The sequence below is a fragment of the Carettochelys insculpta genome, chromosome 6, assembly GCF_033958435.1.
Source record: "Carettochelys insculpta isolate YL-2023 chromosome 6, ASM3395843v1, whole genome shotgun sequence".
NCBI classification, from domain to species: domain Eukaryota; kingdom Metazoa; phylum Chordata; order Testudines; family Carettochelyidae; genus Carettochelys; species Carettochelys insculpta.
The window spans coordinates 72,021,772-72,146,171 of NC_134142.1; the positions used below are offsets into that span (position 1 = coordinate 72,021,772).

General features: G+C 47.8%; 4 protein-coding genes across 10 annotated transcripts; 2 read left to right on the forward strand and 2 right to left on the reverse strand.

Annotated features, from left to right (window-relative positions):
* Positions 1–324: 324 nt before the first annotated feature.
* On the forward strand, positions 325–10,401 carry RAPSN (receptor associated protein of the synapse). Of its 2 annotated transcripts, none has more exons than XM_074997255.1 (8): positions 325–855; positions 3,502–3,840; positions 5,235–5,393; positions 5,767–5,865; positions 5,958–6,029; positions 7,611–7,664; positions 9,115–9,314; positions 9,749–10,401. In XM_074997255.1, the coding sequence occupies exons 1-8, from the start codon at positions 640–642 to the stop codon at positions 9,819–9,821; spliced, it is 1,212 nt and encodes a 403-aa protein (XP_074853356.1). In that variant the 5' UTR covers positions 325–639; the 3' UTR covers positions 9,822–10,401. The 2 variants fall into 2 exon arrangements, with proteins under 2 accessions (XP_074853356.1, XP_074853355.1); XM_074997254.1 differs by having other exon boundaries at positions 5,958–6,080; positions 9,749–10,400.
* Positions 10,402–10,956: 555 nt separating this feature from the next.
* On the forward strand, positions 10,957–35,688 carry PSMC3 (proteasome 26S subunit, ATPase 3). Of its 3 annotated transcripts, none has more exons than XM_074997258.1 (13): positions 10,957–11,022; positions 11,216–11,296; positions 19,869–19,994; positions 21,606–21,710; positions 21,812–21,874; positions 22,471–22,608; positions 23,014–23,157; positions 24,382–24,530; positions 25,027–25,123; positions 25,592–25,737; positions 25,930–26,011; positions 26,169–26,307; positions 29,630–35,688. In XM_074997258.1, the coding sequence occupies exons 1-12, from the start codon at positions 10,996–10,998 to the stop codon at positions 26,277–26,279; spliced, it is 1,269 nt and encodes a 422-aa protein (XP_074853359.1). In that variant the 5' UTR covers positions 10,957–10,995; the 3' UTR covers positions 26,280–26,307; positions 29,630–35,688. The 3 variants fall into 3 exon arrangements, with proteins under 3 accessions (XP_074853359.1, XP_074853358.1, XP_074853360.1); XM_074997259.1 differs by lacking the exon at positions 29,630–35,688 and adding an exon at positions 16,164–16,320 and having other exon boundaries at positions 11,002–11,022; positions 26,169–26,411; XM_074997257.1 differs by lacking the exon at positions 29,630–35,688 and having other exon boundaries at positions 26,169–26,411.
* LOC142014554 (transmembrane protein 178B-like) lies at positions 26,228–43,700 on the reverse strand. Its single transcript, XM_074997260.1, has 4 exons — positions 43,307–43,700; positions 32,469–32,582; positions 29,693–29,830; positions 26,228–28,438 (listed from the first exon to the last, which is right to left on the reverse strand). Exons 1-4 carry the CDS (start codon positions 43,698–43,700, stop codon positions 28,194–28,196), a joined length of 891 nt encoding a protein of 296 aa, XP_074853361.1. The 3' UTR covers positions 26,228–28,193.
* Positions 43,701–57,643: 13,943 nt separating this feature from the next.
* SLC39A13 (solute carrier family 39 member 13) lies at positions 57,644–82,724 on the reverse strand. 4 transcript variants are annotated; one of them, XM_074997263.1, is made up of 12 exons: positions 82,603–82,664; positions 80,670–80,755; positions 79,740–79,867; positions 76,126–76,425; positions 75,154–75,267; positions 74,266–74,387; positions 72,718–72,870; positions 62,480–62,569; positions 62,037–62,087; positions 61,665–61,797; positions 61,460–61,559; positions 57,644–60,447 (listed from the first exon to the last, which is right to left on the reverse strand). In XM_074997263.1, the coding sequence occupies exons 4-12, from the start codon at positions 76,391–76,393 to the stop codon at positions 60,372–60,374; spliced, it is 1,107 nt and encodes a 368-aa protein (XP_074853364.1). In that variant the 5' UTR covers positions 76,394–76,425; positions 79,740–79,867; positions 80,670–80,755; positions 82,603–82,664; the 3' UTR covers positions 57,644–60,371. The 4 variants fall into 4 exon arrangements, with proteins under 4 accessions (XP_074853364.1, XP_074853363.1, XP_074853365.1 ...); XM_074997262.1 differs by lacking the exon at positions 82,603–82,664 and adding an exon at positions 80,856–81,845; XM_074997264.1 differs by lacking the exon at positions 80,670–80,755 and having other exon boundaries at positions 82,603–82,683.
* Positions 82,725–124,400: the final 41,676 nt, after the last annotated feature.

The following is a 124,400-nucleotide window of genomic DNA, read 5'->3' on the forward strand; positions in this document are numbered from 1 at the left end:
AGCCACACACTCCAAGATAGTGGGTACCAATAAGAAAAATGGGAGTATTAAATCTTCAAAGAAATGTCCCATGCCCAGTGATGGGAATAGGGAGAGAGATTACTGAGACATCCCCATCACTGCAGCTGATTGTCTTTCTGTGGGGTATTTATGTGTTGCTTGCTAGGGGTGGGGGGAGGAGATGGGAGCAGTTGGCTCACTGTGACCTTGGAGTTACTAAGACTGAGTAACATTCCTGTGAAGCCACGTGACCAGGATTGGCAGGCACAGCTGTAGCCAATGGGCAGGGGGAGCCCAGGAGTGGCCATTCCGATTGAATTTCACTCCAGCCACTAGCTTTTCTTTTTTTCTCCTTCTCTCTCCCTGTTGAATTTTCTTCTTTCCTTCCTCTTTGTTTGTGGTGTTGGACTGCAAAACGCTTGGGTGGCGCCTCAGTATGTGAGATGTTTGCCTAATGGATTTGCAATGCTGTCTTAAAGCCTTTACAGCCCCCTACCCGCCATCTCTTGCTGACATTCCTGCATTGTCTGAGGGTCTTACAGCCTCAGCCCTCTAGAATATGAAATCCACCTTCCGGCTTTAGGACATTTTCTGTGTTCTCTCTGACTCCTTGTTGCTGTTGTCACAAAAGGTTAGTATATGAGGCTTTTTGGTGCAAAGGAGATGGGTCAGGACCAGACGAAGCAACAGATAGAGAAAGGACTCCAGCTCTACCAGTCTAACCAAACAGAAAAGGCCCTGCAAGTCTGGATGAGGGTTTTGGAAAAGACTACGGATCCTGCTGGCAGGTTTCGGGTCTTGGGCTGCCTCATCACTGCTCACTCGGAGATGGGCAGATACAAGGATATGCTAAAGGTAAAGCAATCCCAGGTTGAATGCATGTCCGTGTGTATCACACACACAATAGGAAGCAGTTGAGTATTATACTGTAAAAACACAGTTTATAACTTGCTTGGTGCAAGGAGCATCCGATATTTGGTGTATACGGTGTTCTGGTTTGACCAGTTTAGACAGGTGGCCGTGCTGATTTACGGGTCTAATCCCAGGGGGCCTTACAGTCCTGGACCCAAAGCATTTAACGTCGGAGATTCTTTGTTATTTTTCACAAACAGCCTGCGGGGCTCTTTAAACACTTCTGAAGGCAAGGTCCCTGCCTAAAACTACACGTGTGGGGGCGGAAGCACCTTAAAGGGAATGATGTAGGACAAACAGTGATGTGTTCCAATGGGGTTAGTATCTAGCTAGCTCCACAATTTTTGATATTTTACTGGATTTTATTATAATTGTATGTATTGCAGCAGTTCTTGCAATATTTTCAGTGATGTTCAAACATCCAGGAAGCGTTGCTGTTGAAACACAAAATTCATACGATGAGCTTAGTCTAACACATACTTGATGTTTCTTTAGCTGTGGAATATGGGAGGTTGGGCTAAAGAGGGGAGGAATTAATAGGTTTTGGGAAGAGGTGTGTTTCAGGAGGGCTTTAGATGAGAAGCAGATGGAGACCTAGGAGACAAGATGAGGCAGGGGCTTCCCAATGCTGGTGGAAGCAGAGCGGGTGAGAAGAACCCAAAGAGGAAAACAGAAGAGTAGAGAGAGGCTTGACACTAAACTGTGTAGAGCCTTGAAGGTGATGACCAGGAGCTTGAAGCTGGTGTGGTGAGAGTAGAGAAGCCAGTTCAGGGCTTTGAAGAGGGGTAGGATGCATTTGGAACAGCAGAGTGTTTGAAAGGATGAGTCAAGGATCTGGGAGACCACACAGGAGCAAGTTCTAGTACTCAAGGTAAGAAACAATCTAGGCCTGAAAAGGGGCCGAGCTGTACTGGTTCCAGACACTGAGCTGGGATCAGAGGAGATTTTTGTCTACGTTGATGATTGTTTAAAAACTCTCACCATTCAAATGCTTTATATAGTGCCATTTAAACCAACTTGAGTGCCACTTCCAATCAGTGAAGTATTTGGTATGTGGAGTGTCCTATCCTATTAGTAAATACTAGAGAGAAGGGAGGAGGGTGAGAAGCTGTTGGTAGACATGAAGACTAAATATTGAGTCTGTTCTGGTCTGGATATGGTCTGAAGAAGTGGGTCTGTCCCACGAAAGCTCAACTAATAAACTATTTTGCTAGTCTTTAAAGTGCTACTTGACTGCTTTTTGTTATGAAGACTAGTGGGGTGCTTTGAGAACAGATGGGACTGGTAGCAGAAGCTGCAGGGTGATCAGGGAGGAGAAAGATGAGGGCAATAAGGCTCGTGTGAAGAAAATGTTTAGAGCTCTGCGGGAACCAATAAGACAGATGAAAGAAGACTTTAATAGCATCAAAACCACAGTAACCTGGAAAGAAAATAGAAAACAGTGTCATTGTAGGTAAGATTTCTCCAAGATCCTTGTAACACGCAGAAAAGAGAATGACTCCACTAAAGGAGAAGCTCTGATGCTATCCAAGGGAAAGAAGAAGTAAGGGGACTGTTACAAATATATGGGAGAATAAACAACAAGGTCTATGAATGAATGAGACAAGCCAGGAAATTAATAATAGTTTAAAAAGGGCTGTGATTCTTCACTTTTTGGGAAAAAGATGTTAAATGCACAAATGAAATCATGGGTTTGGACAATTAAGATGCAAGGAAGAGCTTGTAAATGTCAGATAAGTGAATACTGAACTGACGCAGGACAGTGGGTCCAGACAGCATATTTTCCAAGGAGTTAAAGGAATTAGCAAACAGCCAGAACACAGACAATTATTTTTTTAAGTGTGGTACCAATCTTCACAGATGGAAATAAAAGTGACCCTTGAGAATTATCTGGTAAATCTACCTTTAATCAGTAATAAAATAGTGAAACAAACAAACAGAGAGAAGATACTATGCAATTATAAATTCAGCCCCAATACTGCATTTTTGTTCATCACAAGAAACAGAAGAGAGTCTCTGCCCTAAATACTTTACAGTCTAAATAAAGAGACTAGGGTAACTGACCACATGCAATGAGCAAGTTGTTTATAAAGAGCAAACCTTGTCAGACAAATCAGAATATTTTTAGATAGCAGAGAGTAAATGGGTAAAAGAATCTTGACAGAAGCAATTTCTGTTGTTTAGCGGAGTATCTGCTATAGTCTTAAACCCTCAAAATGAATTCTATAAGGTGCTGTGGTATGTAGGGATAAGAAACTGAGTAGTGTAGGAAAAGCTGAGCTGTACAGTGCAGAAATGTCTTTTCCCTGTGGCTCCTTCCTTTCATAGCTGTTTGGGAGTTTTCTCCAATTTCTAGCCTAGGTCTCTTCTCTCTTCCAGAGATAGAGAATACAGAGGGAGGCTTCTCCAGTCTATCTATATGCTGTGTAACCCACTTAGGTATTTTATCAATCAATGCTGTCCTGTTGGACTCTCTTCTCCTGGCTACAGGCTATGTAGTTTCTCCTGCAAAGGGTACAATTCCCTTAGAAGCACAGGTTTTAGTCCTACCAAGAGACTCTCTATAAACACTCTCTTCTCTGCTGAAAGTTTGCAGTTGTGCAGATTGACACAGCTCGGGAGCTAGAGGACCCTGACTACCTTTTGGAGAGCTACCTGAACTTGGCTCGGAGCAACGAGAAACTCTGTGAATTCCAGAAGACCATCTCTTACTGTAAGACATGTTTGAACATGCAGGGCACCACTGTCAGCCTGCAACTGAATGGGCAGGTGAGCCTCAGTATGGGCAATGCCTTCCTGGGCCTCAGCGTCTTTCAGAAGGCATTAGAGTGTTTCGAGAAAGCCCTGCGCTATGCACACAACAATGATGACAAGATGTTGGAATGTCGCGTCTGCTGCAGCCTCGGGAATTTCTACACACAGATCAAGGTGCGGACACAGAGCTCAGCTGGTGACCCAGGGGAGGGGAAGTAGTAGTGAGAAAATTTCCCCCTCTCATGGACACACAAAAGGACCGGAGTGGGCAGGGATTCGCCTTGTCTCTTGGGTACAAGGAATAGTTCATGTAGTTTGAGTTGGGGGAGGGATGTTCTGGGAAGGTTTTATCTTTCTGCTCCTTGTGCCACTGATGACTATTCTTGAGGGTTAAGTCAAGATGATCAATAACAGGGCACTTACAAAACACTACAAAGACAGGAGGTGGATTCACTTTCTTTGGCATACAGCACACACCGTTCTAGAACCTGGACAGCCACAAAGATGTGGTCTAGGCATGGGACTCCAAGTCAACTCCTGGGTCTGGTTTCTGTATTTAGCTCTGCCACTGACTCACCATAGGACTTTAGCAAGCCTCCCAACTCTTCTGTGCCTAAATTCCCACGAAATAAGTACTGTGACTAAGGCCCAGCATTTGTTATAGCTATGAGTTGTATGACAAAAGAATTACTTGTGCTGTTCCATACAAAGTCAAGAGTGTTGGTGACCACTGATTTTTTTTTTTTTTATGAACTCATGATAGGAAAAAATAAAGCCAAAAATTGTGGCATCTCCCACTAGTCTTACAACAAAACCAGAAAAATAAAAACTCTCTCATATTTCTAAGGTAAAAATCGAGCAGGAAAAAAATTAAAAAAACTTCAATCTTCTTTATACATAACAAAGAATGAAAAATGTCAAAAGGGTAGTTTAAAAAAAGTATGGAGCTCTTTTACATAGATTTAGATGGTTAAATACGATATTAAATTATTTTATGGTTAAATAAAGGAGATTTATTTGACTTCTCAGGATTTCCAAGGATAAACAAAATTATTAAGCTATTGGAGGCCGTGATCTTCCCTTTTTAAAAAATAAAAGTGATGGAAAAAATTGGGAAGGCCCTGACTTCCCACCCCCCATATACTGCCATAACAACCAACCATACCCAAGAGAGATTCTGATCCACCTACTGGAGAATGTAAAGGTTAATTTTGGGAAAAACTCTTTGAAGAATGTAGAAGGCTGAGATGATGGAGGAGCAGATAAGGGTACAGGAAGCTCTAAACCAGGCTTTGACCGTAAGAAGGGTAAAACAGCTCTACAATGGAAGCAGAGTCCTCTCCTTATGGGTGTTGCACTGAGATGACCATGTGATCACCTCAGCATATAACTTAAGTTCTGGAGCCACCAGGGACATGTTCTGGGGAAAATATATTCTATTGGGTAGTAATTCTAGCTTCCCTAGCTGGATACACATGCTCATTTTTAAATGTTGGGAAGTTCTGTTACTGCAGGGGCAGTGTAACCTTCTAACTCATTTCTCTCCTGCGTGTCTCTGTGCCCTGCAGGACTATGAGAAAGCCCTTTTCTTCCCTTGTAAAGCAGCTGAACTGGTGAATGATTATGGAAAAGGCTGGAGTTTGAAGTACCGAGCAATGAGCCAGTACCACATGGCAGTGGCCTATCGGAAGCTGGGGCACCTGGCAGATGCTATGGACTGCTGTGAGGTACAAGGTGGAGGTAGAGCTACTGGGCCAAACATGGCAGAAGGATCCTAGGGTTGGAGAAAGGTCTGTGCAGGTCAGGATTAGGGCTACAGAGATATAGTAGCATACACCGTGTACACCTGATACTGCTTCTGCTTCCCATGCCTAGATAAAGCACCTCCATGGTTTCATTAGCCAAAGCTGTTCTCAAGGGCTGAGTTCAGGGATACCATCTGCTGTGAACATGTGTTGCACAAGTGTGGACAAGGTTTCTTCTCTAGCAATGTGTCATTTCTCTGAAGCTGGCCATTGAGGGCAGGCTGGGGCGTTGTGAGGGCTTCAGTCTCTGGGCCTGGGGAGGGTTCTTGTACTGACTAGAGGCGTTTTCTTTCAGGAGTCAATGAAGATTGCTCTGCAGCACGGGGACCGGCCACTGCAGGCACTATGCCTACTTTGCTTTGCTGATATCCACCGCAGCCGAATGGACGTACAGGTGGGAGCAAAGGGAAACAGAAGGGAGCAGTCAGGGATGGAAATGAAGCACCAAGACTGGGAACAGCTAAGCGTGTCTATTTCTTGCTGCAGACAGCCTTTCCTCGCTATGATTCCTCCATGAGCATCATGACAGAGATTGGAAATCGCCTGGGACAGATCCAGGTACTGCTGGGAGTGGCCAAGTGCTGGGTGATCCAGAAGGAGCTAGACAAGGTCAGTCACAGGCAATTCCTGAGGAAACCGGGCAAATAAAGCTGAGGCCCTCTCTGAGGTAGATGACCTCATTCTGAACTGTACACCTCTGTACAGTGCAGCAGAGTCCAATGCTCCTCTCTTCTGCATACGGGATCTTATTCTTTACTACTGACGTTTCTCTACATAATCCAACTTGAGAAGCTGGGAATCTGCCATAAATTGAATACATTCATTCACACTGGACCAGATCCATAGTCTACAAAGTTACATGACCAGATACATCGAACAAGAGATTACTGTGCATTGAAAGGAGTGGGAAGAGGGGTCACTTCCTGCTTCCCATCTTTTACTCGGAAGCAAATTTGATTGACTCTCTTTTAGCAGTATGACCCTCGTTATTAATGATCAGGCACATCCTGTGTTTTACAAACATGTGGCACAGACCTGAATAGAGGAGTTTAGAATCTAGGGTAGATAAAATATAGCATAAAGCAGAGAGCAATGGAACCAAAGAAGTGGGAATGAGCAGATAGATTACTTTGTACAAGACCGTGAGTTTACCTGTTTTCATTATGGCTGGGTCTACACAGAGCTCTGCTCAGCAGTGCTGCCAGCAGAGCTGTACAAAGTGAGCTTTTCGGGATTGCAGAAGGGGGCGCTGACACGGCAGAAGCTGTGTGGATGTGCCTCTGTCACCAGTCCCTTATGCATCAAATGTTTAGCCAGCAGAGGCACATCAACACGGTTTCTGCAGTATTGGCACCCACTTCTGCTGGCCCCAAACTCTCGCGTGGTTATGGTAATGAGCTTTGGGAGTATGCAGATAGGCAGCCATTTGCAATCCCAAGAAGCTCATTTTGCAGAGCTCTGCTGGCAGCACTGCTGAGCAGAGCTCTGTGTAGACCCAGCCTTTGTGTACATTCCCACCATTTTGCAGATCGTGTATTCGGGCACAGACAGATTGACGCAGGTGTGGGAAACCACGGCTTGTCCTGGCCTCCCCCGCAAACCTCCGGCAGAGCCTGTGAACTGGATCTGGACCATAGTTTGCCTGATCTGGCCTGCAAGGCTCGGGGCTCCAAACTCTCCACCCTGTTGTGGGCCAGATGTTATGGAGGGGAGCCTTGGGTTCTAGAACCAGACAAGCCATGGTCTGGATCCGGACTGCTGGCTGGGCGTTTCCCACACCTGTGTCAATCTGTCTGTGCCCAAATACACCATCTGCAAAATGGTGGTAATGGACACAAAGGCTGGGTCTACAAAGAGCTCTGCTCAGCACTTGGAGAGGGATGTCCCTGTTACATCCCTACGACCCTTCAGTAAGCAGGCAGTTCACTGAGCTTTGTGAGGGCATGCCATGTGAACATCCTACCACAGACTTTTCTTATCTCTACTTACGCGTAGGAATGGTTCATCCTAATGCCATTAGCTCCTTGTTCCTTGGCCTTTTAATTCCCAATGTGGTGCTCACATGCAGAGCTGGTGCTGAACTGTTGGCATGAGAACTGGTGATATGCTGACATTTGGTCTTTGCTCTCTCCCTTTCAGGCACTGGAAGGCATTGAGAAGGCTCAAGAACTAGCAGAGGGATTGGGGAACAAGGTAAGAGTCCATAGCTCCCCTCCAGCAGTGTCCAGAGTCTTCCAGTGTGTATTTGGATGTCCTGTCTTCCAGTGTCACACTGTTCCCTGTTATCTGTAAGCCCATGTTGTTTGGGCTGAGCATCTTGAGTGACAAGCGTGAATCATTTTTTATATGAGTCAGTGCAGAGAGCATTCTGTGTAGGTTGGGTGGATGATGGCAACTGAGACACCCCTAGGAAATTTAGTGGGGAGCCTCAGTATGTCAAACAAGTGGGAAAAAGAGGGAGTCAAATTACTGGACAGGTAAATAACACCAGTGAGAGGAAGTGGAGGACTAGAGGTCCCTTCCATGACAAATAACTACATGGCATTAATTTATGGGCCAACTAACCTCAAGAAGGCTTGGCTGGTAGTTGCTGAGCACAGCGCACACACTGCGTACCAGCTGGTAGCTTGAGGGTAAGTGAAGAAGTGACTTATGGGCCTACAGGTACCTAAGAAAACCAACTCTATGAAAAGATGCAGATTGGTTGAAGCGCTGCAACCCCGTAATCCCCTTTAGCAGCACTTTGGAACAAAAGGGTAAAAAAGATAGATGGGAGGGCCTCTAGATACTCAGAGGTAGGATGCTACCAAATTCACGGCCATGAAAATTGTGTCACGGACTGAAATCTGAGAGAACAACTGAAATCTGGTCTCCCGCCTTGTGTGCTTTTACACTTTACTATACAGATTGCACAGGGAGACCAGCGTTACTCAAATTGGGTTTCCTGATCCAAGAGGGAGGTACGTTCTTATTTTGGTGGGGATCATGGCATTGTCACTCTTACTTCTAAGTTGCCTTCAGAGCTGGGCAACTGAGAAAGCAGCAGATGACGAGAAGGCATCCAGCTCTGAAGACACTGCCCTGCCAGCAGCAATGCCAAAGTAAAGATGGCAATACCACACCATGCCATGCTTACATCTGTGCTGCTGCTTGCAGAGCTCAGTGGCAGGATATTGGCAGTTGCTGACAGGCTGCAGTTCTGCCTTCAGAGCTGGACTGTTCACTAGCAGCTGTGGCTCTCCAGTTCTGAAGGCAGTGTTGCCACTAACAGCAACACAGAAGGAAGGGTAGCAATACTGCAACGCCCTGTGCAATGACTTTGTGACCCTCACACAACTTCTTTTTGTGTCAGGTCAGGATCCTTACATTTACAACACTGTGAAATTTCAGATTTAAATGGTTAAAATCTTGAAATGTATAGTTAGTGTGTCTGTGAAATTGACCAAAATTGATTGTGAATTTGGTAGGGCTGTACTCATAGGATAAATCCTGACCACTGGGCAAGTTTGTATTTTCTGTGGTGGGGCTCACAAGTGTCCCAGATGGCTGGTGAAGATCTCTTTCATATAGTGCTCTCCACTTGCTATTGGTCTTCCTTAACCTTTGCTCCTTACTCTGTCATGCCTCTGCCCTCTATGCACAGCTTGCCCTGCTGAAGCTTCACTGCCTGTACGAAGGGATCTATCGCGCAAAGGGACAGCAACGGGAACTTCGTGACCATGTGGTGAAGTTCCATGAGTGTGTAGAGGAGATGGAGCTGTACTGCGGCATGTGTGGAGAGTCCATTGGGGAGAAGAATAACCAGCTCCAGGCACTGCCTTGCTCCCATTTCTTCCACTTAAAGTAATGAGCACAAGGGATAGGGTAGTGGTTAGGGAGGGATCTCAAAGGGGGAATAAGATAAGGCAGGAGTTCAGTGGGGATTTAAGGGTAATGATGGGGCTAAAGAAGCATTTGTGAAGGGACAAGAAGAACAGAAAAGCCCTATCAGTATCCAGGGTAGGACTGTCCCCTGAAGTCTGAATATGCCAAATCACTTAAATACAGAATGTATTTCTTTATAACGTCCTGTGGATCATACTAAATCACTGACTCCCTAGGACTTCTTGGGAATGGGGAGTGTTGGTATGAACCTATCTCTAAGGGATTTTGTGTAGCCAGGCTCTGAGCCATTTCCATCCCCAACCCTGGGCTAGGAGTCTGAGTCCGTGAATTAGAACCCTCTGGGCCACACTCAATAAGCATGCACTGTGAGAAATGACCACTTTCTATTGCAGATGCCTCCAGACCAATGGGACGCGTGGCTGCCCAAACTGCCGCCGTTCATCAGTGAAACCGGGATTCGTCTGACCTGCTGAATTAGTCCTTTTGAGAGAAATCATATTCTGTCTCACAGTAGAAGCCAGAAGACGCAATCTGGGAAGGCCAGTGAGCACTCAGCCTGGAAGGAGGACCCTACTTACAGGTGGACAGCTCTCCTGTCAGGATGCAAGAAGTGCACCTTGCTCTTACTCTAACTTGACATTTACACAGCCCCACGTTCTGATGTAGAGCACATCCTGGAGTTCCTTTGGAATCACTTCTCGAGAGCCACTTCCACACTCTTATCACCGTTTTAGGACTTGCGTGACACTTTCTCCAGTGCCAGCCCATACCCCAGTCAGTTTCCTGTCACTGTCTTTCCTTCCCTTTCTTTGTTGTTTGGTTGTCTTCCTCGGGAGAAGTGAAAGGCCCCGGGGGGCTGCAGCACAGCAAAGGTGTCAGTGTTGAAGCAGCATCCCCTTCTTGTGCAGCATGCAGTGCTGCAAGTGCAGCCAGCATTGCCAAAAGTTCCCATGTCTTCCTACGGCTCAGTTTCGGCAAATGGATTTAATTGAGAAATATGTATTAAAGAGAAGAAACCCCAGGCCCGACTCTGCTGTGTCCTGTGCTCCCCTTTGTGCCTTCCTGTTCCGGCAGCGGACCTCGGCGCCTTACTGTATGGCTGGTGACCACAGGTGTCTGCTGGGGCCCTGTGCTAGGGCGATGCCTTTCCGCTGCGTCTGGCAGGCTGTGCACACGAGGTACGCGGGGCAGGCGCCCTGTGTTCCCAGCCCACGCGCCGCCGGCTGCCAGCGGTTCGGCCCGCGCTGACCTTGCACCCACCTGTCAGTCAGCCGCGGCCGGCTGGCTCCGCTCGAGCTGGGGGGCGGGGCACACTCCGGTGACTCCCTCCGCCCTGGGGAAGAGAGGCAGGCCGTGGCAGCTGGCCCCGCCCCCAGCGTGCTCTAGGCCGTGGTCACGCCCCTGCCCCGCGCTAAGATGGTCGTGAGGACATCACTCAGCAGAATTTGTAGATCACGTGACTACTCGGAGGCTGCAAGTTTTTTTTCCTGCATGGCAGATTCGACCGAGCGCGCGCTGCGGGCGGGCACGGCGAGCGAAAGGGCTGAGTCTAGGGGTGGGACGGCGCTCGCGCCCGGAGAAGGGCGGAATCGGCTGTTTCCGACGGGTGCCACATTTACTTCCACTCATCCAGGACAAGATGGCGTCGGTCTGGGATGAAGCTGAGGTGAAGGCGGGCGGGTGCTGGGAGCGGGCGGCAGTCCGAGCTCTGGGGCACCAGCGCTGGAACCTGGGGGAGCTGTTGGAGGGAGGGAGCCGCCCTCGGCCAGGCGAGTGGGAGTAGCGCTGGTTCCCCCCGCGGGTTCGGCGGGCGGGACCCGGGCTGCTCGGCGGGCGATGACGGTGACTCTGTCCCCCAGGATGGCGTTGGTGAGGAGGTGCTGAAGATGTCCACAGAGGAGATCGTGCAACGAACCCGCCTGCTCGACAGCGAGATCAAGGTGAGGCGGTGGCGGGAGGTGGGGCTGTAGCCGTCGCACACGGTAGCGGCTTAGGGCTCTCCGCCCCCCAGCTCTGAATGGAAACAGAGGCGGAGTGAGGTGTTGGCCAGGCACAGTTGTAGCAGGAGCGGAGAACTCTGGCCAGGGACCCGAAAGCAGCCTCCGCCCGCTCGCCGGGGTGTGTTGTCCAGGACAGGCGGAAGAGCCCAGTCCCTTGTGATCGCTGATCCCCCAGGGCCCTGCTAGCCTGGAGCCAGGTCTTCTGCTCAGGTACTTCTAGGGGCTGTGAGCAGGGCCCTGTGCTACCCGGTTTTAGCTTTTGTCTTCTGGCCAGGGCGTGGAGTGCCTGAGCTTCATGGCACAGGGGAACTAGTCAGGCCTGCCAATGGGATGAGGGGAGAAACGAACGGGACAATTGCATTTTTACAGTAATAGGCTACCACCTGTGCAGTGTCCCGGAGCTCGGATGCACAAAGCAGCAGTCTCTGGTGTTTTAAGCTCTGCTCAAATCAGCAGAGCAGTGGTGGTAGCTGCATTGGAGATACACATATGTATCCAGTAAACCTTCAAGTTGTGCCTAACTTGCATTAATGCAACTTAAAATTTCCCTCCCCGAGCCCCACGTGGCCCTGGCTCAGTCTCCTCCCCCTCAGCCCCACTCACCACCTGTGCACAGCTCTGGCTCACCTCTTACTGGGGCAGAGGCCTCCTCCCGGCTGCACCAAGCCCTGGGGAAGTGGTGGCCCCGGGCGCTTCTGGCCCTGGTTCAAATACTCTGTGCACACCTTGGGTTCAGTTCCCTACCACCCGCACTCCTAACCCACCCTAGGTTTACCCCCTTGCCTCCCCTCCGATGGCCCCAACCCAGTGCCAGGCTTAATCCTCCCCAACTGCTTTTCCCAACCCCAGGACTTACCATTCAAAAAGGAGATCCAGGTGCTCCTGCTGCTTCCCCAGCTGCTGAATGTGCATTCCACTGGCAAAAAAAGCCACCCTGACTTAGGTGAAATTCAGGTTATATGAGAGGGCATGGCAATGTAACCCTTGTGTAAATCAAGGTTCTACTGTATATATCTCGTAGAGCTGGAAGAGACCTCAGGACGTCATCAAGTCCAGTCCCCTGCCCTCTCCACAGGATCAAGCACCTTCCCTGACTTTTTTTTTTTTTTTTTTAAATCTATTTACCCTAGACCTCTAAATGGTCTCTTCAAGGATTGAAATCACAACCCTGGGTAAACAAAACTAACGCTCAAACCACTTAGCTATCTCTCCCCTGACAGTACCATACAAGTACTGTATATGTTTGGAGGAGTGTGACAGACAGAATGTACATGTTAGTGTGTACATGCATATGTGTATGAAAGACATACACACGCATTGTCCTGTCTGTCTCACTCGCCTCCCAACACATATCTGTGTTGTTACCACTTGGTACTTCTTGCAAAGTGCGCACGCTCTCTGTAATTGTATTCTTGGAAAGCGTGCTCTTTTAATGATCTGAATGGTATGTGCATTTCATAGTTTTATTGCTTTTATGCTTATGGAATTTAATTTGAGTAGTGAGTTCTAAAATGCCCCTATTCCCCCAGAGAAGGCCATACAGCCTGCTCTTCTTACCCTCTGCACCACGTCCCATACCCTGCTGCCACCACCCTGTATTTTTGCCAGGTAAGTGCTGCTGATGTTCCGAGCCTCAGGCTGTACACAAGATTCAGAAGGAGTCTCTGCATTGTAAAATCAAGTCTAAAGAACAGTACAGTAAATTCCCAATTTAGGGAATAATGGACATCCTCCCATTGTTCCCCAAGTCTGCTGGGGTTCATAAAATCATCCCTACCACCAGGGGAAAAAAAAAGAGAGAGACACTTGCCGCTGCCTGGAGGAGCTGCCACCTCCTCTGCCAGAGCCACCCTGTGCTCCTCCCAGCAGGGGTGGGGCATGTACACAGGCAGACTGGCCCTCGCGTATGCGCCTCACCCCTGTTGGGAGGAGAGAGTGACTCCTCCAGGACACGTGGTGGCCTCTCCAGCCGCATGCATACAGCAGCTCTAGTGAGTGGCAGTGTTTTTTGTTTTCTTTGGGGTTCATTTGTTTTCTTTGGGCGGGGGGGACTGGGCAGGTGGGTGGGTGGGCAGTAAGCCCTCACATTTAGTGGACTTTTGGGAATAGTGGACGCTCCTCTTCTCCATTAGTCTGCTAAACTGAGGATTTACTGTATTGAGAAATATAGAGCCAGGGATGAATTTATGTTGTCTTATAATAAAACAGCATGGGGATTTTGTTTGTTATAAGTGAATTGTTGCTCTCTTCACTTACAAAGTCCCTGATAGTTAGCAAATGGAGAACTGTGGCAGGGGAATTAGCAGGTGGGTTACTAGTACCATTGAGTTTTATTTAATACTTTATAAAAATATTTCAGCTGTTTTGCTGATACTTGGGAGGAAGACACGTAGGCATGTAGACCTTTTGAAGAGACACATCTTCAAAAAGGATTTCGAGCACATTTTAGGTAGGGATGCCACAGACAGGGAGTTGCCCTAGCCTTGCAGGGCCACTGCAGGCAGGGGTGTGCCATCCATGCCAGAGTGGCCCGAGGTTGGTGATGGCTGGGGAGAATGCTCCAGCTGGCTACAGCCACCGCCCCCGCATTGCAGACAAGGTCAGCCCCAAAACCTGTTTATTCAGTTAACTGGTTAAACCCAGCGTTTACCGGGTTAACCAATTAAACAGGATTTTACATCCCTAATTCTAGGTACATAGATGAGTGTAACATACAGGATGTGCTTAGCTGAGAACAGCAAAATAAGGATTGAAGTTTTGAGTGCTTGAAGGAGATAAGAAATGGAGATTTTGCTTAGGAGTTGGTAGTAGTGGAAGGGGTTTGAAAAGGCTGTAGTTCTAGTTCAAAGGTCCCCAAAGTGTGCCCCCTTAGGAGAGCATGGAGGAACCCTTGGAGGGGCATGGCTGATGCCTGAGTCATCCCTCATAGGGGCTGGGAAGGGAGCACCACCCAGCTCTTGGTCACAATTGTTTGCCCCATCTTTGCTGACTTGGGGCCCCAGCCACTGGCCTTGGCTTCAATTCAGGCTTCAGCCCCCTTTGCATGTCTCCCTCATGGATTCATGGCCCTGCTCTGGGGAGCAAAGGGGGGAGACAAGGATGAAGGTGGGACAAGGTAAAAAGTTTGTGGACCGCTGGTCTAATTCAGTATTTCATCTGAACTAGCAGCTTGAATTAGAACATAAGAATGGCTATACAGGGTCAGTCCCATTGTCCACTTAGACCAGTATCTTATCTCTGGAAGTGAGTAGTACCAGAGACTACTAAGGAAGTGAACAGAACAGGGCAATTTCAAGTGGTCCAGCACTGAGGTTCAATCCCAGCTTCTGGCAGTGGGAGGTTTAGGGATGCACAGAGCATGGTGTTGCATCGGTTACCATTTTGGCTAATGGCCATTGTGAACTTACCTCATTCTTTTTTCACGGTATCCTGTGGCAGAGTTTCACAGGCTGACTGCATTTTGTAAAGAAATGCTTGTTTTTGTTTGTTTCAACCCTGCTATTTATTAATGTCATGGAATTATTGTTAGCTCTTGTGCCACATGAAGGTGTAAATAACATTTCCATATTCGCTGTCTCCGTAGCACTGATGAATTTATAAACCTTTTATTATATTATTCCTCTTCACTTGGTAGTATCTTTTCTAAGATGAACAATCCCAGTCATTTTAATGTTTCCTCATTTGGAAGCTGTCCATCCACCTATTCATTTTTTTTGTTGCCCTTCTCTGCACCTCTACCAATTATATAATTATTTTAAGGGATGACCATAGCTGCACTCCAGTATTCAAGGGGTGGAATTGTCATGGGTTTTTATAGTGGAATTATATAATATTTACAGTTTAATTATTTAGCCCTTTTCTAATGGTTCCTATCACTCTGTTAGATTTTTTTTGACTGTCCCTACAAATTACGTAGATGTTTTCATGAAACTATCCATGACTCCAATATCGCTTTCTTGGGTAGAAACAACTAATCTAGACGATTGTTTTGTATGTATAGTTGGGATAATTCTTTGAATTTTGTCACTCTGTCATTTGGTTTAATGAAATCCCTTTGTAACTGTTTGCAATTGGCTTTTGATATAACTATCCTAAGTAATTTTGTATCCCCCATCAGTTTTACCACCTATTCACACCCTTTTCTGACTTGTTTATGCATATGTTGAGCAGCACATTTCCCAATACGAATCCTGGGGGACCCCATTATTTACCTTTCTCCATAGTGAAAACTATTTATTCCCAAACTTCTGAATCACAGGAAACAAGGAAGTAATAAAAGCCTGCTTAGTGTTCCTAGATATGCCCTACTGTTCCGTAGGGAAGAGTGACACTTGTTCTTGACCCCGAGTGCTTGTCAAGTATGTGCTCTGAAACAGGTGGATGAAGAGCCCCTGTGCCTTTAATACAACTGTTGTGACTGTGCAGTACCAGGAACATTCAAGTACATGTGTGATCCTCTTTCAAAACAAATAAAACAAGTTGCCTCTATGATATCCTGGCACTTCTAGGTTTGCAGGTTAATTCTGATTTTGAATGCATTACCTCATGTGCATTTGAGCTTTGCCACTTTCAGTGTCACTTGTTGTTTTATTGTGGAACAGAGTAAAGAGGAGCCTAAACAGTCCTCTGAGGATTGCCACCAAAATTAAGGAACCTGTCCATCAAGCCCTTTCTTTCTCTTACATGAAATGCTCAGCATGTTATTTTCTGGGATAGATCGTTTTAAACCAAGGCAGTTTAAATCTTTGGTGGAAAGCCTCAACTGAAATAATCAATTTTAATAAACTTTTCCATTTGTACTTCATAGAATCATAGAATCCTAGGACTGGAAGAGACCTCAGGAGGTCATCGAGTCCAGCCCCCTGCCTAAAGCAGGATCAACCCTAACTAAATCATCCCAGCCAGGACTTTGTCAAGCCGGGACTTAAAAACCTCTAGGGATGGAGGTTCCACCACCTCTCTAGGTAATACATTTCAGAACTTTGCCACCCTCCTGGTGTAATAGTTTTTCCTCCTTATCCAACTTAGACCTCCCCCACTGTAACTTGAGACCATTGCTTCTTTTTCTGCCATCTATCACTGCTGAGAACAGTCTCTCTCCATTCTCTTTAGAACCCCACTTCAGGAAGTTGAAGGCTGCTATCAAATCACCCCTCTGTCTTCTGTTGTGCAAACTAAATAAGCCCAAATCCCTCAGGCCTCTCCTTGTAGGTTATGTGCTTCAGCCACCCACTCATTTCGGTTGCTCTTCCCTGGAACCTCCCCAGTGATCCACATTCTTTCTTTGCTTGTGGGCCCAGAACTGGACACAATACTCAAGATGTGGCCTCACCAGTGCCATGTAAAGGAAAATAATTTCTCTAGATTTTGCTTCCGAATCTGCTGTGAGCCTTCTTGACTACAAGGTCACACTGTTGACTCAAATCCAGCCTCTCATCCAGTGTAATGCCCAGGTCCTTTTCTGCTGCACTGCTATTTAGCCAAGGGGTCCCCAGCCAGTAACAAGGCTTGGGAATCTTCTGTCCCAAGTGCAGGACTCTGCACTTGTCCTTGTTGAACATCATCAGATTTCTTTTGGCCCAATCCTCCAATTTGTCTAGTTCAGTCTGGATTTTATCCCTACCTCCAGCGTATCTACCTCTCTCCCCAAGCTTAGTGTCATCTGCAGATTTGCTGAGTGCTATCCATCCCCTCATCCAGGTCATTAATAAAGATGTTGAACAATAATGATAATACTAATAACAGTGTCAGTTATTTTCTAGATGAAGTTGTATTCTCATTGGTTGGTATAACCATTAAAATGTTGATTTACAACTAAGCGGAACCTGTATGCTAGTTTTGGTATACCTCTTCACTAACTAGAAAGCTACACTGTACCTATATATGTTTGTTGCTTTCTGAGTGCTGACAATTATACACTCCTGGTATCTTAAATGATGAATTTATTGGATACTAACTTTTTACTCTTATTATATATCAAGCTGCCTTAGGATGGTAACTGGAATTTAACTGCGCATCCAAAACAGCATATATAGAAAGCAACCTTAAGAGAAGTCTGTGCATCCAAAACATTTATCAACAGGTGCTTAACATTTTCAAATATGCCTAAGAAAATGTGACTGGAGCGTAAGTTCCTACTAACTTGTGACTGTCTCATATTTTCAAGGTACTTAGCTGTCCTTTAGATTTTTAAAACTAGTTGAGCTCATCCCCTCCCTTCTTGTTTCTTTTTTTCCCCCCCTCAGAGACTGAAGGAGCAAGACAGGATTTTCTGCTTTTTCAATTCTGTCTCAATTTAAATGAATTAGTCCAAATGGAGAAAATATTCTTTGTGTGCCCTCAGTTGTTAAAAGCTGATTTAGTGCTTCAAAAACACTTGTTTTATGTACTTAGCTAGTGCTTAGTTCAGCGGTGTGGCCTTAAAATGTCAGCAACATGCACTGATTGAGTGGTTCACCTCCAGCCCTAAAATGCATTTTGGTTGCCCTGATTACTAGATGCATCTGTCATAGCACAGAGGGAAATAAACTCTGGGCGGTGGGCCACATCCAGCCTGCTGGACCCTTCTGTTCAGCTCCTGAGCTCCTGCCCAGGGAGACTAGCCCTGAGTCCCTTCTAGCCTCTCTTGCCAGCAGCCTTAGCTTGCCCTGCCACCAAGTCTCTATGCTCCAAGTGGCAGAGGTGCAATCGGGGTGGGAAGTGGGAGGGGGGATCAGATGGTGACAAGGGGTCCATGGCCACACTTGGCTGTTTGGGAGGGCACGGCCCCTCCCTACCTAGCCCTGCATACAATTGCAAAACCCCAGTGTGGCTCTCAGGCCAAAAAGTTTGCCCACCCTGTCATGGCAGCATCTTCAGCAGTTAGGCATCTACCCTAGTATTTTGGTTTGAGAATATCAGGGAGAAAGGCAGGTGGTGGAGTAAAGTGTTGCAGTGCGTTTCTGTCTTCAGTGTCCTGAAGTTTTTAGAGCAGTATCTTTCTGCAGTTTGTTTATGACCGTGGAAATAGGCTTAGTATGTTCAGGCTATTTTCTGCATTTCTCTTTAATATAATATTGACCATTTGGCTATGGTACTTCAGTCTCTCTCATGATTTTCTTTGCAAATTGTCATCAGAATAGCCCAGTTCTTAATAATAAGTTTGAAATGGCAATTACTGAATACCTTTGTTCGTCTTGGGAGAATTGGTTTGTATCCTCTGCTGTCTTGAATGATGCTGAAACAAAATACTGTTACAGAAGTATTTTGCAATTTCATCATTATTTTCCTTTACTCCTGGAGTTGTACTTAAGTCTTAAGTCTTTAGCTAAACATGAATCATTTGAGCACCTCACCTACATGTTATGTATGAGTTTGAGGTTCTTTGGATTTTCTTCTCATGTTTGGTAAATTTGCAGTATTGTGTGTGACAGAGCTATGCTAAGCTAAGCTGTTTTTGCTCAGTTTGTTGTAGCTTTTATTGCTATTATGTATTTTGGGTTAGAGGAGGAATGGTGATTTCATGATGTATCAGTTTCTTTAAGATAGTAAGTAAGCCCTATTTTCTTTTGTCACACAAGCATGTATTGCTGGATCATTGTGCACATTGTTCCACCCATCAGGACATCACATATTTTCCATTAATGTTTTTTTTACACTGTTCAATTACAATGTGTCCAGCAACCCTCTGGTACGGTGTTTCCGAAAGTGTGGTACGCGAAAGGATTTCCAGGGGTCCATGGCAGAAAATAAATTACTAAAAATCAGGAGATAAGCACTGGGAGAGGTTGTATGCCTGTAAGGTGCAAATCCTGAAAGGGGTACCAGAATGTTTTAAATTTGGGAAACACGGCTCCACCAGCATCTGCTCTTGCACAGTCGTAACTTGGTCATAATGATTTAACCACATCAGTGAAGTGTTTATTCTGAACAAGATGAAAAAGAACTTGTTTGTAACTAAACTGAGTAATCTTTTCTTCTGTGGAGTCCTTCTGGAATTTGCTGGTTCTGATTACAAACTTACCCATGCTATTACTGGATGATGGGTTTTTTTTTATATACTGGCAATTTATTATCTGACATATGATTAGCGTCACATGAAATTTGAGACTTTGGATGTCAGCATAGGTCCAAGCTGGCGCCTGAAACAAAATTGTGTGTGGTTGAAAACACACAAGTCAGTGTTGCTCATTAAATATTAGTCAGTGTACTGCTTTTAAAAGAAGACTGTAAATTATTCCTCCTGCTGCATCTGTTTAAACTGTTTTTTATTGTAGACTCTGTTTTATAGGGAAAATAATAAAGCACTAAGGTTTCACCTATTGAAATTCTTGTCTCCCAGCAACACACCAAACAGATTAGGGGAGAAACCCACAATTTTAAATGTTAAAATTCATAAATGCCTCATAAAACTTAACTTGAAATTATTTGTGTTTAAAAGTTATGATATTCTGTTACTGTGTTTCTGGGGTGATGCATTATGTGTTTGTTGCTTTGTTCGGGTGAGGTTATTCCTAATCTGTGCTGATTTCAGATAATGAAGAGTGAGGTGCTGAGAGTTACCCATGAGCTGCAGGCCATGAAAGATAAAATCAAGGAGAACAGTGAGAAGATCAAAGTGAACAAAACCCTTCCTTACCTCGTTTCCAATGTCATTGAGGTGAGTGTTGTACCGTTTTAGAGTAGTGTCAGGAGTAATACCCTCTTGTGTACACAGCTTTTAACTTTGAAAGGTGCCACTGGCAGGAAGTCACTGACTGTGAAATAAAGGATGGTGTGAAATCAATGTGATTTGGGACCCCTGGTTTTTACTCCCTTTATTTTCCAGTCTGACAAATGGGAACAGTTAGCACATGCGTAAGGCTTGGTCTATACACAATCTTTGTAACGGTTTTGATTATGGGAGTAATGTTTCTACTGATATAGTGGTCTCTAGTGGGTGTAGTTCCTTCAGTATAAAAGTGCTTTATACTGAGGGTTGGCAGGCATTAAAGTTAAATTAACTGAGCTACATTACTCAGGGGTCTGAAAAATGTACCTCCTGAGAGAGAGAGAGAGAAGCCAGTCTAAGCCTGGGTGAGTAGGGTTCTAAGTCATTAGGTCAACACTAGGTCTAAGTCCCCTAGGTCAACAGAAGATTTCTGTCAAACTACCCACCAGCTCTCACTGAAGTAGATTTACTACACCAAGAGAAGAACTTCTGTTGCTGCGGCAGTTGTCTACTGAAGCACAATAGTGGCACAGCTGTAGTTATGCTGCTGAGATCTCTCTAGTGTAGACATATCCTGATGTACCTTATTGCCCTTCTCTTATGGAAATAAGCTGTAGTTATCCTGGGAGATGTCTGTACTACTGCACAGTGCAGATTTTTGCAGAAACTTAGTTGTGTACAGAATGTCCTTTCCCCTGTAGAAATAGGCTGCACTGTGTTAGCTGCCACTAGGGGCTGCTGGACTCAGCAGAACCCAGTTTGCATATAGAAAATACTGCTGTGGGATGGAAGAGGGACCCAGAGAATTCCTGGCAAGTGCAGTTCCCAGTATGCCCTGAAGGATGGGGAGGGTGGCTTGCAGGAAATTCCATGCAATCCTGGGACCAAGCATCAGGCTGCTTGCTTATCCCTCTGGATCCCTGGGCTCTGGGGAAAGATGGAGACAGGTGTCAGGGTGGGAGTATTTTTAGGTGTCTAGGCAAGGAGGTGCAACTGGGCCTAGGCAAGGTGTCTTGCGGAGGGCCCTAGAACTGGCCTCTGGAGGAGAGGTGTCTGGGCTGGGGGATGATAACTTTCTTTTCCAGGACCTGTGCTTGGTTTTGTTTTCCTCAGTGTTTCATAATTCTTTTTTCAACCAATTTACATGAGACTGGCATTGGTTTGTTATGCTGGAATGGGCAGGGTGCCTAGCACAACTAGCTAAGGGAGCCAGGGAGCCTCCTGCCAGGAGCCACCAGGGCAGTGCAGCCCTGGCACCGCCATCACCAACCTTCCCCAGGATTTAGCAGTTGCCCCATTGCTACGACAGGGAGCTCAGCTACTCAAGAAGCTGTAAATTCTCCCAGGGGCTTTAGCTACCGGCAGAATCTTACCGTTGGTGGATGGTGGTAGATAGTCGATTGTTTGTTTCTGCCATGATTTGTGTGATTTTTATTTAAACTAGGAACCCAATATCTGAAGCCTTGAGATGTGATTCCAGGGTGGGATAGTTAGACTAGCCTGACTCTGCTTCTGATGATGTCTCTTTTTTTTCCCTTCCCTCCGCCCCCTGGTCTTCAGCTCCTGGACGTTGACCCCAATGACCAGGAAGAGGATGGGGCAAATATTGACTTGGATTCCCAGAGAAAGGGCAAATGTGCTGTTATAAAAACCTCAACACGCCAGGTGAGAACTGTGAACTTAGGTAGGTGTGGAGAGTGCAGGTAGGGGAAGGGGATCCACTACTGTCTGACTGCTGTGTTTACATTGATTCCTTTTCCCCACAGACATATTTCCTGCCTGTGATAGGGTTGGTTGATGCTGAGAAGCTGAAGCCTGGAGACCTAGTGGTGAGTGGTTGCAGTATAACTGGCATATATAGATCACATGGCGTTGGCCAGGAAATCTGATATTTGGCTGGCTTCTCATGAGGAAATGACCTGATCAGATTTTTTCTAAGGCTTTTCTTGGATAAGGATTTAATGGAGATATTAGCATGTTAACTGATGCATTTAGAAGTCTAGTGCAGACAAGGTACACTGGGCCAGATTTACAAAGGCATTTAAATCTCTAACTCCCATTTAAATCAATGGAGTTTAGGCATATAACATGCTTGCTTGTTTCTGTAAATCCCAGTAGGTGCTTATGTGCATGTTTAGGCATCTGAATAAATTAATAAAACTGCCCACCCTCATTTCTTTTCACATGTGCTAAGATGGGAAAGTTAAAGATTAGACTCCATATTAGTCTTTAATTCATCTAGACCTTAAGAAGCCATTGTATCACAAAATTGCATCATATTGTTTTTGTGGAATCCTGGTGCGCTAACGACTTACTCCCATAATATCCTGACCCAATAGTTCACCTACATACGACTCTTAGCTGTCACCTGAAAGGATCTTTATCAAGAAATTTGCAGTCTAAGAGATTGCCTTTGTGTTTGCAGGGTGTGAACAAAGACTCTTACTTGATCCTGGAGACTCTACCTACTGAATATGACTCAAGAGTGAAAGCTATGGAGGTGGACGAGAGGCCCACAGAACAATACAGTGACATTGGGGGACTCGATAAACAGATCCAAGAGGTGACAAGCAGAGGAAGGATGGTCCAGTTAGCTAATTCCAGTTTGTTTCCTGCTCCTCCAGAGACTTCCTGTGTGATCTTGAGCATGTCACAGGGATTGATGGCACAAAGAGAATACGTATAGTCAGAATAATAGTACTACTTTACATCATAGGAGTGTTGTGAGGATAAAGGCATAGAAGATTGTGAGGCAGTCGGATACTATGAGTAATAGGAACCACAGGAGTACATTAGAGTCCAGTCAGTGAGTCATATGACTACAGGTAGACTTTCCCCCTGCATTTGAGTTTGGAATTGATGCAGTCTGGCTCCATGGCATGGCAGGTTAGGGATTTTGTGTTGAGGGCTGAATTAGCGGCGGGGGAGTACGTGTGATGTAGAAGTTAATATTTTCCTGTCTTTGCAGCTGGTGGAGGCCATTGTCCTGCCAATGAATCATAAGGAGAAGTTTGAAAATCTGGGTATCCAGCCCCCCAAAGGTGTGCTCATGTACGGGCCACCTGGAACAGGGAAGACTCTCTTAGCTAGAGCATGTGCTGCCCAGACAAAGGTAAGTGGAATTGAATGCACAAACCTACCCACCTGGGTATTGTCTGAGTAAGAGAATCCTCCTACAACAGAGGTTCCCAAAATTTACTTGTTATGTATTCCCCTTCCACATTCACCTGTGTACCTTGAGACTTCTCATCACTGATACTTTGTGTGTGCTTCCTAACACTATCTGTGTCTAGCCATCAGTAAATACTTCATTGTTATATACAGACTAAAAGATATACACATTGTTGCTTGAGTCCTTCAGGGCTGTGGGCATGTGGGGGCACAGGAGTCAGGGCAGTATGTGGGAGGGTGCAGGAGTCAGAGCAAGGAGGGGCACAGGGTGGGGACCTGTGAGGTCATGGGAGGGGGCTTACAGAGGATGGTCATGGCAGCAAGGGTCGCACTCCTGGGCTTGTGGGGGAGCTAAGGTTGTGCTGCCTGGTGGCTTTTTGCAGGAGGCTCCCCCAACTGGAAGTTTCTGGGGAGGGCACTTACTTGGGCTGGTGGCCGGCAGTATGGAGAGGCCTGACCCCAGCTGGCCATGCTCTTCCTGGGGTGGCTGCCCTCCTGTGGTCCCTGTGTAGCACAGCTGTCCTCTGCGGTCATTGCAGACCCCTCCCTTTTCATATTATGGAAAGCAATCAAATTCCAGGGACATCCTGTTTTCCAGGCACAACCAAACCCTGACCTTTCTTTAAGTTAGGGTAAGCAGAAGCTGCCTACCAAATGTGTTGGTCTTTAGCTCTTATTGTTTAGGAGAAGTTCTTGAACAAAGGGACTCGCATACAAAAACTCTCTAAAATACAGATACAGTGCAACAAATACAAACATTAAAAAACCCAAAACACTGCTCACCTTTTTAGCTCAGTTAGGCTGGACAGTTGCTAGGCAACTGAACCCATGGTGTTTGGAGGTGAGGGCTCTGAATGTCAGCATCTCTGTGTATCTATGTTCTCACTGGTATATCTTGAAGTACATTAACTACTGTAATTTATGTAACCAATTCCTGCTGAGTTTTAAAGCTTTGTCTGAGTAGCCTATTAGGAAAATGCAATAAATAAAATAATCCACCATTATACAATTTCTCCCATGTACCCCCCAGAGATGCCTCATGTACTACAGTTTGGGCACCCTGCCTTAAGGCAAGGCATGATAGACTTCAACCCCTGTGTTGTGAAGGGAGTAAAGGGTTGTTGCACAGTGTCGTCATCTCACACTGTGCCTGACTTTTTCCCAGGCAACATTCCTGAAGCTGGCTGGCCCACAGTTGGTGCAGATGTTCATTGGAGACGGAGCCAAGCTGGTGCGAGATGCCTTTGCACTGGCCAAGGAGAAAGCTCCTTCTATCATCTTCATTGATGAGCTGGATGCTATTGGCACCAAGAGGTGAGAACTGCAGGCCCTGCTGTGAGAACCAGAGTGAATTTCCAGGATCATGGGGCTGGGGATGAGTTTTAGGGTGGGGCTCTACCTGGGTGCAGTTAGCACAGGTTAGTGGGTGGGATCATTTCAGACTTACTTGTTTCCTGTATCAGTAATATGGTCCCTCTTGCCAGCTCAGTTTGTTACCCAGCTATTGGGACTGGGTAGCAAGAGCCACCAGGGTAAGGATCCATTGTATTACCAGCCAGCAGTGGTTCTACCTCAGTGCAAATCTGGATTGCACGCATTGTTGGCAGGTACCTGCTATTGCAATTTACCTACTGCATTGGTGCAGACAATATTAAACCTTTCTGGCTTAAATGGTTTGGGCCTAGAGTATATCTGATACATCAGCTGTTTTCATGAAGATGGGTGATGCTGCTGTTGGGGTAATACAGGTGGAATGAGGAGTTACAGGCATGAGCAGAGTTGACTCCAGTTTCCCATATTCTTTCTCCAGATTTGACAGCGAGAAAGCTGGTGACCGGGAAGTGCAGAGGACCATGCTGGAACTTCTGAACCAGCTTGATGGATTCCAGCCCAACACACAGGTCAAGGTAACTTTCCCTGTCAGAGGCACTCCTGGTATTATCAAGCCCAAATGGACTCTACAGGAGCACACATTGGGGACTGAAAGCCCTTTGTGGGAAATGTGATTATGAGGGCACAAAAGAGCTGGTGGATCCTGTTAGGCAAGGGAGCCCAGAACCAGAGCTGACCGGCCCATAGGACAGTTTGGGGCAGCTGACCCACACTCTGCAGTGGCTGCTTCAACTGTCCTTAGGACAGGATAGAGCTCCCTACCTGGCCCCAGCCTGCTACCGTCCCTCAAGCCTTGCATCACTGAGGGGAGTGGGCTGGGCAGGGTGTTCTCATTCCTCCATGTTGTAGTGGGGCAGAGCAGTCTGCTGGGTTGCTTTGCTTCCCACAACTCCTGTTGCTGTTGGGTGGGACCTGCTGCTGCTTGGCCCAAAAGAGTGTCTGCTTTCCAGGAGCCTCAGGATGATGATCTTGCTCTTCTGTAGGTGATTGCTGCAACCAACCGCGTGGATATCTTGGACCCTGCTCTGCTCCGCTCTGGACGCCTAGACCGCAAGATTGAGTTCCCAATGCCCAATGAGGAGGCCCGAGCTAGGATTATGCAGATCCATTCACGCAAGATGAATGTCAGGTATGAAAGAGAAGCCCAGCCCCTTGCGGGAGGATGGGGCATTATGGAAAGAATCTCAAACTGTTTTCTCCTTAAGGTCTTCCTTCTGCCTCTGTCTCCCTGTAGAACTTGATGGTGGGTGTTCTATGAACACTCCACACCTTACTTTTCAATGGAATTGTGGGGTTTTATTTGGTTGGTTGTTTGTTTCAGCCCTGATGTGAATTATGAAGAGCTAGCTCGCTGCACAGATGACTTCAATGGAGCACAGTGCAAGGCTGTGTGTGTGGAAGCAGTGAGTATCAGTTAACGGCCTGTTTACTGCTCCCTCAGACTGCTACAGTAGATGCTGAGAAGGCAGAAAGAGGCAGGCTTGGGCTGGGATGAAATATGACAGGTGGATCTGGTTCCTGGCCAACACACTCTTAACTATTCTTTCTTATTTGGGGTAGGGGATGATCGCACTTCGACGTGGAGCCACGGAGCTCACCCATGAGGACTACATGGAAGGAATCCTGGAAGTTCAGGCCAAGAAAAAAGCCAATCTGCAATACTATGCCTAAATACTGTGGCCTTGGCAGAATTGGAAAGGTTAGAATTTAAGAGGACTGGACCAAACGGTCATATTGTGCGTGTGTTGGAAAAAAAAAATTAAAATTTTTGTCTCCCTTAAAAAAAACCCTTGCTTCAGTAATGCTCTACGGAAAATAATTCATTCCTCCCATGAATGTGAAGTGGTCTTGAAGTCTGTCTTGGGCTGGGACAGGCTTCAATCCTATGTTGAGAGTAACTGCTTTTATTTTAGAGCTACTCGCTGTGGAGTAGGAGTGACAGGCAATCATATTTTCTGGGAAATAAATGTACTTTAAATCAACCCTTGGGCTGAAGGTAAAAGGGAAGCGAGGTCCTCTCAGCACATCAACAGTTCTTTCACTTCGCAAGCAAACAGCTAAGAGGAGCCCATCTAGTAGTTCTGGTGACTTTAGTTAGGGGCATGTATGTGTTCCATACCTCTGCCTCTCCTTTGTAAATGTTTTTGCCTCCTTGCTCCCAATTCCACACAGAATTCTTCCCTGTTGTACCCCTCTCTCCACCTGTTAATGTAGGGCTGTGGTGTGCAGGTAGAGTTAGTAGTTACTCTGTGGAAAGAACTAGCCAATAAATTAAAGTTTTTCAGTACTTTAATGCCAGTTGAGAATCACAACCTGCATTTAAAAATGACACTTTATAAATACACTGACTTTAGCACTGTTTCTTGCATGCCATTCAGGTGTGTTAGAGAAACACTGTAAACATCCCTCTTAGTGCCTGTGCACTTTTTTGTGTGAGGGGTGGTGGATGGGGACAGGAGGTATGTATGAAAGGAAACTGTACCTGGCAGTAGCATAGCTCATGTTCCTGAGTTAGCCCTAGTGCAGATGTGGGTTACCAGGGGCTCATGAGCCATTCTTTCCCAAAAAAGGTTCTCTGCTGGTTACAACACATGGCCACTGAGACTGTGGTCTTGAGATTAAAGGTGCACAGGTGCTATAGCCCCCACTCCAGATGGGCAACTGGGGCCAAAGCTGGGCTATTACCCTTTGCAGGGACAGTGTAGGAAATGAGCATAAGCCAAGTTTCTGGGGAAAATTGTTATAAATCCTCTGGGCTTACAGCAACAAGCTGCTGTGATTGCTCCATCTTCATGGTGTTAACACATTTTCCTCAAACTCAACAGTAAAAGCTAACTCCTTTACATGGAGAGCTCTTTCCTTGCAAGGAGTCATCACATGTCTAAGATAGGCTGAGTCCTTGTGTTCGACTAGCAGCTGAAACTCTTTGTTCTATCACAGCACTAAACCTCTGTCCCCTTGCAGAACAGTTTCATAGTGAGTGAATGTTGCTTGTAACTGGGATCATGTGCATTAGCTTGTTGTTGCTGCCTCCTCAAAGTGATGGAATTGGGCTACATGAAGGGTCTGAGATGGTGCGCTCACTTTGGAGCAAGCCTCACTTTTTGAAGCAGAAAAGTCAATACTGAGGATGAACAAATTGCTCTTTGCCCTAACCCCTGTCTAGATCCCCACAGTATTTTTGAAATGGAGGGCTGAGCCAAAGTGTCAGCCAAACCATGTGGCTATATGTTTATAATGGACTAGAGTCCACCACTACTGGATCAGAACAAAGGAGTTGTAGTTAGTGTTTCAGATAATCCCTTGCATATAAAAGTTGAACTCCCTCTTAATGAGCAAAAGTCACTACACAGTCAAACCCTGGCTGCTTGTAGAGTCTACATCCACAACACATTGTGTGGCAGGAGACTCACAGGGTGGTACTTGCCACAGGACTAGGGCAAACACCTTCAGCAACCCTAGTTTGTTCCACAGGTATAGCACCACCCTCAGTGACTGGGCAGAAATGCCCTCCCACAATACTGTTAACCCACAGCTTTACCTAGGCTGTATTTGCTGGAGTCTCTTCTGCTGCACCCTTTGAAGTCACACAGCTCCATTTTCCTGTCTGGGTTTCTGTACAGCAGTACGAGAGGCATTGAGCGAAGGGGCCAGTGTGCAGAGGAATCCCGCCAGAAGAGTAAGTCCCAGGCCTCCCCAGGCACAGAACATGGACCAGCCATAGCCATGGCTGATATCTTCAGGGAGCCCGTAGACAGAGCGAGGATAGCGAGACAACTCAAAATTAATCCCAGCCACACAGGTACAAAGGGAGATGATACAGCATGTACCTGCAGGAGAAAGGCAAAAAGAATGGGAGGTCTGCAAAGCTGGGCAGGTACACTCACAGGTTTGTCATCCCTCCCCAGGCAGGGACAGGCCTCAGTGTCCAGGATGCGCTTTTATTCTTTATACTACAATCATACAGAAAAGTGGGGGTCGGGGGAACACCACAGAATGCAGCCCACTGCATTTCATTTTCCAGCTGCTCAGGTGGGCTTCTTTCCCCCCACCCTTACACACACCTGTCTACCTTAGGCTTTGTCCTACATGACTGAGGTAAGTAAATGTGAGGGCACAAGAACAAGGTCACAAGTGGATATACTACAGTTTTCATACTATGCTGTAGCCAGGAGATGCTCTCCTGTCAATTTACCTTACTCTTCTCAGGGAGCGGGCAGAGTCTGTGGGTTCTCTTGCTCTGCCACCAACATAGCAGGTCTTCACCAGACCTGCTAAATTGACACTACTTCTGATCAATCACAGTGGCAGTAAACAGTCATTTCCTTAGTGGTCCCTCCTACTCTGGTCTCACCAGTTCTTGGCCCACACCACTGAAGTCTACTCTAATAGACCTCAACTACCAATTTTCACATTTGTTGTTTTTAGAGCAGGTGAAATAATAGTTCAGTGATTGACTCCCATAATGCTTCATCACTGAGTTTTAAAGTAAAACTTAATGTTTTAATAAAGCTAGACTTTAGGAATCATTTTGGGGGAGGTGGTCAGACCACATGACCACAGCTCTTGGAGTCTATGAAACAGCCACTCAGCTGATTATCAGTTCTTTGACTAGGCAACCACCTTGAGTGTCACCAGCAGCCTAGTGGAAGAGCCATTAGGGTTATCCGTCTTACTGGCACCAGGGCTGGAGCCTGATGCTTTTGAGTTAGTGAGGAGCCCAGCAGATGCCTCCTAAACTGTTTCCATAATGCATCACAAGGTGTTGCCTTGCAGAATCTGCACTGTGGATTTTTTTTGAACAGGAAGAAAAGCCACATGGGCTAGCCTGAAAAGGAGCTCCAGCATATAGCTGTTGAGCCTGATGTTCTCTAGGAACTGAGTGCCTGGCATTTGTAGATGATCCAGCAGGCTTCTCAATCTGTATCTGATGTTTTGTGATTACAGTGAGCGGGGAGAGGGTTACATAACTCTCACATTAATAAGTGGCTTTTTGCTGATGAGGTGGATTTTACTTCTAGGTGCTTGAGATACAGCTCTAATGCTTTCTATCAAAAGTCTGTTAAATGAAGAGAAACTCTCACCTCCCATGAGGAAAAGCAGCCCTGCTACATACTGCATGAGCTCATGCTGTTTGCAGCAGCCCAGCATACCGATGATCCAGCCAAACAAGATGATGGAGACTGCCATGCCAATGAAGCCAGCTGTCATCCTCCGCAGATCTGAGGAGAGAGGGAGCAAAAGGGAAGACGGACATCATGACAGGATATTGGGGAGGAGAGTGAACACAGACATATCCATGGAGATTCTAAAGTTTGCTGCCCCTTAATATCACTGCTGGGCTTCCCCCTGCATCCTCTTAGAAGTTATTTGCATTACAGTAGTGGTTACTGTCTAGGGACTGTTAAGGGGACTATACAAACTGTCCTGATGAATCAAACAAGTTGGACAGAGGCAGATGGATGAAAGGGATATAATGTACCAGCAGAGCAAACATCTGACCGTGTGCAAACATGTTAAAACCAGAACCTCTGTTGCTTTCTTAGAGGTTTTTTTTGTTTGGGGTCTTTGGAGGTGATAATTAGAGACAAGGCCTGGGAAAGACACTGAAAGGAGAAAGATGGGGGGAAAAGTATGAGGATAGGTGTAGTAAGGCTGAAGTGAAGAGACCGCAAATGGGAGGAAGAGGGGAGATAAAGTCAATATTAAAAGCTGTCAGGTACTGAAGTCTTCAGCATCTGGAGGTCCCTGCTTCCTTCTGCTGCTGCCAATTCAGTTTCTGGTTGGCTTCTCCCAGCTGTTTGTTTTCTGTGAGCTCAAATTGGGGAGGGAAAATAGATGCAGAAATACAAAGGGTGTGCCCCATCAATGGGGTTTGGGTCCACGGGATAGTGTTAGCTGAGTCTCAGCTCCTCTCCCCATCACAGTGGTACATCTGCTTGTCTCTGATCTTGCATGCATGACTTGTATCACTTTAAAAGGGTTTTATTTTCAAGCAAATAATGCTCATTTTGCTGAAAATGAGGCCACAAAAGTCACAAGTCACTTTGAAAGTTTAGACCAAAATACAGGAAGCCAGTGCTCTGACCCTGCACCAACAGGCTGGTTATGCCCTGTGGGATATTTTTGGCTCTTTCTCTAAGCTTAGCTCTTTGTAGCAGCACAGATGCGTAGCACCTCTGTGAACATGCAAATATGCAAGGCTACTGCTGTGGTCTCAATCACGTTGCATTAAATTGCTCATGCAGTCATCAAAACTGTTGAGGGGAGGGACAGCTCAGTGGTTTGAGCATTGGCCTGCTAAACCCAGGATTGTGAGCTCAATCCTTAAGGCAGTTATTTAAGGATCTGGGACAAATAGATTTAAAAAAAAAAAAAAACAGGATGGTGCTTGGTCCTGCCAGGAGAGCAGGGGGCTGAGACTCAACCTCCCAAGGTCCCTTTGCAGTTGTCCAAGTGTGTAGCTCCATTTTTCATTTTTTTAAAAACTTGTGCTGATAAGTTACATAGGGTAGACACCATCAGGGGAAGCCAAGTTGTCTAGTATCTCATATCTTCAGGAGTCTAGAAAGGGAACCCCAGGAGCCAATGGGAGCATGGATACAACAAACATGTGAGGAAGGAGATAGGGTGGAGCACTTTCAGGTAGGCTGCAGGTGACCAGGCCATGGGAGGGGTCTGGATAGGCAGAAGGGCTTGTGGAAAACTCACAATTAAGCTGTGTCTACATGTGCACGCTACTTCGAAGTAGTGGCACTAACTTCGAAATAGCACCCGTCGCGGCTACACGCGTCGGGCGCTATTTCGAAGTTAACTTCGACGTTAGGCGGCGAGACGTCGAAGTCGCTAACCTCATGAGGGGATCGGAATAGCGCCCTACTTCGACGTTCAACGTCGAAGTAGGGACTGTGTAGACGATCCGCATCCCGCAACGTCGAAATTGTGGGGTCCTCCATGGCAGCCATCAGCTGGGGGGTTGAGAGACGCTGTCTCTCCAGCCCGTGCGGGGCTCTATGGTCACCATGTGCAGCAGCCCTTAGCCCAGGGCTTCTGGCTGCTGCTGCAGCGGGGGATTCATGCTGCATGCACAGGGTCTGCAACTCGTCGGCTCTGTGTATCTTGTGCTGTTTAGTGCAAGTGTGTCTGGGAGGGGCCCTTTAAGGGAGCGGCTGGCTGTTGAGTCAGCCCTGTGACCCTGTCTGCAGCTGTGCCTGGCACCCTTATTTCGATGTGTGCTAGTGTGGCGTGTAGACGTTCCCTCGCTGCGCCTATTTCGATGTGGTGCTGCGCAACGTCGATGTTGAACATCGACGTTGCCAGCCCTGGAGGACGTGTAGACGTTATTCATCGAAATGGCCTATTTCGATGTCGCCACATCGAAATAGGCTACTTCGATGTAGGCTTCACGTGTAGACGTAGCCTTAATGTGCATTCAGAGATTTAGGGAGCTGGAAAGAAGTCACACGCCATTTGGGATAGAGAGAGAAAGCATGTTAGGCACAGTACAAATCAAATAGAGGTACAGCCTTGATCTAAGAGGACTAATGTGTGCTTCAACACTGAGTCTGACCACTGCCTAGCAGCTCAGAGTGCATCCAGTAATCTGCAGTGACACTTTCATCACAGCTTAGCAGATCTAGAACATTATTACCAATTCATACGGCCCCTCCACAAGCCACTTAGTCATTTTCTACTAACAATTTGGTAATTAGGCTCTAGATATGGCTCAGCAGTAATCTCTGAATCAGTGCCCCATTTGTACTGAAGTCAGGGCAGTGACCAAGATCTGAAAGCTTCCAAGTGTGCTTGCACCCTGCTCACTAAGGGTTCATAGCATTTGTAAGAGTCTGGATTACTTACGGAGTGCATGCCACTCGTCCTGCCGGATGATGGTGGTAATATTAATAGGTAAATTGCGTGGCAGAGAGGATGAGGTGTAATGGTACTTCACAGCAGTGCAGCGCTGAATAATTCCTGAAAGATAGGAAAATCAGTGTCCAAATAAACTTCCTGGATTGAGCCTGAGATTAGGAAGCCCCCTCCTTCCCTTTGTTGTCCTACAAAGCAGCATTTGCCAGGTCAGCATGACAGGTGATGGTCTAAGTTCAGAGTTAACCCACTAGCTCAAGCTAGTGATTGAATAGGACAGCAACACAGCATTAGAAAAACACACAAAAAGGAAGTGTGACTGTGACTAAGTTTTGGGTCAAGTGCAAAAAGTGTGACCTGGAGATAAGAGGGTGGGTGACAACAGAACAGTCACTGAGGGAGAAAACAAAACATTAGTAAAAGCATACTGGGGAACAGTCCTGCTCAGCTCCTTGTGACAGTGGTGGTTGAAATGCTCGGGGGGGAGCTGAGAGAAGCTACAAAGGCAGGAAATTTAGTAATGGGAGATTTCAGCGAGCCTCATATTAATTGAGTGTATGTCACCCCTATAAGGGATATAGAAGTACAATTTCTAGACATCTTTAATACCTCCCTCTTGGAGCAGCTTGTCCTGCATTGTATAAGGGGAGAGTAAACTCTTGCTTTAGTCTTATGTGGAGCCCAGTATCTGGTCTAGGAGGTGAATAGCTGAATCATTCAGTAATAGTAACCACAAGGTAATTAAAATCTAACATCCTTGGAGAAGGAAGAATAACAAAGAAGCCCACCATGACAGCTGAACAGAAAGATAAAGGGTTGTTCAAGGGTGCCTTTAAGTTTCTAACCATTGCGAGTCAAAGTCTAGTAAGGAAAATTAAAAAAGAGCATAAACTCTGGAAAGACAATTGTGAAAATACAATAAGGCAAGCCAAGTAAGAATTTGAAGAGCAACTAACCAAGGACGCAGAAACTAACCTCTTTTTAAAATTAAACCAAAATCAGGAAGTTTGCCAGTCAGTTGGGCCAGTGGATAACAGAGGTACTACAGGAGCACGCAAAGAAAAGGTCATTGTGACAAAACTAAATGTTTTTGCATCACACTGCACTGCAGAGGAATGGGGCAGATCCCCACAGATGGGCTATGTCTACACTAGCCCCAAACTTTGAAATGGCCATGTAAATGGCCATTTCGAAGTATACTAATGAAGCGCTGAAATACATATTCAGCGCCTCATTAGCATGCGGGCGGCCATGGCACTTCGAAATTGATGCGGCTCACCGCTGCGCGGCTCGTCCCGACAGGCCTCCTTTTCAAAAGGACCCCACCATCCCTGTGACCAGATAGGAATAAGGGGACTTCGAAGTAGGTGGGGGTCCTTTTGAAAAGGAGCCCCAGTGGGACGAGCCGTGTCAATTTCGAAGTGCTGCTAATGAGGTGCTGAATATGCATTTCAGCCCTTCATTAGTAAACTTCGAAATGGCCATTTACATGGCCATTTCGAAGTTTGGGGCTAGTGTAGACACAGCCATGAGGTGACAAATCAGGAGAACTCCGCCAGATTGAGGCATCAATAGAGAGGAGACATTGGAAGGTATCAATAAATAAGTCATCCAATCAGATGCTCTTCATCAAAGAGTTCTGAAGGAGCTCAAATATGAAATTGTAGAACTACTAATTGTGGTATGTAATCTATGGCTTAAATCAACTTCTGTACCAGACGACTGGAGGACAGCTAATGTAACACCTTTTGGAAAAAAAAAAAAAAAAGGCTCCAGGTGCAGTAAACAAGATCGCACGCCTAATTCAGTACGAGGCAAATTGACTGGCATAAAGAATAGAGATATCAGACAATTAGACAAACACAGTAAGTTGGGGAAAGGGTCAATATGACTTTTATAAATGGAAATCATGCTTCAGTCTGTTAGAGGCTCCAGGCTATATCATGTATTTGGACTTTCAGCAGAAAGCCTTTGACAAGTTCCCTCAAAGGCTCCTAAGCAAACGAAGCTGTCAGGGATAACCGTGAAACTCTGCTCGTAGATCAGTAACTAGTTGAAAGACAGGGAAAAAGGGGCCACGAATAAATGGGAAGTTTTCAGAAAGGAGAGAGGTAAATAGTGGGGTCCCCAAGAATTTCTAATGGACTATGCAACATATTCATAAATGGGCTTGAAAAGGAGGTGAATAGCGAGGTAGAAAAATTCACAGACAATACAAAAATTGCTCAAGATTGGTAAATCCTAAACTGAGTGCCAAGCATTGCAAAGGGATCTTATTAAACTGAATGACAAAGGGTAAATGAACTTCAGTGCTGGCAAGTGCAGTGATGCAAATTGGAAAACATGTTCCCATTTGTACAGACAAAATTATGTTATCTAAATTAGCTATTATTCCCATGAAAGAGCTTGGAATCATTGGGGCTAGTTCGCTAAACATTCACTCAGTGTGTAGCAGCAGTCAAAAAACCACCCCTAACAAAATGTTAAAAACCATTAGGAAAGAGTTGTATAATAAGATAAAAATATCATAAAGCTGCTACAGAAATCCATGCTACACATATACCCTGAATACTATGTGCAGTTCTGGCCACCTCATCTCAAAAAAGGCATATTACAGTGATTCTCAAACTTTTTGACCCGCAGTCTACCCTGCTCTACACATTTTTCAACAGACCATCAGCAAACCACCCATCATGACAAAATGCATTCACTTATCTCTAAATACCTTAAACACTAATTTATTCGTACTGGGGCATAAAAAACTTAGTTAGGCAGCTATAACATAAGGGGGGGGGTATATTTAGATCTTTTTGCCAAACTTTGTTTTGCATAAAAAAAAATAAATTTATGTCCAAACCAAAAAGTTTCAACATTGTCTTTATTTATGGCAGTGGCAGGGAGCCTTCAACATTGTCTTTATTTATGGCAGTGTCACGAGCGTTTTTTGGGTCAGGGGGCCATTTACCTACAAGAAGAATCAGTAGCAGGAGGGGGGGTTTATACAAAAGTGAGAAGCAAAAACCCCAACCCTGACTGATGAGGAGACTCCCCTCACACTACAGTTCCACAGTGGAGGAGAGATGAGAGGAGAGGTTCAGGGCTCCCCACAGGCCAAATTAACTCTTCTAGAACCCCAAGGAGACTAGTAGATTTTGTGGGGCCCCCCCTGCTCTGGGGTAGGACCAAAAATGAATGTTTCAGTGCGTGTCAGGGAACTGCTGGGGAGCGGGATGGGGGCACAGGATCTGGGCAGGAGGTGGGGGTGTGGAGCCTGGGAGGGTACAGGGTTGGGATGTGGATGCAAGGTCTGGGGGGGGAGGCAGGGTGCAAAAGCAGGTTGGGGATCAGGCTGGGAAGAGGGCTGCAAAAGTGGGCTGGAGTTATGGGGGATCTAGGCAGGAGTACTTACCTAGCTGTGAGCACCGCCATGCTCTGCTCCCTTTGGTTCCAATGCTGACCAATGGGAGCAGTGGGGAAAAAGCCTCCTGCAAGCAGTTTCCTGTGCTACCAGTCCCACAGCCAGGGTAGGTGGGATGGGGGAGGCAGTGTGCACCTTTCCCTGTGAGCTGGATCTGCAAGGCTCGTGGTTCCCACCATTCCACAGCAGGAAGATGGTGCTCCAACCTCGAGAGAGGGAGGGCAGAGCTGGAGGGGCAGTGTAGGCCTTCCACTGCTGTGGGGAGAGGCAAACCCGAGCCCATAGCCCACCTGCAAGAAGGTCGCAGACCACACTTTGAGAACCACTGATGCATTAGAGTTGGAATAGGTGCATCAAAAGGCACAAAATTTGTAGGGATATGAAAGTTTCCGGATGAGAGATTAAAAAGATGACTAAACCAGGATATGATAGAAACCTATAAAATCATGAATACTATGAAGAAAGTGAATAAGGAAGTCTTCTATATACCCATTCCTAGAACACAAGAATCAGGGCTAACCCAATGAAGCTACTAGGCAACAAGTTTAAAAACACACAAAAGAAAGTACTTTATACTACAGACAACCTGGGGAGCTTGTTTGCCACGGTGTATTGTGAAGGCCAAAAATATAACTACAGTCAAAAAAGAAGCTAATGAAACATAGAGCTATGTAGCCTTTGCTAGTTTAATTGTAGATTAAATTGTAGTTTGAATAAGGATTTGTGTTACCTTAGCCATATACCAAGAAGCCAATGTAGTACAGCTAACTTAGGCCCAAAGAGGCCTACTTCTTCTCATCTTTCCCATCAGCAGTAACACAAGCAACCTGCCAGTGAAATATGGCATGAAGCACTTTTTGCAAAGTGTTTTTCTTCTACTCTATTTAGAAGAAAAGTTACAGTCAGACAGGTCATGTTAGTAATGTTAAGACATACATAAATCTTTGCTGTCTGTGACACTTTTCCGATGCCAACTGGTGTTCTCGCTTTCCCCCACCCATCCTGGCAAGGAAAGCACGATGTTACCAATCGAATTTGAACAACGGTCACCTAATAGTGTTTTTCCCTTGACCTTTTGTCAGAAATTGGTCTTGAGAAACATACATATTGAGGTCAGCGTGAAACTTGGGGTACTCAAAAATTTTATGAGATCAGACCTTAATTTAGCATCAGTATTTAAGTACTACAAGGTAAAATAGTATAAGAACTCCTCGCTCCATGGGGAAGGTGTGCTAGATGGAATCTGCACGAAGAGGTGTATCTTCCACCTGCTCCGGCTCTCTCTCTCTACTATATCTATTATCTTTGCTACCACTAAGAACAGCCTTTTGCTTTTCCTCTTTAAATTGAATTCTACCCACTGCAATAACACCTTCCTCACTGATCAAAGCGAGCTGGCCTCAGCTTCTACAGGGTTTGGAAGAATGAGTGCTTGCATAAGTTTAAACCATAAATGCAGTTAGTTAAGTAACTTATATTACTGTTATAACATTGTTAAGTAGAATTTCTGTTTGTAACCAGATTTTGACTGTGTTAAACATCTTCAGTTTGTATCTGTTAAGTGCTGCTTTAATACCATTGTGCTGCTAAAATAAACCCTAACTGCAGCTAAAAGTACTGTCTGTGTAATCACTGGAAATCCTGAAAACTTACCTCTCACTTGAGACACACTGTCTCAGCCTCTTTATGGTAACTCAGGAGAGGTGCAAACCTTAATCTTTAAACTTTAGGTCAGATTGGCGAGCCTTCCCAAATCCATCGATCATACTATATTTCCCCCCGAGCCAACAGCTATCCATGGCTATAAGCCAAGGTGGTCAGGAACAAAGCCCTGTGCTATGGGTATCCTGAAAGCTCCCAACACTGGGACAAAGTGTCAGGGGATGCATCACTCTGAAACACCCACTTCTGTTCATTGCTTCTGAAGCACAAGCTTCTTACAACCACTGTCAGAGACAGGATACTGAACCAGAGGGACCACATCTGGCCATTCCTATTACTTCCTTTTCTAGTGAGATTCATCGGGACAGACAGCTCCACTAGGGATTAGAGAAAAGGGTTGGCTTCTCAAGGAAAAAAGGTAAGTACCCAGGGGCCTTGCTTAAGTCCAAGGATATTTAGAAATTGAGAAGGGGATGGGAGAGAAGAGATCTGAATTTCCCACGTGCTAAAAGATTGTTGATATAAATTTAATTTAGAATTGAATCTTAATGCGTAGATCTGTAAAACCGCACTGAGGGAGATTCCAGTGCGTGCTCCCTCAAGTCCTTCTCCAGCTCCTATCAACAAGGACAGAGGAACAAGACTGTAACACCTCAGTTGTAACATTGTTAGTAAAGACTTAATTCAGAGAGGTAATATGGGGGATTTTGCTGCACGGGTGCCTCTTGACCACTCCCAGAACTCAATTCAACTCTCATCGACTTCAGTGGGATCAGGTGTCATTCACAAAAGATTTGTATAGCTCTGAATTAAGTACTTAAGCCACATCCTCCATATGATGGTATCTAATTAACCAATTCCATCATCAATCATTGATCACATGTCCAATTATTAATATTTACTATACACTTTTGTAGAAAAGATTTGAATCTCTAGAGTATACACCTTATAGATCTGATTTCTTAGTGTGATTTGTTATGGAATCTATCATACAAATATACAATTAAAATTCTATACAAAACTATAACCCAAATTAATCAAATTTTATAAAAATCAGTGTCAAATTAGAAACCAATATTATAATACAGGCCAATAAAACTCTGATTTATCTCTATTCAGTCAGGCAGGGTTTGTCAAAGGCAAAACCTATTTTAGATAACATTCCTTACAGTGATACATCACATATATATGAAAAGCCATTTTAATCTCAGGATATAAATATAAAATTTAAGAATATAACTTGCTCCAGAGCTCACTTACATCCCAAGGGAGCTGAACTAAGGACTCATTGGCTAAAGTTTCATGGATGAAATCTAAAGCAAAGATGCATCGGCTCTTTATTCAAACCTGATGGTTTAATTTTTTTTTTCAGAAAGATGTGCAGTCTAGATTTAAAGATGGGAAGGGTTAGAGAAGGGGTGAGGAACCCTCAGCCGGTGGGCTGAATCCAGACTGCGGCTTGTCTGAATCTGGACGAGGCTCGGAGCTCTCATCCACAGCAGTCGGCCTGTGGCTGGCTGAAGAGTTTGGAGTCCCAAGCCTTGCAGGCCAGAACAGGCAAGCCAAAGCCAGAGCCAGATCCAGACCACTGGCTCTGCTGGGGGCAGGAAGTGGTCCCAGGCACCAGCCAGAGAAAGGGGGAACAGCAGCTGCCTCGGCAGCCTGCCCAGAGGCTTCATTCTGCTGCTCTGATTGGCTGGCATTCCAGCCAATTAAAGTAGCAGAGGGTGTTGCCTGGGAGCAGAGGGAGGGGAAGCATTCAGGAGTATCCAGGTAAGCTATACCCCTGTCACCATGGGTGTCCAGGAGTGAGCAAGTAGGCTGCACCCCTACCACCCAGGCCCTATGCCACACAGCTGCTCCTGCGCCCCCTCCCCATTCAGACACCCTCTCCCACCCTGTCCCCTCCTTCCCACATCCCAAACCTTTCCCATCCCTCCTGTCCATACCCCCACCCTTCTCCAGCACTCCCCTTCTGCCCAGACTCCCCACCCACACCTTGCTCCTGTCCCCTCCCTCCCAGACCACTCATCTCCATCCTGAAGCCTCCTGCACCCTCTCCCACCTAGAACCCTCCTCTTCACCCCCCTCCTGCACTCCACTCTGGCTCAGATCACGAAGTCCATGCCTTCACCCTCCCTGCCACTCAGACCCCATAGCCCTGGCTCCCATACAGTTGGGGACCACATCAGTGAGGGCGTTTAGTTTGCTTCTCACTTGTGTGGTCCCCAACTGATTTATCCACACACCAGGGGTCCCTAACCCAAAAAAGGCTCCCGATAGGGTTGGTTCCCCTTGGTTAAAGAATCCAATCCATCCCTAGGTAAACTATTCCAAAGATTAATTGCTCTCACAGTTGAACATTTGTGCCTTATTTCTAATTCGGTTTTCTAGCTTCAACTTTCAACCACTGTGTAACATTATACCCCTTTGTGCTAAATTAAAGAGCCATCCACCATCAGAAATCTCTTCCCCTGGAAGACAGTTGTAGACTGATTGAGTCACCTCTTAGCCCTGTCACGGATAAATTAAATACATTAAGCTTGCTAAGTCTCTGAATTCAAGTCACGTTCCCAGATACCACATAGTTTTTGTAGCTCTTTGCTGAACCTTTTCTCCTTTTTCAACGCAATTTTTGACAGCAAGTGTTGACATCAGAAGTAGAATACAGTATTCACCATAATACAGAGGAAATACCATGCCTTGCTTGAAATTCCCCTGCTCATACATCCAAAATTTTATATAAGTTTATTTGACAAGATATCTTCCTTACAACCATATTCTGCATTAATCATGTTACCATTTTTAATTCTTTACAAACTGCATCCTCTATCAGTCTTTCAGTCTTGATTGAGCTTTACGTCTAGGTAACTGTCCTATAATTCCTAGATAATCCTGTTTAACCTTTTTAAATATTGGTGCTATGCTGGGTCTTCCAGTCCTGTTTCTCCATTTGTTTTATATTGCTTCTTTCACCTTTCCTTTTAACCAGGATAATTTTATCAAAGAAATTGTCATGATTGAAAAAGTGTGGGTTGGGGAAATTTCATAAAAGCATTTTTAAACGATCCTAACAGTCCCTGTTACATTTAAATATTTACTCATCCAAATTTTGTTTGATTAATTTTCTTATTGTACATTTATGTTTTGAAATTCTCATCTGTAACGGTTGAGATGATTTAAAGCAGGGATGGTCAACCCCAAAGAGTGGGTGTGCTGCATGAATGGCCCTCCCTCACTTCAGTGGGCTGCATGAGCCCACAGCCCACTGGGGAGCCACCTGTGGCCATGCAGGTGGCCAACTACTCCCCTTCCCCATGTATCTCTCATGCACCAGGGCACTTCTTGTATACTCTGGAGGTAGCTGTGGGCATCCCTGTGTCACAGGTGGAACCCCTCTGGGTCACATGTGGCCCATGGGACACAGGTTAGCCACCAGTGCTTTAAAATCTCTATAAAATTGCTTTAACATGTAAATAATGCAAATTACTATATCTGAATTACCAGCCACTATTATCAGTTTTGTGTTGTTGTAACAGAGAAATAATTAGAAAAGCAGGGTGAACTTAGTTATTCAAATATTGAGTTAGTTACAACAATAACTTAGTTATTCAAACATTGAGCCCATAGGGAGTTGAAAGAATGGATTTCACACTTCCTAGTGCTGCTTCCTTCATAAATCATTTACAGAATCTCTATTGAAGTCTTACAAGTTCATTTAGTTTTATGTCACTGGATGTCTCTGAAATATTGTCTATTTCACGAATCCATTAAAATGTCAGATTTAGGCTCATTGTAAAGGAAGAAAAAGAAAGCTTTGTAATCATAAATTGTAGCAAACTGAAGACTATAACAATGGAAGATGTTTGCCTGTATCTGGAGTTCTGCACACATAACATCTCTGACCAAAGGGCAAAATGACTGTCATATCCCTATTGACATGAAGAGGCTGGTTATAAAGAGTAGCCACAGGAAAGATGGACAGAGAGAGGTTATGAGCAGAATAGGAAATGAAAAAGAAACTGTGAAAAGTGCCAGATCCTTTTTAAGTCCTGATCCTGCAATACTTGTGAATGAGCAAAGACGTGGGTGGATAAAGCCCCAGACAGGTTGTGCCAAACAAAACCAGAGCTTTTCTGGTTGACGGGAATGAACTCTTGGCGAAGTTTCAAAAGAGAATACAGTGAGGCAAAGTAACATGAGGGGGCGAAGGGACGTAAGGAAGGAAATCCCAGCAATTTCAGTAGCAAGATGGCTCAATAGGAAGCAGAAACAGAGACAGACTTTTAAATGCCAGAGACAATTAATAAAATCAAACTAATGAACTGCCTTTTAGTGAAATGAAACCAACACAGAAACAGAAAGGAAAATGGATTCGGGTAGATTAAATGGAGAAAGAAGCTAATTTATTTTGTAATGGCGTTTCTAGGAACGAGAGCCACAGCTGTACATTGGAGAGGTTTCAGAGATAAAGCCCAGCTCCAGAGTGAGTCATTCCTCCTTCCGTTGTAGGGACTATGGGGACTTGAACCACAGCTGGAGGACACAAAACTACTCAAACATTTGTTTTGGGGGTATTTGTATATTATTTATTTTCATTTTGTGCCTAAGTCAAGGAGCTTCTCCTCCCATCCCCTACTCAATGTTAAAAATATCTTTTGGGCCAGTAAATCATGCTCTTCAGAATAAAATTGTTGTTGTATCCCTCTTCCTAAACACATGCTATAGACTGTCTACCTGGACTGTAAGGATACTGGGACAAGGGCTTATCTTCATACCCATCTAACTCACACAGCACACTGCTTGCTCTATCAGAACAAAACACAAACATATTTGAACAATTGCACAACTGGGTGTCAACATGCCCAGATGGTTAAAAGCAGAATCTCCTTAACTCAGGAAGCAGGAGCCTGCTGGTGGAGCAAAGTGAAAGCTCTATGCCTACTATGGAGATGGGGGCATAATAGAGAGAGGGTCATACCCTGAAAGAGGGGACATGTGTATGACAATACGTGACAGTTTGACAGAAGATATTAGGAAAAGACAGGTCCTCTGTCCACAGCTCAGGAAAGACCATTTTTCTTAGCCATTGCCAAGATACTGAACCAATGGAGCAAATTCACAGCCTAATGATGGGGGGAAACCCTTGCAGAGGATACACGGAAGGGTTCCCCAGGGCAATGGCACTAACTCCAGTGAGGCAGATGTGAAAGAGAGAGACTGGGGAAAGGCCCTCTTTGGCCAGTCTGGTCTGAAGGAAGCGACCTGCTCAGACACAGGCCTGGCCAGGACAGCAGCACAGCTGGCCCAGCGCTACAAGGGACAGGCATCTGCCAGCCCGGCAATGAAGGGATAAGACCCTTTCAAGCTACCTGGCTGCCAAAAGCCACCGCCACCCGCAGGCTGCCGACCCGCTGGGCTGCGCGCTAGGGCGCTGCCCGCAGGAGATGCCTCACAACTCAGCGACCCCCGCGCGGTATTGCTGCCAGGCCCCGCCCGCAGCCAGGTGGGAGGCCGAGGGGACAGACCCGGCAGAACAACGCGCCGGCCTCGAACCGGCCCAGGAGCAGCCCCGGTGGCCGGGCGGGCGAGGAGACCCGCAGCCGCCAAGGGAGCGAGGCGCGCTCAGCACCGCGGACAGCGCCTGCCGGGGCCTGGGGAGCGGCCGCTCTCGCTAGTCGCGCGGCGCAGGGCGGCCCGGTCCCCTCCCTCCCTCCCTCCCTCCCAGCCGCCCCCCTCCGCCCCGCACCTTTCCGGATCAGCTCCTCGCTCTCCGGCTCGTAGCCCGCGCGGTGGCAGCGCCTCCAGAGCCCGGAGACGGTGGAGTTGAAGCGGCGGCCGCAGTGCGAGTCCAGGGCAGCGGGCGCGGGCGCGGGCGCGGCGGGGGCCGGAGCCGGAGCCGGGGGCCGGCCGGGCAGCAGAGCCCGCGGGGGCCGGGCGCGGAGCGGCAGGTGCGGGCTGGGCGCCGACATGGAGCCGGGCGGGTCGCTGCGCTTGTGGCCGAAGCCCCGGCAGCGCTCGCGGTGCCGCCGCGCGTCCGTCTGGTACCACGAGTCGGTGCCGATGGCCACGGCCAGGAGCGCGAGCGCGGCGGCGGCCAGCAGCAGCCCCGAGCCGCTCAGCGCCTGAGCCGCGGCCGCCATCTTAGCGGCGCCGGGGGGGGAGCGGCGCCTCCAGCACTCGGCCCTGCGGCGGCCCCGCCCAAGCCCGGCGCGTGGGCAGGCCCCGCTGGTTGCCAGGGAGCCGCGTCGCGCCCGCGCGCCGGGCCCAGGCCCGCACAGGCCCTTTTGGCGCGCGCCGCTCCGGCAGGTGAGCGGGGGAGGTGAGCGCTGCGCGCGGCTGCAGCTGGACACGACCCCGGCCTCGGCCTCGGCCTCCGGCCCTGGGAGCGGCGGGCGCCCGCTTCTCCCACAGCCAGGTCTGGAACCCCAACTCCAGGGGCAGCGACCCGGCCCTGCATCCGGCTGCTGGCGCGGGGTCCTCCTCGCTCGCCCGGCCGGGGCTTCAATTGCCAGCACCAGAGAGGCGCCGGCAGTGGCGGGGCGGGGGGAGCGCAGTCATCGCCTGGCACCGAAGGCCAGTTCTCGCTGTACCAGCCGGGGCACATGACCAAGCGAGCAGCGGGGGTGTGAGGAGGCGGCTGGAGATTTAGGGCAGAGTAAGGGGGTACTGCATGGCGGGGGAGGGCCGCACCCCAGGGGGACGGGGAGAGCCTCTGCTCCATTGCAGCGGCCTAGCACTAATAGGTCACCCCAAGAGGCAGCCGCCTAGGGCCACCCAGACCCCCTACCACTCTTGGCCAGCAGCCACTGAGGCACCTGTCCTCCAGAATTTAGCAAATCCTTTTTTCAAATCCAGTTATAGCTTTGGTCTTCACAACATCCTAGCAGTTGCCTGGGAATAGCCCCGGTAGGCCTCCGGCCCAAGGGGAGAATCAGGAAATCTCCCTGTCTTGCCCCCATCCCCCAGTGCTTGCTCCAAAGCAACCCTTGGGTGGCAACCCCAGGCAATGGAAACTGCAGGGGCAGCACCTGCAGGCATAGGCAGCTTACACCAGAGTTGCCTTACCACACCTCCATATAGAGCATTGATGTCGAGCAGAAACGTCAGGATCGACACACACTGCCAGCGGCTCACCAGAACTGCTGCCACTGGAGCTGTGCCTAGGGCCATGGCCAGAGCCACCGCACAACACCCCCCCCACCATTTAGAGCCACCGCTGCCACCACCATGTGCTTGTCCCACCAAGTGGTTGGACAGGTGTGCAGAGCAGGCAGAGGATGCTCCATATGTAGCGCTCTAAGGAGGTGCATTTTGCCACACTGCAGTGTCTAGTTCACCACATGGCAAATGGAAAGTATATTGGATACTGTGGGTCTAGAGGCTGAACACAGCAACCACTTATAGGAGCAGCATAGTGCCAGGAAAGGCAGGGAGCCTACCTTAGCCCTACTGAATAAGAACCACCTGAGTAAACACCACCCAAGCAGAGCCCTCTTGTCCTCCTGAGGAACCCTTTCTTATACCCCCAAACCTATGCCCCAGCCCTGAGGCTACTACTGCTGCACTCAAAACCCCTTGGTCACAGCCATGAGTGCCCACCTGCACCCAAACTCCTCATCCTCAGCCCCACCCTAGGGATCACCACCCCATCCAGCCTGAAGCTCTCCTTTCTGACTCCACCTTGGACCTGCTCCCTGTCCCCCACCACCACAGGGCTATAGCCACAAGCACTAGATTCCCCTGCAGTGGAGGGGGAGCCTTAAGCCTCCATGCCTCCCCATCCCCCAGCTGTGTGTGCCCTAGAATTTATTTTTTTCTGTGAGTCAATAGCCTTGGAAGAAAAAGATTCCCTGGCTCTGGTACAAATACTTCCTTATTCACTTTCTCCACAACATTTTCTAGATTTCTAACATGCTCTTACCAGTCTTTTTTCAAACATTGAAAGTCCCAATCTTTGTGGTCACTCCTCATTTAGAAACTGTTCTACACACTTCTTTTGTTGCCCTTCTCTGTCTTTTCCATTTCTAGTATACTTTTATGAGATAGCACAACCAGAACTGCACATAGTAGTCCAGGTATGAGCATACCCTGGATTGATATAGAGACATTTACCTATCTATGCCTTTCCTAATGGTTCCTAACCAATTGTTAGGTTTTTTTTTAAAAACTGTCACTATACACTGAAAAGTTTTCAGAGAACTATCCACAGTGACACCACTCAAAAAAGAGATCTTGGCAGCAGCTAATTTATATTTCAGCTAATTTAAATTTACAGACAGGATTATGTTTTCCAATGGGCATTGCTTACATTTATCATCATTGAATATTATCTGCCATTTTGTTCCTTGTTCACCTTGTTTTGAGATCCCTTTAGAACTCTTTGCAGTTTGCTTTGGATTTACTTGTCAATAATTTTGAATTATTTGTAAACTCAGACCCTTTTTCCAAATAATTGATGAATATGATGAGGAGCATTGGCCTTTAACCTCTCTCCATTTTGAAAATTAGCCCCTCATTCCTACTCTGTTTTCTTTTTTAAGCAGTTACTGATCCCTGAGAAGACCTTCCCTCATCTCATGACAGCATATTTTGCTTAAGAGCCTTTGGTGGGACCTTATCAAAAGCCTCCTGAAAGTCCAAATACACTGTCTAGTGGATCACCTTTGTTGAAGTTCAGTGACCACATCTGAGAATTCTAATTGGTTAGTAAGGCATGATTTCCTTTTATGAAAGCTGTACCATATCAGAGGGGTAGCTATGTTAGTCTGTATCTGCAAAAACGTTTGGCACCTTATGACTAGGAGATATAGTGGAGCATAAGCTTTTGTGAGTGAAGATCCACTTTGTCAGATGCATTGGAATGGAAATTCCAGCAGCAGGTATAAATATACAGGCACATGAAAAGAAGGGCGTACCAATCAAGAGGAAGGCCAGAGTTGAGGTCAATTCAGTCAGGGAGGATGTGGCCCAATTCTAGCAGCTGATGTGGAGGTGTGAACACAGAGGAGAAACTGCTTTTGTAGTTGGGCCAGCTATTTCCAGTCTTTGTTAAATTCTAAAGTGATGGTGTCAAATATGCAAATGTAGTGTAGCTCTGCAGTTTCTTTTTGCAGTCTCTTTTTGAAGCGTTTTTGTTGCAGGATGGCTACTTTTAAATCTGCTACTGTGTTTTAATCTATAAGTCTGATAAAGCAGTCTGATAAGTTAGTTTATAAGTCAGCTTGATACTTGTCAAACTCTGTCATGAAACCTCTGGGGGTTCCATGCCAGTCCCAAAATGATTAGGAATAGTATTAGGAAGTGGCAGCTGAAGCAGATGGTGATTAAAAAGAGAACAAAGAGGTGCTCATGAACAAGGAGAAGATTGTGCAGCAGTGGATGAGATATTACACCGATCTACACAAAGCACAGTTGGACCTGAGTATCTCAGAGAGATTGATCAAAGAACTGAAAGAAGTATCTCCACTGAGCATCAAGAGTGAGACAGATACTTTGAAGGAGGAAGCAGAAGGAGCAGTGAAACGACTAAAGAACAGGAGTCCTGGAAATGGTAAGATCATGGCAGAGATGATCAAATACAACGGAGAAAGCATGATTCAGGAACTACACCGACTATGTACTATAGCATGGAAAGAAGGGAAGGCACCTAAGGAATGGACAAGATCTGTGCTAGTGACAATACACAGGAAAGGAAGTACATTGGCATGCAAGAACTACAGAACGATTGCCCTAACAAATCATCTAGACAAGGTGCTGATAATGATACTCACGGAGAGACTAAGATTGCAGATAGAAGAACATTTAGCAGATGAGTAAGCAGAGTTCAGGAAAGACAGAAGTACCATACAGCAGATATTGGCAATAAGATTGATAGCAGAGAAAGCTGGAGGAAAGAACAAGAACATTTACACTTGCTTCATCGATTTTCAGAGAGCATTTGACAGTATAGATCAGAAAATGACTTGGGCGGTGCTGGAGTCGGATGAAGTAGATAGACTGATACGGTTGTTGAAGGATATCAATCACAATGCAGAGGCAGCAGTGAGAACGTGTAGGAAGTTGGTTTAGAATGAGTAGAGGTATGAGACAAAAAGATGCGGTATTGCCGAGTATCTTCATCATGCACCTAGAGAGAGTGATGGACAAGATCAAGGAAGAGGTAAGAAGGGATATCTATGCATGGGAAAAGAATTAACTTGAGGTTTGCGGATGATATAGTTATCATCAAGGAAGATGAAGAAAAGCTAGCAAAAACAGTGCAGGTGCTAAACAAGGAAGGGAAGTGGGACAGACTGATTATGAACATCAGTAAAACAAAAACAATGGTATTTGGAGATAAGGAAATAGGAAGGAAGATCAGTGTACGTGGGATTGAACTAGAGAATGTAGAGAAGTTCACATATCTGGGGAGCAACGTAACATATGATCTAGACAGTAAGAAGGAAATAGCGATTGGAATAGCAAAAGCAAGAGCAAGTTTGAAGGCCATAAGATCTGGAAAAGCAAAGTAATTAGCTTAGGAGCGAAGCTGAGCATCTTGAAAATGTGTGTATTCAGCAGCATGTTGTACGGATGGGAGACATAGGTGATAACCAAAGACTCAAAGAGAAGAATGTTGGCATTCAAGAGGCGTTGTTAGAGAAAGATAGTGAGAATAAGGATGGATGCAGAAGGGCACCAACAAGGAATTATGTAGGAAGATACAGCTGAAAGAGAATCTACTGCAGAATATTATACAGCAGAAGTTACAAGTATTTGGACATATTTGCAGAATGAACAATTAAGACCCTGGTATTCGGCATTATGGACAGTTTGAATAGGAGAGACAGACCTCACAGAGAATGGACAGATGATATAGTAGATTGGCGTGGAGCTAGTCTACACAAACTAAGCCACTCCGCACTGGAAGGGAAAGATGGAAGGAAATAGTGAGAGAGGCATTAGACACCAACAGGCACTGAGCCCATGGTTGTTGATGATAAGGATGATTCTTGTCACCAAGCAAGACACTGAATTTAGCCATATGGAGTGGAAATCCATTAACCTCATGAAAGAAAAAAAAACTGGCAGAGATACAGTAACAGAGAGGTAGCCATGTTAGTTTGTACTCCAACAAAACAAACAAGCAGAAATCTAGCACTTTAAAGACTAACAACAGATATCTTCCTCTCCAAGTGCAAACAGATGGACATCATAACAAATGGACTTAAGGTGAAAAATCCATAGCAATCAATACACTACAGAGACTATAGTGAGAGATTGTGCCATACACTCTCAAACTGAGGAACCACCTGATCAACATCCTATACACGAAATAGGAAAACATAAAAAAAATAGCTTTCTACACTGGAGACTCATAAAAAAAAGAAACCTTCCACACACACTTCCATGTGGCTGGACTTTATGTAAACTAGACAGGACATTCACAGGGCACACTTTACTTCTCTAGAGAGGAAAAAGGACTGTAAACTATCTAAACACCTACTTACCACATGGGATCACAATCATGGTACCCTGAACTCACTCAGCAATACTGTCAATCTATCCAACTACACACTCAGCCCAGCAGAAGACTCAGCCCTGTCTTGTGACTCTCTTTCTGCCCCATGACTCCCCACAAACATGATATAGTTCTGCGGGAATCTGGAAGCCTACTTTCACCGCCTCCGACTCCAGCAATACTTTCAACACAACACTGAACAGTGCATTGACCCACAGGTATTCTCCTACCTAAAATACAAGAAGAATTCTGTATGGGCTCCTTCTGATGGTCGAAATGACAGACTGGACCTATACACAGAGTGCTTCTGTTGATGTGCATGGGCAGAAATTGTGGAAAAGGGGCATTGCCCATAACCTCAAGCCCATAACCTAAGATGTGCAGAACACAATGCCATCCACTCAACTCTGACATTATAATCAAAGAGGCTGACAAAGGAGGTGCTGTTGTCACCATGAACAGGTCAGACTACCAAAAGGAGCTACCAGATAACTCTCCAACACCATATTCTACAGGCTATCATCCTCTGATCCCACTGGGGAGGACCTAAAGAAACTACACCACCTGCTCAAGATAAACTCCTTACAAAAGCACAGGAACAAATCTATACAGACACACCCTTAGAGCCCCAACCAGGGTTATTCTACTTACTACCCCAGTTCCATGAATCTGGAAATCCTGGATGCCCCATCATCTCAGGCCTCAGCACTCTCACTGCAGGATTGTCTGGATATGTGGACTCTATGCTACCTGCCCTCCTAGCTATCTTCGAGACACCACCGACTTCCTCAGGAACCTACAATGCATTGGTGATCTTCCTGAAAACACCATTCTGTCCACCATGGATGTAGAGGCTGTTTATACCAATATTCCACAGGAAGTTAGACTACAAGATGTTCGGACCAGTATCTCTGATGATGTCACAGCACAACTGGTGGTGGAGATTTATGACTTTATCCTCACCCACGACTATTTCAGATTTGGGGACAATTTATACCTCAAATCACTGGCACCAGTATGTGCACCCACATGGCCCCACAGTATGCCAACATTTTTATGGCTGGCCTGGAACTACGCTTCCTCAGCTCTCATCCCCAGCGCCCCTCCTCTTACTTGCACTACATTATTGATGTCATCCTTTGGACCCATGGAAAGGAGGCTCTTGAAGAATTCCACTGTGATTTCAACAGATTCCTCCCCACCACAAACCTCAGCCTGAACCAGTCCACATAAGAGAACCACTTCCTGAACACTACAGTGCTAGTAAGTGATGGTCACAAACACCACCCTGTTCCAGAAACCCATGGACTGCTCTGCTTACCTACATGCCTCCAGCTTCCATCCAGGGCACATCACACAGTCCAATGTATACAGCCAGGTACTAAGGTACAACCACATTAGCTCCAATCCCTCAGAGGCAATCACCTACAAGACCTTTACCAAGTTTTCCTAAAACTACAATGCCCACCTGAGGAAGTGAGGAAGCAGACTGACAGAGCCAGATGTGTACCCAGAAGCCAGCTGCTACAAGACAGGCCTAACAAGGAAAAACAGAACATCACTTGCAGCCCCCAGCTAAAACCTCTCCAAGCCATGATCAGTGATCTATAGGCCATCCTGGACAACGATCCCTCACTCTCACAGTCCTTGGGAGGCAGGTCAATCCTCGCTTACAGACAGCCTGCCAACCTGAAGCAAATTCGCACCAGCAGTTATGCACACCACAGTAAGTAAGGAACCAATTCCTGCAACAAACCTCGGTGCCAGCTCTGCCCACATATCTATACCCGTGACACCATCACAGGACCTAACCACATCAGCCACAGCATCAGGGGGCCATTCACACCTTAACATCTACTAACATGATACATGCCATCCTGTGCCAGCACTGCCCCTCTGCTGTTCAGTGGTCAAACTGGACAGACTCTACCTGAAAGAATAAATGGACACATATCAGCTTTGCGACCGGGTGCTGGCAAACAGGGTGCGTGCTAACAGGAGGGAGTTTGGAGAGGCTCTCCTGGAGGAGGAGAAGGAAGGAGCAAACTAAAGCACCTTGGGGTAAGTGGCTGCTTATATTTGGAGGTTTTGGGCTTGTGTGTTTGTTTGGAGTTTGGAGTTTGTTTGTTTGGAGTGCTGAGCTGAGTGTGTGTTTGTTTGTTTGTTTGAAAGGCCGTGTGCTCAGGCAGGCAGGCAGGCAGTTGGAAGCTGATTAGGTTTGAATTGAAACACCGTGTGCTGATTGGCTGAGCTGTAGGCAGAGGGAGGAGCTATCAGGGAGGCCGAGCACTTAAACCCTGCTAGTAAGCGACCAGGGAGCTTTGCGACCGGGTGCTGGCAAACAGGGTGCGTGCTAACAGGAGGGAGTTTGGAGAGGGGAGTTGAGAGGGGGAGCTTGGAGGGAGCCAGTGACTTCTGTTGCCCTTAAACTAAATCCTTTATAACAACCTCTATCTGAAACATTTAATTAACCCTCATATATAACTAGCGTAGGAAATGGAGGCAGAAGCCCAGCAGCAGAGTGGGGGCTATCCTGTTTATTGTGTCGAGTGCAGTATGTATGACTACCTACCCTGTGGGCGGGTGGCGTATGTGTGCGCTCGATGCAAGGAGCTCCTGGCCCTCAGAGACCGAGTGCGTGCTTTGGAGGCCAGGGTGGCTGAACTGGAGGAGCTAAGGAAGGCAGAGGTGTCTGTGGATGAGACTTTCCAGGACATAGTAGGGCTGTCCCACCTCCAATCTGACAGTCCTGAGGCTGTTACGGAGGATGAAAGGCTCAGGGAAGGAGAGCAGTCAAGGGGAGCAGAGGGAAACCATCCCGTAGTTGGGACCCTCCTTCCAGAGGGTGATGTTGTATCCTCTCGTGCCGAGGATACTTCTCCGGGGGAGGGAGCGCCAGCTGTTAGGAAGAAGCAGGTTTTAGTAGTGGGGGATTCGATCATTAGAAATATAGATAGTTGGGTTTGTGATGACCGGGAGAACCGTATGGTGACTTGCCTGCCTGGTGTGAAGGTTGCGGATCTCTCGAGGCATCTAGACAGACTTATGGGCAGTGCTGGGGAGGAGCCGGTCGTCGTGGTACATGTTGGTACCAATGACATAGGGAAGGGTAGAAGAGATGTTCTGGAGGCCAAATTTAGGTTACTAGGAAAGAGACTGAAATCCAGAACATCTTTGGTGGCATTCTCTGAAATGCTTCCGGTTCCACGCGCAGGGCCAGATAGACAGGCAGAACTTCAGAGTCTCAATGCGTGGATGAGACGATGGTGTAGGGAAGAGGGGTTTAGATTTATTAGGAACTGGGGACACTTTTGGGGTAGGGGGAGCCTATACAGGAAGGATGGGCTCCACCTAAATCAAGGTGGATCCAGACTGCTGGCATTAAACATTAAAAAGGACATACAGCAGTTTTTAAACTAAGAGGTGGGGGAAAGCCGATTGGTGCGGGGGAGCACCTGGATCGGACGGAGACTTCTCTTACACGAGGTTCCATAGACAGGGATTCCCTAGAAGTTAGTCAGATAGGGAACGTGGGAAATAATATATGGGCAAGATCAGATGTGAAACAATCGTGCATAAAAAAATCCACCACGTCTGTGAAAGGCGGACATATAAATAGTGGTAGTTTTCTAACATGCTTTTACACTAATGCTAGGAGTCTGTCTAATAAGATGGGTGAACTGGAGTACCTCATATCAAAGGAGGAAGTTGACATAATAGGCATCTCAGAAACATGGTGGAATGAGGACAATCAGTGGGACACTATCATACCGGGATATAAATTATATCGGAAAGACAGAACAGGTCGTGCGGGTGGCGGAGTGGTACTATATGTGAAGGATAATATAGAATCAAATGAAGTAAAAATCCTAAAGGAATCAAAATGTTCCATAGAATCATTATGGATAACAATTCATTCCTCTAATATGAATATGGCATTAGGAATATATTACCGACCACCTAACCAGGACAGTGATAGTGATGCTGAAATGTTAAGGGAGATTAGAGAGGCTATCAAAATAAAAAACACAGTAATAATAGGAGATTTCAATTATCCCCATATTGATTGGGTGCATGTCACCTCAGGACGGGATTCGGAGATTAAATTTCTTGATGCCTTAAATGACTGCTTCTTGGAGCAGCTAGTACAGGAACCCACAAGGGGAGAGTCGATTCTCGATCTAGTCTTGACTGGAACGCAGGATCTGGTCCAAGAGGTAACTGTTACTGGACCGCTTGGAAATAGTGACCACAATATAATAACTTTTAATATTCCTGTGTCGGGAAGAACACCGCAGCGGTCAAACACTCTGGCATTTAATTTCAAAAAGGGGAATTACACTAAAATGAGGAAGCTAGTTAAACAGAAACTAAAAGGTAGAGTAATTAAACTAAAATCCCTGGAAGCTGCATGGAAACTGTTTAAAGACACCATACTAGAGGCCCAACTTAAATGTATACCCCAAATAAAAAAACACAGTAAGAGACCTAACAAAGAACCACCATGGCTAAACAGCCATGTTAAAAAGGCAGTGAGAGAGAAAAGGGCAGCTTTTAAAAAGTGGAAGTCAAATCCTAGTGAGGAAAATAGAAAGGAACATAAACACTCCCAAATTAACTGTCATAATGTAGTAAGAAAAGCCAAAAAAGAGTTTGAGGAACAGCTAGCCAAAAATTCAAAAAACAATAGTAAAATGTTTTTTAAATACATTAGAAGCAGGAAGCCTGCTAAAAAAGCAGTGGGGCCCTTGGATGATAAAGATATAAAAGGAGCGATCAAGGAAGACAGTGCCATTGCGGAGCGATTAAATGATTTCTTTGCTTCAGTCTTCACGGCTGAAGATGTTACAGAGGTTCCTAAATCTGAGCCAGCCTTTTTAGGCGACAAATCTGAGGAACTCACTCAGATTGAAGTGACATTAGAGGAGGTTTTGGAATTAATTGATAAGCTGAATAGTAACAAGTCTCCAGGACCAGATGGCATTCACCCAAGGGTTCTGAAAGAACTCAAATGTGAAATTGCGGAGTTATTAACAGTGGTTTGTAACCTATCCTTTAAATCCACTTTGGTACCAAATGACTGGAAGACGGCCAATATAACACCAATATTTAAAAAAGGCTCTAGAGGAGATCCTGGCAATTATAGACCGATAAGTTTAACATCAGTACCAGGTAAATTAGTAGAAACACTAGTAAAGAGTAAAATTGCAAGGCACATAGAAGAGCACGAATTGTTGGGCAAAAGTCAGCATGGTTTCTGCAGAGGGAAGTCGTGTCTGTCTAATCTATTAGAATTCTTTGAAGGGGTTAATAAACATGCGGACAAGGGGCACCCAGTGGACATAATATACCTAGATTTCCAGAAAGCCTTTGACACGGTCCCACACCAAAGGCTTTTATGTAAATTAGGTGGTCATGGGATAGGAGGAAAGGTCCTTTCATGGATCGGGAATTGGTTAAAAGACAGAAAACAAAGGGTGGGAATAAATGGTAAATTTTCACAATGGAGGGGGGTAACTAGTGGTGTTCCCCAGGGCTCAGTCCTGGGACCGATCCTGTTCAACTTGTTCATCAATGATCTAGAAAATGAGGTAAGCAGTGAGGTGGCAAAGTTTGCAGATGACACCAAGTTGTTCAGGACAGTCAAAAGCAAAAGGGATTGTGAAGAACTACAAAAAGATCTCAGCAAACTGAGTGATTGGGCAGCAAAATGGCAAATAAAATTTAATGTGGGTAAGTGTAAGGTAATGCATGTTGGAAAAAATAACCCAAATTACACGTACTACATGATGGGGTCAAATTTAACTACGACAGATCAGGAAAGGGATCTTGGAGTTATAGTGGATAGTTCTCTGAAGACATCCACGCAGTGTGCAGCGGCAGTTAGTAAGGCAAATAGGATGTTAGGAATTATTAAAAAAGGGATCGATAATAAGACAAAAGATATCATACTTCCCCTATATAAAACTATGGTACGCCCACATCTCGAGTACTGCGTGCAGATGTGGTCTCCTCACCTCAAAAAAGATATATTGGCATTAGAAAAGGTTCAGAAAAGGGCGACTAAGATGATTAGGGGCTTGGAAAGGGTCCCATATGGGGAGAGGCTAGAGAGACTGGGACTTTTCAGTTTGGAAAAGAGGCGATTGAGGGGCGATATGATAGAGGTATATAAAATCATGAATGGTGTGGAGAAAGTGAATATAGAAAAATTATTTACCTTTTCCCATAATACAAGAACTAGGGGACACCAAATGAAATTGATGGGTAGTAGGTTCAAAACTAATAAAAGGAAATTTTTCTTCACACAGCGCACAGTCAACCTGTGGAACTCCTTGCCCGAGGAGGCTGTGAAGGCCAGGACTCTATTAGGGTTTAAAAAAGAGCTTGATAAATTTTTGCAGGTCAGGTCCATAAATGGCTATTAGCCAGGGATAAAGTATGGTGCCCTAGCCTTCATAACAAGGGCAGGAGATGGATGGCAGGAGATAAATCACTTGTCTTCTGTTCTCCTTCTCTGGGGCACCTGGCATTGGCCACCGTCGGCAGATGGGATGCTGGGCTTGATGGACCTTTGGTCTGACCCAGTATGGCCATTCTTATGTTCTTATGTTCTTATCAGATATCAGGAACAGTGACATACAGAAACCTGCAGGGGAACACTTCAATCTCCCTGGACACGCAGCAGCAGATTTAAAAACAGCCATCCTACAACAAAAACACTTTCAAAAAGAGACTGCAAAGAGAAACTGCAGAGCTACAATTCATTTGCAAACTTGACACCATCAATTTAGGATTGAACAAAGACTGGGAGTGGCTAGGCAACTACAAAAGCAGCTTCCCCTTTCTTGGTGCTCACGACTCCACATCAACTGTTAGACGTGGGCCACATCCCCCCAACTGAATTGACCTCATTAACTCTGGCCTTCCCTTCTTTTAATGTTCCTGTATATTTATACCTGCTTCTGGAATTTCCACTCCAGTGCATCTGACGAAGTGGATCTTTACTCACAAAAGCTTATGCTCCCGTATATCTGTTAGTCTATAACATGTCACAGGACTTTTTTTTTTTTTTTTAAATGAAAGCTCCCCTCCAACAAATCATGTTCATCTATATGTCTAACAATTCCGTTCTTCACTTTTCTGTCAGTTTGCCTCATAGTGAAGGTAGGGTTATCAGCCTGTAAATGCCAGGATCATATCTGAAGTCTTGTTTAAAAACTGGCATCACATTAGTTATTCTTTAGTCAGCTGGTTCAAAAGCTGATTTAAGTATAGATTACATACCACAGTCATTAGTTCTGTGATTTCATGTTTGAGTTCCTTCAAAAGTCTTGACTGAATACGATTTTTGGTAACTTACTACTGTTTACCAATTTATTCCAAAATCACTTCTGTTGTGGGACAGTTCCTCAGATTGATCACTTAAAAAGAATGGCTGAGGCATGAGAACCCAACACATACTCTGCGATAAAGACTGATGCAAATTAATTTAGATTCTCCACACCAGCCCTTGTCTTTCTTTATCACTTCTTTAGCACCTCAATCATTCAATGGCTTCACTGATTGTTTACACTCATGGCTGTTTGTGTTGTCCACATGGGACCACACTTATTAGTCTCTTAGCATCACAAGATGTAAAAGGGAATTTATGAGACTGGAATTTGTTTAAAAATGAGAAGCTTTTGAACCTGCCAGTTTAGAAGCTGTAAGTCACATCAAGAATTAAAATGAAGTAGTGCATTTGAAGTCCTTGATTTAAATCTGTGGCTCTCTCTAGTCTCTGGAGAAGAGTGAAAAAAAATTAGTTTCATAAGCCAGTCAGCTTAAAGCCTCACACTACCTCTCAGTATTACTATGTACATTCAACATCAATTCCTCATAATCACGTTCCCCTTACTATCATCCAGCTACTGTATTGTAGTTGTTTGGGTTTTGTTTTGTTGTTGTTGTTTTGATGGGGGGCACAAATGATTCACATTTGTAATGGAAAACATTCAGTACCATCCAATGTTCTCATCACCCGATAACTGCTTAGATGGGGGAATGACTATTTTCAGGACTCACCATCTTGCCCCTTTTCACCTGTCCTTGGGGAACAGAAAAATTCCTCCAGGAGCTTCTTACGAAACTTGGCTCCTCCTGCATTCACTGTTTGATGGTGGCTGCAGGGCATCCTGTCACCGTGTGAGGAAAATTGGCTTTTAAGGAAGGTAATTGATAACAGGGCCAAAGATGAAAACTCAGGGTCATTTCTCTAACTCTCCATGATTCTTCTTGAGGCTGTGAGCAGTCTTATAGCTACTGCCTTGGCAAGGGAGTGGAGGCAAATGCAGCAGAAACAGTATGTACATCAAGCTAGCTATGGTCAAACCACATCCACGGTAATTCAGGAGTTTCCCATGACAACAGGCAGAGCAGGTCATTTAAAATATTTACATTGCTTTCAGTAGCATCAGGTCATTCTGTAGTGAGTAGGTCATGGAATAGTGCCTATGAAGAACCATTTACAGATGGCTTGCTGAAGGGTACTGCTCTATGGTCCATAAGCAGGGAAAAAGGAGTTTATCAAGAAGAACAAACCCACACTCAAACCAATTTATTTCATCTCTATTGTTTCCATGCAGATCCAATCAATACAGATGAACTGGAAAACGCACAAAAGTAGCTGAAAAAATAGAGCTAGAAAATAGGATTCTTTCTGCATTTCCAAAAGTAACAAATGTAGTGGAGTGGCTAACAGTCTCCCTCCCAGAGGCCCTGTCACTCCCAGAGCTGTGCTGCACACAGTAGACCAGCTAACCACTGCTCTTTAAGGCCCTCTGCTGCCTTTCTGAGTGCTGTTTCCCAAGAACTGCAGTCTCAGTCCACACTTGGGCTGCCAGCCAAGAGAAACAGCTCTGTGATTAATGCTTCAGTCTCACCCACTGCACATTCCTGAACAATGAGCACAGAATCCCTCCTGTGGTTTATGGTCTTGTCCAAACCCAGCACTGATGCAATAGCAACCACGCCCAACCACTAAGCCCTGTCATGCACTGGCCCTCAACTTAAAAATTGCCACCCTGATTTTCAGCTAGCGTAAACTAGTGCTAGGTGTATCTAAGTTTGTTCCCTCCAGGCTAGCACGCCAGAGGTTTGGTAGCTACAATCAGCAGAGAAACTAGCCACACTGATGGAACTGGTATCTTGTGGTCTCTCTGAGTACGTAACGGCTAGGAGTCATCTAGATGTCTGAGAAGAAGAGGGTGAATCGCGTGGTTGGTGCTCATAGCAGCTGAATAATGTGGCAGCAACTGTCATGGGAAGGCAGCTTTCCAGGAAACAGCATTGTACTGAAACAGCCTCCCACCTGGCTGGTGATGTACAAACAGGTGTAGGGAAAGCTGCAGCGATTGTAGTCGCTATCCCTTCTGCAGAGAATGTCGTAAGCAGAAGCTCTCGGGCTTTTCTCACAAAGTAGCAGGGTTTATATGGAAATAGTGAAAGGAACTGAGGGCAATTTGCTCTGGGCAGCACTTTGGGCTCCTTCCTGCTTAAGCCATCTTGGTCTCTTACTAGAGTCCTAAATGTCCTGAACAGCATCAGGAGCCAGCCTTTCCAAAAAGGCCCTGGCTACTCCAGAAAGTTGTATTTCTTCAACAAAAGCAATGTAGAGACAGATTTAGTTAAACTGGTACAATTTCTAATGACAAAGCTCACTGGTGTCATACAGTGTCTGATGGCACAGGAAGGACTCGGAACACTCTGTTGTAGACTCTTATTTTGTGCTTCCTACGAGCAGGTTGCATTAGAGCCAGTGTGGCTAAATTAAACAGATTTAATTAAATCAATAGAACTTCTATAGGCAAGGCCTAAGCAATTGTAAATATTCCAGAGGAAGTGGTGTTGTCAGATTCAGTAATTCCCATCAGTTAAAGCCGGGACCTTTTAGTTTTAGTTTTACTAGTCTGATGGCACCACATGACAAACTCACAGGCACTGTCATACTCACTTTCCTTCTCCCAGCTTTGCTGCCACTGTGATTTCAGATTCACTTTTCATCCTTCTCCCCAGCAGGTGCCCCATTGTCCGCTGTTTTTCAACTTTTTTTTTTTTTTTTTTTGATACTAGAGACTGCCTTGCTGCCTTCCTGAGCTGTGTCAGGAAGATAGGGCTGGGTTCAGACACGCTGAAGACCTATGATGTGTCAAGTTTAAGAAGGTGAAAAGCATTGCCAAAAATGTAATTTTGTAATTTTTTTTTAAATTTAGATGCCTATCATAATCTCAGGCCCTAAGCTGTAGCTTACTTATCTTATGTGTAAATCAGGCTCTGCAGGGAGATCTTAGCAAGTAGTGCCAGACAATGGGCCAGTCATTGAGAAACAATGCCCCTTTCCACCTCGCCTCCTGATACTTTTTCTCCCCTCCATTCCTCCCTACCCCATTCCTCCTCTGGAGCTGGTCAGAGTCCAGGCCCTGCTTGTGTTCCGCCTGCTGAAGATAGGCTTTAGGTTGGGGGCAGGTTTCCCCCAAAGCCAGCTGAGCAGATGGCCTGGGATGACAGGAAATATTTGCTGACCATTTCTGAAAGATGCATTTAGCCTGTGTTGAACAGGGGAAAGGGTAGGTTCTCTAAACAGGGGAGTTAAGGTTAAAGGCAGAAGCTTTCAGGTCATACCATAAGACCTCCTAACCCTATCCCAGCCTGTCCAGAGCTAAGGCATGGGAATCCAGAAAGATAGACTTGTCCAGGATGACACCACCCAATTTTTCTCTTCATGAGTGAAGGCTGAGTGAGAAAGGGGTCTTCTCACCTCTGTCTACCTATGTGACTCCAGTACTACCTCTGCTCCTGCTAAGTAGGCTGCACTGGACACTGGTGGTTTGCTGCTGCTTTGGAGAAACTGATTTCTCTCTGAGCCTGGAGTAGCAGGTAAATCTTCACCAGAACAGGAATCTTGTCTTATTCACCCTGCAGCTTAGGCTGTGCAGTTCCAACACTTGTCCTTATGCCAGGGTGAGAGATCGTGTGTTCTCGCTGGAGCTGGTTCTTGTGTCATTTCTGCTCCTCAGAAGCTTTCATTCCATAGAACACCAACATTTGAAGCCCAGTTTGTGGGGTCTTAAACAGAGCAGGGACAGAACATCCAGGGAATGGAGTACAGCATCTCCAATGACTCCCTCTTTTTCTCACCTGTCTCTCAAACTAGCAGCAGGACCCACAAGCACACACGCACAGGAAGTTATATTAGTGTTTCTTATTGCTTTGTAACAGCTCAGAGTCAATGAAGCTCTGGGAAGGCAGCAGAAAGAGGTGTGAGCAGAGGTCATTCTGTAGTGAGTGAGAGCAGCACCATGACTGTAATGCCTGTGCACAGGAGAAGGACCTGCTGCAGAGAGTTCCTAGGGAAGAAACAAGAGTCAGAATGAGCCAAAAACCAGTCCCAATCTGCGTAAGTACACAGTGCTCAGGAGATCAATTTCTTTTGTACTTTGTCCCCTAGAACGCTCATAGAATTGGGCTCTTATCTGAGTGGGGACATGCACATGGGCAAGGCAACGACCTCCAGGAGTAGGAAAGATATTCACAACACTTCCTTCTGCATGGCAGAGAGAGGTCTGAGAAACCACGCCAACCGGAGACAAGGTTGGATACTGGATGTGGTAACGATGAAGACAGGTACCACTGATGACCATAATGACTGGAGATTTGGGGCCTGTCACTGACTGGCAGCAGCACAAAGAAGTGTATTTTGGGAAAGCAAAGGAATACATCTAGTAAGCAGAGTACAATGGGAAGACTTAAAAATCCATCAGAATGGAAAGTGACTGAGTAATCTTTAAATCACAGCAGCCTGCTATTCCTCTGAAAAAGAATAATCCCTAGTTCCATGCAGTGGCAAACTCTCATAGATCAGAGGGTTAAAAAAATAATTGGAGGTGACATTGGCTGTGCTGGGCGCTAAATGCATTCATATCAACCGATGAATTCAGTCAGTACTCAGTATCATATTGGCATTGATTGCTTGTTTTATGACCCGTCCGCCCAAATGTCAGTTCAGCAAAGCATTAAATTAAGGAGCTGAGGACCGTGTTAGGTCAGGCACTTGGCTAGACAACGGCCTAGACTGCAACTGCTCAGCTAACATGCTCAGGAGCCAGCATATTACACCAGAGCTAGGCTGCAATAAGCCTTTCCATCAGTGTTCCGTGTATGAATTAGCAGCAATAACAATGAGTCCCTGGCATAAGAGAATAGACTCTGCTAGACACTCTCTTGCCTTTCAGGGGATTTGGGGAAGTGCTCTCTTGCTCCCAGGAACAAAGCAGTGGTATCCAGGAGGCTTTGCCACCTTGTTCCCTCCCACTACCATACCAGAAATGCCCTATCAGTAACCACGATGGAGTCACTTACCAGGGATTCTTCTCCTCCAGGAGGTCAGGAACGACATTTACCAAGGCGATGTACAGGAACCCCCCAGAGGTGAATGGGAGAATCCAAGCTATGGTTTCCCCTGCACAGGCAGTGAAAGTCAAACTTAGCAATGAGAAAGGATTATAGAACAGAGGGAAGTAGACACACAAGTAAACATTCCTTGCTGTAACCCCATGAACCTTACCTGTCCCTTTAGGGGACTGAGAACAGATTGCAAAGCAGGTTCCTAGAATTCCCCCCAGTGCTGTGGAAAGCTGCATCTTGGCTGCACTCCAACGGTCAAATCCAGCACGGAGCAGGATGGCAAAGTCTCCTACCTATGGGAAAGCAGAGCCAGAGGCTATCACTGCTAACCATCCCGAACACAGAGGAAGGACTTTAAAAAGGAGATAGTTTGACTAAGTAGATTAACACCAGCACTAAACAGGGAGCAGATCCCCTAAGGGAAGTGCAGAACAGAGGTGTTCCCCACCAGCCCTCTTCCTGCAAACGCAGCACTGCCACGCTGCTCCAGACCAGGTCCTAACTTCCCAGCTGGGCTGCAGAGCCTTCTCACCTCATGTGGGATTTCGTGCAGTAGGATTGCCAGGGTGGTTAAGAGCCCAACCTGCAGAAGAGGAGAAAAATCTCAACATTCAGTGTTGTTAAGGGTACAGCCAACATTTCCTCCCTGCTAACCCACTACCTCCACCCAAATGAATGGAATTCAGCTGGCCTGTGTTAAGTACTCAGTGTAGCGACATGAGATAACTATCCATGCCATGCATGCCTAATGCAGGGGCCAAGGTTCTCTCAGATCTGAGATATTAAGAGTCAGGAAAGCTCTTTTCCTGGACAGGGATGCTCCCCACTGTGTTTTCCAGTACAGCTTTGTCTTAGCAGTTACACATGGGCAGAAGGCTCCCCTAGTCCTTTTACATGCCAGGAGGGCACATTACAATTGAGAGAAGGGTTCCTCCAGGTCTCCAGTTTGGCAGGTGGGTGTGGCACAAACCTTACCTTTCTGCTAACCAGGAAGCTGGCTGCCACTGCCAGGCCATGTGTGAAGTTATCAATAGTATTGGCAAGCAGGTTAAGGTATCCACTGATCTACGGAGGGAAGTCAGAGGCATTGATGAGTGAAGGAAATCTGAGGAGGTTCAGGATAGGAGGAAGCATATGTTCTAGTCAAAGGGCAATCATGCTGGGGCAGGGCAGGTTAAGGGCTCAAACCATCCGTCTGTGCTTCAGACAGGACACCACTGGTACATTCAGATCTACTGCAGATAGGGGAAGTCTTAGGGTTGAGAACTTCATCTCAGTAGGGAAAGGGGAAGAGCGTTACAGGCACAGAAAGAGCTCTGAAGGCGGAGTGAAGTAGGATAACATGCTGACTAGAAAAAGGGAAGAGAAGGAAGGTGGTCTGCAGGACTATAAAGCAACTACAGATTTCAGATTATGCCCACAAATTTTCATAACTTGGTTCAAATATAAAGAAAGTCTGTTCTTTAGTGTTACACAGTGTAATACACAACTTGTCAAATATTTCCCATGCAAGACATGGGAGGTACAATGCAGCAGAGCTAATGATGCTGAAATGTACATTTTGTGTCTCCAGAACCTTTACACATTGCATTAAAAGCCAAACCCCAAAAATTCTGTAGATGTTTCTTGTTTTAAAAAAAAAAAAGTGCTAACAGCCCCTAAGAAGCCAATTTCAATTCTGATGAACTTACTTTAAGACTGGCTGCTTCCTATTCACAAATAAGCCCTGGCTGGGATGATTTAGATGGGGCTGAGTCTGCTTTTTAGCAGGAGGTTGGACAAGACCTTCCAATCTGAATCATCTGCAACATATACTTATAAAGGCTTCGAAACAGCTACAAGCAAGTGCCCACCTGCTACTCTCACACTGGTTTGTGTCCATCTCTGATTTAGTGTTTTCTATAGTGCTCAACAAAAGCACTCTTAACTTTAGGGTCTTGTAGCTTATTTACATCAAAGCACTTCTTCATGGATATCTTCGGACCAGTGCTTCTTAGCTTAAGCTTTATGAGTACTGTCACAAGGTGGTGATTACTGCCAACATCAGCCCCTCTTTTCACCGTGTCATCTAATAACAAGCGACTCCATTTTCCACTGATCATCAAGTGGTCAATCTGATTATTGTTGCTACCATTTGGTGAGCGCCATATTAGCTTATGAATTTTGTGGTGAGGAAAAGAGTGGCCCTCCAGTGATAAGATTTTGTAAAGTACACAGTTGCTCTAGCCTCTCTCCATTCTTGTTCATCATGCCACACCTACGTGTCCCCATTTTTCTATCATTGTGCATATTATCACTCCCAACTTTAGCGTTCAAGTCCCCCATGACTATTATAAGATCATGACATAAAGCTGTTTTTATTTCAGCTTGAAGCTGTTCATAAATATGTTTTTCTTCTTCACTTTCATTAGTTGGGGCACAGCACTGGATTAATGTAATATGTACATGTCTACCTTTCATTCTGGCTCTCATCAGTCTGCTATTGATAGGTTTCCATTCCAGCCCTTCTTTAGGGTGATAGCTACTCCCTCATGGTATTGGTCATCATCCCTTCTTCTTCACCAGTACTAGTCTTCATTCTTCCTGACCCAACCCATTTGCTCTCACTGATACCAAGAACATGTAGAATGTAATGTCTTACTTAATTTGTGATCTGTGCTAGCTTTCCTGTTTCGTACATAGTATGTACATTCCAGAACCCAATTCTGGTCTGGGCACTCAGGACTTCCATCTTCATGTCAAAAGCTTCATTACTGCCTTCACCACTGGCAGTCATACAAGTCATGGTAAGTGACTCTGGACAGCCGTCACACACAGTTGAGAAGGAATTCTTTGTTGCTGTTTCCGTAACAAAGGGCTTTTTTTAGGTCAGGGTTGTTAACCTGGAGGACTGGTGTGCATGGTTAGTTTAGCTCCTCCCCCCTTGGCCTTTCCAGATTGGTGGAACCTACCAGGAGCACTGAGCTCCCACAGGCAAGTCAAGAATGCTTTTGTCCTTAAGGTGAAAAACAGGTTTCAAGTGCTACAAGAGCTTGAAGAAGAAAGTCACAGCACAGAACAAAATAATAAGAAATGGGTATAATTTACAACAATATACGTTAAGAGCTGTGAGGACTGCCTAGATTTCAAACAGAAAGAAAAAAGTTTGGCTTATGCCAGACACATGAAAGGCAATCGATAACAGACGTACCTTAAAGAAGAAACTCACAGATATCAAATCAGGAAGACTGAAAGAAAGGTACCAGCAGCAATACAAAGAAGCAGATCGGCACGTCAAGAAACTTGTGAGAGCTGAAAAAAGAGCTCACATAGAAGAACTAGCAGCACAAGCTGAAGCAGCAGCTACTCAAAGAGAGCAAGGAGAGATTATTAAAGTCACCAAGCTTGTTTGTGGTAAGTATCGTGCCAGTACAAGTGTCCCTGTCATGGACTAACAAGGAAATCTGCTTACAAGAGAGAGGGAACAAGAGACTCATTGGGCGGAATACTTTCAGGAAGTTCTAAACAGGCCACCACCAGAAGCAGCATCCAATATTCTAGAAATGGAAACAGACCTTGACATAAATACTGTTCCACCAAAAATGCAAGAAATTAGTATGGCAATAAGATCCTTAAAGAATGGTAAAGTTCCAGGACACGACAACCTCAATGCTGAATTGTTCAAGGCAGACCCAGAACTTGCAGCCTCTATTCTTCAATCGCTCTTTACAGCAACAGGGGAAGGAAAGCAGGTGCCAGAGAAATGAACTAATGGAAATATTATTAAGATACCCAAGAAAGGAGGCCTCAATGACTGTAACAACTGGCACTGCTTCACTCTCAATGCCAGTCAAGAGCCTTGCTAAGATCATTATTCAGCGGATCTCAGATGCTGTTGACAAATCACTGAGGAAAGAACAAGCCGGCTTTTGCAAAGGAAGGGGGTGTGTAAATCAATTTTTTGTACTGTGTAACATCAACGAGCAATGCATTGAATCATAGAAGAGTAGGACTGGAAGGGACCTTGAGAGGCCATTGAGTCCAGCCCCTGCCCTCATGGCAGGACGAAGCACTTTCTAGACCATCCCTGAAAGCCACCTATCTAACCTCTTCTTAAATATCTCCAGTGATGGAGATTCTACCACCTCCCTTGGCAATTTGTTCCAGTGTTTGATCACCCTGGCTGCGTCTACACGTGCACGCTACTTCGAAGTAGCGGCACCAACTTCGAAATAGCGCCCGTCGCGTCTACACGTGTCGGGCGCTATTTTGAAGTTAACTTCGACGTTAGGCGGCGAGACGTCGAAGTCGCTAACCTCATGAGGAGATAGGAATAGCGCCCTACTTCGACGTTCAACGTCGAAGTAGGGACCGTGTAGACGATCCGCGTCCCGCAACGTCGAAATTGCTGGGTCCTCCATGGCGGCCATCAGCTGGGGGGTTGAGAGATGCTCTCTCTCCAGCCCCTGCGGGGCTCTATGGTCACCGTGGGCAGCAGCCCTTAGCCCAGGGCTTCTGGCTGCTTCTGCGGCAGCTGGGGATCCATGCTGCAGGCACAGGGTCTGCAACCAGTTGTCAGCTCTGTGTATCTTGTGTTGTTTAGTGCAACTGTGTCTGGGAGGGGCCCTTTAAGGGAGCGGCTGGCTGTTGAGTCTGCCCTGTGACCCTGTCTGCAGCTGTGCCTGGCATCCCTATTTCGATGTGTGCTACTTTGACGTGTAGACGTTCCCTCGTTGCGCCTATTTCGATGTTGGGCTGAGCAACGTCGAAGTTGAACATCGACGTTGCCGGCCCTGGAGGACGTGTAGACGTTATTCATCGAAATAGACTATTTCGATGTTGGCTGCACGTGTAGACGTAGCCCCTGACAGTTAGGAACTTTTTCCTAATGTCCAACCTGAACCTCCCCTGATGCAATTTAAGTCCATTGCCTCTTGTTCTATCCTCAGAGGCAAGGAAGAACAAGTTCCCTCCCTCTGCCTTATGACACCCTTTTAGATACCTGAAGACTGCTATCATGTCCCCCCTCAATCTTCTCTTTTCCAAACTAAACAAGCCCAGTTCTTTCAGCCTTTCTTCATAGGTCATGTTCTCTAGACCTTTGATCATTCTCGTTGCTCTCCTCTGGACCCTCTCCAATTTCTCCACATCCTTCCTGAACTGCGGTGCCCAGAACTGGACACAATACTCCAGCTGAGGCCTAACCAGTGCAGAGTAGAGCGGGAGAATGACTTCTCGTGTCTTGTTCACAACACACCTGTTAATGCACCCTAGAATCATGTTTGCTTTTTTTGCAACAGCATCACACTGTTGACTCATATTTAGCTTGTGGTCCACTATAACCCCTAGATCCCTTTCTGCTGTACTCATTCCTAGGCAGTCCTTTCCCATTCTGTATGTGTGACACTGATTGTTCCTTCCTAAGTGGAGCACTTTGCATTTGTCCTCATTAAACTTCATCCTGTTTGCCTCAGCCCACTTCTCCAGAGGCAGAGGCAGGTGTTCATCAACTTTATTGATTTTGAATAGGCTTCCACAGCATTCACAGGGATAGTCTTTGGCAGATTTTGAGAGCATATGGAATACCACAACAAGTAGTACAGCTCATCAAGAGGTTTTAGAACAATCCCACATGCAGCATGGGAAATAATGATCTGCGCTTCGAAGTTAGGACTGGAGTAAGGCCGGGGTGCATCATGTCTCCAATCCTCTTTAACTTAGTCATAGACTGGGTTATGTGGCATACAACACAAGATGAGCCAAGAGGCATTACATGGACCATCTTCTGCACACTAGAGGACCCTGATTTTGCTGATGACCTTGTGCTGCTCTCCCATACGCATCACCATACAGAAGAGAAGAAAAATTGAGTCTGCACCCTCGGAAAACAGATTGGACCAAGAGTTAGTCAGAAGAATACAGAAGTCATGACTCTAAACATGGAGGCACCAGCATCAGTCAAGATCAATGGCCACGACCTACCTGCCACAAAGAGCTTTACATACTTGGATAGGATCATCAGACAAGACAGCATTGTCAGAAGCGATATCCAGATCAGACTCAGTAAAGCCAGAAATGTCTTCATGAGTCTGAGTGCTGCATGGAAGTCATTACAGTACAGCAGCCACACCAAACTGAAGTTTTATCAGAACTGTGTTTTATCAGTGTTACTACAGGGATCAGAATGCTGGCAGATGACAGAGTACAACCTTGATAAATTGTCGACCTTTCAAACCAGAAGCTTTTAGAGGATCTTCCATATTTTTTGGCCGAGAATCATTTCCAATCAGGACCTGCTTGCACACTGCAAGCAAGAGGACATGACCACTATCATTTTGAAAACATGCTGGAGATGCATTGGGCACTTGCTCAAGAAAGACGGAAGTTCCATCACAAAGACTGCTGTGCACTGGACACTTGAAGAGAAGCAGAAACAAGGACAACCCAAGACAACATGGCACTGGACTGCTGGAGTAGAAATGAAGAGCATGAATCACACATGGAGCACTAGTGAGAGGCTGTTCAGTGACAGACGTGGAGGCCCTTTGTTGATGCTCTACACACCAGTAGGCGGAAAGGGCAATGATGATAATAGTGCTCGACAATGTCATATTTAAGTTCTGCACAAATTGATTAGATTTACATAGCAATGTCGCTAGTGGAGTTCAGACTCTCCTGCATTTTTGAGGTTCCAGAAAACTACTTAAGGTATCTCATTCTGGCTAGTGGGAAAACATTTTTACAGAAAAGGTCCTACAGCAAACACTGTACCCAAATCTGAACCTGCTTGACTGATCACAATCTTTTACTTTCATGAACCTTCAGAGGTATCATCATAAAGGAGTACAGCTGCATTGGTGGGTCATGGACGGAGATGGAGTCACCAGTGCAGATGAGACCTGATACATTGATGGCTTTGAAGATCAAGACCAGGGGCTTGAATTGTCAACGGAAGCAGATTAAGAGTTAGTAGGACTGGAGCATGAGGTGATGGTGGCCCAACCTCTTGAGTCTGATAGCTAAATTACACATAAGATAGGGCGTCTGCATTACTTCAGCCCTCCAGACCAGATACTGAGAGTTAATGGCAATCCACCTTGGAGGAGACTAACCACTATGTGGATTGCAGTGATCAGATCTTTGCCCAAGGAAAAGGCAGCTGATGAAGCTGAGAGGCATTTGTCATCACTTTGTACATCCAGCGTTACTGAGGAATCAAGCAAATCCCTCTGGCTTTATACCACTTTGACTGGAAAGAGGTGAAGATGCTTTTGCTGGAAGGGGAGGTCAGTCTTCAGAACATTGACCCTGTTGACCAGCTTCACTTCAGTCTTCTGCATGGAGTTTGAATCTGCTGCTCTCCTGTAGCCATTAGAATACCCCTGTGAGTGCACTGTGCGTATCTGTACACGTCACACATGGTGGTTAGCAGTCAAGCCCATGGTGTCTCATCACCTCTCCAAGTGACCTTGTTTAAATATGTAAGAGAGGGATCAAGATAAATCCTTGAAGAAAAATCTGTAGGTGAAGTCTCCTGAGAAGAGAAACAGACTCCTGTCACTACTCTATGGGTCCTATAGGGCTAGTCTGTCTACATCACCTGTGTCATATACACAGACCAACAATAATTTGTGGGCAACTGTGTTGAATGTTACACGGGTATCAAACTGTATGAAAATTGAGACATAACCTCCCCCCTTTGCTAAGAGGTTGCCTGTCCATACTAGGAAGGGTGTCTGTACAGTATTCTGATCTCAAGTCTGAGCGTGAAACATCCAGAGTATTCACAGAGGTCACATGCTGGACCTCAGCAATTATCTTTGGTTTCAATAATTTTGCTGGGAACAGGAGGTCAAAGCGGTTTTCTACATTTAGTGTTGGCTCTTGAAGCTCAGGCATAAAACTGTTCCTATCAAAATAACTGGCACATGTATTTCTCTGAAAGGGAAGTTGAACATTTTCATTAGCAGTGGGCAGTTATTGTGCTATGACCTTCAGCAAGCAAAATGGACATAGATCTCATTTGCAGGTGGTTGTTTTGATATTTCCGAGGACATTTCAAGGTTCAACATGTGTGGGACTGGGCTGACCTCCAACAGGTGTAGCAAGTAGTATGTGCCACCTGTTCTCAGGGTTTTCTGGAACCAGGAAGTTCATCTTACAAAGTGCAGATTATTTGTTGACATTTTCTAGTACTCATGTTCAGTATGTTCTTTTCAAATATTCAGAACTTTGAACAGTACATCTATGACTAAGTGTGAGATTAAGGAGTAGAAAGTTAAAAATGAGGCCTAATTACCAAAGAGGTTTAAAACTTTAGCTATGTGAATTTTCAGTGTAAGTGGAACACACATACCTATGTCAAAACTAGCTGAAGGGATTTTGCCCAAACTTCAAAAGAAAAAAAAAATTGTGCAGAGATCATGCTTGGAAAAATTTTAGCTCAAAAGATGATTTTTAAGAAAAGCATGAGCTCATGAAAACAGGGTTATAACAATGTTTTTGCATGGTACCTCTAACCAAGCGTAACAAGAAAACGAAAATACTTATGGGATAAAAGTAGAATCAACTCCACAACCCTTCCTGGAAAGGAAAACAGAAATACAGACTGAAAAAAAATCTCCATATGGAGATGTGAGATGAGGCAGGGGACAGGGTGGGGGAGGAGAGCAGAAAAGAATCAGATGCCAAGAACAAGAAAGCAGGGTGAAGGCAATGTTCCCTCTAATCTTTTCCATCCAAGTGCAGAATATTTTTATGTGCACTGAGGCATGTGTGAATGTCACCGCAGCCTCTCCTGGCTCCCCCACCTTGCTCCTGCAGCCTCCAAGTGAGACTGGGGGTTGGAGGGTTGCTAATTGCAGGGATGAAAAAGGGGGCCTGATGTAAAAAGCTTCCTCACTCCTGCTTTAGGCAAGGGTAAAGGACCCTCCTCCCCTGCATAGCTTCTAAGGTAAAAGAGGCTGTTTGGGCAGCACTTAGATAGTGTTACAGCTCCAATTTAAATGCATTATTGCCAATTTATTGCAAGCTAAAGAGTTCTGGAGTCTTGAACAGTCAAAATCTCCCTTTTATGGTGCATTCCCATCTCTGTCCAATATTTTCCTTAGGGAAAAAACTTCATACAAAACCGCCAGAGGAACACCATAAAAACAGCTTCACAAGGAGACTATTAGGGCCATATGGTTTAGAAGTAAGGGAAAAGGGAACACCACAGTTAAGGTTGCACAGACATCCTCAACTGCCTCCCTTGTGCATACACATTACTACCTAATAAATAAAACTGTTAGTGCCCAGGGTACTTCAAAGTGCTTGCGGGTGAGCCGCGGTTAGACACGAGCCACCACTTTGAAGTTTAACACTTCAAAGTTGCCACAGGGGCGGAGTTTGCTTAATGAAGTGCTGCATATGCAGCGCAGCACTTCATTAATAAACTCCCAACACCCTACTTACCATGCTCCCTTCGACGTAGGGAGCTAGTGTAGACAAGCCCTATGTTGACACAGTTACCTTTATCAACAAAACTTGTCATCTAATCAACTATTTCTGACAAGAACTATTTTCCATAAAACCAAGTTATCTGGCATGAACTATGCTGCCATCTTTAAAGTTTTTACTGATTATGTTTCACATCAGTATTTCTATGATTTTGCCTGGGGTCAGCCTGCAGAGTCCCAAGTCATTCCATTTCTTTTTAAATATGGTACATCGTACATTTTTTCTTCACCTTTAGACACACTGAAGTAGTATCTTTCAGCCTATGCACTAAACTGTGTGTTCCTTGTAAACTGAGTGCTTGGGCAGCCACCCAGAAGAGATTCAGATCCCAACCAGTACACTATGTGAGTGATCCACATGAAAAGTACATTGTAAACTAGATTTACACAGCATCTTAGATATGAAAGTTTAACAAAGAGTAACAAAATGTTTAAAAATAGGCAAACACAGATTTAAAATAAAAGGAAGCAGAAAATTAGAAGAGGAAAGGGAGAGTTTATAAGAAGCTTTGAAATAAAGGCAAATCAAGTTGTGCACCAGCCAGCCAAGGTAACCACATCTTATGGTTATATTCCCTCATTTTCCTCTCTATAGTCTGTCCAACATATATTTGTTGCATGCTGCCTTAACTTTAAACTGCATGCTGTCTAAGGCAGGAATGTTCTTTTACTCTGTACAGTGTCAAGTATAATGGGGTCCTTATCCTTGATTGGGATCTATAGATGCTTCTGTAATACAAATAATAGAGTGAAAATTTTCTTTCATATAAAAGTTACTAAGATAAGTTAGCAGTGCAGTTAATTCCCTCAGCTCCCAAACTTATAAGTTAAGTACAGATGTTAGAGTTAAAAAGAAATCAGCAGGCTATGTCAATATAGAAAATAAAAACAGCACAGATATGAAAGACTGAAAATGAGAGGATAGTAAAATGAGAGGATAACTGGTGTGCTGGTCAGTTTCCTGGCTCCCAGACTGGTGGGGGGTTGGGAACCAGGTGGCAGGCAGCCTAGCTCCCAAGCTCCCTTCCACTGGCAGGAGCCAGGAAACTGACCAGGACATCATTGGTCAGTCTCCCCGCTCCTCCCAGGGGCAGCAGCATGACTCTAGACTGTGGCCCCTGACAGGAGCTGTTTCCCTGCTCCTGGTCAGGGTGGCAGCTGCTCCTGTCAGTGGTGGCAGCTGAGAGTCAGGGTCTCAGCTGCCGCCCCTGACAAAAGCCAGCAAACTGACAGGTGCAGCGGTTTGTCAGTGTTCCCATTCCTCTGAGTAGCAGGGAACTGGTGCCTGGCAGCCCCAGAGCCAAGTGCCAGCTCCCTACCTCTCTAAGCTACGTTAACCCAAGAAACGCACAAGCTGAGTGCATGAACCTCAGGGTTCTACTGTATTGTTGTGAAGATATAGGAAATGAACTATCCTGACTTTCGAGAGCTTTCCTCTCCTCCGATAGCTGTGTATGGGATTTTCAGAAAAAATTAATCCAATTTGCTCCACACACTCTGAGGTTTCACACATGGTTCCATTAAACAAGTGACTGAAAATATCAACATTTTTCTGTCCACAGTCCACCAAACCAGGTTTTCAGCCACCCTCAGAGTAGAAGCCCTGCAATAGTATGGCTGAATTTTGAACCTCCCCCTCCTCAAACATAAAACATAATGGTAATTCCACCTTGGAGTAGATATAGGACACTGCACTCCCTGTGTTGGCACTCTGTGTTCACCTTGCTGATCATTTACCTTGATTCTTTGCTCCGGTTGGCAAGACAGGACAGAGGAGCCATTACGTTGAGCTATGCTTGTTTCCGCTCTTCGAACTGTGCTTGCTACTTTCTGCAAGGAGAAGCTGTTTCCATTTGGAATCCCTCTGGAGGGTGCTTTGGAATTATTACCCTGCATCAGAGCGAAACTACTGTTACCACACTCTGACCTCCAACAGACAGTGTGACTAGAAAAGAGGCCTGGAAAGCCTCCCTTTACCCTTAAGCCTTCCCTCCCCAAAGCCAATGCCTTTTGACCTCAGATCTAGTAACAGCAGTCTATAGAAATTGAACAGATTTCACCTTGGCTACGTCTACACGTGCCCCAAACTTCGAAATGGCCATGCAAATGGCCATTTCGAAGTTTACTAATGAAGCGCTGACATGCATATTCAGCGCTTCATTAGCATGCGGGCGGCAGCGGCGCTTCGAAATTGACGAGCCTTGCCGCCGCGCGGCGCGTCCAGACGGGGCTCCTTTTCGAAAGGACGCCACCTTCTTCAAAGTCCCCGGAATAAGGGGACTTCGAAGAAGGTGGCGTCCTTTCGAAAAGGAGCCCCGTCTGGACGCGCCGCGCGGCGGCAAGGCTCGTCAATTTCGAAGCGCCGCTGCCGCCCGCATGCTAATGAAGCGCTGAATATGCATGTCAGCGCTTCATTAGTAAACTTCGAAATGGCCATTTGCATGGCCATTTCGAAGTTTGGGGCACGTGTAGACCACAGCCCTTTATTCAAGTTTATGAAACAGGATTCATATATTTAAGCAGCTGAGCTAATAACTGACATACACTTTTGGAAGCAAGAAAGTAATCTGAAAGACACGATTTTAACATCCAAACTCTCTGCTGGAGCAAGAAACATGTTACATCCAAAACACATTTTTCAGGAGCAGTGAAATTTGCGCAAGTGCACTGAACCACATTTAAGCAGCAACCTACTATTTTCAAATTCTTATTGTCTATAAATAGTATAGTAGAAAATGGTGGATGTATTGCTTATTTACTACTATTGTGCCATATTTCTAAAGCTTGCCCTGAAAACTTATGTGTTTTCCCCACTGAATCTTTCTTTATATAGCAAAGCAGCCTTGACTCAAAAGTTTTTGATATGGACTCCTAGAGTCAGCACGTTTATTTTTATTTAAAATGTTTTAGGAGACTGTAAGTTGAGGTCTTAACATATATTCTGGTTTCTTTTTAAATAGCTTAGTTTAAAATGTAATTGAAATAATAAAATACATCTGATTTAATTTAAAAAAATCCCATATTTTTGTTTTCCCCCAAAGGGACAGCCCAGGGACAAGAGAGACATAAATCCACAGAACTCAGCATAGAGATGAAAGGTCTCCCCACCCAGCTCCAGGAGGATGGAACAAGTATCCAGTTGTGTGGCTCTGCCTAGCACTGCTGGCCTCCCAAACCATACTGAGCTAAATCACAGCTCCAGGTTCCCTAAGGACCCTCTAAGGCTAACAGAGGTTACTGCTAAAATTGCATGATAAGTCTTTTCCTCTTTCATCACCCACACACCGAGCTGGGCCATTCTTGCTTTTCACTCTCAGGAAACATCTTCTCCAATGCCAGGAAGGTCAAGAAGCCAATTATCACCCAGAGGCCAAGAAGCTTTTGCTGCTGGAAGCTCTGCCCACCTCCTAGAAAGCAAAAGAGATCTCTGTTTGCACTGCTGGGGGTGCCCGAATGGTAAGTCTCACCATCGGTACCATGTACCTTGCAACTGAGGGATTCAACAACACAGGGCAGAACGCATTTTCTTAGTCCTCTGGGAGGCACAGAACAGACACATCCTGCATAAAAACCCCATTTGCTTTATCAATACGTCCTTGATCCAACATAGAGGAAGGGGGAAATTAGGCTCCACACCCTCAGTACTCCAGCACTGGAGTCTAGCCTGTCTCCTGTGTGCTTGCAGGAGCCCTTAAGCCCAGCATCTCTTCCGCAAAATACTGGGCAAGGTGAGCAAAGCAGAAATCTCTTACCAGAGGCTACAAAGCTACTTGTATCAGCGTAAGTCCTGCATCTGAGCCTGTACGAGTAGCAAGTGCAGGCATGAAGGCTTTCCTTTGGAAGGTGAGCCAAATACCTATCTTCCCCATCACACCCCACCTGGGTAAGTTATTAACACAAGCCATAACGTGTTCCTTTCTGTTAGGGCTGAGACTGTCAGATCCTCATCTGTTTGACCTGACTGCAGGGCCAGGACTATGCTCCCATAACAAGACATGCAAAAGCACTAGGAATTTGACATCTGGAAGCTTGAGACAGGGGAAAAGGCTAACAGGAGACAGGAACAAGCTGCAAGAACATTAAGAAAAGCAGCAGAGTGCAAATTCACAAGAAAGCACAGCAGCCAGCGACTGCGTCTGTCTCTGGTGCCCCAGGTATAGTGCCAGATATTACCTGCAGTGGCGCTGCAGGTATAGGCCCAGGCCTCAGGGAGGAGGTGCAGAAATACATTTCCCAGAAGCCCACCAATTGCAAAACTCAACAGCTGCTTCAAGCGATTGGATCCCACTGCAAAACAAACAAATGATCATAGCCAGACTGGAGCCCAGACCCTTCCTGACAAGTTGTGTGAGAAACCCCAGGTCAGGAGCCTTTGCAGCATGAACTACAAGGGAATGTGATAAGGGAAATGAACTTTGAGGGACATGTAGCCCAGGGCACTGCAAGACCCTGAGCAAGTTGGGGGTCGCAATGTGCCTCAAAATCTTGGCCATGACACTGAGGGCCAGAGCATGAACTGTACCTTGAATGAGCCTCTGTGGCAGGGGAGTCTGTATTTGTATGAGCGCCACACCCAAAGTCTCAGATCCCCACACTCAGCTGGAGAACAAGCTGCCCCATTTTTAGAAATGGCTTTAGTCACCCAACATGTAACACAGGAGTCAGCAACCTTTCAAGGTGGAGTGCTGAGATTTGACCTTTTGAATGCTATGTACAGTCCAAGTGCTGGTGATACTTTTTAAAGTCACTAATAGACCTACTTACCACAGCTTCACTGATAAATTATGATGAGAGCTTTATTGTTTAAGTGGTAGTTGGTAGCATCAGCTGGTCTTTTGTTTTGAGCAAGCTCCCAGCTGCATGGGGGAGGATCGGTGGGGCTGAGCTCCTGCCTTGTGTGCCAATGAAAAATCAGCTCACGCGCCACTCTTGGCACATGTGCTGAAGGTTGCTGACCCCTGTTGTAACAGGAGTGAATTGTGCCTTTATTACATAAGACACATCTCTAGGGCACCAGGACGATCCCAGCTCCCGTGTTAAACACAAGAATGTTGCCCCATTCAGTCACTCCCTGTCGATGGCAGGAGGGGTGTGTGTGTGCGACGACACTGGTTATGAAGAATGTAAGCGAGGGAGCAGATTTACCTTCTGATCGCAGAGCAGCTCCTGTCTCAAGGGGAATTACCAACAAGGGGAAGACTCCACTCAGTCCCACCAGAATCGAACCAATGAGAGATAAGATCCAGGCATCCAGTCGCTCTCCACTGAACAGCGTTCCCCAGGACTCAGCCTCTTTCTCACACTGACTGATACCAGTGTTGGCCTTGTCCACTGGGAGCTCCTGCGCTCCACAGGGGATGCTGAAGAGAAACAAGGCAAGCGTCCCATGAACCAGAAATTGTTGCTCTCTCATCGCTGAGCAGTTTCAGCCTGGCTGGCCAATCTCTGAAAGGAAGAGGGAAAACCTTAGTTCTCAGAGGAAGTACCAGACCCCAGATCAGGCAATGAGGTAATTTGGGGGATATTCTGGAGCAGAGGCTGTCTACACTTGGGGAGGGGCCTGGGGGCAGGGAAGGAAGAGAAGGGAGATGCTGACACCCCCCCCACACCCCCCGGAAGACTACACAAATGCAAATCACAATGGAGACATGCTAGAAGTAGCACTGAAGCAGTGTGGCTACACACTGATGTACCAGAGCGAATTTTCTAGTCTACATAAACCCTCTGACCCCCTCAGCTGAGGAATTTTTCTTAACACAATCTGGAATTCACATTTAAAGGGGGAGTAATTTTAATACATCTGGACCTCAGGAGCAATAATGAGGAGGATCAACAGCCTTCTTGATCTCTGGATCAAAGTCATATTCCAAGCACAAACTGTCTGCCTGTTGGCTGGAAACTTTTCTGATCATAGTGGATCTCCTGAGCAGCATGCCCCTTGAGACTGAGAAACAATTAATTTTCATGGAGAACGTCTTCCAAATTGTTCCAAATATTCTGAAAGTTCCTGTTCTCCCTCACAAGAAATGTCACCGGGAATCAAAATCAGAAAGGGTTCACTTGTTAAAGGCATAAATGTGAGCACTTTCCAATGTGATGGGTGGAGTTCCTGTTAGGACCCTCAGCAACCATAATGAGGAGTACAACTATGCAGTACAACCATCTCCAGCAGAATCAAATGGTTATAAATGACCAATCTGAAATCCAAGAACTCTGCTTAGCGTCCTGACAATAAAGTGTTAGGTCTTCACAAGCATCCCAATGATCAGATACAAGTTAACACCTGGAGTAAACATTAATGACAGAACCACAGGAAAAGGGTGATGTGTCAGATGTGGAACCCCGGCCCCAGCTGTGTAAATGAAAATCTCCTTTTGTCGATAGGATGCATCTGGGACGCTTTCAGGTCATCTGGCTTCCTTCACAAAAAGTCTAGGTCTCTCTCAGCTATAGCACTGCAAAGCTACTGTAAAGCTAAGGAACCTGCAGAACCCTTTGAATAAGAGGAAAGTTGTGGAAGTTTTCACCTTCTAGTACCTTATTAGGCATCCTCTCATTGCCAGTGCGCAGAGTGAACTGAAGGTTTCATACGCTTTAAGGGAAGCGTATGAAGGTTTCATACGCTTTAAGGGAAGAAATAGCTAGCGCTTAGGGGGCTGTATGAGAAAAGTGTAGAGCACAATCTCCCTACTAAACACACTACAAGGGAGTCTGCATTTACAGTATTTCCTGTTATAAAAGGCCAGACTAGTTCAGCATCTTTTCCAGTCTGATTCTGTGCCTAATGGAAAATGGTGCCTTCAATGACAGCCTGGAAAACGACTAACAACAGATTTCCTATGCTAAAAGAACAGCCATGCTGGGCAAATCCCAAGTCATAAAGCTCTGGGACGGCTCCAGTACTAAGCAGAAGGGCCCAAGCTGAGGCAAATAACAATCCTAACAAAACAACCACTTTGATCAGAGTTTGTGTTGTCTTGGCAATGAGGGATGTTGGAATAGGCTTTATCCTCTCACATGCCCACCTCTACCAATGAGTTGTAATCCTGGGGAAGTGCACTGTCACAGTCTGGACCACAACAGAGGATCAGACTAGAAGAGAAGCTGCTCTCACAGCTTATGTCACACAAAGGATGGCCCTCCCACCTGTCCATCCTCCTCAAAATGGATTAGAACCATCAAAATGTGGGTTCCCCCCTCTGCTCAAGACCAAATGTCAAATAAGTTGGACACCTGAAACTCCTTTTAGTCTAAACAACAAATATCCTACTTAGAGACAGGAGCATGAGAGGCAAACAGCAAATGCCAAAGGCTGACGGCATGGAGCACAGCAGCTGCAGATCTCTTAGCAACAGCTGTTCTGGTAAGAAGTATAGAGAGAGAACCAGGGAGACTAGACTTGCTTGTCCAGAAGTGAGATGACAGTTGGTCAAGAAACAGCAGAAACAGAACCAGAGTCTTTCAGTTTCACTTAAGACAATTAACTTTCCAGATTTAGTGTTTGTACTTATTACTAAAGCCAGATAAGAAAGTAATACATCCTCCCAGGTGAGTTGTAAGAGACCAGTGGATCCCCTTGCCTAGCAGCACAGATACCCCCATACTCTTCCAAGCTCCTTATGTGACAGCTTTTGGGAATGTATGACAAAGCAGTGAAGGACGCCACACAAAAAACAATTCACTCATATCTACCTCCAATTTAGCTACCTGTATCTGCCCAGAAGGGTGCTTACAGCACATCCCAGCATTTGCCCGTTTATAGTTTCTCAAATCCCACGGCTTTACAGCTTGCAAATCACAGCCCCATAGCCTCCTTGAATCTGTATCCCACTGCTACAGACTTCTCACCAGGCACGATGCTTCTCAAAGCCTGTGACATCTCTAAATTCACACTGCCTACAGGTACAGTCAGATTAAACAGTCACCTGAAATACATCGGTAAAAGCAAGGAAATAGGCAGCCAAGACACACACTGCTTCAGGACCAAAGTGTTAAGGGGAGTGGAGAGAGTCATATCGTGGTGTCATTAAAGTCATAAGCTCATATCCTATTCCTAGTTTTGCCATTTTTCCCTTATTGTAAGCCTCAGCTACGAATGCAGTGAGAAGCAGATTAAAAACAACTAGAGAGACAGAAAGGATCAGAGAGGCAGCCGTGTTAGTCTATATCTTCGAGAACAAGAAGTCATCCTGTGGCACCTTATAGACTAATGGATATTTTGGAGCATAAGCTTTTGTGTGCAAAGATCTGCTGCATCTGATGAAGCGTACCTTCGCCCACGAAAGCTTATGATCCAAAATATCTGTTAGAGAGGACCTCAGATACTGTAGTACAATGGGACAGAATTTTAAAAGCACCAAGTATACTGGGACTTAAAACAGATGTGTATTGTTCCTAGTGAAGCGGATGAGATATTCAACATGGGCAACAGACACAAATAGTCAGGCCAACAAACACTTAATCTGAAAGACAGCAGCTCCAACAGCACAGCACCCCATCATCCTGCGGTAAAGATCTCCACAGAGAAGAAAGTGCCCCTAACACAATCACCAGTACTACTCCCTGTGGCATCAACACATTCCATGGAGGGCTCTTATTTCAAGTACTGAAGAGGGCTAGCTTTGCTTACTCCTTTCAGTCACAGCCAGAAATGGCTGAAATAGCTAAAAGTATTCTCAGCACAGGAATAACAGATACCTCAACAGAAAAAACAGAAAGTAAAAGATGAAAAAAAAAGAGTCTGAAAATTTGCCACTCACTTATTCCTACTGACGGTGGGGTGTTGAATTCAAAGCCATGAAAATGAATCACATTTCCCCCTCCCACTGTGGAAGCCCAGAATTTGGCCTCCTTGACGGGCGCTTTGTACAGCAGACTGCAGCAATCTCTGTGAAAACACAAACATAACTGGAAAAACAGATTTGCACCAAGACATAAATCTACTTCAAGTCAGAAAAAGGAAGGAGCAAATAGTTACGTAAGATGCTCCTGAAACTGCCAAGTTCCCTGCTGAAGCTGAAGGAGACTTCTAGTTATTTCTGCAATCTCTTTCAGCCAATGCACCTGGAAAGATCATTCCAGCCTTCCAAACAACTCTCAAGTGTTTTGTGCGTGGCAGTGAGTTCACTTTGCTCCTGCCGCCTCCCACTCAAAGCCAGTAGCTCTGCCCTTGCAGACAACAGGGTTTAGCTGCTTTTTGGCACAAGCCCACGTTCCATCATGATGACACTTTAAATGTGCATGGAAAAAACTTTTATAGTTATTTTCCTTGGAAGCCCATGACTTCTTTACAGAGCCACAGTGGAACACAGCGCAGAACAGAAAAGTTACTTTGCAAAAGAGGAAATGGAAACAGCACCCAGCAAATTGTCCCAAAGACTCATTCCATCAGCCCTGCAGTAACCTCTGGAAACCTCAACACTTCTGACAAGGATTAAGAGACTCTCTAATTCCCAGTTTGCTGCCTCAGTGTTCGTTCTCTTTCAGGAGCTCACCTCTGAGCCACGTTCCATTTCTGAGAAGCCCAGAGCACCCCATAAGTACTCTCCCTTTCCCTGGTATCTCCCACAGAAGAATCTCTTGCTCTACTCAAAATCTCATCTCTCCCTATGGAGAACAGTCACAGAGAGGTAGCCCCGTTAGTCTGTATCTTCACAAAAGAGCAGTCCTGTAGCACTTTAAAGACTTACACAGGGATTTATTAGATGATGAGCTTTCATGGGACAGACCCACTTCTTCAGATCTGGAAATTTTGTCCTATGGAGTGCATCTCTTTCTGTGAAGATACATGTGTGAATACTACAATTCCCACAACTAAAAGCTGCATACATACAACTAGGAAGGGTAGTAGGATTAGGAACACAAGATATAATTACATGGAAAAGACCGAGGTCCAGCAAATGCAGGATCTTATCTCTAACTGCAACCAATTCTGGATCCTTCAGAGAGAAGTGTGGTGAATCACCCATAAAAATACCTAATTGTACACTAGGGCAGTATGGGGTGGGGATATTTCTTCCTGACCTCACCCAGCAATCTGCTTCATCCCACAAGGACAAGAAAATGTCTTCCAATCAACCCCATCTCTCCAGGGATAGGTGTGGTTTCTTCTTGACCCAACCCAGCAATCAGCCTCCCGTCCACCAGGTGAAGGGATAATTTCCCCTGACCCCAGGCTGGCCCTGAAGCAGGAAAGTTTTAGTGCAGGCGTGTCCAATCCGTGGCCCTGGACAGCTAGTAATGCGGCCCCACAAGATCGTAAACTTTTAACATTATTATGTGATTTATATACATTAACTATATTATATATTTTATATGCAGCCCAAGACAATTTCTCTTCACTCAGTGCAGCCCAGGCAAGCCAAAAGGTTGGACACCCATGTTTTAGTGCCTTTGTAAAATTTATTTTAGAGTTTAAACAGGCATCATCATGAGCTCCCCACTAGTTTTTCACCACGAGCAAATATGTTAAAAATCCAAACACAGCCTTATCTACACTAAATTTTGAACACATCAATTAATATATCAAGAATACAGGACTCTACATGGCATCTCTGTTCTTAAAAACACATTTTTTCAAAAAAAAAAATCTTCCTGTGAATGACAGATGAATTTCATTTCTAACAAATTCAAAATAATACACATTGGAAGGGATAATGTGATAAGCTGATAGAACATACTGTATTATAAATTAACTGTATTGTCTCAGGAAAAAGACCTGTGCTGTCACTGTAAACCACACAATAAAATTCTCTAGGTGACTGAAGTGAAAAAAGCAAACAGGTTGATAGATGGCATAGTACAGAAAATCCTGCAAATATTATCAATCCATATTTTAAAATGGCAAAGTTAGTCACACCTTCCACTGTAAGACGTATTCTCAGTTGTTTATAATTTTGTCAGACATAAGCATTTGAGTCAATGTATAGACTGATGGTATATGCTACCTCTCACCACCCTATCTCCAGAAGGATATAGCAGAAATAGACAAGCGCTAGACATGGAAGATGAAAACCATTTGAAACAAGAATAGTTATAGCTTTAAAAAGGAAATGAATAAAGAGGATTATTAAAAGAGGCATATAAAATATTGAATGGTGCAGTGAAGCAAAATCAGGTACTACTGCACTTTTCTCCCGCAGCATAGGAACAAGAAAACAGCCAATGAAATCCAAGGGCAGCAAATTTAAAACTGAAAAAGAAACACTTTTAAACCACAGCCAGGGAAACTCACTGCCCCCAGGCAGCCGAGGGCAAGAGCTGGGCAGAGTGCAGAAGAGAGTTTAACGTTAGCGTGGCCAGGGGCATCTCCGCTAAGGCAACGGGCTCCCGTCGCTGCCTCTCAGGGCTCCCGGGCTATCGGTCCTGCTGCAGCGCGTCCCGCCAATGCCGGCGCCTGACAGGACCGAGCGGGCGGTGTCCGTCCGACTGCGCTGCACGGATTGTCCCAACCCAGGAGCTCGGCCTCTGAGTCGGCCTCGCTAACAACACCCCCGTCGCCGCAGGGCCCGAGCGCAGAGAGCGGCCTCCCCGCGGGGCACCGCCGACCCGGGCTGGACAGGGAGTCCCTGCAAGCGCCGCCTACTGCCGGCTCTCCTGCGCGGGCAGCCAGCGGCCACTCACCGGGCGGCAGCGCGCTCCGGGCGGCCCCGGCCATCCAGCTGCTGCGCCGCTCGGGACTCCCCGGCTGGCCTCTCAGCCCCGCCTCCCCGCGGCAGCCACGTCGGCCCCATCCCCCTCGGAACCAGAGTCACGGCTCCCCGGACAGAGCCCCCAGCACACACTTCCGGCCTCCCAGCAAGGAGGGGCCGGGCCCAAGGACGCTTCCTGTCTCAGCGCCACTGGAGGAGGGGGGGGGGAAGGCAGACGAACGCACACTTCCGCCTGCACGCTGGGGGACACGAACTCAAGCCCACACTTCCGGTCACATGCCGCGGAGCAGCGCGTGGCCGCCGGGCAAAATCTCAAGCAGGCGCGGGCTGCCTTCTCCCACGCAGGCTGCATAGCTGGGTGCGGACTCTCCGTGCGCAAAATGAATTTTGTTATGTGCACCAGTATGGGGGTGATGTGTTGCGCAACAAAACAACAGTCCACACAACAAAATTCACTCTACGCTTTGAGGGAACACTGCACCCTCACAGACCCCGCATGCCAGGCCTGAAACCTAGTACCGAGCCTGTTCCCGCATGCCAAACACCTGGGACCTAGCCTGGAGCCCCCTGTTGTACCCTATATGCCTTGTTGCCAGCTGCACCCGGGAGCTTACAGCACTAGTTTTAGACCTCACCCTAGGGTGAAATACAGGAGACCTGGTAAAATTGCTTGGAGATAAGCAAGTTCAATGGCAATCCACCACAACTATGCCGAACAAATTGACTGAGCACCCATGTAAAAGATACACTGCATTATTATAACAAAAATAGGTAAACATTAAACATACAGGCTGGGTCTACATGTGCCCCTTCCTTTCGAAAGGGGCATGTTAATGAGCAGGTTCAAATATGCTAATGAGGCACCACAATGAGTATGCAGCGCCTCATTAGCAATAATGGCAGCTGCAGCAATTCGAAAGTGCAGCTTTTCAAATCGCGCGCCGCCCCTGGAGACGGGACCTTCCGAAAAGACCCCCCCCAGCTTTCGAAAGCCCTTCTTCTGATCACCAGATAGGAAGAAGGGCTTTCGAAAACTGGGGCGGGTCCTTTTGGAAGGTCCCATCTCCACGGGCGGCACGCGATTCTAAAACCCACACTTTTGAATCGCTGTGGCTGCTATTATGCTAATGAGGTGCTGCATATTTATTGTGGTGCCTCATTAGCATATTTCAAACCTGCTCATTAACATGCCCCTTTCAAAAGGAAGGGGCACGTGTCGACCCAGCCATATAGGCTACGTCTACACGTGAAGCCAACATCGAAATAGCTTATTTCGATGTAGCAACATCGAAATAGGCTATTTCGATGAATAACATCTACACGTCCTCCAGGGCTGGCAACGTCGATGTTCAACATCGACGTTGCGCGGCACCACATCGAAATAGGCGCTGCGAAGGAACGTCTACACGCCAAAGTAGCACACATCGAAATAAGGGTGCCAGGCACAGCTGCAGACAGGGTCACAGGGCGGACTCAACAGCAAGCCGCTCCCTTAAAGGGCCCCTTCCAGACACAGTTGCACTAAACAACACAAGATACACAGAGCTGACAACTGGTTGCAGACCCTGTGCCTGCAGCATGGATCCCCAGCTGCCGCAGCAGCAGCCAGAAGCCCTGAGCTAGGGGCTGCTGCCCACGGTGACCATAGAGCCCCGCAGGGGCTGGAGAGAGAGCATCTCTCAACCCCCCAGCTGATGGCCGCCATGGAGGACCTGGCAATTTCGACGTTGCGGGACGCGGATCATCTACACAGTCCCTACTTCGACGTTGAACGTCGAAGTAGGGCGCTATTCCGATCCCCTCATGAGGTTAGCGACTTCAACGTCTCGCCGCCTAATGTCGAAGTTAACTTCAAAATAGCGCCCGACGCGTGTAGCCACGACGGGCGCTATTTCGAAGTTAGTGCCGCTACTTCGAAGTAGCGTGCATGTGTAGACACAGCTATACTGTAACAGGGGTGAGACCAGGGGAGTGAGTACAAGGGGGAAAAGCAGGGCTGTTTTGAACTGGCAAACAGACTGAGTGGCAGCACCTATTGGAGGATGCGGGGGGAGGCTAAATCAATTGGGGCCAGCTGGACCCACTTATGACTGCCTTTAAAAACCCTTTCCCTAGGGGTGGTGATGGAGATGAGTGGAGAGAAGCAAGAGTTTTTCCTAGGAATAGTGGAGGAGTTTTCAGCAGTAAGGGGTTGAGGCTCTGTTCCAGGTGGCCCTGAGATTTGATGTGAGGCTAGAAAGAATTGATCATCTAAGGGGAGCTGATTGTGGAGGGATAACATGCTCATGCTGCTGCTACTAGCTGGAGGAGGTACACAGTGGGTTGGAATTTTTTTGGGAAGTGGCTCAGGGAGAAGAGCTGCAGTGTCCATGGTGAGGGGTGCTCTTCCCTACTGATAACAGCCACACAGGGTCCCTGGGCCAGAACAGGTGGGCAGGGCCCAGGTTCTGCCCAGATGACCATCCACCCTGTCCCAAGAAGGGCAATTACGTCCTTGCTGTGGGGCCAGTGCACTGAATAGAGGCCTGGAGCCCAGGAATAAGGTTAACTGTACCAATGTGGTGTTAGCAGTGGGATCTGTGCTGCCATAAGACCCTGCAGCAGACCCACCTAGAGCAGCTCAAAGGAGGTGGGGGGAGAGAGTGAGTGAGAGAGAGGACATAGTGAAAGCCTTCATACAAGCAGCTCAGCACAGCAGGAGGCTACCCAGGAATATGCAGCTACCCAGCAGGAGGCCCTGCAGCTTCAGCAAGATACTAACCATCTGCTCCGGAGCCAGTCTGCCCAGGACTGAGTCACTCTGAGAGAGATCATAACTCAGCTAAAAGCCCTGACTGCCTGGATGTACATCCTAGATGGGACATGACCCCTGTGGGCTAGCAATCACCTCCAGAAAATGACAGGAAAGGATGACATAGAAGCATATCTCTTAGCCTTTGAGAGGATGGCCATACAGGAAGGCTGGCCCTGAGACCAGTGGGCTAGCATCCTGGCTCCATTCCTCTGTAGAGAGGCCCAGAAGGCCTCGTTTGGCCTACCCAAGGTGGTTGGTGCAGAATACACCCAGCAGAAGGCAGAGATCCTGGCCAGGACCGTCGTGACTACAGCTGTTGGAGCCCAGAGGTTCCACAAATGGAGGTACCGTGAGGAGAAAACACCAAGATCCCAGCTGTTTGACTTAACGCCCGCCAGCCTGAATGTGGCTGCAGCCCAAGACCCATGGCCTGGAGACCATTGTGCTGGACTAGTATATGAGGGGGCTACCACCAGACCTGCGAGGATGGGTCAGTCAAAATGACCTGTCATCATATGATGAAACAGTGGCTGTCATGGAGAGACAGTTAATAACAGAAGGTCTCTCACAGCCCCTTGCAGAGGAAGCGCGGCAGGGCAAGCCACCCACTCTTGCTCTCTGGACCCATGCATTAGCCCCTAGAAAGGGTTTGGCTGAGGAGAAATGAGAGAGAAGGGCAACTGGAGGCCCCCACAAGGTGGTTGAAGCCATAGGGGGAGTAAACTACAAGGTATGACAACCACATCATCGAAAGACTGAGCAGATCGACCGTATTAACTTACTAAAACCGTGGCGGGACTGGGAAGGGCCAGCCGGCTGGCCTGAGCATGTTGGCACCGGAGGAAGACCAGGAGAGGCAGGTGAGAATCTCTCCAGAGCTAAACACTCTCCAACAGAGGGAGGTCCTCAACATGTTGAAATGATACTCGGATATATTTTCAGCAAACCCTAGATGAACGACAGAGATAGAACACCACATTTTCACCGACCTAGGGTAAAGGTGCATGTGAGGCCTTATAGACTCCCAGAGGCGAAACGAGAGGAGGTCCAAAGAGAGGTACAGAAGATGCTGGAACTGGATGTTATTGAGGAGTCCTATAGCCAGTGGTCCAGCCCAATCGTCTTGGTGCCTAAGCCAGATGGCAGCCTCCGGTTTTGTAACAATTTCCAAAAGTTAAACAAAGTGTCCAGATTTGACGCGTACCCCATGCCATGTACTAATGAATTGGTAGATCGATTTGGGAAAGGCCCGCTTCCTGTCTACCCTTACCTGACCAAGGGATACTGGCAGGTTCCCTTGGCTGGGGAAGCCAGAGAAAAGACAGCCTTTTCCACCCTGGAGGACTTGTCAGTACACCATCCTCCCATTTGGGTTACATGGAGCCCCTGTGACAATCCAACGGTTAATACATAAGTTATTATGGCCTCGCTTAAACTGCAGCTTAGCTAGATGATGTCATTATCCATAGTCCAGACTGGGACACCCACCTGAAGGTAGAGGCAGTGTTAAACGCATTGAGAGAAGCCACTCTAATGGCAAATCCAGCAAAATGTGCTATAGGGCTAATGTATCCCAGATATCTTGCTTCCATCATGGGAACAGGCATAGTGAAACACCAACTAAATAAGGTAGCAGCAAAATAAAAGTGGCCCTGACTGCTCTGGAAGAAACAGGTCTGGGCATTTCTGGGACTCATGAGGTACAGGCTGACTGCTAACAGGTAGGAGTTTTGAGAGGGGAGTTTAGAGGGGGAGCTTAGAGGGAGCTAGTTACTTCTAACGTCCTTAAATCTTTTATAGCATCCCCATCTGATACTTTTACTTAAGAACCCCATATAGAATTAAATTAAATTGGAGGAGGAAATGCAGGCAGAAGACCAGCAGCAGAGTGGGGGCTATCCTGTTTATTGCGTCGAGTGTAATATGTATGATTACCTACCCTGTGGGCGGGTGGCGTATGTGCGCGCTCGATGCAAGGAACTCCTGGCTCTCAGAGACCGAGTGTGGGCTTTGGAGACCAGGGGGGCTGAACTGGAGGAGCTAAGGGAGGCAGAGAGCTATATTGATGAGGCTTTCCAGGACATAGTAAGGCTGTCCCACCTCCAACCTGACAGCCCCGATTCTGTTAAGGAGGATGGAAGGCTCAGGGAAGGAGAGCAGTCAATGGGGGCAGAGGGAAACCATCCCATAGTTGGGACCCTCCTTCCAGAGGGTGCTATGGTATCCTCTCGCACCCAAGATACCTCTCCGCGGGAGGGAACGCCAGTTGTTAGGAAGAGGCAGGTGTTAGTAGCGTGTGATTCCATCATTAGAAATATAGATAGTTGGGTTTGTGATGACCGGGAGAACCGTATGGTGACTTGCCTGCCTGGCGCAAAGGTTGTGGATCTTTCGAGGCATCTAGACAGACTTATATGCAGTAGTGGGGAGGAGCCAGTGGTCGTGGTACATGTAGGTACCAATGACATAGGGAAGGGTAGGAGATACGTCCTGGAGGCCAAACTTAGGTTGCTAAGAAGGAGACTGAAATCCAGGACCTCTATGGTGGCATTCTCAGAAATGCTTCCAGTTCCACGCGCAGGGCCAGGCAGGCAGAACTTCAGAGTCTCAATGCATGGATGAGATGAGGGTGTAGGGAGGAGGGGTTTAGATTTATTAGGAACTGGGGACACTTTTGGGGTAGGGGGAGCCTATACAGGAATGATGGGCTCCACCTAACCAAGGTGGATGCAGGCTGCTGGCATTAAACATTAAAAAGGTCATACAGCAGTGTTTAAACTAAGAGATGGGGGAAAGCCGATTGGTGCAGAGAAGCACGTGGATTGGATGGAAACTTCTCTTAGGCGAAACTCCATTGATAGAGGTTCTCTAGAATTCAGTCAGAAAGAGAAGAAGGGAGATGACAGAGTATGGGCCAGATCAGGTGAGAAAAATTCACATGTAAAAGAATCCAATACGTCAGGGAAGGGCAGGCATATGAATAGTGGTAGTTTTTTAAAGTGCTTTTACACAAATGCTAGAAGTCTGTCTAATAAGATGGGTGAATTAGAGTACCTCATATCAAAGGAGGAGATGGACATAATAGGCATCATGGAAACCTGCTGGAATAAGGACAATCAGTGGGACACTATCATACCGGGATATAAAATATATCAGAAGGACAGAACGGGTCGTGCGGGTGGCGGAGTGGTACTATATGTGAAAGATAATATAGACTCAAATGAAATAAAAATCCTAAACTAATCAAAATGTGCCATAGAATCACTGTGGATAGCAATTCTTTCCTTTGATGGGAATAGAGCACTAGGGATATATTATCGACCACCTGACCATGACAGTGATAGTGATGCTGAAATGCTAAGGGAGATTAGAGAGGCTATCAAAATAAAAAAACTCACTAATAATGGGGGATTTCAATTATCCCCATATTTACTGGGTACATGTCACCTCAGCACGGGATTCAGAGAGAAAATTTCTTGATGCCTTAAATGACTGCTGCTTGGAGCAGCTGGTACAGGAACCCACAAGGGGAGAGGCAATTCTTGATTTAGTACTGAGTGGAACACAGGATCTGGTCCAAGAGGTAACTATTACAGGACCCCTTGGAAATAGTGACCATAATGTAATAACATTTAATATTCCTGTGTTGGGAAGAACACCGCAACAGTCCAACACTCTGGTATTTAATTTCAAAATGGGGAATTACACAAAAATGAGGAGGTTAGTTAAGCAGAAATTGAAAGCTAGAGTAAAATCCCTGCATGGAAACGTTTCAAAGATACCATGTTAGAGGCCCAATTGAAATGTATACCCCAAATTAAGAAACACAGTAAAGGTACGTCTACACTGGGATGCTACATTGAACAGCACTACATCGAAGCAAGCGCTGCAGGGGAGCGTCTACACACCAAAGTGGCCCAAATTGAAATAAGGGGGCCAGGAACAGCTGCAGACAGGGTCAGAGGGTGGTCTAGCACTTCTGGGGCAACAGCAAGCCGCTCCCTTAAAGGACCCCTCCCTGACACACTCAGCCTGCACAGCACGCGGTCTGCAAAGCCACAAACACGCACACCCCGTGTAAGCACCATGGACCCCCAACAGCAGCTGCAGCCAGAGGCCCACACACCCACCCCTGGAGGAGCAGTGGTTGCCCTGCTTAGTGCCATGCAGGAGGCAGCTGACCATCTTTTATTTCAGGAAGATGAGCTGTCCTCGGGGGATGAGGAAGCAGGCCCAGACCTTGCTGCCCTCCCAGCCCGCCCCCCACCACACACGCCGCCAGCTGTGGAGATATCCCACGAGCACGGACTGGTGGGAGCGGCTGGTGCTCGGCGAGTGGGACAATGACCGCTGGCACCAGAACTTCCGAATGAGCCGGCAGACATTCCTGGAGCTCTGCCAGTGGCTCACCCCCGCCTTACGGCACCAGGACACCCCCATGCAATGTGCCCTCACCATAGAGAAATGGGTCAGCATCACTGTCTGGAAGCTGGCCACTCTAGACAGCTACTGATCCGTAGGGCAGCAGTTCGGCGTGGGCAAGGCCACCGTCGGGGCTGTCCTCATGGAGGTAAGAGGACCCAGGGGGAGGGGGGAGTCCAGCAGGGGAGGAGCCCAGGGGGCAGCCCTGGGGGGGAGGTGGGGGAGCCTGGGGGGGAGCCCTGCGGGGGAGGGCCAGACACACCCTGCACACCGCTCACTGGTGCTCTCTCATGTCCTTCCCCTGCAGGTCGTCCGCACAATCAATGCCCTGCTCCTCCACAGGCTCGTGCAGCTTGGGGACCCGGATGCTGCCATCGCGGGGTTTGCCAGCCTGGGCTTCCCAAATTGCTTTGGGGCTCTGGATGGGACCCATATCCCCATCCGTGCCCTGGAGCACAGCGGAGGATGCTTCCTCAATAGGAAGGGATACCATTCCGTGATCCTTCAGGCCTTGGTGGACAGCCGGGGCCGCCTCTTGGACATTTATGTTGGCTGGCCTGGCAACACCCATGATGCCCGGGTGTTCAGAAATTCGGGCCTGTGCCGCCGGCTGGAGGCAGGGACCTTCATCCCCCAGCGGGAGGTCCATGTGGGGGACACCACCATGCCCCTCTGCGTCATTGCAGATGCGGCGTACCCCCTCCGGCCCTGGCTCATGCACCCCTACACGGGCCATGTCACAGCCAGCCAGGAGCAGTTCAACACGCGCTTGAACCATGTGCGCCAGGTGGTCGAGCGCACTTTCGGCCATCTCAAAGGGCGCTGGAGGTGTCTCCTCACCTGCCTGGATGCAGGCCTCACCAACAACCCCCAGGTTGTGGGCGCATGGAGCGCACTCCACAACCTGGTGGAGCGCAAGGGAGAGGCCTTCTTGCAGGGCTGGGCTGTGGAGGCTGGCAGGGCCGACGTCCAGCCACCCGCTGCCCCCAGTCGCCAGGCCGACCCTGAGGGGATCCGGGTCCGGGAGGCCCTGCGGGCCCATTTTGACCAGGCTGCGGGGTGAATGCTGGCAGGGCCAGCTGCGGGTGAGCCACCCACTGCACGCTCCCATCCTCCACAACACTCCCTGCCCCCACGCTGTGAGCCGATGCCCAGGTGCCAGCTAAAGGTCCGGTGGGGCAAAGGGGGTGATGCCACACCAGCAGCTACACTAAGCAGCCAGGGCAGGCTGGGTTCTTTGGTTTGCATTTAGTTCGGGTACAGCAGCAAGAGGAAAATTACACTTATTAGAGGCTTTAACAATTACCTTTTATTTATACAAAGATAGAAACAATTTAACTTAAGAAAAGTTTTAGACAAACTAGTTAGCTTAAACTAATACAAGTAATGTGTACACAAGAAAGGCACATTGCAGGTGTGATTTTCACCCCTGCCTCTTAGACCTGGTGGAACCAGAGTCTTTCCCTCAATTCCTATAGGAAAGAAGTGTAATACAGGTGTAATTCTTACCCCTGCCTCCTAGATCCGGTGTGACCCAGAATCTTTCTCTCAATCCCTCGGGAAGAAGTAGATACGAACCAGGCGTCCCCAGTCTCTGGAGTCAATACCGGACCTGGCCAGCAGGTGTAGGTGATTGGAGCTCAAAGGGGGTGGGCTGCCAAACCCCTCTTTATACCCCTTTGGTCACGTAGGCTTCTTCCTGGTTTCAAGTGGCCAGTTGGGGAGGAATGTGTTTGAACCCCAGGTTTCCCAGGGAAGGTGCAAGGCTCAATTTGCACCTGTGAATTGTGGACAATTGGGCACCTTTGGAGGTGATGGGCGGAGATTCCCCGTTCTTCCTGGGGCAGTGATCAGGCATGTCAATTACCGATATCAGCCAGAAGGGCAGCCATTAGCTAGCCCATTCACTGTCTGGTTTCTGTGTATGGTAGAGAGTCTGGGTGAGACAGCACACCTGCGTTCCCAGGGCATCAAAGGCTGCCTGTCTCCCTCTCTCTCTCTCTCTGTCTCCCAGTGGCGGGGAGAAGAAGAAAAGGCCAAATGGGGGTCTGGCTACACACGCCCACACCACAGAGAACCCGAGAGCACACCCCCTCCCCACTTCTGTGCAATAAAATGGAATTTTTTTAAACAAAACCCTGCAACCTTGTATTATTAATATTAAAACAGAAGAATAAGGGGGGGAACTATGTACATGGGGGGGCAGGTACAAAACAGGGGTAGAACAAAAACTGTTTACAAAGATGGGGGGAATAAGTCCAAAGAGGGGGCCAGAGGGGGCTTTGGGGGGCAACGTCCTCGGCCATGCACCCCTATTGTCCTGCGCCTGGTGTTGGGGGGCGCGACCCACGTCTCGGCCGGAGGCCCGGTTGAGGCTGCGTGGGGGCTGGGAGAACTGGCAGATAGGGCCGGGCAGTGTCCGGAAGCCCATGGTCCCCCTCGGTGGCAGGCCCCAGGACGGCCGATGGTGGAGGGACGGCAGGCGGAGCGGCGGGTGGAGCAGCGGGTGGAGTGGTCGGGGGGGGGCCAATTGCCGCGCGATGGCATCGAACGTGCACATGAAGGCCCCTCCAAGCCTCCTGGCGCCAGGCCAGTGCTCGCTCCTGGAGGTGGAGCCGCCGCTCCTCCACCTGCAGGTGCCGCTTGGACACCTCCAGCTGACGCCGGAGGGTGGCGAGCAGCTGGGGGTCCGTGGACGCCTGCAGATGGCCCCGCTGCTGTTGGGCTCATCCTGGGGCTGGTCCGTGCTCCGCTGAGGGGCTGGCCTGGTGGGATGGCCCCAGTAGGCTCTCTGGGACCACCGACGCCGCGCCGGTGCTCTCCAGGCCCTCCGATGGTGCAGCTGCGGACCAGAGGGGGGAAGAAGAGTGGAGACAGCTGTTAGTCTGGGCCCTGACCTGTGGCCCTTGTCCCCCCACCCCTCTGCTGCTGGTTCCCCATCCCCATCCCCCAGAGATGCTGCTGCTGCTGCTGATGGGTGTCCAACCCCCACCCCACCGGGGGACCCTAGGTTCTGCTCCCCCCATCCTCAGGGATGGGGCATGGTGCTGTCCTGCTGGGGGGCAGGGGCTGATGGACTCTTCTGAGGGACATGCCACTGCTGTCCTCGGGGCCATGGTCATCTGGGTGTGTGGAGGGCCCTGGTCATGTCTCTTGTCCCCGCCCCTTAACCCCGGGGGTGTGCACCGGGTGGGTACATACCTGACTCTCCGCTCCCACGGTCAGGGGACACCCATCAGGCGGATGCCCTGCTGGAGCTGCAGGAGGGGAGGTCAATATGGAGCCCCCCGTCGCTGGAGGCCCCCTCCTCCTCCTCTGGTGTCCCAGGGGTGGGCTCCTGGGGGGGGCCCTGGGGTGCAGGGCTGGCCTCCGGGGCGGACTCCATCTCCGGGGCCTGCTGGGGCTCGTCAGCCGATGTGTCAAGGGTGGCCGGGGGGGAGGAGGTGTACCGGGGGCCCAGGATGGCCCTGAGCTCCTTGTAAAAGGGGCAAGCAGCGGGGGCGGCCCCAGATCGGCTGGCCGTGTCCCGGGCCCGGGTGTAACCCTGCCGCAGCACCTTTACCTTACTCCTGCCGTGGTCAGGAGTGCGGGCAGGGTGACCCTGGGCAGCCAGGCCCTCGGCCAGCCAAGCGAACGCATCCGCATTCCGCCTCTTGCTCCCCATTACCTGGAGCACCTCCTCCTCACCCCAGAGCCCCAGCAGGTCCCAGATCTCGGCCTCCGTCCAGGAGGGGCCCCATTGCCTCTTCCCCAGCTGGCTGGCAGGCTGGGAGCCCTGGGTCCCCTTGGGGGGGGTGCCCTGTGGGCGCCTGGGGGTGTGGCTGGATGCCATGGGGTGCAGGGTGGTGGGTTGGGGCTGCCGAGGGACGTGCAGGCTGGGCCCATGGCTGTGCTGCTACCTGCATGAGCTCTCAGTTTCCTGCACAGGAAATAAGGGGGCGGGGAGCTTTAAGGGGCTGCTGCACACAGCGACCATAGAGCTCAGGGGCTGGAGAGAGCGTCTCTCAACCCCTCAGCTGATGGCTGCCATGGAGGACCCCGCTATTTCGATGTTGCGGGATGCGGATTGTCTACACATGCCCTACTTCGACGTTCAACGTCGAAGTAGGGCGCTATTCCCATCTCCTCATGAGGATAGCTACTTCGAGTCTCACCTCCTTATGTCGATTTCAACTTCGAAATAGCGCTTGGCGCGTGTAGATGCGGCAGGTACAATTCGAAGTTGGCACAGCTACTTCGAAATAGCCAGCTAGTGTAGACGCGGCTTAAGAGACCTAAAAAAGAGCCACCATGGTTTAACAACCATGTACAAGTGGCAGTGAGAGACAAAAAGGCATCTTTTAAAAAGTGGAAGTCAAATCCTAGTGATCAAAATAGAAAGGAACATAAACACTGCCAAATTAAATGTAAAGATGTAATAAGAAAAGACAAAAAAGCTTTTGAGGAACAGTTAGCCATAAATTCAAAAAACAATAGTAAAATGTTTTTTAAGTACATTAGAAGCAGGAAGCCCGCTAAAAAGCAGTGGGGCCCCTGGACGATAGAGACATAAAAGGAGCAATCAAGGAAGATAATGCCATTGCGGAAAAACTAAATGATTTCTTTGCTTCAGTCTTCACGGGTGAGGATGTTAGAGAGATTCTCAAATCTGAGCCGTCCTTTATGGGTGACAAATCTGAGGAACTGTCCCAGACTGAAGTATCATTAGAGGAGGTTTTGGAACTAATTGATAGACTAAACAGTCACAAGTCTCCAGGACCAGATGGTATTCACCCAAGGGTTCTGAAAGAACTCAAATGTGAGATTGTGGAACTATTAACACTGGTTTGTAGCCTATCCTTTAAATCAGCTTTGGTACCCAATGATTGGAAGACAGCTAATATAACACCAATATTTAAAAAGGGCTCTAAAGGAGACCCTGGCAATTATAGACCGGTAAGTCTAACGTCAGTACCAGGCAAATTAGTAGAAACAATAGTAAAGAATAAAATTGTCAGACTCATAGAGGAACATGATTTGTTGAGCAAAAGTCAACATGGTTTCTGTAAAGGGAAGTCATGTCTTACTAATCTATTAGAGTTCTTTGAAGGGGTTAACAAGCATGCGGACAGGGGGGATCCAGTAGACATCATATAGTTAGATTTCCAGAAAGCCTTTGACACGGTCCCTCACCAAAGGCTCTCATGTAAATTAGGTGGTCATGGGATAGGAGGAAAGATCCTTTCATGGATTGGGAACTGGTTAAAAGACAGGAAACAAAGGGTAGGAATAAATGGTAAATTTTCACAATAGAAGGGGGTAACTAGTGGTGTTCCCCAACGGTCAGTCCTGGGACCAATCTTGTTCAACTTATTTGTCAATGATCTAGAGAAAGGGGTAAGCAGTGAGGTGGCAAAGTTTGCAGATGACACCAAACTGTTCAGGATAGTCAAAACCAAAGCAGACTGTGAAGAACTTCAAAAAGATTTCAGCAAAATGAATGACGAGGCAGCAAAATGGCAAATGAAATTTAATGTGGGTAAGTGTAAGGTAATGCACATTGGAAAAAATAACCCAAATTATACATACAATATGATGGGGGCAAATTTAGATACAACAGCTCAGGAAAGGGATCTTGGAATTATAGTGGATAGTTCTCTGAAAACATCCACAGTGTGCAGCGGCAGTCAGTAAAGCAAATAGGATGTTAGGAATAATTAAAAAAGGGATAGAAAATAAGATAAAGAATATCTTACTTCCCCTATATAAAACTATGGTACGCCCACATCTTGAGTACTGCGTGCAGATGTGGTCTCCTCACCTCAAAAAAGATATATTGGCATTAGAAAAGGTTCAGAAAAGGACGACTAAAATGATTAAGGGTTTGGAACAGGTCCCATATGGGGAGAGGCTAGAGAGACTGGGACTTTTCAGTCTAGAAAAGAGGAGACTGAGGGGCGATATGATAGAGGTATATAAAATCATGAATGGTGTGGAGAAAGTGATTACAGAAAAGTTATTTACTTGTTCCCATAATATAAGAACTAGAGGACACCAAAGCCGTGTCTACACGTGCACGCTACTTCAAAGTAGCGGCACTAACTTCGAAATAGCACCCGTCACGGCTACACGTGTTGGGTGCTATTTTGATGTTAACATCGATGTTAGGCGGCAAGACGTCGAAGCCTCTAACCCCATGAGGGGATGGGAATAGCGCCCTACTTTGACGTTCAACGTCGAAGTAGGGACCGTGTAGTCATTGCGCGTCCCGCAACATCGAAATTGCGGGGTCCTCCATGGCGGCCATCAGCTGAGGGGTTGAGAGACGCTCTCTCCAGCCCCTAAGCTCAATGGTGGCCGCTTGGAGCGGCCCCTAAAAGGTCCCCGCCCCCTCCCTTCCTGTGCAGGAAGCTGAGAGAACGTGCAGGCGGTAGCCCAGACACGCGGCCAGCCTGCACATTCCTCAGCCAGCACAGACAGCCACCCCAGCTGCGATGGCTGCCCGGCAGCCCCCCCCAGCGCCCCCAGGGGACCCCCCCAAGGGGAGCCAGGGCAGCCAGGGCTTGCAGGCTGGCAGCCAGGGCAGCAAGCGGCAGCGGGGCCCCTCCTGGACGGAGGCCGAGCTTCGGGACCTGCTGGGGGTCTGGAGCGAGGAGGAGGTGCTCCAGGTAATGGGGAGCAAGAGGCGGAACGCGGATGCATTCGCTCGGCTGGCCGAGGGCCTGGCCACCCGGGGTCACCCTGCCCGCACTCCAGACCATGTCCGGAGTTAAGTCAAGGAGCTGCGGCAGGGTTACGCCCGGGCCCGGGATGCGGCCAGCCAATCTGGGGCCGCCCCCGTCACTTGCCCCTTTTACAGGGAGCTCAGGGACATCCTGGGCCCCCAGCACACCTCCTCCCCTCCAGCCACGCTTGACACTTTGGCTGAGGAGCCCCAGCAGGCCCCGGAGCCGGAGTCCGCCCCGGAGGTAAGCCCCGCACCCTGGGGGCCGCCCCTGGAGCCCACCCCTGGGGCACCGGAGCAGGAGGAGGAGGAGGAGGAGGAGGAGGGGGACTCCTCCTCCACCGACACCGGCCTGCACATCCTCCTTCCATCGAGGAGCAGCAGCCGGGCGTCCGCCCCCCGGCTGTCCCTCGACCGTGGGAGTGGACCTACAGGTATGTACCCCCCCGGTGTACACCCCCGGGGTTGAGGGGCGGGGGTAATAGATATGTGACCAGAGCCCTCCACATGCCCAGATGGCCATGGCCCCAAGGACAGCAGTGCCATGTCCCTCACAGGAGTTCATCAGCCCCTGCCCCCACCCCAGCACGACAGTGCCATGCCCCATCCCCGGGGCTGGGGGGAGCGGAACCTCTAGAGTCCCCCGGGTTGAGGGGGTGGGACACCCAGCAGCAGCAGCAGCAGGTGATGGAGTGGGGGGCGTGCAAATGCGAGTCTCAGGCTAGATATGAGCAACAAGCTGAATAGCTCCCAGGGGCTAAGGATGATCCTGGGGCTACAACTGGCAGGTTACACCTCTGCCCTGAACAAAGAGGAGGGAGGAGCCGAGCTGGGTTTGAATCGGGGGCCGCAGTTAGAGGCTAGGGGAAGGGAGAGCTGGAAGGCAGCCAGCCTGAGGAGGGGGAAAGCTACACCCCAGAGGGGCACCCCTTGGGGTCTTCTCCCCAGGACGGGTTGGAAGGACTGTCTCTGACTGCTGTACTGTCACTCCTGGGAGAAACTGGGCATCTGTGGCCTAAGAAACCTCTCCTGTCAGACCCTGCTGAGTGAAGTGAGAGTCACTCCCACCAGGGGACGGGGTGCAGTGCATGGGGACCCTTGAACCCCATCACAGCAGCATCTCACGGGGACGGGGATGGGGAACCTGCAGCACAAGGGTGGGGGGACAAGGGCCACGGCTCAGGGCCCACACTAACGCCTGTCTCCACTCTTCTTCCCCCCCTCCTGTGTTCTGCAGCTGCACCGTGGGAAGGACCGGAGAGCGCCGGCGAGGCGTCAGTGGTCCCGGAATCCCCTCCAGGGCCATCGCTCCAGGCCAGCCCCTCAGCGGAGGACCGACCGGCCACACGGCGGGCAAGACGCCGCCTCCACCTCCAGGAGCGGGCGCTGGCCTGGTGCCAAGAGGCATGGGGGGCCTACATGGAGACCTTTAACCACATAGCGGACTACCTGGCCCCCCATGCCGCGCCGGCTGCCGCTGCACCCGCCCTGACTGCTCCACCCGCCGCGCCACCCGCTGCTCCTGTCATCGCCGCACCGTCTGCCGTCGCCCCGCCACCCACCACCGAGGGCCGCTCTGCTGAGGGAGACCTGGGGCCAGCTGACACTCGCCGGCCGTATCTGCTGGTCCACCCGGCCCCCAGCCAGCCCCGGACAGGACTGCGGCCAAGGCGGGGCTCCCAGCCGCCCACCCCCAGTGCTGGACTATAGGGGCGTGGGGCCCGGGACGTGGCCCCCCCTTGCATATATTCTCCCCACTGTTTTGTTCTTTGCGTTGTATATAGTTTGTGTTTATTTATTTGTGCCCCCCGTTTGCCCAGTCTGATCCTTCCCCCCCCATGTAAATAGTTCTCCCCTTCCTTGTTATCCCTGGTTTTTTTTGTTAATATATACATACACATTTCATATTTAAGTTAGTTAGAAGTTCCTATATATAGTTAGTATTAGTTAGAACAGAGTTCAAAGTAAACAAGTTTGATTTCACAAAGAAGTGTCTGCTTTTATTTGTCCATGAAAAGTAGGGCGGGGGGCGGTGTGCTGTTGGGTGCTCCGTGGTGTGGGCGTAGGGGCAGGGAGTGTTGTGGAGGATGCGGGGGAGGCAGTGGGGGAGCCTGCCAGCGTTCACCCCGCGGCCTCATTGAAGTGGGCCCGCAGGGCCTCCCGGACCCAGGTCCCTTCGGAGTCCACCTGGCGACTGGGGGCAGCAGGTGGCTGCACATCGGCCCTGCCGGCCTCCACAGCCCAGCCCTGAAAGAAAGCCTCCCCCTTGCTCTCCACCAGATTGTGTAGGGTGCTGCACGCACCCACAAGCTGGGGGATGTTGGTGGGGCCCGCATCCAGGCGGGTGAGGAGACACCTCCAGCGCCCTTTGAGGCGGCCAAATGAGCGCTCCACCACCTGGCGTGCGTGGTTCAGGCGCTGGTTGAAGCACTCCTGGCTGGCCGAGAGATGGCCCGTGTACGGGTGCATGAGCCAGGGCCGGAGGGGGTATGCCGCATCTGCGATGATGCAGAGGGGCATGGTGGTGTCCCCCACAGGGATCTCCCGCTGGGGGATGTAGGTCCCCGCCTCCAGCCGGTGGCACAGGCCCGAGTTCCGGAAAACCCAGGCATCGTGGGTGCTGACAGGCCAGCCCACATAAATGTCCTGGAAACGGCCCCGGCTGTCCACCAAGGCCTGGAGGACCACTGAGTGGTAGCCCTTCCGGTTTATGTAGTGTCCTCCACTGTGCACCGCGGTGCGGATGGGGATGTGAGTCCCATCCAGAGCCCCGAAGCAATTGGGGAAGCCCAGTGTGGCAAAGCCCGCGATGGTGGCATTTGGGTCCCCCAGCCTCACGAGCCTGTGGAGAAGCATGGCGTTGATGGCGCACACGACCTGCAGGGGAAGCACATGGGAGAGCACTAATGAGGGGTGAGGTGAGCAGGGTGTGCGTGGCCCTCCCCTGCCAGGGCCCCCCTGCCCTGCCAGGGCCGTCTCCCCCTCCTCCCCCCGTGGGTCCTCTTACCTCCATGAGGACAGCCCCGACGGTGGCCTTGCCGACGCCAAACTGCTGTCCCACAGATCGGTAGCTGTCTGGAGTGGCCAGCTTCCAGACAGCGATGCCGACCTGTTTCTCCACGCTGAGGGCACGCCGCATGGCAGTGTCCTGGTGCCTGAGTGTGGGGGTGAGCCACTGGCAGAGCTCCATAAATGTCTGCCGGCTCATCCTAAAGTTCCTGAGCCAGCGGTCGTCGTCCCACCCCCCAAGCACCAGCTGCTCCCACCAGTCGGTGCTGGTGGGGTAGCTCCACAGCCGCCGATGTGTGAGGCGGGGGGGGGCGGGGGCGGGGTGCTGCAGGGTTGGAGGTTGAGTCCTCCTCCCCTGCGGGCCGCTCCTCCTCCTGTGTGGCAAGGAGGTGCTCAGCTGCCTCCCGCATGGCATTGAGCAGGGCGAGCCCTGCTCCTGCAGGGGCGGCTGGGTGGACCTCTGGCTGCTGCTGCTGCTGCTGCTGCTGCTGGGGGTCCATGACTGCGTCGCCCGAGGTCTGCGTGCCTATGGCTCTGCAAACCGCGTGCTGTGCAGGCTGTGTGTGTCTGGGAGGGGCCCTTTAAGGGAGCGGCTTGCTGTTGCCCTGGAAGCACTAGCCCGCCCTGTGACCCTGTCTGCAGCTGTGCCTGGCACCCTTATTTCGATGTGTGCTACTTTGGCGTGTAGATGTTCCCTCGCTGCGCCTATTTCGATGTGGTGCTGCGCAACGTCGAAGTTGAACATCGACGTTGCCAGCCCTGGAGGACGTGTAGACGTTATTCATCGAAATAGCCTATTTTGATGTCTCCACCTCGAAATAGGCTACTTCGATGTAGGCTTCACGTGTAGACGTAGCTCAAATGAAATTAATGGGTAGCAGGTTCAAAACTAATAAAAGAAAGTTTTTCTTCACACAGTGCACAGTCACCCTGTGGAACTCCTTACCAGAGGACGCTGTGAAGGCCAGGACTCTAACAGAGTTGAAAGAAGAGCTCAATAAATATTTGGAGGTTAGGTCCATAGATGGCTATTAGCAAGGGGTAGGGTATGGTGCCTAGCCTTTTGTCGAAGGCGGGAGATGGATGGCAGGAGACAAATCGCTTGATCATTGTCTTCGGTTTACCTCCTCTGGGTCACCTGGCATTGGCTACTGTCGGCAGACAGGACACTGGGCTAGATGGACCTTTGGTCTGACCCAGTATGGCCGTTCTTATGTTCTTATTATTGGAGGTTCATCCCCCTACTTTGCATCTAGTGCGTGCCTCCTGACAGACCTCACAAGGGCCTGTGGCTCTGACATGTTGAACTGGACCCCAGCGGCAGAGGAGGCATTTCTGGATTTAAGGATGGCCCTATGCAGTGACCCCGTCTGTATTGCCCTGGATTTTGAGAAGTTCTTACTACAAACTGGTGCCACTGACTTGAGCTTGGTGGCTGTACTGTTCCAAATGACCGAGGGCTGGCGGGGAAGAACACCCTGCCCTATGCTTGAGCTACAAGCTCCTTCCAAGAGAGCAAAATTACAACATTGTCAAAAAAAGGGTCTTGCAGCGAAATGAGTGGGGTGGGAAGCTTAAGAGACAACCTCTCAGGCAGAAGTTTACTCTCATCATGGACCATCTGCCCTTACCGTGGATGCACAGAAACAAGGATGGTTCCTGTCCTTGCAGCCGTTTCACTTCAGAGTGCACCATAGGGCCAGGCCCAGCATGGGAATGCAGATGACCTGTTCTAGGTACACTGCTTGCCATCTCAAGTAGCCCAACCCCATGGTGTTGAGCTGGGGAGGATATGTGACAGGCCAGAGGATTGAGGACAAGGGGGGAAAAGCAGGGCTGTGTCGAACTGACAAACAGATGGAGAGGGAGCAGGTGGGGAGGAGGCTGCCCTAAGTAAATTGGGGCCAGCTGGACCCACTTAAGACTGACTTTAAAAACCCTTTGCCCAGTGGGGAGCGGGGGGGTCCATTGAGGAGAGCATAGGAGGTGAGTGGGGGAGAAGCAAGAGGAGTTTTGCTAGGAAGAGCAGAGGAGGGGAGGAGTCTTCAGCAGCAAGGGGCTGGGGACTCCTGTCCAGGTGACCCTGAGATTCAACATGAGGCTAGAAAGAACCGATCGCCCCAAGGGAGCCGATCCAGGAGTGGGAACATGCTGTGGCTGCTACTCTGGAGGAGGTATGACATGGGGGATCATCTGGGGAAGTGGCCCAGGGAGAAGAGTGGCAGTGTCCAGGGTGAGGGGAGCCCTTCCCCACCAGTAGCAGCCACACAGGTCCCTGGGCTGGAACCGAGAACAAGTGGGCAGAGCCTGGGTTCCCCCCAGATCACTATCCCAAGAAGGGCAATGTTGTCCTTGCTGTAGGGCCAGTGGACTGAATAGAGGCCCGGAATGAGGTTAGCTGTACCACAATACCTACGACTGAGTAGTTATTGCTCTATAGAAGTGCCTGCCTTGTCCTTATCTGGCCATCCTCCAGAGTGTGGGCTGGGAGTGAGAGAAGTGCTGGAGGTACATGAGTGAGCTGCTGGAATTCGGGGCTGGCTGTGTGCGCAGAAGGGCTGGGGTCAGGCTAGGAGGCTGGAAGAGGGGAGGAGCCCTGGAGCTGGGCTCCGGCACCATGTAAACCATTTGATAATTTTGCAGAGCTGCGTCTACACTAGCAAGTACTTTTGGAATTTCAGGCCTTCTTTCAAAAGAGCACGGAGCATCTGCACAGGAGAGGACTGCTTTCAAAATCGCTCTGGCTAACTTCCAAGAGGAACAGCCCCTCCCCTGCTTTGAAAGGCTCTGTTGACTGAAAACAGGTATAGACGCTGCACAACCTGGTCTTGCGAAAGCGGGGGTCTGCCCTGGCACCAGCCAGCTGGGACGCAGAGATGTGCTGCCCAGCACCTGTGGGGCTCTATGGCCAGTGTGCGCAGCAGCCCTTAAAGCCACACAGACCCAGAAACCCCGCTGCAGGAAGCTGAGAGCATGCAGGCAGCTGCTGTTGCACTTGCTGCCCCTGTACACTCCAGCCAGACTGACCCCCCCCAGCAGCTCCTGGAGCACCATGGCCAGCACCTAGGCATGTGAGGAGCCCCAGAGCCCTCCCTCTGCGTTTGCCCAGGGCTCGCAGGGGTCCAGCCAGGCAGGGGAAAGAGAGCCCCCTCCTAGACTGAGCATGAGCTCAGGGACCTCCTGGGCCTCTGGCAGGAGGAGGAAGTTCTCTGGGAAACAGGCACAAAGCAGTGGAATGCAGCTGCTTTTACCAGGTTGCCCGAGGGCCTGTCCTCCAAGGGCCACCTGGTCCGTACTCCTGACCAGGTCAAGAGTAAGGTCAAGGAGCTGCAGCAGGGACATGCTAAAGCATAAGAAGCTGTGGAGCCTCCACAGGCCCAAGGACACCACTACCAAGGAGCCCCACCCTGGGATGACAACGAGCCGGGACCTGTGGCCAGCCCCACCACACTGGGGCCAGAGCCAACTCCCCAGTGGATCAGTGATGAGGTTGAGCTGGTCGTCGATCTCCCCCTCCAGCTGTGCCTCTGCCAGCCACGCATCCCTGACCTCAGTGGCAGACCCTCCGTTAAGTACCCAACAGGGCACACACCCCAGATCACAGGGCGGGGGCTCCATACCCGCCTGGGGGCTCTCTCACAGCCTGGGGACTGTGTCACGGCTGCCAGTGGCCGTTAGCACACAGTCCCATGGATAGCACCGTGGCCCACTCCTGGGAGGAGGGGGTGGGCAGGGCTGGACTTCACAAGGGGGCCAGGGCCCCTTCTGCCTCCTTGATTCCCCACCCCCCACCCCCGGAACTGCCCTGCCATCAGATGGGGGGATGAGGACCTGCTGCCCATGAAGGGTGTGGCCAATGGGGCAGGGGTCTGGGACTCATAGCCTCTCCCGCTCTTCTCTTCCATTCCTGCAGCTGCACCATTGGAGGGCCCGGAGACCCTCACACTCTGTGGCCCTGGACAGCCCACTGGAGGTGAGAGATGGAGACCGGCCAGCCCCACCATTGGCACCAGGGTGTCCACCCTCCAGGAGGGGCCAGAGGTGTGGTACCAAGGACCCCCCCTTCACTGCCTCTATCCACCGCCAGACCAAGGCAACCTGACAGCAGGTGGCCTGGGTGCAGCTCATGGGGACCTTCCAGGACGTGGCAGGCACCTTCTGGGAATTCCCGGCCTGGCTTCTCCCTCCTACCAGCCCCCCTGAAGAAGCCCCCATCATGGCCAATCCCTCACTGAGGTGGACCCCTGACACACCCCATTTAATTTCTCCACCCACCCCATGTAAAGCCACTGTCAGTGGATTTACAACAGACAAATTATACCCCTAGCTTTCAAAGTGAAACAATACATTATTCCATACCTGATACATTTCAATACCTCGCTGTGTTGAACACAGCACAGTATAGCTTCTAATAGCCACACACACTCTGCCAAGCCCATTGCCAAACCTTCCAACCTGCCACCGGTCTGTACACAACAGACCTGCAGTCTAATACCCCACGCTGTAAACAGGATTTTCAGAGCTTGTAACTTATCAGTCCCTGTGAGAGGTACAGCACTGAAAGTCTTGGGAATCCTCGCCCCTTGCCCTGACGCTGCCTCCTGCCATCTCCCACTGAAATCCCCCACCATGGGTTTCTCTCTCCCAGTGACTTGACCTCCCGTCTAACCACTAGGCACATCTGCCCCTCTCCACTCTTGAGATGCCTAGGCCACATGGTGCCTGTTTGCTTCCTGTAGGCCACCCCTTCCAAGAAGTGGGTCTGTCCCACAAAAGCTCATAACCTAATGAATAATATTGTCAGTCTTTAAAGTGCTACAGGAATGCTTTTTGTCTTGTGAAGAGACAGACTAACACAGGAGATTCTTCTTTCCCTCTGCAGTCCTGACCTAGCTAGCTTCCTCATTCACCAGAGCAGGGACAGATTAAGATAAGGGCTGTAGCCTAATGGTTCAATACCCCTTCCCGAACAAATGCAAAAACTTGATGGAAATTGCTTATCTGGAAATCCAACTTTAATTGAAAGTCAAGTAAACAGAACTTTTGGCAAATTCTTCCAGTTCTTCTTTTCCCGTGCACCAAACAGTAAAGTAACGTGGGGGTGTGTCTACACAGGCACAAATCTTCGAAGTGGCCGTGCTATTACTAATGAAGCGCCTCACTAGCATTAAGATGCTTCTGGCCGATCAGAATAAGGGGATTTTGAAAAGTGCAGGGTCCTTTCGAAAAGGACCCCCATGTAGCCGCGCCAAGCTCCACGCTTTTGAAAGTGGCGCTTTCGAAGCGCTGCGGCCAGAAGCATCCTAATGCTAATGAGGCGCTGAATATTCAGTTCAGCGCCTCATTAGTACTCTTCAAAATATGGCTGTTTCGAAGATTTGTGCCCGTGTAGACGCAGCCAGGATATTTAAAAGAAATTAATCAGTTTTCAGATAGCTCCAAGACTTCTAAAGAATTCTGAGAACACCAAGAATCTGATGAAGTGGGTCTTTGCCCACGAAAGCTTATGACCCAGAATATCTGTTAGTCTATAAGGTGCCACAGGACTTCTCGTTGTTTCTAAAGAATTCTGTTGTAAGAAGAAATCTTTCCCTTCTGAACCATTAACACCTATGCAAAGTGAGCAACCAAACTCCCTACCCCCACCTTGTTTCTTCCATTACCTCACCTTTTCCCACCTCCTCTGGACGGGTGTGGAGTTGTGGCTCTGGCCTTTTGTGGGAAGGCACAGGCAGCAAGAAGGGAGCAGGGGTTAGCCTCCCCAAAGGCGGGCAGGGGCAGGGGTTCCACCTGCCACACCTGCCTGAGCTATTTAAAATGGTCTGGAGCACCCAGGCCATTTTCATTTGCCTGGGGTCCTGGGCATTTGCCCCCTTTGTCTCCCACCCATTAGGCCAGGCTCAGCCCCGTTCCACAATCCAAAGCCTTGGGCCCCAGCCTGAAGCCTCCTCTTGCTGCACCCCGAAACTTTCATCCCAGGCTCTACATCAGAGCATGAACTCCTAGATGGAGACCCCTCACCCCAACTCACACACCAGCCTTCCTGCCCAGCCTGGAGCAAACCCTCCCATATTCTGAACCCCCAATTTTTGTGCTCACCCCAGACCCTAGGAGCCCCACAAAATCTAATACCCTCCAGAAGAGATAATCCAGCCCTACCCACCCTCCTCCATGATTCACCTTCCTTGTCCCCTTCTGCCTGTCTCTGAGCCCTCTGAGCCCTATCCCCACCCTTCATGGGACTCCTCCAAACCCATAATCTCCCATCTAACCCCTGGCCTCAGCTGCTCTTTATTCCGGAGACTTGCCTGTTTGCACTGCCTGTGGGCTACCAAGCTAAGCACAACTCCCAGCAGCTGTGCCCCCTTTCCCCCAAGTGGCTGCCCCCCATTCCCTGACATAGGGCCCTGCCCTCCTTATCCCAATGCTATTACCTGCCAGCACTGTTTGTGCGTGGGGTGAGAACTGTCTGAGACACAGCCTCCTCTGCCCTTCTCAGGCAGTGTGAGTGGAGTGCACAGCAGCCACCAGCCTGAATCTCTCCCCTCCACCCCCTGCATCTTCCCCGGGGCTGCTGGTAACTGCATGGTTAAACAGTTGGTTTAAAGCTGTAGTGTCCAATATGGTCACCACTTGCCATGAATAAGACACCACCTTGGGGCAAATGCAGCTCTTGGAGCCTTAAATTTAAAGGCTTCAAGAGCCGCATGTGGGTCTCGAGCCGTATTCGGCACAATGCAGCTCCACTTGAGAGCTGCATGCAGGGAGTTCTGTACACCCGCTCCATGCATGGGCCCCACTGCTTGGTGGGAGAAGCACATGGCGGCACTGGCAGCAGCCCCACCAGCAGCTCTAGGGGCTCTGGTGAGTCACTGGAATTTAGAATGGAGGGGCTGGGTGTGCCTGGCTCTGAGGGAGGCCATTCAGTTAGAGCAGGTCGTGGAGGGGCGGGGGGGATGCTGTGCCAGATATGGAAAGCGACAACCACAAGCCTGGTGATATTTGAATTGCCTTTGGACTAGCCTAGGGACTGAAGTCCAATAGGATTGCTCTTCTAAGCCGGGCAGTCTGGCCTGGTGGCCAGGCAGAGGGTGTTGCCAGGGGTGGGTTGGAGGCCAGAGCAGGGACATAGACCCTTCCTACTCCACTGGGCTTCAACCCAAGGCCCTATTAGCATCAAGTGGATCTGCTGTCAGCTCAGCAGGGATCCTTCCAGAACACAGTGGTTCTGGTTCCAGTTCCACAATTGGGTCAATGCATATTTTGCCTGGGAGAAGGATATTGGCGTTTAAGAGGCGTTATAGAAAGCTCGTGCGAATAGGATGGATGCAGAAGGTCACCAACGAGGAATTCTATAGGAAGATACAGCCAAAAGAAAACCTACTGCAGAAGGTTATACAACAGAAGTTACAGGTATTTGGGCATATCTGCAGGATGAACAACGAGCGAAAAGTCAAGACCCTGGTTTTCGGCTAATGGACGGTTTGAATAGGACAGGCAGACCCCACAGAGAATGGATAGATGAGCTAGTAGAATGGTGTGGAGCTAGTCTACAGAAACTAAGCCACTCTATGCTGGACAGGGAAAGATGAAACGAAATAGTGAGGGAGGCATCAGACACCAACAGGTGCTGACCCACAGTTGGTGGTGGTGATGATGGTTTCACTGGGCTACTTCCTACCCAGTCTTCCTGTGATGTAATCCACAAGTCCTCTAGATCCATGGGTTCTGTGCCCAGCAAATTCCTCAATGATTCCTCTCCATTGGGGTTGTCTGCAGGCAGCTGGATATTTGCCTGGATCTTGGCACACCTGAGCTCCCAGATGGAAGCCTGCAATACACATCCTCTCTCCTCAGCAATCAGCCAAACCTGAGCTGGGTTGTTCTCTTTCACACAGTAGTTCCTGTTGGAGCATGCCCAGCAGAGGTCGGGGGGGGGACTGCCTCAGCCCACAGTACAGGATTAACCTCTTCCTGTGCAGTGCAAGACCAGTATAACCCATCACAGTGCCTATACAAAACTTGCTGGGTCAGCAGGTACATTTATTTGCACATTTGGCCCAGATGCTTCTGATTCACCTTAAAGCAGCATCTAAAAGGATGGCAGTTCTGACATTAAAATATTGGTGTTCCCAGAAGTCATGCGTTTACCCTTTCCTTATACTGGGTACTAAGTCTGTGGTGTCCAATCTGGTCGTCACTCACCACACGTGGTGAATAGGATACTGCATTGTCATGAATGTGGCTCTTGGAGCCTTTTAATTTTAAAGGCTCCAAGAGCCACATGTGGCTCTCGAGTGGTATTCACCATAACATGATAATGCAGCTCCCCGCACATGGGGCATGCCATCCACCTGCTCTGCATGTGCCCCACCATTTGGTGGGAGAAGCAGACGACAGCATCAGTGGCAGCCCTGGTAGCAGCTCCCGAGGCTCACCGCCATTTAGAACAGAGGGGCTGAGGGTGGCTGGCTGGCTCTGGGGGAGGGCATTTAGCTACAGAGGGGAGGGGGTGGGGATGGGACTGTGGCAAACGTGGAAAGACAACAACCACAAGTGTGGCAGTGTGGCAATCTTTGAATTCCTACTGGATACCTCTGGTTTATAAAGCCTGCATACCTCCTGCAGACAGTTCTTTAAACAGACAGCCCCTGCTGTTTAAGGAGGTATCTCTTTAAAAATTCACGTCCCTGCTTTGTAACATAAAGGACTATTAGCCTTTTTTTTTAAAGGTCTGGTCACTCTCCAGGTAGCTAAAAAAGGGGACAGTCCTGGCTAAAACAGGATGGATGGTCACCTCAACTCACCCCCTCCCACACCTGCCCTCCTGCCTCAACTGGCAGCCCCTTTTTGCACAACGAACCCTTCATTTTGGCTCCACCTCACAGGCTAGGGGACCCCACAAAATCTGATTGCCATGGACCCGCAGAAGAGTCAGTCCGGTCCTGAGCCTGTTGTTGGCCTCTCCCATTGCCTAGTTTAGCTAGGGAGCACCAGTGCTGGCTGTTGTGGATGGGATTCTTAGCACTTCTCTCTCCCTATATATTGTAGAGCAGTGTTTCCCCATTTTATCTGGCTACAGAAGCCTTTTAAATGTGAAAGAATTTTGTGGAACCCCATTCCCAGGCTCTACCTGCCATCCCACAAACCTGCCTCCCCATCCTAACACTTTACCCCCATCCCATAAACCACACCCCCATACTCACACTTAGCCCCTGTCAAAACCAAACCTAGCCCCCACCCCCAAAATTAACCTGCCTCAGCCCCCAGTTGGCCCCCAGGACTAACCCATTTGTGACATTGGCTGGGGAGGTGTTCCGCTGGTGGGGGTGAGCCAAGCCACGCCCACCAGAGGGGTGTGGCCACTCGGGTAGTGCAGTGAGTGAGGGGCTCTCTGCGGCTCTCTGCCCTGCTGCTGCTGAAATAATGGAACTAAATTCATTTGGTTTAATGTCCGGATCCCTCCAACGGCCCTGCCGGCCATTAAACCAATTAAATTTAGCTCTACTGTTTCAGCGACAGCAGGGCAGGGAGCTGCAGAGGCGTTGGCAATTGAAATGGAATTTTCTCGCGGAACCGTAGTTCCACAGAACATCATTTGGGAAACACTGCTGTGGAGGAAGCCTTGGTGCCTACCTCAGCATTATGGAGCATGGTGTGTTCCTGCAGCTCCCCAGGTGCTGTGTCACCAGCATTGCAACAGTTAAGTCTTTTCATGGCTCCCTCCCGAAGTACTTTACAAAGAGAGCAGTATCGTCATCTCCATTTTATACATAGAGACATTGACCAGGCAGAGCGACTTGTTGCAGTGATTAGGACTGGGAGGCAGATCTGGTTCCCAGACTCATACCCAGCTCAGCAGACCCTAATTCCTATCAGTGTTTTGCTGTGCTTCACACCATTACTGCAGCATTCTGCCATGAGAAATGCTAGTATTAATTATTACTCTTATTCGGGCCTAGCTGTTTCTACTCACACTTCCTATCTCTCAGCCCTGTGCCTTTGCTGATGGAGACTGACACTTAGACATTGCTCATTTGCTTTGGTATAGGGTTTTGTAATTTAATTGGAAAAACAAACTGTCCAAAGCCATTACTTTTTGGTTTCCTTTCCCCCTAGATCTTGTCCTCCTCTTGATTTGCAGGTAAAATTGAGGTCACTTAGATAAATGGGGCAGGGAGGTTTAACATATGTACTTCAGACAATAGACGGAGGAAAATAACAAAGCCTGTGAAACAGGAACATATTTATTTGTTCTGTGTGTAGCGTGGGAGCTGTACCAGCAATAGCTTACAGTAGAGAGTCACTTTTCATTTCAATTCCCCAGGATAAAAAGGAAATCCTGGGTAGTGAACCTAGCCATTTGGACCTCCGTTCAATTCAGTTACCCTCTGCTTTTCTTCCCAGCCTGGGGGCCTTGGTCTGTTGCTATTTAGGAAATTGCTTTTACCATTAAATGTGTGCTTTTATTGCTGGAAGCAAAAGATTGCTCCGATTTTGGCTAATAGAAGATATTTTTATGCCTGCTGGACATGAGTGGTGGTGGGAATGAGAGCAGTTGAGCACTGAGCCTTTGGGGTAGGAAGGGATAGGCTGATGACTGACCGAGTAGGAGCATCCCAGTTGGAGTCTAGCTACCGAGATGGATCTCATTCCCAAAGACATGTATTAGTGGGCAGGATGGATTCTGTCTCTGGAAGCCACACATAGACATGGATTTTAGTGCTGAGGAGGATTAAGTTCCAGAGAGGCATATTTGCAATCTTTATAAAATAGATATTACAGTACTGATCCCAAATGCTGTGGTAACACCACTGTAAACTCTAGCCATAGCGAGCATGATGGCAGAGCACTGCAATATCACTTTCTGTAATTGCTGTTTGGTTTACAGGGAAACTTTCCTTTTTTCCATGTACACATTCCAGACAGATGAACTATTCTAGTTTGCACTCTCATAATACCTTTCATTTCACCAGACCTTCCACCATCTTCTCTGCAGGAATCATTATCCTTTTTTAAGTAAGGGAAAACGGAGACACCCATATAATCTGCCCAAAATACAAAGGAGGCAAGCAGTGGATTTGCACAGCCATAACTGGGAAGGGTGAGCAGGGCAGCCACCCAGGATGCAAAGCTGCAGGGGAGGTGGAAGATGATGGCTAGGGGAGTTGGGGGTGGTAGAGGGCAGAAATAGGGTTGCTCACTGTCAGCACCAAAATATCTAGTCATGGCTCTGGCTATATACAAACTCATTGCCTTACACTAAAGGCAATGTTCCATGTAGATGGTTCCTTTCAATTTTAATGTTGTCTTAATATATTCAGGAAAGTTGAGCCAGGAGAGAGCTTCACAAATTTCAGTTACACCGGCCCCTGCTGTTTGCTTGTTGGGTTGCACTTAGTTCTGTGGAAACAGAGCATATTAGGGCAGAAATGATGGAGACATAACTAATGGAAGTGGGGGCCAACATAAAATTAAAAATGTGACTTGAACATGTACTTTTCATATTTTGTGTGTTATCTATAAGTGTTTGCTTGTCTTGTTCAAATAGATTGAAAGCTCTTGGAGCTGGGAACTCTCTCTTAAGTATATGTATAGCACATAGCAGAATGAGGACTTGACTCTGAGCAGGGCCTCTGCACATCTAGATCCCATCTACAGCCCCAGTAGGGGTTGTTCACCCAAAAGACTTGCAAGGAATTGGGTTTTAAAGATGACTGGATGAGGAGGGGATATCTTGGGAAATTTTATCAAAAGCTTTTGAAAATCCCAGCACATTTTTTATCCCCAAGACATGTTCATTTAAGTCATTAGTTTAAGCCCTCCCCCACTTACTAATGGTCTGATTTTCAGAGGTGAAGAGAACCTCTAACTCCCACCAAAGGTTTTGGGAGCTTCAGGTGCTCAGCGCCTCTGGAAATAAGGCCTCAAAAGGAAAAATATTTTTCCCTTGTACAAGCTCAGCTTGTTTGAAGTTATTGGGATAGAACTGCCCAAATGTACTAGTTTATCTTTCAATGTTATCTGTGTAATTTATCCCAGGATGTACCCTACTCCTACAATTCTCAGGAATACCTTTCCGTTTCTAACCATATTGCCAGTCTCAATTGGCATCTCTACTGTTTCATTCCTTTTCCCTTTATGCCTGTCTCATCAGTATCCTGTCTGTGAGCATAACCAATCCTGGGAATTGGGGGAAATCAACTATTGGCAACGTGTTTAATTTAGCTACTGTTTATACATTTATAGTATGCACATCACGCTACGTGAATACCTTGCAAATTTGTATTTTTGTTTTAAAAGTAGAATCTGGTTCCCACTCTCATACGTGGTATTGATTGTGTGTTTCCCACCTTCAAAATGCCACAACCCAAATAAGAGGGATTTGAATCTTTTTTCCTGAAGTAAACATTATAGTTATGTGGTGTTCTAAAAGCTTGGCTCAACTTGCCCCACACAAGTCTCATTATAATGGATGTATTGTTCCAGTAGAAAGGAGCTCTGATAGGTAGTCATGGTTGCTCAGAGGGAGGCAGTTCCTCAGCTATCCTGGGCCAGACATGTGGAGAGCTTGGAATATCAGTACCAAAGGTGAAATCCTGGCCCACAGAAATTAATGGGAGTTCTGTCTCAGAGCCAGTGAAGCTAGGATTTCCTCTGAGGCTGTGCATTCTAATCTGTGCCCTACAAAGCCAAACTAGGAACGAAGTTCCAGGGGAAATGTGCTCTCAATGGCTTGTGCTGCTGAGTGGGCAGCTACTTCAGTGTTCTGGTCCAAGTAGACCTTTTTAAAGGATGGCCATTACATTCGTAAGTATAACTAATTGTAAATAATCAAGCCTCAGGGTCAGGAATATGTGGATTACTATGGCATAATACCATAGGATAGGGCCATGCATAGAAGTTGCTGTTTTTAGTTACCGTAGCTATTTGGACGTCAAGAAGCACTGAGCAGAGTAGCTTTCCTCAAGCCTCTTGAGCCTGACATCCCTGGAAGGGATTTACATCTGAATTTTCACAAACCTCCCTACAAGATTTCCTTATCTTGAAGCATGGAGTAGGAGATGAAACTTCTTATACCCAGGCTGTTTCTAGAGGCTTATAGGTGTATTTTGGGGTGGGGAGTGCTATCTCAAGTAACATGCAGTTGCCCTACCCAACACCATCATCCCCTCTTATTAGATCCTCTACCTCTGTGCATCTCTGGCTGCTATCTCTTTCGCTTGTGTGGCAGACCCCTTGTCTGTTCCTGCACATTAGGGCTGCGTCTACACATGCACGCTACTTCGAAGTAGCGGCACCAACTTCGAAATAGCGCCCGTCACGTCTACACGCGTCGGGCGCTATTTCGAAGTTAACTTCGACGTTAGGTGGCGAGACGTCGAAGCCGCTAACCTCATGAGGAGATAGGAATAGCGCCCTACTTCGACGTTCAACGTCGAAGTAGGGACAGTGTAGACGATCCGCGTCCTGCAACGTCGAAATTGCTGGGTCCTCCATGGCGGCCATCAGCTGGGGGGTTGAGAGATGCTCTCTCTCCAGCCCCTGCGGGGCTCTATGGTCACTGTGGGCAGCAGCCCTTAGCCCAGGGCTTCTGGCTGCTTCTGCGGCAGCTGGGGATCTATGCTGCAGGCACAGGGTCTGCAACCAGTTGTCAGCTCTGTGTATCTTGTGTTGTTTAGTGCAAGTGTGTCTGGGAGGGGCCCTTTAAGGGAGCGGCTTGCTGTTGAGTCCGCCCTGTGACCCTGTCTGCAGCTGTGCCTGGCATCCCTATTTCGATGTGTGCTACTTTGACGTGTAGACGTTCCCTCGCTGTGCCTATTTCGATGTTGGGCTGAGCAACGTCGAAGTTGAACATCGACGTTGCCGGCCCTGGAGGACGTGTAGACGTTATTCATCGAAATAGCCTATTTCGATGTCGCAACATCGAAATAAGCTATTTCGATGTTGGCTGCACGTGTAGACGTAGCCTAGGGGTCCTGCATTTCCAGGCAGCTCTCTGTGTGCCTCAGAGACTCACAGAGGCCTCTTTGTTGCCCTGGGGCTTCCCACAGGCAAAGGTCTCCCTATAACAAGCCATTTTCATTTCAGATCAGTCTTAAGTGGAGGTGGAATAGGACCTTCTCCACCAGTCTCGAGCTGCCCTGGTTTGGCCCAAGTCGGGTACTCCTCCAGGGGAAGGGTAGCGGGGTCCAGTCCCACCCACTGTCCTGGACTCCAGCCCAGGGACCCTAGGGAAGAAGGGAGCTGGCAGGGCTTTTGCCCCACCCCAAGCAGCAACCTTTCCATGGGCCCCTGCACTCACCACTTCCCTCTGGTACCTTGTGTCTGATGTCACGTCACGTCACGTCACGTCACGTCACGTCACGTCACGTCACTCAACTCAACTCAACTCAACTCAACTCAACTCAACTCGTTTCGTTTCGTTTCGTTTCGTTCCGCCTTCCTCTCAGCCCTCCAGACCCCTTCTCTCTGAGCACTGCTCTCCCACCCCCACTGCCCGGGGAAAGCCTTTTGTAAGGAGCCTGGAGGCCTAAACTGGTCACAGGTGCTTGATTGCAACGTGTTGCTGGCTGACTCCTGATGAGCCCCAGCTGGCTATCCAGCCTGCAGGACTGCACCCACTGAGAACTCAAGAGGGGAACAAAAAGAAGTTCCTCCAGCATCCAAAATATTCACCCTCTGTCAGGCACTTGTTGGCTGCAGCTTCTGATCTGCCACACTTGACATCTCACGCCTATCAGCAACTCCCTCCTCCTGGTTTCTGAGGCTTCAAGCCCCTGAGACCTCTTTGCCTAGATAGGGAAGCCATCTGTACAGCAAAAGCAACTTTCAACACAGGAGGAAATAGAAAATTCAAAGCCGCCCTGGCTCACTGGCACCACACTCAAAGAGGAATTTGAAAGAAAACTGTGGCTAGGGTGGAGGGGGTGTGCGTGTGAGGCAGAGTCTCAGAAGACGGGGCACTGACACAATCACATAAACCATTAACTGACATTGCCGCTCTGTGAAAATTTCCACAGCAGCAGGAAGGCATGGAAGTGCATCGTATGTCAGGTGGGGCTTGTTAAACAAGTAATATAGTAAATCCACAGAGTCACCACATGGAGACACTATTTACCTACAATATTTACATACGAACAGCTCCCTTCAACTTCCTTTACAAGAAGCAGTGAGCTGTGACAGAAAAATTGTTGTTCACTGTTGGAGATCCATTTGAATGGTGAATGACCCTGGATGTCATTCAACAGGAGTTCAACATGGAATTATATAAACAGGTAGATTATATTTGACCATTTATTACACTTCAGGGCAATAGTAATTAAACCCAGCCTTCCTAACCACTGCAAACAGAGTTAGCTGGTAGCTAAAAAAGTTTAATAGCTTGCTACTCTCATCATTGGTCTTTGTATCCCTCAGAATGCCCTTATCAGGCTTCTCCAGAGCTGCTGCTGTGTGGACGCACCAGCAATTTCCTGCACCCTGCAGGGGTTGGTATGTGTCCAGGTCCCATGACCGGTACTCCAATCATTAACCTCTGTAGATTACCCTGCTCCAGCTCTGGCCTGTGGGGAAGATTCTGTCTACCCATGGCATAGCTTCATTCAGGATTTAAATTTTTGATGGAAGCACTGCTGACAGACCGTCTACTTCTGATTAAGCAGGTGCCCTGGAGGTGAAATCCTGGTTCCCAAACTAACACTGATAGATGTTGGTCTTATTTTCTATGAAGACATTTTCGTACAAATTGCACCTCTTAAATCACGTATTCTCTTGTTTGGCAGCATCCATGGGCTGGCAGGATCATGGATGTTCCAGGACCAGAGAATCTTAGGGCTGGGTCTGGCATCCCTGTGACAGCCCTGGGAAGCCTGGGTAGGGGCTGGAGTCCTGGGGGAGCAGAAGGCTAGAGCTGCTTGGGGCAGAAGCCCTCAAACTCCCTGGGTCCAGCAAACTCTCTTGTTTGAGCCTGTCAGGGCCTGACCATGCCAGACCAGGGAGGTGCAGCCTGTAGTTGAAATTTTATCAAGAAGCATGACGGTAAAGGGGCTGGAATGTCTTTGCTGAGGTCACACTCGCCGGGACCTGGCAGCACCCTGGGTGCTGTCAATTGGCCTTTTTATAATTTTTCTTTCTACCGTGATATTTATCTGATTCTGTGATGGCCTTGCCGAGGAGAGACTTGCCACCAGCCTGCTGCCACAGCTCCTGTTGGCAAGGATATTAGTGAAAGATGCAATGGTACCTTTGATTAAGGTGGAGCTGGGTTAAGTTTTAGGCCCCGAGACCGCGACTGCAGTATGCTGAAGATGATGAGATTGCAAAGAAGTCTGTGGTGAACGGCGCATAAATCTTGTGGGGCAAGAGTGTGAGAGAGGCCAGGGGAGAACTGGGCCATGTTGTTGATGTAGTAGCAGTGGAGCCAGAAGGTAACCTGAGGGGAAAATGTCAGGAAAACTTGGGAAGAGCAAACTCAAGGGTCATCAGATGAGATACCCTGAGATGCTTATCTGAAGAAAGCAGGGAAGCCTGACCAACAAGCCATCTCTGCCTACTCTTTGGTGGGAGCTCAGCACAGTGAGAAAACAGCCTGGAAGTGCTGCTCTGACTCATCCCGGGACGTAGTTCTGCAAGGACTGTATAGAAAAGGAGAAGTAACTGCTGAGCCCTGAATCGGGGGGGAGGGAGCTGGGGCCAATGGAAGCTCAAAACAGGGAATTTTAGTCTTACTCATCATATTATTTTTATATTTGGTTTTTCGTATGTAAACCTCAGTGTTCGTGTCAGCACGTTAACTCTGTGTGCACCACAAGGCTCCCCTCTTGCCTCAGGGGCTCCTATACTTCTACTTCCATGAACATACAGAGTATCTCCAGCCTGGGTCTCACTTTGGCGATTTGGTTACTGGTGTTTGTAAGGAGCAATTGTGCAGCCTGTTCTCCTTGCACTGGGCAGACCACATCCAGTTCCTTACTGGAGAGGGGATGCAGGAGGATGAGCCCGGGCTGAAAAAGATTCAGCAACTGCCAGGGGATGGCACAAGAGCTGAAATGAGTTAGAGATGAGGAGTGAGTATGTGAGCGATTCAGTGAGGGTTCAGCCTAAGAAAGGTGCTGCTCTTAGCTTCAATCCCTAGCAATATGGAGCAAATGTGAGGAAAGAATGTTACGCGGAGTGTATCTGGCCATTCATCAGGAGTAGGGCTGGGGGCTCAGAAAGATTAGGTCTATCAGACCAGCTTGGTGCCTTTCTTTACCGAGTTACAGGAGGACAGGGTACACAGCAGGGGTGAGCAAACTTTTTATATCAGGCCCCACTTTTCATCCCAGCATTTAGCAGGGTCCCGCCCCCCCCAGCCAGTCTGGAAATTTCAGCTGCATTCATATAAAGAAAAACTTTTTTGGCATGTGTAAGAAAAACTCTTTGCTCTCCAGCACGCAGACAGCCGGACTTCTTTATTGACTGGCATTTTGTCGCAGCTGGCGGCACCTCTGCTCTTCTGCCCACAGCAGCTGCCTGTGTGGCATGGCCATGTGCCAGGTCGCCCTGAGCGCACCTTGCGCAGCGTGGTGTCCCCTTGAGAGCATTTTGGAACCTCATGCATATCTGGCACATTGGAATATCTGGCAACCTCCTGGTCCTGGGGTTGCCAGATAGCAAAGGGTTTATTGTAGAATGGAAAAAACATTATTGATCGGTATATAAATGTGAATTCACACACCTAAAACCAGCAACATATGTCAACATTTTTATGAGATTGATGAACCTGACACACAGCAGCTCAGAGCAGCTGCACCCTCTCCATTGAAATTTCATGCCCTGCCAAGGGGGCCTGCCTGCAACTTCGCTCAACCCTTGCGTAGAGGCTGCAGTACCACGTGACAGAGCTGGACATTAGTAATATATTTGACACAAGATCTCTTAAAATCTTACAACTGCCTTGGTTCTGAAGATGGCGATAGTGTGTTCTTTTGGGCTCACTGCATCTCTCCACTAAGGCTAGGATCATCCAGCCTTAATTTCTGAACACTCCAGAGAAGTTTCTCCAGGGCTACGAAGTGAAGCCTGAACACTTGCCAAGACTCTGTAGTAAAATCTACACCTTTTCCCTGCCTGAGTTCAGCGAGATCCATACCACTAAGTGCCTGTGCCAGCAGTACCCACAGAAAGGGTCAGAACTCACACTTCCAGATTCCAAGTGCAGTAGGATTTAAACTAAAGGATGCTAATTTTAGAGCTCACCTTTCTAGTCTATGAATGCAGAAAGGATCTATAACCCAAAGCACAAGTGCCTCAAAATACCAGGGCCAGAACTCACTACCCAGCCTCTTAGTGCAGCAAGATCCATATAGTTTTGTACTAACCTCTCCAGTTTCAGCTGCATGACAATTTACTCTTTGGTGTATTAGGATCTACAGTCTGGGTCTCCATGTCCACAGAGGACAAGAGGAAATCACATTTAGTGGGTTACACTCCTGCCCTAGAGCCTTAAGTGGAAATCTTCAATGGGTAACAAATAAAACTGCCCAGTGTACTCTCAGTCTCCATTTGAGTAGATAACAGAACTACCCAACGATTTGTGACCATTAGCACTTATGGGAGAAGAACAAGGAAGGCATCACCTGCCAGAAACAGACTGAAGAAGACCTTTTCTATAATGGAGGAGGTTCTTGGTCCTTTCCACATTTGTTTCATTATTTGTTTGAAATGGTAGTAGTGAAATAAACCTGGAACTAAAATCAGAGCATTTGGATGAGAAGCTCGGGGGCAGTTTGAAGTCAGCGGCTCAAAACGTTTTGCTTTTCAAGTTAGGCGTGAACCCCAGGACTAGACAGCAGGGTGTGATGCAAGTCCAGAGTAAAGTGCATTGGCAAAAATGGAAACAGAGTGGGGCCTAGAACTACTGAAAGTCGGATTTGAGACACATTAATTTTTATTCATTGCACACCAGTGTACGCAGCACCATATAATATACTGAGGCCCAGGTTACACTTAACATGTAGGTTGACATGGCTGGGTGCACAAGAGTGTAAAAAATCATGCCCTTTGACCACCATGCCTATTTCATCCTAACCCAAGTATAGATGCAGCTAGACTGATGGAGGAATGATTCAGCTGCCCTAGCTACCATTGCTTGGAGAAGAGAAACACCCCTTCTGTTGCTAGAGGCTGTGTCTACACTACACAGTTATACTGGCACAGCCATGGCACCAAAGCTGAGCCAGTATAGTCCCTGTACTGTATACATGGCCTAAGGAGGACGTAGTACTTGCTCCAAGATGTTTACAGTCTTGAGTTGTATCTCCGCTGCAATCCAAGGTGTGATCGCAGCAGAGGTAGACATACCCAAGCTAGCTTTGATACTGCTCCATCGAATAGTAAAATCATAAATAAAAGCAAAAGTTACAGCAATAAGGGCAGCAGCTCAAGGTAGCTGCTTGAGCACATACGAAGGGCCCCAGGTAGGCTTGTGCAGCCTATGCTGCTGTGGTTTTATGACTGTAGCTATATGAGCTAGTTAGATCAAAGCTAATTTGGGAATGTTGACATGAGCTGCAATCATGCCTCTGCTGGGGAATATTCAAGGTGGGTAATTTGCAACTCAAGGAGATAAGGGCACGTCTCCTGGAGTTGAGTATCACAGTCACACCTTGAAGTGTAGACTTCTCTGTTGGTCAGACAAAAAGTGCCATGAACATGCAATATTTTTCAGTCTCACAAACAGTTCCCCCTCCCTTTGTTATGGTCATTGTTGAAGGGCTTCACACAATAGTAAAATTATCAGATATATCTGAATGAAAAGTGGGAGGAAATTCTAAGTGTACAGAGCAGCACGGAAGGAGGAGCAAAGCAAACAGTGGGGAAAAAACTGTGCAGAGAGATGTGAGGAGAGAGACTAAGGTGGACAAAATGAGCAGGGAAAAGCCTTGAATATGGCTGAGAAGCCTTGAATATGAGGCCCAGACATCTGAGCTTAGCCTATTTTGATATCAAAAATAACCCACGATCATTTTAAACAACAGTGGTGACGTTTTTAAGGCTTGTCTCATGCTTTTAGAACGTTGAGAGTTGACAGTACTGTGACAGGCAGGGAAGCTGAAGAGGAGGAGCTAGCAAGAGTTAAGACATACGATTATTTTTATTAATATTGTATTAAGGCCCATTATATTGAGTGCTACACAAATAAGGAGTAAGAAACATGCCACGAATGGAAGAATTTGCAGCCTAAATTAAGGCAGGCTCTAGCACATGCATCCAGCCAGCAGTCTGCTTTGCAAAACCCTTGGCCCCAAAGAATCATGGCTTCTGAGACTGAAAGCTTATCTATAGCCCCTAAGTCTCAGCATTGCCACAGACCTAGTCAGCAGTCTGGGCCTCGGCTCCCCTACCGCTGGGCTTTATCTACACAGCTGCCCACCAGTGATAACACAGCTGGGGAGCCCAAAGGAAGTTGTACAAGACTCTTTTGTCGACACTCTTTCCCACACAGACCATCTCCTGTCTCCCTTCTTACTGTAAACTGACTTCAGAGCTGCTGAATCATGAAATGGGAGTCACAAAAATGTTATTTATGCTTAAGAAACTAGGCACACGCCCACTTATTGTTTCCTGTTTCCCACAAAGTTTAGCCCCTGACTTTTGTCCTTCTAGCTTCTCCGGCTCCTGCACTTCGGCTGCAGTAGGCTGAGTTCCCCTCAGTTGCCCCAGGATGTAACATAGAGTGCAAAGACCAAGAAGTCAAAGCAGTCGTCCATTGGCCTACTAGACGATTGCCCTGAGCAGAAGATAGGGCCATGCTAAATTGAAGCAAGTTTTGAGATATTCATCTGAACAAAGGCCTGCACCATGAAGAGACCTCCCGCACTCAGGCTCTATTTGCCCTACACAAGTATTTTGTTAGGGTTCCTACCAGGGCTATCAGTTAATCCCAATTAACTCACACAATTAACTCAAACATTAACTGTGATTTTTTAAGTGTACTTTTAAACAATAGAATGGCAGTTAAAACTTATTACATATTTTTGATGTTTTTCTAGACATTCAAATATGATTTCAATTACAACACAGAATCGGAAGTATAAAGTGCTCACTTCATATTATTCTTATTACAATATCTGCCCTTTAAAATGACAAAAAAGTATTTAAATTCTCATACAAATACTGTAGAGCAAACGCTTTTCATGAAAGCATAACTTACAAATGTAGACTTTTTTTTTGTTACATAACTGCACTCTGCATTAAAATGTGCAAAATGTTAAGACAGTGGTAGCAACCTGCAGCCTGTGGGTTGCATGCAGCCTCTTGGGGTTCCACCTATGGCTCACATACCCCAGCTCTGCTCCCTTCCCCAACGCCTCTCGGGCACTGGTGCACTAAAGCCCCACAGTTACCAACTCCTTGCCAGCACTTTCAGAGCACCGTGAATCATCTTGATTTGTACTGGACGCTTGGACACATCTTCTGGAATGGTGGTTGAAGCATGAAGGGATATATGAATCTTTAGTGCATCTGGTGTGTAAATATCTTGCAAGCCAGCTACAACAGTGCCATGCGAAAGCAGTGCTGGGCAACCAAGACTCGTGAGTGGGCTGCATCATCCAAGGCTACTATCGCTTGAAATACATGGCAGAACATGGGGTCTCACTTTCAGGTAAGGTAGCGAACATGAAGAGGGAAGCATTTTCTCCTACAAATGTAAACAAACTTGTTTGTCCAAGCAATTGGCGAAACAAGATATAGGCCTGAGTGGACTTGTAGGCTCTGAAGCCGTTTGTTTTTATATGTAATTTTACATCTCCAAGTTTCACGTTCATGATAAAAAGGTTGCAATGTCGTATTTGTATTAAGTGAATTGAAAAATAATATTTTGTTTTTTACAGAGGCAGCAGACACCAACGGGTGCTGAGTCCATGGTTGGTGATGATGATGATGAAATATTTATGATAAAAATAAATACAAAGTGAGCACTGTATAATTCATATTCTGTTTTGTAATTGAAATCAATATATTTCAATTGTAACAATATATATTTGAAAACGTAGAAAACATCCAAAATATTTAAATAAATGGCATTCTATTATTAAGTGTGATTAATTGTGATCAATTATTTTAATCCCTTAGTTATACCGTGCTTTAGTCTTGAGCTTGTAGATGGTACTGAACCATGGCCTAGCTTTGCACTACTGTAACTGGATCCCCTAACAAAGTTAGTCTGTGGGGGCTCTAGAGAAGATAGAATGTTACATGGGGAAGGAGGTGAGGAAAAGGCCAGGGCACTGACCAGGAGGAGCTGAGCCTTGTACATGCCAAAGCCCTGCACAGCAGTGGCACAGGGAAGCCTCTCTGCACCTCAGCTAAGCTGTGGAGTGACTGTGAGGGAGTGAATTCCAGCCTGTTCACACCCTGAACTTGCAGGTTTCACATCAGCACCTCAGGCAGGGGCATAGCACCCTCTTCACTCCCCAGCAAAATGCTACAGTAAATTATGTTCCCAGGGAATGCAGCCTGCTCTAGGCAACCTCTGTTGCTGAGCCACTGCTGTGGGCCCATTTGCCGTCAGGCTTCCTGGGCTCTGGTGCACAATGCAACCTTAGGATTTAACCCCTTCCTACCCATGCTATTGCTTGGGGACAGGAGGCAAGTGGGTTATGTCAATGGCCCGTATCAACCTGGAGGTATTAGCTACCTTCCAACACTGTGCAGACAGGAAGAGACAAGCTGCTTCCATCCACAGGAGGTCAGGGTGCTCAGGGGAGGAGCAGAGAGAGGAGTTCTGCAATGCTGTAGGTCAAGTTTTCCCTTCCTTTCCCCTCTCCCTCCTCCCCTGTGGCTGGAAGCAGCTCCTACCTCTTCCCTCCCACACAGTGCTGAAAAGTTGCTGCTAGCCACATACCTGGTGTGAACCCTGGCAGAAATTGGGATGTGGGGGTAGGCATGTGACCTGACATGTCCCCGCAACCTGTTACCTCAGGAAATTGTGGCACCAAGTATCAGGAGAAGGAGGGTGCACCTCTGGGACCCAGCTAGGCAAGGAGGGTCAGGTGGCTGGTCATTCCTCCTGTGTGAAAGAGGTGTGTGTGTGTCACACTGTTCATCAATCTTTTCAAGAAAGGCAACAAGCTGGAGTGAGGAAACTATTGTGGCACCTGCTTCCTGGCAACAGCAGGGAAAATCTGAGCTCAAATCCTTGCAAACTGAATCCTGCCACTCCGAGAAGAAATTCTCCCAGGATCCCAGTGTGGCTTCCAACCATTCCAAGGAACAGCAGACATGATCTTCACTGTCTGGCAATTGCAATAAAAATGTCATGAACTCAACCAAGTCTTATATTTGAGTTTCATTCACCTGCCCAAAGCATTCAACTCAGTCAATTGTAGCACCTTCTGGACCATCCTCTCAAAGACCGGCTGCCCCAGAAAATTCATTAGCATTTTAAGGCTGCTTCATGACCACACGACTGCCACAGTATTAGAGAGGTAGCTGAGTTAGTCTGTATCTTCAAAAACAACAAGAAGTCCTGTGGCACCTTATAGACTTAACAGATATTTTTGAGTACAAGTTTTCATGGGCAAAGACCTGCTTCGTCAGATACATCTGACAAAGTGGGTCTTTGCCCATGAAAGCTTATGCTCAAAATACCTGTTAGTCTATAAGGGGCCACAGGACTTCTTGTTGCCACAGTATTGAGCAACAGTGGATGCCAAAGCATCCTTCTGGGGTCAAAATTGGGAGTCAAGCAAGGCTGCCTCATTGCCCCATCACTGTTCCGCATCTTCATTGCCAGGACCCTTCACCCTCATTGATGGCAAGCTTCCAGATGGTGTGAAGATTATCTATAGACTGAATGGGAAGCTTTTCAATCTCAGGAGACTGAAGGCGAAAGCAAGACCTCCACAACCTTGATCATGAAGTTCCAGCACATAGGTGACAATACGGTTGTTGCTCTTTCTCCCAAAGCCCTTCAGACCATCTTAAGGGCCTTCGCTGATGTATACAAGAATCTTGGCTTCACACTGAACATCAAAAAGACAAAGGTGCTCCATCAGCCTTCACCTACAGGACAATCTCATGCACCTTCTAGTGAAGTCAATGAAGGACTGCTAGAAAATGTTGAGCGCTTCCCAAACCTTGGAAATAATCTTTTTGCTACAGTTGACATTGATGCAGAAATCCTACCTCATCTGAGCTGTGCAAGCTCTGCTTTCACCTGTCTAAGACAAAGGGTATTTGAGAACCGGGACATCTATTCCAGGACAAAGCTCCTTGTATACCGTGCAGTGATTGTTCCAGCGCAACGATATGCATGTGAAACCTGGACAACATACAAGCATCATTTGAAGGCACTTGAACAATATCATCAATGCTGCCTCAGGAGAATCCTAAACATTGCTTGGGAGGATAGGCGCACAGACACCAGCATCCTGGAAGAGTCTAACATGACCAGTATTGAAGCCACTATCATTCATCAACAGCTTCATTAGACTGGTCATGTGGTTTGGATGTCTGATCAGTGCCTCCCAGAACAGACTCTGTTTTCTGAGTTGGAAGAGGGACAGAGGCGCATTGGGGACCAGCAGAAACAGTGTAAGGACATGCTGAAGGCACAAGTGAAAAAGTGCAGCATCGGTATTGACATGAGAGAACCCTGCCCAAGACTGTCCCAAATGGAGAATGGTAATCCATGAGGGGTGGCACAATTTGAGAGGTCCCACCACTGTGCAGACAAGGATAAGCAGAGAAGAGGTAAATAGCATCAAAAACTGCCCTGTGCCCCTCCAACAGCTACCAACACCTGCCTCTTCTGTAATAAGATCTGCAGCTCCAGAATTGGGCTGATCAG

Excerpts from the sequence above, each read along its gene's own strand:
- PSMC3 (XM_074997258.1), top strand. The coding sequence starts at position 10,996 with ATGGCGTCGGTCTGGGATGAAGCTGAG. Across the intron at positions 21,711-21,811 it reads TAAAAACCTCAACACGCCAG|ACATATTTCCTGCCTGTGAT; the intron begins GTGAGAACTGTG and ends TTTTCCCCACAG. Across the intron at positions 26,012-26,168 it reads AGGCTGTGTGTGTGGAAGCA|GGGATGATCGCACTTCGACG; the intron begins GTGAGTATCAGT and ends TATTTGGGGTAG.
- RAPSN (XM_074997254.1), top strand. The coding sequence starts at position 640 with ATGAGGCTTTTTGGTGCAAAGGAGATGGGTCAGGACCAGACGAAGCAA. Across the intron at positions 3,841-5,234 it reads ATTTCTACACACAGATCAAG|GACTATGAGAAAGCCCTTTT; the intron begins GTGCGGACACAG and ends TGTGCCCTGCAG. Across the intron at positions 7,665-9,114 it reads CAGAGGGATTGGGGAACAAG|CTTGCCCTGCTGAAGCTTCA; the intron begins GTAAGAGTCCAT and ends CTCTATGCACAG.
- LOC142014554 (XM_074997260.1), bottom strand. The coding sequence starts at position 43,700 with ATGGCGGCCGCGGCTCAGGCGCTGAGCGGCTCGGGGCTGCTGCTGGCC. Across the intron at positions 32,583-43,306 it reads CGAGGAGCTGATCCGGAAAG|GAATTATTCAGCGCTGCACT; the intron begins GTGCGGGGCGGA and ends CCTATCTTTCAG. Across the intron at positions 29,831-32,468 it reads GGACGAGTGGCATGCACTCC|ATCTGCGGAGGATGACAGCT; the intron begins GTAAGTAATCCA and ends CTCTCTCCTCAG.
- SLC39A13 (XM_074997261.1), bottom strand. The coding sequence starts at position 76,393 with ATGAGAGAGCAACAATTTCTGGTTCATGGGACGCTTGCCTTGTTTCTC. Across the intron at positions 62,570-72,717 it reads AACCGGAGCAAAGAATCAAG|ATCAGTGGATACCTTAACCT; the intron begins GTAAATGATCAG and ends TTCCCTCCGTAG. Across the intron at positions 62,088-62,479 it reads GCTTCCTGGTTAGCAGAAAG|GTTGGGCTCTTAACCACCCT; the intron begins GTAAGGTTTGTG and ends CCTCTTCTGCAG.